General features: G+C 37.6%; 1 long non-coding RNA gene across 1 annotated transcript; it reads left to right on the forward strand.

Annotated features, from left to right (window-relative positions):
• The first annotated feature begins 44,968 nt into the window (after positions 1-44,968).
• On the forward strand, positions 44,969-104,755 carry LOC120317924. Its single transcript, XR_005559348.1, has 3 exons — positions 44,969-45,187; positions 96,160-96,300; positions 101,299-104,755. It is a non-coding gene; the product is annotated as an uncharacterized LOC120317924 (long non-coding RNA).
• Positions 104,756-144,179: the final 39,424 nt, after the last annotated feature.

Raw genomic sequence — 144,179 nt, forward strand, 5'->3', positions numbered from 1 at the left:
TTTAGAAGTTTGGCAAGCAAATAATTCCATATGTATACTTAAGTAGTTTTCTTCCCCCGTTGTTCCTTTTTTTTACTATTTCAAAATAATGAATAAAATTATTGGGGGAAAAGATTGATAAAAATGATAGAAAATAATTCACTTTGCTAATTCTGGCACTGGTATCTGGTAAAATTGCATTAGCAGATTCAGAATTAGGAATGTCCATAAAATGAGGCATCACAGACTGTAACTTATTTTTAGGCAGGCTATTTTCCATAAACTGACACAAAAGTTCTTAAGGAAGACATAAATATCCATGTAAGTCTACTTTTGGAATATATACAAGGATAAAGATATTTAATTTTATACTTACCGTATTTTCCAGCTTATAGGGCGACTCGGTGTATAAGACGACCCCTGACTTCGGCGTTGATTTGCATGCCTAGAAAGTCATAAGCTGGAAACTACCGTAATTTCTGGCTTATAAGATGACTCGGCGTATAAGACGACCCCCGACTTCGGCGCCAATTTGCATGCTTTAGAAATTCGTCTTATACACCGGAAAATACAGTAATAGTTTTCTTAAACACTTTAGTTCATTTGCCCCAATATTAAATGCAATCATGATTTGATTGTGCTATGCTAAACTAACTTTATAATTTATTGATTTGATTCCTGTCTGTATTAAATAAAGAGAGAGAAAATATTTGATTCAGGGCTAGACTCAGAAGACTGTGGGTCTATAACCCCAAAGATATTTTACAGTTTACTTAATAATATTTCAGCAAAAGACTTTAAGGTCCCAGTCCCTTACTTGAACTTGAGGTACCATATCAATCTAATCAGATAACCCAAACAGAGACTTCTTGATCAAGCAACACTTTATTTGATCAAATCAAGCAGCTGGGTGGCCAACGATCTGGAACACTGGCAGAGTTACATCCAGAAGTGCCACGCATTAGAAAATTGGTAGCATTGCTCTATAAACTTTGTTAGCTAATGAAAATCAGACAACAGAGCCATTGCATCATAAGAAAGATATCAATCATTCTTGTACACTCCCTTATTCCCTCCTTCAGTATATCCCATCCATGTACATGTTTCCCAAGCTTGCATGGAATTTCTCTGATGCAAAAGCTGATTACAAAAAGCAAGAAAGCAACAGTTAAACGAAAGAATTTCCCTTTGTTCAGAACCCTTCAAGACTATAAAGAGAATCCATATATTCTGTTTTATTATTATAATCCTCTCTGGATTTTTAGTTTTATTAAGTCCTGTTGATATGTGGGAAAAAAACTGTTCTGATATATGAAGGGATTAGCAAGCTTTGTCCAGCTAAATAATAATAATAATAATAATAATAATAATAATAATAATAATAATAATAATAATAATAATAATAATGGACGGGGGCGGACCTGACATGTATAACCGAAACGTGGCTGGGCCCTGAGGGGGATGTTTCCTTCTCGGAGATGTGCCCAGACGGGTTTTTGGTGCTTCATCAGCCTCGACATCAGGGCAAGGGTGGGGGAGTGGCAGTCATTGCTCGGAGGTCCCTGAGTCCTCGTGGGATTCCTGCCCCGGAGATTGTTGGGTGTGAGTCCCTCCTATTGAAGTTGGGTTCACGGGTTCAGTTGGGCTTGCTGCTGACGTACCTACCTCCAGCTGCGTTGCAACAGCCCTGCCTGCGCTGCTGGAGTCAGTAGCCGGGTTGGCGGTGGAGTTCCTCAGACTTATGGTACTGGGGGACTTTAACCTGCCATCACTTGGCGAACGCTCAGAGGTGGCGCAAGAGTTTATGGCTTCCATGGCAACCATGGACCTGACTCAGGTAATCCAGGATCCGACTCATAGGGGTGGTCACACGCTCGACCTTGTGTTTCTCTCAGGGCAATGGAGACATGATCTGGAATTAAGGGAAATAGAGATCTCTCCCTTGTCATGGACAGATCATTTCCTATTGAGGCTGGACTTCAGAGCATCATTCCCCCACCACAGGGAGATGGAGCCGATTAGGTGGTTCCGCCCCAGACGCCTAATGGACCCAGATCGGTTCCAGGAGGAGCTTGGGGAAATACCTGACTCCCTTGTCCATAACTCGTCCGGGTCCCTGGTTGTGGCCTGGAATGAGGCGGCATCCGGGGACCTGGATCGAATTGCGCCTTTACGACCTCTCTGTGGTAGTGGTCCCCGGAGGGCGCCTTGGTTTACTGAGGAGCTCCGGGAGATGAAGCGCCACAAGAGACGTCTAGAGCGACGTTGGAGGGCCAGTAACTCTGAATCTGACCGATCACTATTAAGAGCCTATCTTAGGACTTATCTAGTGGCGATAAGGGTGGCAAAGCGTGTTCACTTTTCCGCACTTATTGCGTCCGCAGAATCTCGCCCGGCTGCCTTGTTTAGGGTGACCCGCTCCCTTCTTAAAGTGGAGGAGGCGGAGGAACCCTTGCAGGGGAGAGCTGAGGAGTTTGTTCAGTTTCTCTCGGACAAAATCTCTCAGATTCAGAGAGACCTGGACTCCAACTGGGCAGTGCCAGCCGAGATGCTGGGGTCTGGTCTTAGTCATGTTATCTGGAGCGAGTTTGAGCCTGTGACCCCTGATGAAGTGGACAAGGCCACGAGGGCAATGAATGCCGCCACCTGCTTATTGGACCCGTGCCCCTCCTGGCTGGTTTCTGCCAGTAGGGAGGTGACACGAGGCTGGCTCCAGGCGATAATCAACGCCTCCTTGATGGAGGGGTCTTTCCTGCAACCTTTGAAGGAAGCGGTGGTGAGGCCCCTCCTCAAGAAGCCTTCCCTGGACCCAACTGTTTTGAAGAACTTTTGTCCTGTCTCCAACCTCCCCTTTGTGGGGAAGGTTGTAGAGAAGGTGGTGGCGTCCCAACTCTTGCGATCCTTGGATGAAACCAATTATCCGGACCCTTTTCAATCTGGTTTCAGGCCTGGCTACAGCACTGAGACTGCTTTGATCGCACTGACCGACGACCTCTGGCGAGCCTGGGATAGGGGTCATTCCTCTATCTTGGTGCTTCTTGACCTCTCAGTGGCTTTCGATACCATCGACCATGGTATCCTTCTGCGTCGTCTCGGAGAGGTGGGGGTGGGCGGCACTGTATTGTGGTGGTTCTCCTCCTACCTCTCTGACAGGTCGCAATCGATGTTGGCGGGTGGACAGAGATCGACCTCTAGGCGCCTCAATTATGGGGTGCCTCAGGGCTCGGTCCTGTCCCCCCTCCTTTTTAACATCTACATGAAACCGCTGGGTGAGATCATTCGGCGACACGGGGTGAGGTATCATCAGTATGCGGATGATACCCAATTGTATATCTCCACCCCGTGTCCTTTCAGTGAAGCAGTCGACGTGATGTGCCGGTGCCTGGAAGATGTGAGGGTCTGGATGGGGGTGAACAGGCTTAGACTCAACCCTGACAAGACCGAGTAGCTCTGGGTCTTGCCTCCCAAGGGTTCCACCTGATGGTCCATCATTAATCCTGGGGGGCTAAATTTACCTCCCTCAGTGCAGGCATGCAACTTGGGTGTCCTCCTGGACTCACAGCTAAATTTGGAACAACATCTATCGGCTGTGGCCAGGGGGACCTTTGCCCAGGTTCGCCTGGTGCACCAGTTGCGGCCTTATTTGGACCAGGAGGCTTTACTCACGGTCACTCACACCCTTGTCACCTCAAGACTGGATTACTGTAATGCACTCTACATGGGGCTACCCTTGAAGACCGTTCGGAGGCTGCAGTTGGTTCAGAATGCAGCCGCGAGAGCGATTGTGGTGCACCAAGGTACACCCATGTGTCACCTATCCTCCGCGAGCTGCACTGGCTTCCTGTGGGTCTCCGGACGCAATTCAAGGTGTTGGTTATCACCTTTAAAGCCCTTCATGGCATAGGACCAGGTTACTTACAGGACCGCATACTGCCGCATAGTTCCCAGAGACCGGTGAGGTCCCACAGATTGGGCCTCCTTCAGGTCCCGTCGGCCAGACAATGTCGGCTGGTGGGCCCTCGGGGAAGGGCCTTTTCTGTGGTGGCTCCGACCTGGTGGAATCAACTTTCCCCCGAGATTTGAACTACTCCCACCTTGCCGGCCTTTAAGAAAGCCATTAAAACTCTCCTGTTCCGGCAGGCCTGGGGCTGATGTCCCCCCGGGGGGGGGATACGATTGGACATGCTGTATGAATGTACTTATTTTACTGTTTTATTGTTATATTTATTGTTTTAATTTTGTACGCCGCCCTGAGTCCCTCGGGATTGGGCGGCATATAAATTTTAGAAATAAATAAATAAATAAATAAATAAATAAATAAATAAATGATGATGATGATGTTGGAAAGGACCTTGGAGGTCATCAAGTCCAACCCCCTGCTCAGGCAGGAACCCTACACCATTTTAGACAAATGGCTGTCCAGTCTGTTCTTAAAAACTTCCAGTGTTGGAGCATTCACCACTTCTGGAGGCAGGTTGTTCCATTGGTTAATTGTTCTAACTGTCAGGAAGTTTCTCCTTAGTTCTAAGTTGCTTTTCTCCTTGATCAGTTTCCATCCGTTGTTTCTACAGGCCCATTCTGAAGAACTGAAACAAAAATCTTTGTCCATTCCTAATTTTCTCTTTTCTGCTCATGAGTCAATCAAGTAATTGGTTACAACTGAAATATCAACTGACAGCACTAGCTCATTTTGCTGCTCTAGAAATCTAAATAGCCTTACTTCTGTTTACAGGGAAGACAATTTACAAATCCAGGGATTAGGCCATACTGGAAAGCCAAGAATGCATTCTAGATGCAAAGAGGATACGAAAATACAATTTCAAACAAAACATCAATCTGTGGTGTTTTATCATTTTTATTTTCTAAGAATGCTTCTAGGCTATAGGGCAGACATGTCAAACTTGCGATGTCACGTGACGTCGCAAGATGTATCGGGACAGTTTTGCCATTGCCGGCAATAGGGTGGGCACGGCTTCTGGATGACACGTCCGGCCTATGGGCTGGCAGTTTGACATCCCTCCTATAGGGCAAAGAAACATTGTTGAAAATACAGAATACGGTTGAGGTAGAATTTTGTTACATTTAAACTTCTTGTTTGCCTATCTGTCTTTGGTGCTCTCTGTTTTTTGGTTTGGTTGTTTTCTTCCAAATATTTCAGTACCCAGCTTGGTAACATCTTCAGTGCAAATAGTTGGATAGTGAAATGTCTGCAGGAAAACAACCAAGCTCAAAGAGCACCAAGGATTCTATTCTTCAATCTTGAGCTAGAAATATTCTCTACTATTGCTATCTATCTATCTATCTATCTATCTATCTATCTATCTATCTATCTATCTATCCATCCATCCATCCATCCATCCATCATCTATTTTGGGAAAGACACTGAATTGGGTTTCTGGTGGCAGATTAGTGTTGGCTGCTGCCACTGTAAAGTTTCTGAATTTAATTCCTTTTACAGAAAAGTAGAATATTTTTACTCATAAATGTTCCCCTGCATACAAATTATTATGTCATTTCTAAATATGTTATACAAAAATATATAGATACAAGATTCTAATGTTTCTGTGATTTTACTACTTTTATTTCAAGTTCAATAATATACCAGGTAGTGCTCCAAAGGTCAAGAATTAATTAAATAAGGAAAGAAAAATTAATGTAATAATTTTAGTCTTAACAATCTATATTTGGGAAAAAGCAAAAGAAGAAATATTAGAAAATGTTATTAAATTATCAATAATATTTATTGTAGTAATAAGCACAAATAGCAGTGGAAATTAAAGCAATTGTGAATAAGGTGTATATTATAGTGTAGCTATTGCTTGACTTTATTTTTTCTAATGCATAAAATAACTTACAAAAAACTTATAATTGCATTACTAATGGTCTAAAATTTAATTAGCTGTTAAAATACCTGTTAATGTATCTGCGAAGATTTTATAATTTAAGAAACAATGGTAGCAAATTCCATCTTTTTCAGTTTATTATGTGGGGAAAAAATGAAATGTGATATTTATTCTACTGTAGCTTTCAGCATTAATAAGTAACAAGATCGTGTGCATGCCTTATCAATATGCTTTTATTCATTTATTTTATTTTTGCAATTTATCTATCAACTCAATCCTTATGCTCTTTGTGTAAATAGTGTATAGATTAATAAAATATATTAGATTCTTTGATATTAGATAGAGATTACACATAGACTAATTAATGGTGTATAATCTCTATCAAGTCTTTAAAAATATAATTAAAAAAGAAGCCATTTTTATCTATTTCTTTTATACATGATTCCATAGCCCATTAGATAAATACCATTTATATTACTTAAGTTACTGAACGGTGTTTAGAGTCAGCATGCAATTCATATTTGTAGTTCCAGTGGTATAGTCTCTTGGATTTCTTTCTCAGTTTCCTACCATTTGCTGGTAGTGAAATATGGGGGGGGGGGGGAAAGGGATTGTAGAGTTAAACTTTTCTTTGCTACAGTTACTCTAATTCCAGTTGATCTATTGTAGGTAGGTAGGTAAGAAGGAAGGAAGGAAGGAAGGAAGGAAGGAAGGAAGGAAGGAAGGAAGCTAGCTTGCAAACCTATCCCAAAGATTTTTATAAAAGCCTAATGGGAGAATTTAAGCAGGCTAGGCTTATTACAATAATATTTTATCAAACTGGAGCATGGCTATGGTGACATGTTCCACTTGGCCAACATGTTACTGCTCCACAAAACTAATCTACTCAGTGGATCCTCCAATGCCTTTCTTATTTCTTATAACTGTTCTGTATTTTTAGAACTTTGGCTGTAAGACTCTTCCTTAGTCTTTTATTTGTGAAATTTAGAAAGCAATTTGTCTCTGCAGACATATTTCTTCCTGTGAATATGAAAGGGAGAGTAGTAGTAGAGAGAAAAAGAAAGGTTAACAGGCTTCAAAAATGATTTTTTTTATTGATTTACCTTGTTTAGGAAGAACTGCTTACTTAATATTTTTAGATAAAGTAGCAAAATAAATCTGAATATTTGTAGTAATTTCTTCTCATATTTCTTAATACTTTATATTATATACTTTATATTTATTTATTGATATATGTCAGGGAATTGAACAGCCGGTGTCCAGTGGTAGGATTCAGCCAGTTCACACCAGTTCGGCAGAACCGGTAGCTAATTTTTTGTTGCCCAGGCCCAGAATGGACTTCTGGAAGCAGCATCCACACAGAGAACTGGTTGTTCACATATTTGAATCCCACCACTGCTGGTGTCCAAATGGAGTCAGAGACACTGACACAAACTTGCAGTTTTATATAAATAAATACATTTACAGAAAATAAGATAGGCAAACAGGAGCATTGTCAGGTAAATCAACACAGCAGGAACATCACGAGGTAAATCACAAAGAGCACAGAGAACACACAGAGGAAAAAGGTGGGAAACAAGGAAATCCCCCTTTTTACTCACAGCAACCAATCACAGCTCAGGTTGCCTCATATAATGGCCAACTCTCTTCAACCAATTAGCTATGTGTGTTCTTACTCATTGTATAATCCTTCACTGCTCCAGCTATTAAATTTTAAATATCTTAACAATATTTTATTAATTTTATTTTGCATCATCTCTCCCTGTGTAGGAGCCTATAGCAATACAGAAAACAACAACAAAAAATCCAATAAAACAATCAAATATAATGATCAGCTATAGGAACAACAGTTCTAAAAGACAATGGAATATTAATGTTAAAGTCATTTACAAAATAATTTTATAATTCAATCTAATTTGAGAGGAAGAACAGTCATAACTTAGCTATTGCTTAAAACATGTGGGTGAGCACCTATTCTCCAAAATTCATAATCCAGACAATGCCACAAGAAGGTCACACTCCTAGACACCACACCACTCCTAGACATGACACTATAAGCTAAACCTATTGGAGAGGAAGGATTTGTTTTGATGTCAATGAAAATATTTACAAAATTGTCCCCTTCCTTTGACCAAATTACTGCTTTAGAAAGTTTTAAAAAATCACAAATATATTATTTTATCTAATGAATATTTCATCAGATAGTCTGACAGATTGGTTTGTCTCTTACCAAGAAATGCCTAACTGCAGCAGCTAAAACACATTGGATGTGTTACATCTGTCACCACTAGAGAGACAAAAATAAAGCATGTAATTACAATATGGAAGAAACAAATCATGGTGCAATTACTCACAAAAGAATATGTAACAGACTGTAAAACTGCTGGAATTTTTATTCTTTTACTTTTACAAACCATTGTGCTAGATCCAGTGAAGTATGCATAGCACTAGGCAAATTGGTCAGGAAACAGCAACCTAATTATTTATCAGTAAGAAAAAGTAATCAGCTGCTGATAACCATTGTTCATCACTTCACGTCATTATTTTTTTTTTACCCAGGATAATGATAACTTGTCCAGTGAAAGGTTATTCTAAAATTCTATCTGAAGGCTGATTTGGCTTACTGCACTGCTTAAACCAGGTATAGATGTAAAGGCAAAGAACAAAGGTGGATGGATTTGATTAGGATATTAATGAATGCACAACTGATTTCTAAAAGCCCAGGTTGAAAAGACATTAAAACTGTATCCTCTTAAAAATTGTCCAGTGAGCTATGGTGGCACAGTGGTTAGAATGCAGTATTGCAGGCTAATTTTGCCAACTGCCAGCAGTTTGATTCTGACTGGCTCAAGGCTGACTCAGCCTTCCATCCTTCCAAGGTTGGTAAAATGAGGAGACAGATTGTCGGGGGAAATATACTGACTCTGTAAACTGCTTAGAGAGGCTGTAAAGCACTATGAAGTAGTATATAAGTCTAAGTGCTATTGCTATTAAAATTGATTTCATAAGGCAATTAATCTCATAATGTCTAAGGCATTGTTATAGATATCCATATTTTTGGCCACATATTTCTATTGGGTTGAATCTTATTCTAGCATTTACATATAATGTTTAGTCTTGAAAAAAGGTCTCATAAAATGCAGTGGTATTGTATAATTAGTTGCCTGTAATACATCTATAAATATGCCTTCAAACCTATGTAATGTTTCTGAAGAACAGATGTATACTCCTCACAATGAACAATTGTCTTATGGAGAATCCATTTAAAGGTGGGGGTTCAAAGATATAGTAATTAAAAAATTGTTTGAACTAAGACTCCAGTCCCTCCAAAAAGGAACAGAATATAAGAATTATACTGGGATGGCTTCATTAAGTTCAAAGTCTGACATGACAAATTTGTTCTTGCTCTAACTTTTATGGATTATTCATTGTGATGAGTTGGCTTAGCACTGACAAAAATGCCATTTCAATATTTTATAATATGTCTGTTTATTTAATTATTCATATGTAAAATTTAGACCCCCTTTCTTTGTAGCACTATACCCTTAAATTAGTGATAATAATTTGAAAATATCCACAAAAGTATAAAAAGTATGAGGGAGTGGGTAGTTTCTAAATTTGGTAAATAAATAAATAAAATAAAAATAAATAAAAAATAATACTATAAAGCAGGGGTCCCCAACCCCGGTTCCATGGACCAGTACCGGGCCATGGCATGCCAGCAACCAGGCCACACAAACAAAGCCCCATCCGTGGGACGCAGGCAGCACACAAAACCACACACCCTCTGGTCTGCGGAAAAGGTCTCCATGGAACCAGTCCCTGGAGCCCAAAAGGTTGGGGACCTCTGTTATAAAGGTTTAAACAGATAGTCCTTACCTAATGACCATTCATTTAGCCATTGTTTGAAGTTACTGCAGCGCTGAATGGTACTTATGCCCAGTCCCCAATTGTTGCAGCAGCCCCTGCAGTCAGATGATCAAAATTCAGGCATATTATGACTGAAGGGGTGCTTCAACTCCCCCACCCCCTACTTATCCTTCCCTTCTCATCTTTGCCTTTTTGGCCACCATGTACAATGGCACTGCTCTGTGATGGAGGTATCTGATGCCTTCTAAAATATTGTGAGTAGTCTGTGCCCACCATTCTCCTGATCTTATGCACCATTCTTGTGTTGCTTCAAAAAGCCTTCAGAAAGCTTCCAGGGCCTTCCAAATTATTGTGAGAATGACAATGGGTGATTTGGAGAATGGTTGGTGTTGTTTTCTCACCAGGTTTCAGAGAACTCAGAAGCCTTCTGAAACATCATGAGGATGATGTGTATTATTTGGAGAATGGTACCAGGTGAGAATGGAGAACAGTTGAGAATAAGGCCTGGCACAACAAACAGCTGCCTTACCTCTAGGACCAGACTAGGCATGCTTCTTAAGCAGTGAGTAAAGCTCACCTGAGTGCAATACGGCCTTTGGAGTGGAGGGTGGCAGGGGCTTTGCTGTGGCACTGGGGTGGCTGGTTGTGGGGCTTCAGGCAACAGAAGCTGCCACAGTTGCCATCACTAAGCAATGTAAACATATGATATTGTGCTTTACAGCTGCATAGTGTATTGATGGAAATTCTGGTCACATTTACCATCGTAATTTGAGAACTGCCTTTAATCGATATAAACAAAGCAGCATTAAAATACTTAGCTTGTAAGCTAAAATGACAAAAAAGTAAAATATATATATATTTTTTACAAGGAATGGAATTAAAGAGTTTCTACAAAGTTTCCATCGCTGTTGGAAATGGTGTTCTTAGAGAGAATATTCTCATTTGATAATCTGTTATCAAATTTGTCATCTCTACTTTTTATCATTGTTCATTATGCTTGTGTGGTGTTCATTATGTTTATGTGGTGAACTTATTCAAATTATTTAGGCCTTAAAATTCAAAAATGATACTTACAACTTTGTATGAATAGAAAACCTGAAAATTATCTGAAAGATTATCTGTGTGCATCTTCCATGCTAAGAGCCACAAACATATGTTTAAAAAATAGAGGCATAGAATGTTTATTTGTTTTGAAAAGAAATGTTTTTGTCTTTTTTAAGAGAATATAATTGCTCTGACATGTAACAACTATTTTTGTTACAATTTACTTAGTATAAAAGTAGAAAGTTAGATTGCTATTTGATGGCTTGCTAATAAATTTTACCAAGGTGATTTTGGGTGAACTTTGAAAATTACATAATTTTCCAAACATTGATGTAGTAGCTTTCTAGCACCTTCAGCAGCTGGTAATCTACAAGGCTTTGCAGATTGTCACATGGGATGTACACTAAACAAAATGGACACAACTTCCTCATCTTTTAACAGTAAGCAAAATATGGCAGCCTTGGGTTTCAAGAACTGTTTTAAAAAATTAACAAGTCTTGCAAATTAAGCAAAAAAATAATACATTTTTCACAGGTAACATAAAATATGCAATTTTTTGATCTTTCAAAAATGGAACAAATTCTTTGTTTTTAAAAGCCATTGTTGTTTGCTATTTATATTTTCAGAGTTGTTTGCTTGTAAAATCAGATCTTTTAAAAGATTTTATACTCCAAAATCTATTCATTAGAATAATACCACCAAACCAATTCTAGTATGTCAGCAGTTTTTTTAACCTACTGAGTACCAATCTGATGAATGATATCCTGTGGTGAAGAAAACTACACACACTTAATACCTGAGGCAAGCCTATTGCAATCTCAGCATCAGCTTAAATTATTATATTGTTTCTTTTAGCCAAAGGGAGTGTTAACACTTTCCTGTTATCATCCAAAGTTGATAAAGTATTTCCTGCATCTGTACAAGAGCAATCTCAAGACAGCATTTCATTTACAAAATTAAAAATAAACAAATCAACTTGCTGTTTTATTGATATTTATTGTTACTTGTTCCCCATTTTTATTACATATTTCACGGGAATGTATGTGAATTCCATACTTTATACATTGTTATATAATTCTCAGATCAAAATATCAGTTGTTTGTTTGTTTAAAAACAAATTTAAAACCAATCCTTGGTTTTAAGGCCTAAAATCAAAATCAAATGAAGTATTAGTACAACTTTATAAAACCTTAATAAGATCACACCTGGAATACTGCATCCAGTTTTGGTCACTATGTTGCAAAAAAAGATGTTGAGACTTTGGGGAAAGTGCAGAAAAGAGCAACTAAGATGGTTAAAAGCCTGGAAACTAAAACATATGAAGAACAGTTGCAGGATTTGGGTTTGGCTAGTCTAGAGAAAAGAAGGACTAGGGGTGATATGATCACAGTATTCCAGTAGTTGAGAAGCTACTACAAAGAGGAGGGAGTCACATTACTTTCCAAAGCACCAGAGGGCAGGACAAGAAACAATAGATGGAAACTAATCAAGGAGAGATGCAACCTTGAATTAAGGAGAAACTTCCTAACAGTGAGAACAATTAATCAGTGGAACAGCTTGCCTCCAGAAGTTGTATTTACTTCATCACTGGAGGTTTTTAAGAAAAGACTGGAAAGCCATCTGTCTGAAATGTATAGGGTCTCCTGCTTGAGCAGGGGCTGGACTACATACTTTGATGGATCTGGAGGATGTTCTGAATTTTCCATGTTGCCTATTGGGAATATTGTGGGCACCCTGGTTGATATGTGGAATATAGAGGTGGGTTTCAGAATTGATATAATCTCTGCCAGCTCTTAGAGCAAAATCATCCAGTTGTGTATCAGAGACTTGAGAGTGATAAAAGAAATTGAAGTCAGCTGTAGCCAGTATTCTGCTAAGGATCCAGAAAATCCTGTTTCTGTTGGCCTTTTGTAAAGAATTAAAGATTTTGCTGTTGCCCAAGATATTTGGGTCAAATAATCAGGTGAGTTCTGCTATTTTCTCTCTTTAATGAGTTGTGTACTGTTTGTAATCTTAAGTTATGGCTATTATAAATTATTGTTTTTAACCTATCTCTTTTATGAGATAGGTGGCCATATAAATCAATCAAATAAAATGCAAGAGGAGGATTTTTTAGGACAGATCAGATTGAACTGACAGTGAGGATTATCCAAGAACATATTTAAATTCTTAATTTATGGCAGAGGAGGCACTAAAAAATCCTTATTCACTTGCATTTATTTGGCTCACATAGAATCATAGAGCTGGAAGGCACGTTGGAAGTTTTCTAGTCCAACCCCCTACCAAGGCAGGAGACTTTAGTGTTGTTTTTCTGAGCTACATGGATCTCCTCCTCCAAAATATTAGTAGTGAGAAGTAGAAACTAAAAGAATTGTGCATACAATTAATAATTTGCATCTTTTTTATGGATGAAGTTTGCAGGATCCAACGATAGATACTCTAAACATAGAAAAGTTCATAATCATTCTTCTTATTAGACTGGACTTTTTGACACCCAGGTCTTTAAAATGCAGACTGGATGTGTGGAGAGATTACTACCTTCTTACTTGACCATTGTCCTAGTGAAACCTTTTTATCTTGTCCTTCAAAGCCATTCCCTATACTCTTGACATTGCTGAGGAGAAATTTAGTCTTTCACAATGCCTTTGTTCATTGATTTTAATATTTTAGTTCCATTTTAATTTAAGCTTTATTTATTTATTTACTTGCTTACTAGACCTCTATATTACTATAATACATGGATGAATTTTTATGTTTTAGGTTTTTTTTTAAATGCCCTGAATACTTGCCAAAATGAAGGATTTGCTGGTGGCAGTGATGATGACGATGGGTGATAGCAGCACTAATAGTAATGGTAATAATGTTTGCTGGGGTCCATATGAGCTTATTATTTTAATACAGATAATGATTGATATTGTTTTTCAATATTATTTTATTATTATTTTAAAAGTTAATTGATGACATGTAGTAAATGTGAGATTAATATATTTTGTATGTAAAGTGGTTGGGGAAATCTCTGTTGAGCTTTTCACTGCAGTATATTAAACATTGCTTCATTTTTTTCTTCATTTTTTCACATACAACTTTCATAATAATTGTTCTTGAATATGACACCATTTCTTCTCTCACCTGTTGCTCTTATTTTCTTACCTTTCTCTGCTCAAATTATTTTCATTATTTACTGCATTAATGATTTACTGAGGCTTTTCTAGAAGCAATAGAACAGGAACAAATTAAATCCAACGAGCAAGAATAACTTAAAATTAAATGCCATATATTGCACAATATAATAGTTTTACCTTGTGAGATACTGACCTAAAAATTAATATTGCATGCTCTTGTGTGGTTTAAAATAATAGAATGTTGTATGAAAAATAACTGGTACATAAATATGTGAACTATGTTATTGAACTGATCCTCAATAAGGTGAAAAATGCATGTTGAATCTTCTATCACTGAACAAAACATTATAGAATACAGTCCTCATCTAATTTTCTTGCTACTGGGTCAGGCTTTGTGCTGAAGATGTATTGTTGTGTTCCTAATTTAGAATTTGTGTACTCAAAAATATTTTAGGCCACTTTTAACAGTACAGGGTTCAACAATTCTCAGGAAGAGTGCTAATGACCAGATGACTGCAAGGAATATCCTTCTATCCTCCACCATTCAGTCAGAACTGAAGAAGTTTCTTGGATGAGAAGCGAAACAACTTCAAGGAAAAGCAAAGAAAATCCAGTTATCTTTTGAAAAAGCACCTTTAGGACAAGGAATGAAGAAATGGACCATGCCTTGGCGCTTGCCCCAGTCCACCGCCTTCTGCTAGAGACCCTCAGATCTGTCCCATTCCTGCCCAGGCCCCCACAGGCACCCTTGATGTGAATGATGTAGAGCTGGCCATGCCCACTCAGTAGGCCACACCCACTCCATCCACGTCCACCCAGTAGGCAGCCCCCCCACCCCCCCGAGGGCAACAACAATGCTGATGCGGCCCTCAATGAAATTGAGTTTGATACCCCTGCCATAGACATTTAGCAATACAGTCTTCTCAATATGGATTTTATAATCATAAAACATGAATATCTAAAAATCCAATAAATGCCAGTAACAATGCCAATAACAGATAATATCTAGCATTGTAAATAGTTACATATGAGATATAAGAAAAAAATGGCAAAAAAATCTCCAGAGGTTTCTTAAAGAGCTATAATGAGATATTTATCAGAGCTTAGCTGACCACCTGTTCCATAGAATAGGAAATATAACCTAAGGACTAATCTTTGTATGGCAAACCGTCTTCAAAACAAATAATTGTATCTTTAATTAATTCTTAATTTTCATCATAAGGATTAAGATAAAAGTTGGTGTAACCCTTTCTATTTCATGAGAAATAAAATAGCACAGCAATGGAAGTAGAATAGTTAAATAAATCAGTGTCAGCAAAATGTATCCTTTTCTTAGCTTTCAACAAAATTCAGCTTGTAAGTGGAGTCATCAGAACACAGGAGAGACTCACTCTTTCTCTTATTGCAGTCATGGTAGTACATGCATAAAGGAGGGATTCACCCTTTATTGTTCTTTAAAATTATGGTTTACATTTTATAATCAAACATAATGCATTAAACTGTCCCATAAAACAGAAGCATACAAAAAAGGATTATTCATTGAAATGCATGTGTTTTTAAATGCCATATATTGCACAATATAATAGTTTTATCTTGTGAGATACTGACCTAAAAATTAATATTGCATGTTCTTGTGTGATCCATTGTTAATTAGTTGATGTATTTTAATAAATACTGTAGCTTGGGCAGGGGGCACAGTCATCTTTTTCTTCTTGTTTTCCCCTATTAAATCTAGGGTGAGGAACTCATTCCATGGCGTTGAGGGGAAGAATTAAATAGTAACTGTTCAAAAGAGGGTTTTAATACTACAAGACTTACTCTAAAACTGAGCAATTTGGGGCTTTCTTAACAACAAGCTAAAAAGAAGGGATCCCACTAAAGCAAAATATTCTGGTTATGAAAAAAATCATTTTTCATCAGCTACTTTCTTGAGAAATTGTACCACAGTGCAACAGGCTCTAGTTTTAGGCTGAGCAAAGATTATTTTAATTTCAGGGGATAAATGACTACCACCTACCAATCATACAGAATACCTACATTGTGGCAAATTAGCAGAAATGAATACTAATTGAAGAGTATATCTGTAGCTTGGGGTGGAACTGTGGAGTCTTTGGCGCTTGGTTGTTTGCTTCCATTGTTTTGTTACTTAACCAGGCAAAACGTCATCAATGCTAACATGTTCAATGCAACCCCATTCCTTTCTAGCACTGAAAATGTATAATGATCATAATGAACAGCACAGGATTGTTTGAATCAAATTTGTAACAACGTAAGAAGGATATAATGCTTTTGTACATTACGGTGTCTTGTCCTGATATAGTATCACTTATTCCATCCCATCACATCCAGTCAACTTTTATTAAAATTCTCTAATTTTTGCTGCCATCTCCCCATTGCCTGTATTTCAACTCTCTCTGATTTTCTCTTAACATCTTGTAATTCATGAATGCAATATTTTTTCTCAGATATATTTCTTGAAAATCTTTATAATTAAAAATACATCAAATATTTATAATTAAAAATACATCAAATAATTTGATAAGTGGAACATTAACAAGGTTTACAAGGGACACTTTATTTGAAGTGGATGAGGGAATGCTGTTGGTAGAATCTGCCCTCATGGTTTTAGTCTTATTGGCATATGTATATGGTTCTAAACCAGACATTTGGTTAATGTAGAAGTAGTTTAGCTGTTTTTAAATTACAAAAAATAGAAAGAGTGTTGTGCTCTTCCATGTTATAGCTTTTTAATACGGGCTCTTGCAAGTTGTTTTTATGATTAATTTTTCTCTGAATCTCAATAGCACCTGGCATCTGATTCCTTTACTTTGGGATATAATTTATCCTATGAAAAAATACATCCCAAAGATCTTCCAGTTATTGCTTAGGAGAGCATATTTTTGCTCCTTTATACAGTTCACTATTCTCTTGTAATAAGTGGTATATAGAGAGATTAATGTTCATGGCTGTGTTATTGGGTGATAATTTATCACTTTGCTATCACTTCTACAGTGCCCTGAATTTTTGTTGACAAGAGGTAACTAATAACAATCTAGATTTCTTGCATTTAGAAAAATATACAGCAAATATTGCTAAGGTCTATAAAATGTTATTGAAATTAAATTTGGAAAGTAAACGTGTAATACATTGTATGATTCAGTGGGCAAGGAACTTTGGGTATAATGTGATGCTTGAACAATGGAAGAATATGTGGATGAAAGGTTTAAAATTCACACTATACTATAATATTAATATCAATATTGATGTCGATGTCAATAATGATAATAATAATATTGGAAGGGACCTTGGAGGTCTTCTAGTACAATCCCCTGCTCAGGCAGGAAACTCTATGCCAGGGCTGTCAAACTCAATTTCACTGAGGGCCACATCAGCATTGCGGTTGCCCTCGGGGGTGTGTGTGGCCACGGTGAGTGTGGCCTATTGGGTGGGTGTGGATGGAGTAGGTGTGGCCAGCTCAAGGGTGCCTGTGGGGGCCTGACAAGTAGTGAGACAGATCTGAGGGTCTCTGGCAGAAGGGGGTGAGACCAGGGCAAGTCCCAAGGCATGGTCCACTGGTGGAGCCTCACTGTTCCTCTCAGGCCATGTGGGGAGGGCTGGATGGTAGCACAGAGAGCCTTGGGCAGCAGAGGTCAAATGCCCAGCTTGGCCCTCAAGCACCTGCAGCACCAAGCCCAGCCCCACTTGCCCAAGGGAGCACCCAGCTGCACTTACCTCCTCCTCAAGGCTGCTGCTGCTGTGCTTGCTCTCCTTACCCAGGCTGCTCATGAAGGGTATGAGGGCAAAGTCAGAGGGAGGCCCATTCCTTCTCCATGGGAGGAGACCCAGCTTTGTATCCAAAGCTTCCTTAGCAATAGGATGGGAGACCCCCAGGATAGGCCAGGAGGAGGGGGCAAGGGGATGGTGAAAGGGCAGCAGGGCAGGACTAAACCAGGATTTCCCTCAGACCCTCCCTCTCCTTCTTTCCTTCTTTCCTTTCTTCCTTCCTAAGTACAGAGTCAGAAAATATTTGATATGAGGGAGGGAGAAAAACAGGCAAGAAATGCAGCTGGGGAGGTGTCACCCTTCATGAGGAATGAAGAAATGCACCATCGCCTGGAAGTGGCCAGCACATGGTCCTCACCTACTTCACATATCTGGCTTGGTGGGCTCTTGGGGAGGGAATGCCATGAGCAGTGTGAGAGTCAACATTACCTGCACAATGCTGCCTAGCCCCCAGCCTGCCCGGCTTTGGCAGGCAGCGGGGCACTCTCCTCACAGCGCTGAGAGGTTGAGCCAGGCGGTGCAAAGCTCACCAGCTTTGCACCTTGCTGCCTGCTAAAACTGGGCAGGCTGGGGGTTGGCAGCATTGCACTTCTCATCAGATTTGCACCACCCTTCTCAGCTCTTGGCACTGTGAGGAGAGTACCCCGCTGCCTGCTGAAACCAGGTAGGCTGGGAGCTAGGCGGCCTCACGTTTCTTTTTGGATTTGCACCGCCCAGTTCCGCCTCTTGGCTCTGTAAGGAGAACACCCTGCTGCCTGCTGAAACCCCTCCCCCAGAGCCCATCAAGCTGGATATGTGAAGTAGGCGAGGGCCATTTGCTGGCCACTTCCAGGCAATGGTGCATTTTTTCATTCCTCACAAAGAGTGGCACCTCCCCAGCATGAACCCAGGGGGTGTGGCCAACGCAGCAGGAGCTGGTTTCTTGCTGTTTCCAGACAGCCTTATGGAGCTAAGACTGAATGTGTTTCAGCATAGATGGCCACCACAAAATTGTACATTGGCCAGCCTGGGCCAGGGCCATGGCAGTGGGGGCGTTCCCTCACTGTTTCCAAGATGGCTTCGTGGGCCACATGAAACTACTTCGTGGGCCACATTCAGCCCCTGGGCCTTGTGTTTGATATGTCTGTTCCATGCCATTTCAGACAAATTTAAAAGAAAATTTCTATAAGATTATGTACCACTGGTATTTGACACCAGACAAGTTGTCTAGAATGTATAGAGGTATTTCAAATAAATTTTGTAAATGTAAGTGTAAAGAAGGGACCTTTTACCATTTATAGTGGACACATGATAAAGGAAAGAAATATTGGAGTAGGATTCATGTTCTAATACAGAAAATTCTTAAAGTGAATAGAAAGATAAAACCAGAAACTTTTCTTTTGGGCTTAATGGAAAAAGACTTGGGGAAAAAAATTGGAACTCTGATCTTATATATGTTGACAGCAGAAAGACTACTCTATGCACGAAAATGGAAGGACATTTTGATTCCCACCATGGATGAATGGCTATAAAATCTGATGAAGTTAGCAGAGATGGCTAAATTGACTGTTTTAATTAAAGAAAATAATATAAATATTTTTGTTTCTACTTGGAAATCGCTTCTGGACTTTGTGCTTGACGTGGAAAAAATGAAACTTTGATTTTGGGTTTTACTGATTAGACTGATTTGCTGTTATAGAAATGGCTAGTTTATAATATTATGGAAAAGTAAAAAGTTGAAGTTCGATGTTAATGCCTTATTCTAGTGCAACAGAGGGAGTCAGAAGTCAATGCCTTTTTTTTCTTTTCCCCCTCTCTTCCACATTTCTCTCCTTCCCTTCCCCTTCCCCTTGTTTACCACTATTTGCTTTTTATTTTTGTATTTTATATTATAAGCTAATAAAGAAATAAAAAATTAAGATATATAAAAATTAAAATATATTAAAAAAGAAAAATAGAGAGCACAAAAAGATCTGTTACATCTCTGTGAAAATTACCACAAAATCTACAGGGCAATTCTTGAATGAGGCAAAAAATAATGACTCCTCCATGAACTAACATATAAATACAATCCAAAATTGCCTGCCATGTTTTCTTGAATGAATTTGCTTTTCTCTGCCCAGTGTTTCCATTGGTTTAGAAAGTCCTTTTTTTATATGCTGAGGTCTCATCAATTTATACAGAACAGCTTAGCTGCTCAGATATATTGAAGGGAATAAAAATCTACAATAACAGATTTTGAAAAATGGAGCTGAAATGCAGGCAAATCATGGCAATGTCTGAAAAGCCCAGTTTAGGAAGGGATCTGAATCCTCCATTGTGTTAGAGACATCACCTCTTTATGTTCAGGCTTGGCAAAAAATTATCAATATCCAGACACTAAATCCTTACTTCAGTTCTTACCTCAGCAGAAAGCTCACAGACCAGGTTTAGCTAGATTAGAATTTTTAGTTGTGGACACATGAAACCTTAGAAATAACAGATGATTGCCATCCACAAAGCACAGATCTCAGATTTTTTTCTGTATTCTTAAGGGTAAACTCTGAGTTTCTTCTTCCAGTCTTTCCAAATTAACAGCTAGTTGACAGTCATTTAGTGGCCTAGGTGACTGAAATAAGTTTATAACGTGCCAAAGAACTGCTGGTTCCTACCCCAGCAGCCCCAGGCCTTACCTGCATTTTCTGTTTAAGGAAGCCTAGCAGGAAATCACATAAACATTACCAAATCCTGACTACATAGTCACATAAATTTAAACCATGACCTAATTTGACATTTGCAGGATTGTTCTGACACTACATCTATCTGTAGCACTGAACCAACCCAGAATTGATTCTATCAGCAATTCAAAATTTATAAGTTATGGAATATTGTTCGCTTATGAGTTACACATAGAATTGCCCAGAAACATGTTACTATAGCTTAAACCAAAAATATGCTTATCCCCTGACTTATTGATGAGTTTAGTGCAAACTGTCTACATGACAAGAAAGGTAAAAAACCATTTTCACAATTGTTGGTAGAATACAAGACTATTTCACTCTAACAACAACTAGTAAATCTGCAGTCAAACCTTACATTTTAATGTTTAAAGGCTATAAATACATCCTTTCCAATGTTAAGAGAGAAGCATTAATTTCAAAGCACCTATCATTTTGTGGACCAGTGATCCTACAGAAGCATTTTCCTGTTCCACCCACTCAATTTCATTTTCATTTTCTACTGCAGTCAGGAGCCAAGAGTAATTACCTAAGTATACCTGCACAGAGTATTGCACCCTGTTATTGTGATACATTATTTAAATTACCAAAGAATTACCAAAAAATCAGCATTAGCTCAGTGGAATATTATTTTTGTTCCGTCCATCAATGCACAGCTTTTCTATATTATTCTTCAATGTATCTGCAGTTAGGATGTCTTGTAAGTTTATCTTGGCTTTCATTATCTGAGAGTATGAATAGATATCTATTGTCCATAAGGAAGGGCATGCTAATCATATGAAGATGCTCGATTGTACCTACAGTCTACTAGTTTTCAACTTTTTAATATTTTATAGACAATGAATTATTGCATGTTTATTCTGCTATAGGCAGTACTTGCTTTTCATAAAATAAAACTCATTTCTTGTGCCTTTGAAGCAATAGATCAAAAGCAGGCATAAATAATATTGTAGGGGACAAATGTTATCATTTATTGAATGCATAATATACCTTATTCTTGGAGAAAATGTAAATAACTGTAAATTACTATTTTAAACTTTTATTACTCAGATATACCAATAAGCTGAATGCTATCATATCTTTGGTTAGTAAAACCTTTTCTGTTCATCTAATTTTGGTTCTGGAAATTAAATACAAATTAAGAGCATTTGTGGACATAAAAACAGAAGGACCTATTGTGTAGTAATTTGGAAGCAAGGGCAGTGATCAAGTGAGTGAATGGTTATAGTGTAAATGAGCTTCTGTTCTAAATACTACCATTTATTGAAGCTAATTACAATGTTTCATGAAGACATCTCAGTGCTAGTTAATGTGATGCCAGTGGCTCTCTTACTGCCTATGCTCGTACACAAAAAAGTATTCTCACTGTCCTTGTATTCAATCTTTATGTTAAGGAATTATGTAAGCTCCTAATTGTGAATTTCATTCTACCTCCTCTTCTTGCTTGTTTACACTAACAATACTGCTATTCTCTCTCTAATTGCCTTTGGTTTTCCTCACAGCATCATTAGCTGAATCCTGACATTCAACAAGATTGAAAATAAACTAAAATCGTGTTCTTTTCACAAAGAGATATTAGCAGTGTAAGTCTGAAATTAATACTTTCTCTGAAGAACAGAATAAAGTTTAAATAGTTAGGCATTTACTTTTAAATGACTTCCTGGATTTATAAAACCTGCAAAGTTATAGCCCAGATAACCATCAGATTTCTAGCTAATTAGGTTATGTTTGGGTCTGTTAATCCAACAAAGCACCTGAAAATCTGGATCATTTGTAACAATTCACTCAGTACCAATTATTTCTCTGGAATTTAAGATGTTGTGAGACTTGATTTACAATGTGGACACTAGGAGGGGTAAGAACCTCATACTAACAATTAAGTATTCACCTTGGTACAATAGATCTAAAATAACTAAATTTTAATCAATATAATTGTCTACAAACTCAGCAAGCATTTATAATCCTTAAAGTTGCAAACTGTGCCCACAGCAATGATAGAAAATAGATATCAACAAATCTCTGCTGAACAAAGACTTGCCCTCATGGTTACTCTCAGATTCAGCATTTACTGTGTTATCTTCCATTCTGCCCATTATATTTATCAATCAGTGAGAAGTAGATTGAAAACAGGTAGGCAATCTCTCAGCTCAGTTGAGCTGAAGAAAAGAAAGGCTTTCTTTTATCTTATTTTAATAAATTTCACCAAGTATAGGGGGTTGTTTTGCACATGTTGCATAAAAAAAATCATGTGGAGATAGTACATGATGTGGGGTAGATGAATTAAGAGGTGTATTTTTATTTCTTTTTCTAATATTAATGGGAGTAACAGACTCTGGTTATTCATATTTAATAAATAAACTTTCTAGATTTGCCAGCTGCCAAGGGGAAAATCTCGATTTCTCCAGTCATTATATTGATTAATGCTAAAGTACCTTCCGTTGTTTGGCATTCACTTTTGCTGCATAACATGCTAGCAAAGTCACAGACTCCTTAGGATGCTAAGAGTTATCTGTGATCAGCTGTGTCCATTATCAGATTTAAGGTGCCAGAGTTAAAAACATTTTCAAAAGACTTTTTGGGGAGACCGGAAAAGATTCCCATGTAATTAATAAAAACATTGACACCTTACACAAGCCCTTGCATAATGCTTTATCACAGGTCCTAAGACATGTCTATTATATACTGTCACCACTTTCTGAATCCACTGAGAGACAGGGAAGATACCAATGGCATATTCTGCGTTGGTTCTTTGAAACAGCAAATATGTAAGAAGGGAAACAATTTTAAAAGTGGTGCAATCCCCATATAAATATTGAAAACTTTAAGACTGTAACTGAATTAAGAATTCTACGTAGTTGATGCAAATATTTTTCAATAATATATCAATTAATCAATCTATTCAATATTAATCAACCATTAATGATTGCCAGAATGTTTAAATCAGAACTTAAACATTATGAGCATTAAAAGACAAAAGTCTCCTTTATTCCAGTTCAGTTTCTTAATGGCCAGAGATATAACTTCAAAAAGATATTACAGCTGGATATTGTAGCTAGCTACATATTTCTTGTACATTTATTGAAAAATGAAATGTGAGACTATAAAACCAACTATAGGCAAGATATCTAGAAACAGACACTAGATCATCACGAACTGAGGACATTGAGCCTCCAATCTGGTGATTAGATGGTTTATAGAATCACTGGAAGCTATTATTTTCTTAGTTTGATGTTGGGGGATTATAACAGTGTAGTTTACCATAGTTTATGGTATAGACCAGAGGTTGGGGAATTCTGGGAATTGAAGTCCATGCTTCTTAAAGTTGGCAAGATTAGGAATCCTTGGTGTAGTGGTATGGATTAAGATAAGCTGCTGGAGCTTAAGAAATTATGGTTAATTAACAATTATTTAAAACAGCATGGATTGCATAGAATTACTTTTTAAAATGGTTACCTTTTCATTTACTTTATTTTAAACTATTTCATGCAAATGATTCAAATAATGCAACAACTTTTTAAATATTATTTATAAAAACTAGTATAAATTAGTATATTTCTGTAACAGGACTTTTTTATGATGCTTTAAAAAAAAGTTAAATATGATAATGCCTTTCATTTTGGTTTAGAGACACTCTTTCCTTGAGATGTGTAACTGGTTCCAGAATGCTTATATCACTCAGGTTCTTGGTGATCTCTTGCTGATTCACTCATTGCTGAGATTTCAACTGCCTTTTCTGGAATTATGTTACTAGTTTCCAAGGGAACCTCTGGTCGATCCCTTGTAGTTAGAATTAAGAAGACCATCTTGATTCTTCTCTCTTCCTCTTCCATATGTGTTTTCCTAAATGTTCTCCAAACAGCTGGATATTGTAGCTAGCTACATATTTCTTGTACATTTATTGAGCTTCTCTAGCATAGAGAAGATACTCCATTATCACAAACTACCATGCTCCTTTCTAACCTTTCCAGTGAAAAGGTAGTTTAACAAGGATAGTTTTTTTTTTTTTTTTTTTTTTGGCAAGTAGCATTTACACTTGTGGTTTCTGGAGTAGGAATTGGTCTTTGGGAAGCAAGACATGCATAGTAGTGATTGTGTTTCCTGTATCTCTACTACTAGATTTCATTCTACTGTCACATTTTTTTAGCTCATTAGTGGAAAAGCATTTCTTGTTGACTTTAGGAGGATCTACTGTTGAACATTTAAAAGTTCCTCTGACCATGACTTTTACAATTGATCTGGTTTACTTAGGTTTTAAATTTGGGACAGTGTGCAGTAGATAAACTATTCTCCACAGCTGTATGACAGATTGTGGGGAGGGTGGAAAAGTAACAGAAGGGAGATTTGACACAAACAGTTAAATCATAGAACAGAAATCAGATGTTATATCATCCCATAAATGACAAGCCACATGGAAAGAAACCTGGGAAGAAATATTTCCAGTCATTCAAAGAGATATTAACTTAATAAACTCACTATCAGTGAGGATTGGGAATTCAGTTTTCCCATTTCTGTATTTACCTCCAGCATTAAAAATACCTCACAAAAGTCTATGCAAATATTGCTTCCTTGATTTTGCTGTTATGTGGAGTTTAGCAATCTGAAACATCTGGAGACTAATCTCCGATATATGGGATTTTTTACATGATATCATCCCTCTCATTGGGACTGGTGGTGATGAAAATTGGTGGACATTATGTAAAACCTCATATAACCTGTTGGAGGATTTGAACACCATGGAATAACATCTGCTTACGCATTTCTGAGGAATCCAAATAAAGAAATGTAATTATTACAGGAAGATAAATGAACTGTGCTGGTTGTTGTGTTTTTGCTTTTGTTTTGCTTTTGCTTTGGTTCAATCTTTCTGTCCTCCTTTGCTTCATCTCCTTATTGCTCTCTTGTCCATTTGTTTTTCTTTTACCAGAAATACTTTAAAAATGTAATGAAGGAACACAAATAAAATGACAAATACATTTCCAGGAAGCTCCCAGAGAAATAGAAAAGCTCCAAGAGAAATAAGGGGAAAAGACTAAACTAAATCTCATTTAGTTTAAAAATTAAAATAAGCAAATGTTTATATCAAAATGGCCACCAAGGTTATAAACTGATGGTGGAGATTATTTGATATGTGGGTGGGTATGTCTGAACTGCAACTCTGTCCAAATAAAAAGGAAGTGTTATTAATCATACATTCTTGAGAACTAAGTCTAGAGATATTCAACTTCCAGTGAAAGAGTTGTGCTTCTCTGGAAAAAGCAGATGTACTATTTCTTAATCACTGGATATATAAATAACCACTGTGACAAAGGCAATTTGTCTTCTGGATAGCATTTCTGCTACACAGCAACAAGGATTTGCTTTCTATGTTGGGCTATCTTTTATTATGATTTTACACCCAGATCTGTTTCTGCTTAACTCTTGAAGATTGGGATGGGGCAACATAATTTTAATTCATTTTTGTTAATTGCATATATTTCTTGCTTGTTAAAGTTACGGTATCAGCCTTCAAGAGGCTAAATGTTTTGGGATTGTTAACTTCAAAACTCTTTTATATACTCTATATATCTAACATAAGCAAATATCCTGAAAAAATATACAGGTTACAGATTGGTACTTTCTTTGAAATGAACCTAATGTTTTGGGGTTTTTTTTTTATTCTGAATGGACCGGAAAAAAATGTCTTGACCTTCTGACCAATGCAGAATTGGCAGGTTTTGGAGCTGGAGAAGGCTATGGTTCCACCCATAAAAACTAGAGAGATTTCAGTCTGGTCTATAGGAATCTCCCTAGTAAGGGCTACTAAAACTTGCACTAAATCTCTCTCTCCCCCCCCCCCCTCTCTCTCTCTCTCTCTCTCTCTCTTACAATCTGGAAAGTTGTTGAGAAAGACTGCACTAAATCTCTCTCTCTCTCTCTCTCTCTCTCTCTCTCTCTCTCTCTCTCTCTCTCTCTCTCTCTCTCTCTCTAGCTTACAATCTGGAAAGCTGTTGAGAAAGACAGCTCTGAGACACTCACTTTTATTTCATTAAGAATCTGAAATTACCCAAATTGTAGAAGGGTGAATGGTCAACTTGCAAAACTGTAATTAAAGAAAATGGCAAGTAACACTTCTTACTCAGATTTAATCCATCTAAACAAAGAGACATCCTGCAAAGAGATGACATTGCAGTTAAGCCTAAAAAAGTAAAGTAAACCTTATTTTATTACTCAGAATTACTTGACCATGATTTGATTGCCCTATAGCAGTGTTCCAATATCTCAGAGGCTGCCACAAAGAACAGGGAGTCAAGCTATTCTCCAGAGCGCCTGAGGGCAGGACAAGAAGCAACGGATGGAAACTAACCAATGAGAGAAGCAACCTAGAACTAAGGAGAAACTTCCTGACAGTGAGAACAATTAATCAGTGGAACAACCTGCCTCCAGAAGCAGTAAATGCTCCAACACTGGAAGTTTTTAAGAAGAGACTGGACAGCCATTTGTCTGAAATGGTGTAGGGTTTCCTGCCTGAGCAGGAGGTTGGACTTGATGACCTCCAAAGTCCCTTCCAACTTTATTTTTATTATTATTATTATTATTATTATTATTATTATTATTATTATTATTATCATCATCATCATCATCATCATCATCATCATCTGGGAAAAGAGTGTCAGTTTGGTCTAATGGTTATGTGGCTGGATATGAGTTATTTGTAAAAGATAATAAAGGTGGGATGCACATTAATAAAATAAATAAAAGTGTTAGAAATTCAAAACAAGATGTACTTTTAATACTCTTTCTGAAAGCAGAGTACCTGTAAATGCCAATCATAACTCAAAAAAGTGTTCAAGCCTCAGTGTAGAAGTCAAATAGAGGAGTGAAGGATGCAGGATGCACCTATAGAAGAACCTACACCTATAGCAGATCCTAAATATTTGGATACTTGATACCAGGTAGTTTGTTTAAGCATGCAATATCTTATGTAGTAAACTAAGACTGTAAATTGTTCTTCGAAAGCAAATAACTTAAACAGTACTGTATAAGAGTGATACAAGCAGAATGCCTTTCATAAGTTAGTAGTTTTGCTGTATTTGTTTGTTTATTAGATTGTGTACTGTCCATCTTGTCTAGATTTTTGCACCAGTTTAAGCTTCCATGCCCCAGAGGCAGAATGCAAAGAATGTATTCATATGTAAAGTAACCAACATATAAAAAACTGTTGTGAATGGTCACAAGTAGCACATCAAGTACAATTGTGCAGAAGTATTACTCATTTCCAGGGCTTTTTTCTTTTTTCTTTCTTTTTGTCATAGAATGGCGTTCTGGCACCTTTTTTGGATGGAATCTTGTAGGGTAGGCAAGGCAGGTTGTATGACGTGTGAGTTCCAGCACCTTTTTTTTTTTTTTTTACAAAAAAAGCACTACTCATTTCTACTGCCAGTTCCAAAAGCAATGCTAAAATAGAAAGGATTCCAGACTATGAATCTGCTTTTTCAATGAAAAAGAATACCCTCCCAAATAAGTTTGTATTGTATTAAACTGAGTTGTTTTCCTAATGAATTGTTTTATCTGAAATTAATTTCAGCTTATTTATAGTCCTTGAGGACAATTTTTCTACCAACACCTTGTGTAGTGTTTATTCCTTTACATTTATTTGTATAATACTCTTCATTTTATAGTAAAGAGACAGTAGGCCAAATATGCAAATTTGAACATGATGTTGAACATAATAAATGAATATTGGTAACAAAAACCAAAAAAATCAATAGAATTGTTGAATGTATGCAAAAAAATCTATTAATAAATACATGAAAATATTCATAAATCATATTAGCCAGCTGAACCAGTCTAAAATGTTTTGGATAATAAATGGAATATAAAAGAAGATAAACTTACAAAACATATTTTAACAATCAAGACATCATCAGGGAAAAAAGTCTCTTCCTTGTCATATCATACACTATATATTTGGAGAAGAGCTCTGTATGATGATGTCAAAAAAATTACAGATTGGTGATTTCAGTCTACAAGATTCCACTAATCAGCGACATGAGTATAATTAATACTTTAAAAATGATAAAATATTGAAGTGTTTCCAGTCTAGCTCTATTTTTCTAGAATAGTATGTACTGTACTATGGAGTATTAAGTACCTAAATATGTTGTACTTGTTTTCTTCACTGCTGCATTTTGCCCAATGTAACAAACACATGAACATTTTAGACAGTACTGGAACAAGCCCGAGAATGCCACATAAATTACTTGCGAAAGTTGTTTTTAAAACATTTTTGACTGATGGGATACTTTCTTTGGCCATTTATCTATTTGTTATATATATTTATTTTTAAAATTTACATGCTGTATCTCACAATCCAGAATGATTTTGGTGACTTACAGTGCATAAATACCTTTACACTTTATTCTCATCTAATGCTTGTGTAGCTAATTGAGCCTACACAAATATTTCAATCCTTTTATTTTTCTTCTAGCATTCATCTTCTGTGTACTTTGTCAATTAATAAATCCAAAAACAATTAAATCTGTAATTCTGTGTTTGTTTTGTGGATATCTGCCACAATTATATATTTTATAATTATATATTTTATAATTGCTTATGATTTGATTTATAGTCATCACTGATATATTGGACGACCATTAGCCATTCATTTCTGTTTACTATATCAAGTCAGCAAGTAATTTCATATAACGAAGAGCCCATTATTAAAGTTAGAAAAGAAACAGAAGTAGCAAATGTTTTTAACTTGTAGAGTAATAATTTCTGATTAAATTATTGGTGCTTTCATGAAATACAAAAATTTTCCATCTCATAATTTTATCTAAATAGGCACCATTTTGGGTAATGGATAAATTAAAATTCATAGGTAAGAAGATATGATAAATAATACAGAAGAGATCATTATTCATATTACCATTGGCTCACACAGAGCTGCTGATATGTATTAAATTTTATTTGGCATATGACCGCATTCTGCTTTTCATAATAGGTTCCTGTTAATTATGAAACTGACATATTTTATGTTATTTTGATATCTGTTTCAATTATAACTGAGTAAAATTAATACTCTTGCTAGAAGCACAAAACTGCCTGGTAGTCACAGGTTATTAAAAGAAGATATATTATATTTGAAAATTCATTCTAATACAACTATCAGGCTTTCTATTTCATATTTCATTTATATCACTGAAAATAGCTGACAGATTTGTGTCTTGTACCAGTCATCTTATTCAACCATGGCATTATTTATGTAATATCCATACAGTAATACATGAAAAGAAAAGTTTTGCATTTGTGTTATATTATTCAAAGTTATTTCAGTCAGGGTGCCATCATTTTTAACTAGAGTTTGTCAATACTCTCCACAGAGGTTTGGAAATCAAATTTCAAATTCATATAAATGAAGAGGGAAATAGTATGCATTCATCTCTATGCCTACAGAAGTCTTTTAGAATTTAGATAACATAAGCATTTTCTTGAACACTTCCTGGAGAGCTATCTTGTCCAAAACTCATATTCATGTATTTCTTTGTAATTGGACAACTGAGCTGATGGATGAGGGAACAATTTATTACTGCTATAGGATTATTTGTTATTATTTGTGAATATTATTAGCAAATCCTAGAATATTTATTATGCGTAATGTTAACCATTTAGCAAATATTTTTTTAAAAGATGAAACACTATGGAAAACAATTATTATTCAATTATAGCACAAAATCTTATTGTCTAAAGATTTAGCTCTGCTGCCTTGCTTGGGGTTCACAAGGAGCACACAGCTGTGGGGTTGGTTTATCCCATAAAAACCCTACCCCTGCCTGTTAATTAATCATTAATGTTGAATTTTAGCTATTTTTGCCTCTTGTAAACATTGTAGTACAGTTTTTATGTCTTGATATTTTACTTGTACACCTCTCAAAATTCTTCTGTGAGGGAGATGGGCAATTTCAAAATTTGACACATAAATAAATGCCTGAATACCTTACAACTTCAGGAATATATTCTTAGAAATCAATTGGGATAAAAGTTGTTACATTTTTGTATCTCGAACACAACCATATTTTTGAATGTAGAAGTAGTTTTGTATGGAAGTAGTTTAATGAACTGAATATTTAATTAATAGATAATTGTTGTCATCCTTTATTTGGAAAACCTGTTTAAGAAGGTGACAAAAGGTTAGTGTTTCATGTTGCTTCTAATCTTTCATCCTTTCCTTATTATTAAGCAGATTTTTACAAGGCATTAACAAGAAGACTTGTGTTCGCAGCTTAATGTTGCTAGCAAGTAATATGTAATGGTTTCTCCAACAAAGATAAAACATGAAATATAAAATATACGTTAAAACATCTATTTTTTTCAAAAACAAAAAAACAGGCATCACATACCCAGCTTTCAGAGTAAAGACAATTCTGCTGACTGTAAAGAAAAATAAATAGACATATAAATAAATTCTGTCAAAGATCTTTCTTCAACTATTTGTTTCAATAGATGCAATTTTGTTCTATGAAATGTTATATATTGCTACAATACTTTTCTATACAGCAGCATTCCCTTATCTCTAACCTTCAGCCAGAATGACAGATGTTCATTATAAGCTTGTGCTTATGTATGTGTCTGTGTACATATAGTCTTCTATTATATCAGAGCAATTGAATACAAAATCCAATATGTTAAAGAAAATGGGATACTCATTCTAAAATAAATATCAAAAATTCTCCAGTATTCCATTTTATTTACATATGAGATTATACCAAGTAATGCCCATCTCCCTGCAAAAGATGAAAAATAAAATTTTTCCAGCAATGGCTTCCCCCCCCCCCAATTAGGTTCACGGAAATATATTTAAGCAAGCACAATGAGATCCCAAAGATGATTTTTCATGAGGCAATTGGACTTTCTTGTTTTTCTTTAAAGTTGTTTTGCTTCTCACCAAAAAGCTTCTTCAGCTCTGACTGGATGGTGGGGAATGAAAGGATTTATATTCCTTGCAGACAGCTGGTCATTTGCATTCTTTTAGTGAGTCATTAGTGCTACCTGGAGGTTTATCTGTGTCATCAGGGTCACCTGAGTAATGCAAGTGGGTGTGGAGCCTTTTTGGAAATGCTGAAATGACTGTGTTGTAGATTGGAGATAGATGATGTCGTATCCCTCCCCCTCTGTTGAGAGAGGGTTTTTCAGTTTTGACAAAGATGGTCTCTTTGACCCCTCTTTCAAACCAGTGGTCCTCTCTCCAAAATGTGGATTTTGTTGTCTTCAAAAGAGTGGCCTTTGTCTTTTAAATGTAGATGGGCTGTTGACTCTTGTCCTGATGGGTTTGTTCTCCTATGTTGTCCAGATGCCTTGTGAAAAAGTATCTTTGGATAACTATGACCTGGATGACTGAGAATCTCCATAGACAAGCACAATGAGACTTATTTTTATATATATATATAAAAAATCAGATTGAAATAATGTATATAATTTTAAACATGCAGTTTTTAAGAGAATCTTTTGGCAGGAAAGAACTTGTAAAAAAATCTTCTCAATAGCTGAAATTGTCTAAATTATAAGCAGAATTGAATAATTAATCAGATTGGATTCAAAACATGCGTTATGGATTTTATACCATGGTATTATTTGTTGGATAGAATAGCATCTGTTTATGGAACTGATAATTTGGTTTCATTCCACTACCTGCATAAATCCCAGAACTGTCCCAGGAGGTTGGCAGATTTGTTGGAGCAAACACACACACACACACACACACACACACACACACACACATCAAAAAGAAAAAGAAAAGAAAAACCCAGACATCTGATTGAAGTAATACTGTAGAAAGATTTATTACATCTAGTAAAACTGAGACCCAGTGTAGTATAGTGGTTAAAGCACCAAGCTAAAAAACAGCTATAGACTGTGAGTTCTAGTCCTGCCTTAGGCATGAAAGCCGACTGGGTAACTTTGGACCAGTCACTTTCTCTCAATCAAATCCCCTTCATAGGATTGTGGGGGAAAATAGTAAGAGAAAGTATTATGAATGTTCACCGTCTTGAGTTTTTTTATAAGGTAATAATAAATAAAAATCTAATAAATTAAAATTAAAAAATTCAACTGATACTTACAAAACTGAGCGTGAGTCCTTTATTGATTAATATCCTTTGTCATTTGACAAAGATTTAACAAAAGATATATGAATTCTTGTGGTGATAATTGTGATTTATATTGTTCTTTGTTCTTTCAAATAAGTTTGCTATACAGAAATATAGGTACATTAAATGCAGATGCTAAACTGAGCATCTTTAATTGAATTAGTTCTAGAGTTAAAATAGATGAATTGTTTTTGGGAACTAGGGATTATAGTTGCATAGAATGAGCATACATTTCTATTCACTGCCTAGAGATGCCCTGGCAGGATGGGAGGCTATATAAATTTTGAAAATAAATAAAAAAACAAAATATTTTTAAATAATCCGAGATTTTTGGTTTGTAGTTTCCACCACTAAAGTTCAATTAGGAATTTTTCTAAAGTAGGCAAGTTAATTAGAAAGTTAGGATTAACATGGTCAACATGCTATTTCCAAAGGCTTAGAGTTTGAAAAGGAATTATATTGGGGATGGGGAGCGGGGGTAGAAAAGTAAGACAGAATACACCTGAGTCACAAGGGAATGTAAACCATATTAAAGAGATGATGAGCTATTGATTTCCTGAGGGAATCTTCTGAAAACTTCATCTGAAAATGCTGTAAAGAGAGAGAGAGAGAGAGAGAGAGAGAGAGAGAGAGAGACCACAGCCTGCTGAAACTATTGGGCATCCTGAAACAAATTAAAACATTTCTTTCTTGGCTTATTGTCTTCCATACTGAAAGGTTGATTTTGTATGTGTGTATGATGGAAGAGCAGAAAAGGAACAACTAAATGGCTTATTGACTGCCCTGACTGTATTGAGAAACTGGAAATACTTGATGGGGCATCTATTTTGAATAGTTACTCCACCATTTCTATACTGAAGCCATACTATCAAATTTGATAAAGAGCAAATCTTTACCCAAGGATTCAAATTCCTTCAAAATTCTGTACTCTTTCATATATCAATAAATGGGGCGACATTGTGAAAAATGAATGCAAGCAGTTAATGTGTCATCCGAGAATTATCTTCCTAGTAGTTCTAGAAAATTCTATCATCTCTGTTTGTCCTTGAGCCAAATTCTTGAAGTGTTCTGGACGTAGCTGGGTCTTGGTTGCTTCAAATAAAGCAGTATACCTGTGGCTGTAGCAGTTCTTGTTGTCACATGCTTTTGTTTAATTTTTCCATCTATTTTTATTAATTTATCTCAATAATTTTAGCTGATTTTTCTTTTTTGCTTCTGCCTTTCTCTCTTGGTAGAAACTAGCTTTCAAATATTGCAAGGGTCTCTCTTAATTGCTTTGATAGGGATGTGCTCACTCAAATTGTAGACACTCAAGCCCCAGCAAAGTTTTAAAACAACTGAGAATTAATAAGCTAATTCCATAAGCTAATTCCATATAATAGGTGTGAATGATTTTTTTTTTTACTATAAGCAATCACTGTGGTCCTTCTGATTTTACTGGAATTGAAACAGGTCCCTTATCAATCAATAATGAAACACATGTCCTCTCCTTCACATTCAAATGCATACCTGAGTGCCCTGGAAAGTTTGATTCACAAATCTTCTCCAGCAGTGTTTCTACAATCCGAGTTACAGGCAGAGCAATGCTCACTTGTGTCATCCATTCAAATTTAATTGGTATTAAGAAAAAAAAACTTTGATATGCTACAGAGATTTCTAAAATGTAACAGAGCCCCTATATCAGTGAGAGCCAACTCATTGTCTCCCAGAGAAGCTGAAATGCTTCCATCCATCAGCAAGCAGAAAATCTTATGTTGGGTGTAGCATCCATGTACGTTCTCCAAGCAAATATCTCCCTAATTATCAAAAACAGCAAAATTAACACATAGAAATGGACTTCCTATAGAACTCAATTTTGCAAGTGGACTTAGAAACTGGTTTCCTACCTCTTGGCAATTGTAAAACTTCACTCAACCTACCTATGGTATTTAAAACAAAAATATCTTAATGTTTAAAATCTATCCCAGATACATTTTTCTTGACATGAAGTTTGCATCCTTACTTCCCAACTTTGACTGCAGGCATAATGCCGACATATGCAACCATAATGCTAAAACAATCTCTGGTAAGACAGCCTTGAGCAACTTCAAAGAAGCTCTGATCAGTAAACTCTTACTCCTTCTAGCTCCAACGATCTTACTAGAAGCAACCCTGATGATAGATGTTTTCTCACAGTCATCATGTAAATATTTTGAAAAGATGTGATTTAAAACAAGCTCTTTCCAGCCTACATAATGTTAATTTGAATAATTTAACTTCAGCATCCAACAGAAAAGTCATTTTATCAATATCAAATTACAAAGTTATTGTACAATATACAATAATAATAAATTTCATCCTATATGGAAGCAGTGTCTCTTCTGTCCCTTGCTCAATGCCCATCAAATTTGAAAGCTACAGATCTTAATGACATAAATACAGAAGCCAACTCTATGTAGAAATCAGATACTGCTCATTCCAATGATTTCTTTATTCACCATTCTTCATATCCCACATAATTCAAATATGTGGGTTCTTGAGGTCAGTTAATCTGATCTTCAGTCAAGGAACCATCACCTCCACTTTGGCCACTCTTGTTCCAGCTGCTGTAAAATGGCATTTGTTTATTAAATACTGCCAGTTGGTATGCTAAATGAGAAGATCCAGCTGCACAAAAACACCATAATGCAGGTCAATATATAAACAATGAAGTATGGGTCCATTTCCTTATTTCTTTCATTTTTATTTTAACAATGTTCTCCAGGCCCTTTTATGGTCTGACAGAATGCAGAGGATGAAGATGTCCCCACGTTCATCTGACTAATAGAAAAAGGCCATGGAAATGCAAACTTCCTTTGGGACATCTGCGAAAGGCTATCCAGAGATAATTTGGTATCAAAACGCCAGTAGTTCACTGTGAGAAGGAGCTAGGGAGAAGCTTATACTCCAGTTTGACCTTACAAGAGCCCCAATGTTAATACTTGCTAAATAACAACTAGCCTAAAACAGAATGGAACATTCAGCTCTACTTGTGGTTCCATTAGAGGAGGCTAATATATACACTTTCTGAAGATTTTTGTGACCCTTAACCATTGTGAATATGAAATCCAAGAAGAATTAGGCATGCAGTAGATCGTTAAGTCACATAATCACTTGTGCAGGTAGAAAGAAATCAAGAATTTTTTGAATAGTTTACACAGAAGAAAAGTCAGACTGTTGTACGGAATATGTAATATAGTTCCCTTTTGTAATTTTCTCAGCTCTTTGGATTGCATACACGTTGTTAATAGACAAGTAAATAAATTCCACTAGGCTGAAATTTGTAATAAAACTGCTCTACATCATTCAAGACTTTAATAGATGATTGAAATAATATTTTTTCAAGAGATTTAAGTTCTGTTTGACAATTACTTTTTGGAACCTCATTCTGGAACATACCAGACTGAAGGCATTTGCACTTTTCATATGGATCAAACATTGTTTCATAGGCAGATATCCTGAGTGCTTGGGGGGGGGACAGAGGGTTGTTAAAATGATGCAAAATATATGAGTCCATATCATCCATACAGGAAAGACTGAAATTTCCCATGCTTTCTGTTGTTGTGGTTATTAGTATTATTTGTGATTGTGTATATTTTCCACCTTTAAATTTCCAATTTAAGAAATTGTGCTCCCAATTTTCGCTTATACTTCATGTCTCTGATGTATCTGTCTTCAGAATTGGAAAGAGTTTGTAGATTATAGAAGCCCTTGGATCCTCACATCTATGTTTACTTTAACAACTTAGCTTTGTTTTGAAGCCAAAAGATGTATTAAGATATTAATAATTTAGGAGTATTCATCACCAAAATTGTAGTCCATCCACCCACCCATGTTGCTTAAGAAATATTAGCCTTCTGTAGCTATCCATGCATTGAACTCAGATATCTACAAGAAGAACATTTTCATGTGTAAAACTGATCTACTGGATTCCATACAGGCAAGAAACCTGATAATGGAAGAGTCCAATTTAGGGGGAAGATAATGTAGTGGTTAAGACACTAGACTAAAAATCTGGATACAGTGAGTTCTAATCCCACCTTAGACATGAAGCTAGCTGGGCGACCTTGGACAATCATTTCTTCTCAGCTCTAGGAAGTAGGCAATGGCAAAACCACACCTGAAATCTTGCTGAGAAAATTGCAACAGTTGCCAGTAGTCAAGGCAATCTCAAAGGCACACACACAAAATTTGCAATACACACATGCAAAAGCTTTGTCCAAGGCATCCAAATTGAATACCTGAATATGAACATTCTACCACATATTTTACAGCTGCCTTCTCTCAAGTAAAAAAAAAAATCATAACAGCATAGACACTCTTTGCCCTAACTCGAACTTCCTTCTTACTATAGTTTGTTGTTTCATAGCAACCAGAAAACTATATTTTCTCTTTCCCCTCTTCTTTTTGTCTAAATTGCACTCATCCACAAATTGGACTTTAGTTTTTATTTTGAAAAGTGACAATTTCCAGACAAATTGAGTTTACCATTTATTCCACACAATTGCTGTCAGATCCTGACAGGAGTTAAAAACAGCTGGGCAATAGGTTTGAAAAGATTTTCAGAAAGGAAGAAAAAGAGCAAGAGGATGGATTTGACAATACTATACCATTGGGTAAATGGAAATACACAATACAGGGGAAGAACAACTTTAGATGATGATGATGATGATGATGATGATGATGATGATGATGATGATACAATTTTATAAAAAATAAGATAATAAACTATATAAATTAATGCTGAAGAATCTTTTTTGCACTCTTTTAGCTTGGCCTGGTAGAAAATGCATTGAATAGTCTTGCTTATCCTCGGCCCTAAATTAAAGAATATGGAGGAAAATACCAGCTTATTGGATAGAGAATTTCTACATACTGCTATATTTAGGAAAGATCTATGTCATGCTATAAAGTCATTTGTAAACCTATAAAAATATATATACCTACTCTGTATGTATGTGTCTGTGTGTAATGTAAGTATAGTCAGTGTTTTGAATTCATTTGCAAATTATGTTTGTGGGTTACTTAGTGGTCTCTAGCTTGGTTGTTTTCTTGCAGATGTGTCATTACCCAAATAGGTAATATCATCAGTATACTGAAGATATTATCTAGTTGGATAATGACACATCTGCAAGAAAATAGACAAGCTCAGAGAGGACCCCGCATTTCAACCTGGAACTACAAATATTCTCTTCTATTGGTTAATTGTGTTTGTGTTTTAAAGAGACAGAGAAAATACTTTCCAAATGTTTGTGGATTCTCATTTGTAATACAGTATTTCCCACTTTTTATTATTCTGTTCTCAATTTTCCTGTCTTGGTGTAAGTATTGCAAGTATGACAAAGTTGCTGTGCATTCCTAAACTATGCACATTGTACTAGGACCATGTCTTGGTTTTTTTTCTTCCTTCGTTTTATCCTACTTAAGTTTTCCATGAATTAAATTATTTGCTCGAACCTCTTAGTAATCTTACTTAATTTTACCCACATAATGAAGAACTTTACTTGATAGATTTTTTTTTTTTTTTTAGCAAAATCTAGTATTCATTTAACTTTGGCTGTTATGTACAAGTGTCTTGAATGGAGGAAGTTAGTTGAATAATGCCTAAAAGAAACGGATGTGAGTGCTATTACTTTTAACACAATTAGAAACAATTCTTATATAAATCTAGAGAACATAAGTGTTTCATAAAATCAAAAACAGGCTGTGCTGTGCTTAGCATACGCGATGAAATATTGTTGAAAGTGACTATAATGAGGACAATAATAAACTGAATTATATTTAGTATTATCTGTCCATAAATACCAAATTGCTTTTTAAATATTAACTAAGGCTCCATACACCCCTGTGGAGTAGGTAATTATCACTGCTATAACCATTTTGCATATGAGACAGAAGAGATTAATGACCCTGTATGTTACAAATAGGAAATGAAGCAGTCTGTTTATGTAAGGAGGTTCAAATTTCCTTTTTAATGAGACTGTTATGAAGGCCTCTGAATATTCTAAGTTGTGATTCTGTCCTTCCCCTACCTTTTTTTTGAATTGATAATTAAAAGAGGTGGGTTTGTGAGCTACAGAGTCCTTGTAGGTTATGATCAAATCAATTTACATAAATATTTCTAATTTCATTAAGGCTTTTTTATAAGAAAAGCAGATACCGTTAGCATCTTTTTAACCACTGTTCCTTTAACCTCATATTAATGGTTCAGTTGTGCATTTATACTGAAACAGACAATTAGAAGAGTCCAGCTTAGTCAATTATTCCAATTTTATTGAATTTCACTTTTTTTCAGTCACCTCATTTCATTCTTAACTCAAATCTAATAATTTTCTTTTGACACAAGAGACTTTAGTTGCAATTGGTATTAGTTTTAAAAATAAGTACATAAATAAAACTAATATCTATGCCTACGGTGACATTGATGTCTATGTCTATATATCATGTCTTTGTATATCTACCTTGAACCCCACTATACTGGTTCATTTACTATTGTCGATTCGATGTACCAAGTATACACAGTTTCCTTCTTAGCTTTTTATTATCTCTTTGAATAAAGTGTAAATGTGGTTTACTTCTATGTGTTTATTGATGATTGATTCATCTGAATGCCAAGCTTCCTGGAATTCCTGAAATCCATAACCATATTTTATAGTATTAGCTTCTTCAAGCATTATTTGACAGTGATTAATGTTACTTATATGTAAGACAGTAGTGGGATTCAGCCAGTTCGCACCGGTCCGGCAGAACCAGTAGCTAATTTTTTGTTGTCCTGGCCCAGAATGGACTCCCGGAAGTGGCATCCACACAGAGAACCGGTTGTTCACACATTTGAATCCCACCACTGATGTAAGGGTGTAGGTCTATACATGTGTTGTATATAGTATGTTTAAATATGTGTTATGTATGTGTGCACTTTGAGAGCAAGCTACTAAATTTCATTTTTAATGTGTGCCATTTGCCCACAGTAAAAAAATGACAATAAACATTATCTGTCTGGCTATATCTATCTATCTATCTATCTATCTATCTATCTATCTATCTATCTATCTATCTATCTATCTATCTATCTATCTATCCATCCACCCACCCACCCACCCACCCACCCACCCACATACCTACCTACCTATTTCTACTGTATAGAAGAGGTATAATGTTCAGTAAAAGTTAATTTTCCATAATATATAAATTGTAAGTGACCTATTGCAGTTCCAAGTCATCAGAAGTTCTGTTCATCATCTCAAATTTGTGATTTTTAATATCTAATTTTAACTGCATACATTTTGAAGTTGTTTGCCCAGTGTGGAAAAATCAGCCTCAGTACAACTATCAGGCTACTTTGCAGATGCAGTCAACAATGCAATAGATTGTTTCTGATTCTACTTCTTGAAGTAGATTAAACACCAAAATTAAACAGATGATGTAAAGAAAAGCTCAAAATTGGCTACTTAAAAATTATAATCACCATAATTTAATTCAAGAATATCTCAATCACTGAGCTGTGATTGTAATACTTCCTAAAAAGTTACTGAAAAAAAATCTAATTTAGCAAAAACTAATATCTAGTAACATATTATCTTAATGAACTGTTTCTGAAACTTTTCATTACTAATACCCCAATTTTTATGATATAATAATAAAGTCATTTTTATGATATAATAATAAATATTATTTCATTGAGTTAGGGTTAAGCAAGAATACAGTATATTTACTATTTATTTTTAATAATCACATTGTAATGTGCATATTAAGCAAAACAATGAGAGAACTTCACAACTTTATGAAATAAAACTATTTCCTTAGAAATAAAAATGAAATTTAAAACTATATTTTTAATGGCAAGAACAAGCTTACTTACTTTTGCATAAATCCTTCAATTTGAATTTAAATTTTTGAGGCAGCCATATTCATATACTACTTATGACAGCTTTAGCCATTTCACTTGCATTAATAGCCTCAATACACAAAATACATTACATTTTAGTCAAAGCAAATTATAAACTTTATCAACATTTTTGACAGCAATGGGTTTTAGAGGATAAATGTTCTGTAAAATAGATAGCTGTGTACAGAAATGTCAGAAAGTAACATTCTATTATACCAATAATACCTTATGGAATAGAATATTGTTGGCATTTCAAAAAACTTTTGTGCCTCTGCTAATAGAAGGGAAGAAGGAAACAAAAATCAATTTGTAAGTTTAGCAGTATTCAAAAGTCTGTACTCAACTGCCTTGCCTAGGGCATTTTTGTGACTCCACACAAGAGGATCTAGGTTTCATAACCGCTTCCTTAATGTGTTAAGTATTATATCATTGCAGTTTCTAGTAGAGAACACTGAAAACATGTATTATTAGAACTTTCACTACCAATCTACAATCCCAAATTGGTAAAAGCTTCTTGAGCTTCTTGACCATTACACTTACAAAGAATATACTGTATCAAATACTGCCGCTCACCAGATTTTGCTAATTTATTTTGTCAATCTTTAATTACACTGTTAATCACTTTATTCACTTAGTTTATAACTATATAAGTGAATAGACGCCACACAGACACACAGATCAAAATAAAATTTAATTCATTTGGTGCACTTGATTTTTCTATCTAACAATTATGCTATAATCAACATCATTTACTTTACAATTTAAACCCAATATTTTACACTGGTTTTGTCATAATACTCCGACACTGCAAGTCCTCCAAAAGCCCTAATGGTTTCTTGCTCATTTTCCAGATGTGTATCTTATACAGTGACAATCACCTCATGGTTTATTCAAATATTTAGAATAGAATAGAACAGAACAGAACAGAACAGAATAGAATAGAATAGAATAGAATAGAATAGAGCTGGAAGGGACCTTGTAGGTCTTCTAGTCAAGCCCCCTGCTCAAGCAGGAGAACCTATATCATTTCAGACAAGTGACAGTCTAGTCTTTTCCTAAAACCTCCAGTGATGGAGCACACACGATTTCTGGACGCAAGCTATTCCACTGGTTGATTGTCCTCACTGTCAGGAAGTTTCTCCTTAATTACAGGTTGCTTCTCTCTTTGGTCAGTTTCCAACCATTGTTTCTTGCCCTGCCCTCTGGTACTTTGGAGAATAACGTGACCCCATCTTCTTTGTGACAGCCCCTCAATTACTTGAATACTGCTATCATGTCACCCCTGTTTCTTCTTTTCTTTAGACTAGCCATACCCAAGTCCTGCAGCCATTCATACAGTATGTTTTAGTCTCCAGGTCTTTGAAAATTTTAGTTGCTCTTCTCTGATTTTTTTCCAAACTCTCAACATCTTTTTTGTAGTATGGTGACCAAAACTGGTTGCAGTATTCCAGGAGTGGTCTGACTAGGGTTTTATAAAGTGGTACTAATACCTCACGTGATCTTGTTCTATACCTCTGTTTATACAACACAGGATTGTATTAGCTTTTTTGGTGGCTGCTGCATACTGCTGGCTCATACTCAAGTGATTGTCCATTAGGACTCCAAGGTCCCTCTCACAGCTACTTTTTTTAAGCCAGGTTTCGCCTAATTTGTACTTATACCTTATACTTTTCCTGCCTAAAACTTTGCTTTTCTCCACATTAAAATTCATTTTGTTGGATAGGGCCCATTGTTCAAGTTTGTCAAGATCTTTTTGGATCCTGAGCTTGTTTGTTTGTCTTTTTATTTAATTAATTTTTATGCTACCCACCCAGAATACTTGCAAAATAGAATTTTTAAACAGCTGAAGAATGCAAATAATAACATCAAGGCATTTTAGCTTTTTCACAGCAATTGAAGAATTATTGTAAGAATGTAATTTTATTCCAGTTATATAATGGTCCTTATTATTTTTATCAGATAAATATGTTTCAGGTGCAGCTATCGTGGTGCCCTTTCAACAACTATCCAGTTTTTCTTTACTATCTTTAATTGATATCTGAGAAATACATTGAGCTGGAAACTTAATCTAACTGGAAATACTTGTTTGATTGTAACCTCTTCCAAATTCAGCATTAAATCTATTAACTAGAACCCCTAACAACTTCCTCTCACAGTGCCTGGAGGCTTTTAGGGTCTGGATGGGGAGCAACAGGTTGAAACTGAACCTTTGCAAGATAGAGTGGCTCTGGGTTTGGGGTTCTTTGGTCCATGGAGAATTGCCACCTTTGGTCTTGGATGGGGTAACACTACCCAAACAAACCCAGTGTGTAAACGGGGTTCTCCTGAACTCACAATTCCTGCTCAAAGAGTAGGTGGCAGTTGTGGCCAGGAGGGCCTTTGCACAACTGCGGGTTGTGCACCAGGTATGCCCTTTCCTGGACCAACAATCCCTACTCATAGTCACTCATGCCCTAGTCACTCCTGTCTTGATTATTGCAACGCGCTCTACATGGGGCAGCCCTTGAAAGGATCCGGAAGCTCCAGTTGGTGCAACATGGTTTTCTGCAGACCTCGGAGTTCACATGTATCACCTCTCCTGCTAAAGCTGCATTGGTTGCCGATTTGCTTCTGAGTGTAGCTCAAGGTGCTAGTTGTCACCTTCAAAGCCTTTCATGGCTTGGGACCAGGTTATCTGAGGGACCATCTCTTGCTGGTCCGATCCACCTGACCCGCTAGAGTGGGGAGGCAAGGAATGTTGCAGGTCCCATTCCCTAAGGAGATACATCTGGCGGGACCCAGAAAAAGGGCCTCCTCCATGATGGCTTCCTCTGGAGCATCATCCCTCTGGAAATTAGACTGGCCCCCACTCTTTTGGATGGCCATGAAGACATGGTTCTGCCAGGGGGCCTGGGGAGCCCAGAGTGGGATTGAGCCCATTAAATGGCTAGTATGAGTGTGTGTTGTCGCCAGGAGGGTGGGGTGGAAGGTTATTATTTTATTATTTTTAATTTTTATTATTTGTATTTCTTTTATATTGTGTTTTTATCCCTGGTAAGCTGCCTTGAGTCACCATGAGTGAGTAGGCAGCAATATAATTTTTTTTTTACTTCCTTTCCAGCAAAAGAAAAAAAAGGAAAAAAAAACAAACCACCAGCATTTGTACCACAAACCCATATACAACGTAGAAGGAAGTAGAAGGAAGAAAAGGAAAAAATTATTAGCCCCAAATATGAGATAAGAGATTTAGAAATTGGGATCATTTAAAATCTGGAAATGACAAAGATTAAACTTAAATATCAATGGGAAATTAAAGTGAAGAAAAACTTACTAGGTTATTGTCTAAAAGATGGAATGTCAAATTAATTAAGATATGTATAGACTGAAGATTATTGATGAATACTAGAAAGGTATTTTTTGTTTGATTGATAGAATAAGAAATGTATTGGTTCGAATATGACAGCAGATATTATGGGGGAAAGAGGGAATTAGGTGTTGTAATACTTTGAGACTTGTACTGATGATATTCAAATGTAATGGAATTACTGTGCTCAGCTGCCATGCTACTTTTCAAATATGTAAATGTAATATTGGAAAATTAATAAAAAAAACTTGGAAAAAAATTAATATTTTTTTAAAAAAACTAAAAATTCAGATACTTTGTTTAAATAATTTATTAGTGTTTTATTGCATTTTTATACTTTATTGTTTTTCATTTTAATATATGTTAATGCATATGTTAACATTTGCTTTAACATTTGTTATTTGTCATGATGATGATGATGATAATGATGATGATGATTGTTATACACCAACTCTTTTTCTAAGAAATGCAGTGTCAGGAAAAAAATAGACAAATGATATGCTTCATATAGTACACAAATGACCCATAGGGAATCCCATATTAAAACAACATATCTTATGTGTGGCCAGAATCTGAAAACAACATTTAATATGGCACAGTACTTGAGTAAAATGGTTCAGTTAAAATTGGCACATGTGGGACTGATTGGGGTAGTTTGTAAGGGTTATACTAAAATATAATCTTAAATTTAGATTAGATAAAGGCTAATCAATAAACAACTAAATTAACAAATGATACAACATTATTAGAATAAATGTTACTTCCATTTATACAATAAAAGAAGTTTTTTTTCTTACTAAATTCTTATTACTCATCACCAGAGCACAGTACTATGGACAGTTCCCTGCAGTAGTTAAATCAGGCTAGAGAAAAGGCATGTATATACATAGTAAAGACAGTATTCAGTTTAATTTCAGAAATTTATGTCACCAACTATTATATGTCCATAGCAAGATTTATCTCTGTCTGTCTGTCTGTCTGTCTATCTATCTATCTATCTATCTATCTATCTATCTATCTATCTATCTATCTATCTATCTATCTATCTTTTTGCAGTGTGTTTGCTTTTAATTAAAAATCAGCCTTTTAAATTCTTGATCATTGAACAAAAATGAGCCTGTATTTGACTATTCCTTAACAGGGATTGTATGTCCGTATGTATGCAAGGTCTTCAAACATGTGCATTTTTTATTCATGTGCTAATTGTTCAGGTCCTTGGGGGAGGGGAAGGCATAAAGCAGCAGAGCACTGTATTTCCTGATTAATGCTGTTGTGTGCTGAGACACACAGGACTCAGAAGAGAGCGGTTAGGCTTCTCCAGTCCCAGCTGAGAATATGGTTCCATTATCTCCCAGCTGCATATACCATCCATAAGGGCCTGTTCTGCCTGGTTGATCAGGGAAGAGGAAGCAGTGGCTGAGATCTTTGATTTGCTGTAACATGTCAAAGAGAAACTGGGACATTGTACTTTAGAGTTCTGTAAGTACCAGTTTTTTTCTTTGGAACTGGATGAGAATGTGATTTTGCCTGTTAACGTTTAATTTATTCCTCCACCAGACTTTGTGTAATTTAACAGGCAAGATGGAAGGTAATCTGTTTACAAACTAATTTCCTTTGCCTGTATAGATTTGAAACAATTGATTCATGGAAGCAGATAAGTTAAAATTCATTTTTAAAATGGATTTGTATGTGTATATGAGAGAGAAAGTTTTACAGAATTACATTATTTTGTGTTTTACTTTATAACTTGGTTTGGATGTTTCCCACTCCAAACATCTGGGTGGTCTTTTTTTTTCTCTGTTATTTATAAAATAAGAAGGAAGTGACTTTTTTAAAAAAACACCACCACCTATTTCTGCAAATAGAAGAATCAGAAAGCCTTTGGCATGAACTGTAAATAGTCTGTAACTCCCCTAAATTATTATTAAACCTATTTCAATTTGAGGGTGGCAAAACATTGATAAACTTAATTGTTTTGATCAATACAGTCTACAGCTAAATGTTAGAATGGTTATTGCATATATGTGTGTGTGTGCTAGAGTGTGTTCCATTTGTATAGCTGGAAAATATTTTACTGTTCAAAACTATGTTTGTTGTGTTTATTTCCATGAATTTTATAGCTAATTGTAATAGGAGTATAAATGTTCTAAGACAATAGTCAAAATAGCAGTGAAGCAGTGTAGCATGACTCTTATGTTTCATCTACAATTTGCAGTACATTTTAGCAGTCCAGGTGACTAGCTGATTTTGTCTTTTAAGCGTGTCTCCTGTATTTCCTTAGTTTTTCCTCTGTTTCTCAATGGTAATTGACCCTAAACTATATGGTCTACTTATGTACTCTGTTCCAGTGCCAGAACTCAATTTGGTGAATAGAGTTCTAATCTAAGCCATCCTTGTTGAAAACCCACCATTTCAACTAAAGAAGATGAATGAAACCATGTGGTGTCTTTTTCTGCCTTTCTTGAATAGGCAGTAAGTTTTAAAGAGAGCAAAACCACAGGCTGTGAAGTATGAAAGTGCCGTACTGCTGAGGATAAGAGTATGTTCTCATTAGGTTTGGTTGATGTGAATTGTGTGTGTGAGAGAGGAGAATGCTGTAATAGATAGTTAACAATAGTTGTAAAGAAAACATTCTTTTAGCCTTGGGGTCTTGGGAGTAAAATAAAGGATTTGTAAGTGGAAGAAATGACTCACAATGAGTACAGTTTCTCTCTCTTTGCTTTCAAGTTATTGTGGCTTCCAGGTTTATATTGATGTTTCAGTTTAGACTTCTGTCTTCATGGAAAGTGCTGGTCTGAATTAAGTTTGGGAAATTTATAGAAAGATACTCACTGAGTTTTCTCTTTTTAGCAAGTATGTGTGTGTATGTACATACACTTATGAGAAAAAAAAGTGTAGTCCTGATTCTAGAAAAATTAAATCTGCCTGTTTTGCAAAAAGGCATATGAATATTTGAGTATTTTACCACTGTTTGTTTTTGTTTAAGTTTATAACAAATTCTGATTTGTTATGTTTGTTATATAAAAGTTATAATTTAAACTAACATATCTGACTGGCTATCCCATATGTGTCTATTTAGGAATAAATCCATCAGATTTAATAATGGAAATTGTCATTAGTAAACATGCATGTATAGTTCCTATGTTACTTTACTACCTTTCCCAAATCTGATTCCCCCTTTTTACCAATATCAGTAGTTTTCTGGTTATAAAGTAGTGGCGAATATCTGTTGCTAGATCCATACGTTTCATGATGGTTTCTGTGGACATGGAGTGTTGTGTGGTGGAGGTACCTTTGTGATTTTTTTTCTGGTTATATGGATGAAAAAATGTACTGTCTGTGGGTGGGAATACTGCTAATGGTGACAAAAGCCGATAGAATGCTTAGAGAATACAAACAAAACTAATGACTTTTCAAAGCTTGTTTAAGCGTAATTTTTTTTAATGAAAGACTGACGCTGCTAGGGCTTTCAATGCATTTAGCCCAGTGACCTTAAAAACTTTACATGGCTTTCTAATTGCTTGGAACAATTTGAAGATCTATGCTTCTGACTGCCTCCATTGTTACATGAATGAAAATTTGATATAGGTGACAGCTGCAAAGAACACCCTAGAAAGGACTGAATAGCTCTGATGGGATTAAAAGCTATGCTGTTCATTATGCATTGTGTATAAAATAGCTGACGTTAGAGACTGCTAGCAAAACCTTATTGTTATCAGATAAAGGAAAACAGAACAATATTTGAATCAGCATCAAATACTGAGAAATGGATATTGGGCTGAGCAGTGATTTAAAAGAAAACTGTTGAATCAGCAGAATATCAGAATGTTCTCCACCACGGCAGGATCTATTAGCATGTGTATCAGTATGAATATCTGCAATAGCAGAAATAAATGTTTGCATATCTTAGTAGAAAAATGATCCAAGCAACCATTTTCAGATAACATAAGTCTGTTATCACATGCTTGTGAAAACAACAAACTCTTGCGGCACCTTAAAGGCAAACACATTTATTATGGGGTACATTCAGTGGTGGAATTCAGCCAGTTCGCACCAGTTTGGCAGAACCGTTAGCTAATTTTTTGTTGCCCAGGCACCGAACGGCTTTGTGGAAGCGGCATCCACACAGAAAACCGGTTGTTCACATATTTGAATCTCAACATTGGGTTGATGATGATGATGATGATAATAATAATAATAATAATAATAATAATAATAATAATAATAATAATAATAATAATAATAAAGTTGGAAGGGATCTTGGAGGTCATCTAGTCCAACCCCCTGCTCAGGCAGGAAATCCTATACCATTTTGGACAAATGGCTGTCCAGTTTATATGTCAATTCAAATAATTCACTCTAGCCCAAAATAGCTTAAGCTGCATTTCTTATTCTTTAAGATGCTAGAATAATAAATGTAACTTTAACATAGGGAGAGGATGGGGAATATGTATGGTCAAGAATAATGGTATTCATAGCATCTGTAAAATTTAACTTTTATCTAAGATTTGGACTTCATATTATGCTTCTGCTGTTCCTTTAAAAAGACCACCACCTGAAAACCTCAGAATCTGTATTATTTGTCTTTATTAATCAGCATTCCTCAGCATGATGGCAATAAAATTGAAGGTGTACCTGCTGGGTCCTGAGTATACATTACATCACAGGTGCCTATTTTTATTATTTTGTTCACAAATTAATATCAGCATTTGAAACTTTTAAATATAAAAGTGCTGCTCCCTAGAAAAGTCTAATAGATATAATAATTAGTCAGAATCTATAGTAGCAGGCCTATAGAAATGAGTAAAATAAAAAAAAGAAGACACATGAAAAGGACAATACTTGCTTGATGACCTTCTCCCTAACGCCCTACTTGATTTATGCCAAACCAATAGTTATTTTTAATGGCCAATTTCTTTACAGCATGCCTTATAGACAGCAAATGTGTTATATGCAACTCTCAGTAATTCTTACTGTTACTTACATGTTCATTTTCAAAAGAAACAAAAGTTTCAAAAGAAACTTGAATTCTGCAAGAGAAGCATCTCTAGTTAAAGAAAAGGAGCACTCTGTTCTAGTGCTTGCTTGTTTTCCTTCTTTCTAATGTCGATGCAAATATGTGCATGACTTTTAGGTGTCGATCCACCTTAAAACAGCATGATTGAGAATTCAGGACACAGAAGCTGAATGGTTGTTCTTTAATGTTTTGCACTTTGGCTCATTTAATTGAAAATTTCTTTTTTTTCAGCTAAGTAAACATCTAAGGAGTCTTTCTTGTATTAGAACCTGAACTTGTAAGAATTTGTATATTACTTATTGTAACAGCTGATAGATGAAAAGGATTTTTTGTTTTTACTGTACCCAGTTTCTGTGGAAAAGAGAAACTGAGAATGTATACTGTAGTTTAGTTTTATTTTTCATCAGCGTATCAATGTTTTTCAAACAGTTCAGGATATATATATTACTTATCGCATTGATTTTGGAAATGATCTTTTACTTGTTCCTATGAAACGAGGCTTTATTTTTCACAGTTTGTAAATCAGATTTTTTTCATAATTCTAGCTTATTGCAATCAAGTATCAAGCTAGTTTCCATTACCAATTGTGCCTGCTTACTTTCCTCTGCCAGAATAGAAGGAGCTGGAAGGGACCTTGGAGGTATTCTAGTCCAGCCCCCTACTCAAGCAGGAGAACCTATATCATCTCAGACAAGTGACTGTCTAGCCTATTTTTAAAAATCTCCAATGATTTCTGGGAGCAAGTTAATCCATTGGTTAATTGTCCTCACTGTCAGGAAGTTCCTCCTTAATTCCAGGTTGCTTTTCTCTTTGATCAGTTTCCAACCATTGTTTCTTGCCCTCTGGTGCTTTGGAGAATAACGTGACCCTCTCTTCTTTGTGGCAGCCCCTCAAATACTAGAATACTGTTATCATGTCTCCCCTATTTCTTCTTTCCTTTAGACTAACCAAACCCAAATCCTGCAGGCTTTTTTATATTTTAGTCTCCTGGCCTTTGATCATCTTAGTTTTTCCAAACTCTCAACATCTTTTTTGTGATATGGTGACCAAAATTGGTTTCAGGGTTCCAGGTGTGGTCTTACTAGAGTTTTATAAAGTGGTACTAATACCTCATGTGATCTTGATTCTATGGCTCTGTTTATAGAACCCAGGATTGTATTAGCTTTTTTGGCTGCTGCTGCACATTGCTGGCTCATGGTTAAGTGATTGTCCATTAGGACTCCAAGGTCCCTCTCACAGTTACTGCTTTTAAGCCAGGTCTTGCCCAATCTGTACTTGTACCTTTGATTTTTCCTGCCTAAATGTAAAACTTTGCTTTTCTCCACATTGAAAGTCATTTTGTTGGACAGGGCCCATTGTTCAACTTATATGAACTTCAAAAGCTTCCCGGTGTCTTGATTTACCATGACAAGGAATCCAGGTTACCTTTCTCATCTATATTCCTTTGAATATTTTTAGGAAATACAATTGTTTCTTCTGGGTCTTTTTGGGGGGAGAGGGGTTGGGGAGAGAAAGGAGCAAACACCAGAGCTCCTCATTTGCATATTACAGTAAATAATGGCAAAGGTCTTCTGTAGTCATTCCCTTGAGCTAAATGCTGTTCATTCAAGGTGAGCCATTTTAACTTGCCAGGATAAGCAACCCCATCTGTTGTACTCTATGTGTCACACTACTATGATTTATTATTTATGTTAAATGTTAGACTGAGGAGCAAGAGACTTATATTCATGTTTAAGCAGGAGAAGCTTCCTGGCTGACTTTTGGCCAGTCATCTTCTCAGGCCAGCCTATCTCAGACAATTGTTGTGAGGGGAAAAAAACAGAAGAAAAGCCTGAAAGCCCACGAATGCCTTCTCGCAGGCCTCCTGGGCAATCCCTGTGGTCATTAACTACCAGACCCTTTCAGGCCTACACGAAGCTTCCCAACAGGTCAGCCTACTACAGGTCCAGAAAAACAAGTATAGGCCTCAAAATAAAAAAGGCTGGTGACTCATTTACCTGGATATAGTGTGCTGGCTGTCACCATTCACTGGTCTTGCCACCACTAAGCGAACTATGCATGTGCTGGCTATCATCACGGTCATGATTTTGCCGCCACCATAGATCTATCCTATTGTGCTAGTGTGCTGGCTGTCACCATTTCTTGGCTTTGTTGCCACTAAGCGTCCTATGAGAAGCTGGCTGTCATCACACACGTGATTTTGCCATGGCTGTAGACTCAACTGTGCACTAACCGTGCATCTATCGGTCTGGTAGCCATCAGGAACGTTGCAGGTGGCCAGAGTCCATTAAGTTGGCCCTGCTGCCACCATTACCAAGAGTACTTGTCTGATCCCAACAAGTGGCACACAGCTACAACCAGTACTTTGGCTCCTTGTTAATTGAGATCCCTCTCAGCACTACACTCAGATATCTTACCATATGATGGCGGACAATATGGTGCCCCAACTTTCACAGAGCACCACTCCTGCATCTACTAGCCAAAAGAAGCATAAGTCCTCCAAGCAGGAGGTGGCAGGCGAGATCAAAGCCAAGGCAAAAACCATCTCGGGAAGGAACCTTCCAAAATGGCAGAGAAACAGGCTAGTAGGAGGCACCAGGCTCTGGAGAAGGAATTCTCCAAAGCTCAAAGGCAGGCCATGATGGAAACGGAACACGTAGAGGCCTCTGTTTTCAACCTTCCTCTGGGGCCCCCCGCCTTTACCCAGGGGGTTTGGTCCCCAGAAGGGACTCCCTGCCACTTTCCTCATTCCATGGCTGATCAGGAGCAACCATTTCCTCTCAGCGAGGAACCAAACATCCATCAGGCACCCCCAGTGCCTAGGGCCCTGCAGTCAGGCCCTGAGGCTACCTTCATGCCCACAGCAGCCGGGCTTAGGGCGACAGAGCTGCAAGGAGCACTTTCCCCGGCACAACTTCAGGCCTTGATCGCTCAGGCTGTTGACCAGGCCTCCGCCTCCAGATATTATCACAGGCAAAGGCCCAAATCGGTTGCCTCCATGACTCCATCATATGTTTCCCAGTTGGGAACACCCAAATATCATGGCTCTGTCTCACCGCCCTGGTCCTCTCACAGCAGGGCATCATTTTCTGCAGAGTACAACCAAATGGACATACCATTGTCGGAGGACGAGGAGCCCTCTCTGGACCCTCCGCCATTTGGGGGACTTTTCAACTCGGCCCTTTTCAACTCGGCCCTTTTCAACTCAGCCAGTATCACAGCCGACATAGGTCCTGATCAAATTCCTCAGCCCAGCCCTTCAACCAGTTCGTATCCGAATCCAGTATTTTCTGAGCCTGTTGTGTCTTACCACCATGTTCCCTGTCCCCCTTTATTCTTGAACACTGTTCAGAGTCAATTGGAAGGCACATTTCCTTCCCTGGGGGGAACGGACAGAAAATTGTTCAGTGCAGCACCAGATTTGGCTGATGCTCTTGAGGTGCCAGCGGTTGATGAACCCTTGACCCCTCTGTTGTCCGCATCTACGGTGTTGAGGGATATGGCCGAAATGTTGAAGGCTGAGGATAAGAGGTCGGAACTGACATTCCACAGGACATACCAGGTGGCAGCATGGGCAGTAAGAGTGGCTACTTGAACATCTTTCTTCGCCAGGACCTCCCTCCAAGCTAGAATTCTTCTGGAGGAGGTACGCATGCACCAAGACCTGAGTAAATTGGTTGCAGCCTCGAAGTATATGGCTGATGCATAATTGCATGCAGCCAGATTTTCCTCTAGAGCCATAGCCTCCAACATCACCACATAGTGGCTATTGTGGCTCAGACATTGGCAAACTGATGCCAAATCTAAGTGGCGTTTGGCGGTGGCTTCGTATCAAGGTGGCCAGCTGTTTGTGGAGGCCCTGGCCCCTTATTTGATCGACAATAAGGATAAGAGGAAGGTGATGGCTCACCTCAGCAGATGGGCAGACAGACGTTCCAATCCATATGCCCGCCAGCAGTCCTTTCGGTCAGGGGAAGGGTCAGGTCCTGTGCAGCCCTCCCGTTCATTCACTGCCAGGCAGGATCACCCATCTGAGAGATCAGGCACCAGACCCAGGCAGCAGTACCAGGGCAAACGTCCCTTTCAGGGCATGGGAGGTCACCCCTTCAGAAGGTCCAAGTGACTCCCAGGAGGCGCCTCCCATAGGTGGCAGACTGGCTCTCTTTACCCACCAGTGGGAAGCCAGCACCACAGGTTCCTGGGTCCTGAACACCATCAGGTACGGTCTGTCCCTGGAATTTGTGTCCAACCCACCAGAGCACTTCATTTCTTGCCTGCAGTTAAGAAATCTGGTCAAGAAGGACCTAACGCACGAGGCCATTCGACATCTCTTGGAAATAAGGGCCATAGAACCAGTTCCGACTGGTCAACTGGAAAGAGGATTCTATTCCATCCTTTTTGTGGTTCCCAAGGCCTTGGGAGGATGGAGGGTGATAGTCGACCTGAAAGGTGTGAGCTCCCATATTGCATACAAAAAATTCAAGATGCAAATGCTCCAGTCCATCCTGGCCTGCTTAAGAAAAGGAGACTTCCTGACATCCATAGACCTCACGGAGGCATACCTCCACATCCCCATCCTTCCCAACTATAGGCAGTTCCTCTAGTTCTGTTACATGAAGCACCATTACCAGTACAGAGCCCTGCCGTTTGACCTTTCCTCGGCTCCAAGAGTGTTTACCAAGGTCCTGGCAGTGCTTGACGCACACTTAAGATTGGTGCCGGTACGCATTCAGTGCTAGCTGGATGACATTCTCATCCAATCGCCCTCCATTCTGGCCGCCCAGTTGGACCTGACCTTGTCGATCAAGACCCTTCAAGACCACGGGTTCTCGTTGAACTTTCAAAAAAGTCAGATGCTTCCCTCCACCCACCTCCTGCACCTAGGCGTGGTGATAGACACAGACCATTGCCAGGTCTATTTCTCTCAGGAACGTCAGGACAGCATCCGAGCCCTGGTCCGCAAGGTCCACAGGGAGCATGTAGTGACACTGGCTATGCTCTCCCAATTATTGGGAAAGATGATATCATGCATAGCAATAGTGCCTTGGGCCAGACTATACTCCAGAAACCTTCAATGGTTCTTGCTCCCATTTCAGAGATTGGGCACCAGCTCCTCCAACCAAAGGGTAAGGGTTCCTCCTCAGACCTTACAATCCCTTCAGTGGTGATCCTCCTCAGTGGTAGCCAGAGGGTCATTATTCAAGGAACCCATTCGGCTCGCTCTGACTACAGACGCCAGTCTGTTTGGCTGGGGAGCGCACCTTCAGTCACAGTTGGCTCAGGGCCGGTAGTCCTGGTTAGACCTGAAACACAACATCAACTGGTTGGAGCTCAGAGCCATAAACCTGGCTCTCCGCCACTTCCGCAACAAGATTGTGAGGCAACAGGTGCTGGTCCTTACGGACAACGTGGCGGCGAAGGCCCATGTGAACTGGCAAGGGCCAGGTCCCTTATGGATGGGGCTCAGTTGTTGGGCTCCTGGGCAGAGGCTAACCTCTACTCCCTCAGAGCTGAGCACATCTCGGGAGAGGCAAATCAACAGGCGGACTTCTTGAGCAGGTCGACATTGGATCATTCTGAATGGCACCTGCACCCAGATCTCTTCACAGAGATATCGGAGAGGTTCGGTCAACCAGTTCTGGACTTGTTCGCTTCTCTGGAGAACTCCCAGCTCCCAAGATTCTTCTTCCGGTTCCCCTCTCTGGGGGCAGAGAGATCGGATGCCCTCCACAGTCCATGGACAGGGGGCCTACTTTACGCATTCCCTCCTCTCCCTCTGATCCCAGCAGTTATCCACAAGATACTGCAGGAGCGGGCTGAGGTGATATTTTTTGCTCCACACTGACCAAGAGGGCTGTGGTTTGCCAACCTTGTGAGCCTTTCCAGGTCTCCTCCATGGAGGATTCCTCCAAGTTGCATCGCACTCAGCCAGGGAGCTCTGCAACATCCAGAACCCCAGTGCCACCTGGCCTTCTCGAATGTGACTATTCCAAGAATCTTGGAGTATTTATTGGAAGGCCTCAACTAGGTGTTGGAGCCCAATATCATCTGAAGACAGGTGGTGGCTCTATCCATGGTGCTTATCTGTGACAATCCGGTGCCATTGGCTCAGCACCCCTTGGTGCACTCCTTTCTCAAATGCACCACCAACACCAAACTGCCATGGTTCTAGGTATCCATCTTGGGAATTGCTGCGGGTCTTACAGGCCCTCACCATGCCGCCATTCGAGCCTATCAGAATCTGTACTCTGCAGTCCTTGTCTCTCAAGGTAGCCTTTCTGGTAGCTGTTACGTCAGCTAGGTGGATTTCTGAACTGGCAACTCTATGAGAGATGACCTGTGCATCTTTCATCAGGGCTGAGTGGTCCTTCACTTGAATCCTACCTTTATTCCCAAGGTCAACACCTTGTTTCACAGGAAATTGTACTGCTAGATTTTTGCCCTAATCCATCCCATATCTCAGAACGTCAATGGTACGCACTGGATGTCCGCAGGGCATTACACTATTACATCAAGTGGATGGTAGACTTTCGCAAGTCAGAAGCCCTCTTTGTTTCCTTTCAGCCTTCTTCTATGGGTTACAAGGTGTCTGCCTCTACCATAGGCAGGCGGATCAGGGCTTGTATTGTAGGGGCATATCAGTCGCATTCCCTGTCAGTTCCAAGTCATGTTACTGCTCATTCCACTCACAGTGGTGCGACCTTGGCAGCATGGGCAACACAGGCGTCCATCGAGAATATTTGTAAGGCGGCGACATGGTCGTTGCCTTCCTCTTTTGTGAGGCATTATAAACTGGACAAGTTTGCCTCTGCAGATGCCTCCTTTGGCTGGAGAGTACTACAGCAAGTAGTCCCAAAGGGCAGGACACTGGCCCAGACTGATTCCCTCCGATAGGGACAGTGTGGCTTTGGAATTTGTAGATTCTCCATCTCCCATGCTGGAGAAGGGGCATTGTCTTACCTGAACACCTTTTCTCAGCATGGAGATGGAGAATACACACCTACCCTTTAGGGTCCGTCAGGTCCAATGTCAGGGGTCTGGGAGCCAACACATCGGACTGTCATCAATAGTTTCACCCTTGTCGCAACTGGGTGTGGCCTAGTCTAGGATGGGAGTGGCAAGTGGCAAGTGGCAAGTTTGACTGACTTAGTCTAATTGGGCTGGAAGACAGAGTTAACCCATTCATGGATTCTCCATTTCCATGTTGAGAAAAGGCGTTCAGGTAAGACAACGCCCCTTCTTTAAACTATTATGTGCAAATCCGATTTCTTTAGATTTGTAACTCTGGATTGAAAACTTTCTATTGATTGCATTTTGTCTTAAGTTCTGAAATAATCACTCAAAATGTTTTCAGGATTGCTTAATATTTGCTAACCAAGCATTTGTACTGAAATGCCTAAAATAAAAGGGTAAGGATCAGAATTAAGTTCTGTATGTGGAAAATTGAGAAAAAGGTTAACACTTTTGCTTTTCTATTCACATGCTTGCTTTCTAAAAGAAGAAAACACTAAAAAGATGTGTCTCCAAGTTAGACGCTATGCTTAGAACAATTTTTTTTGCAAGAAAACACTTGATTTAATGTTGAGAAGAAAGAATAAGATGTATTGCAAACAAATAAGTTATCTGTTATGATGACAAACAAAGTGTGATAGTGCTCAAACAATTGGGAAATGCCATTATCTCAGACAATTGGCAAGGGAAAGTCAAGAAGACAGCTTTAAGATGCTCCAGAAAGGAGCCCTTGTATCAACGGGGAAGCATTTAAATATTTGGCAGAATGTTTGCTGCTGTCCAGTAAAGTGTATTGGCATGGTAAACAAAATGTGAAGAAGGCCAAAGAAGCAAGCTCATTGTTACCGGATGAAATTCAGGGAAACCATTCCCAGAGAAATGAAAAAGATATATAATAGTGATGGGGGGGGGGGAATCAACAAAATTGCAAGAGCAGCTATCATGTTTGCTAGTAAGTGGCCAAATAAATTACTATAAAACTTAAATATCTTGCAGTGTAAAAAAGATATTTAGAGATATTGTAGCCTATAGCAATTTTTGATGACTGAGTACATTAATAGTATCACAATGCAAGCTTTAAAACAGGCTGCTATTTTCTAAGAAATTATTAGAATCACAGTAGAAATATTAGAAAGCATCAGTCTTCTTTGTCAGCCAAATGCTTGTTTCATAGTTTTTACTTAATGAGAATAATTCAGTACAAGAGAAGTTAGGAAAGTAGGTAATTGCATCCATGTATCTAATGCTGTTTTAATTGAAATATTGAGTGCAATTCTGAAATTTCAAGCCAAAGTAAAACACCTATATGTTATAGAGGTTTATCAAAACAATCCTTGTTTCTATGCATGTAATGTGTTGTGAAAAACACTACCTGAATTCCTCTGGTCCCTGAAAATTGCATGGGAATCTCCATTTTTTTTAATTAGTTGTGGTCAAGGGAAAGCAATTTACTTAAAGTTTTCTGGTTATATATGTTCAAACACTACCTTTGGTTGTATGAAGGTGATAAATTCAGAGTGGACACAGACAGCTATTGTTTTGGGACTAGTGTCAAGGAGCATTACCAAAATAAACTTTGTTTCTTAACTGTACAATGCTGGGCTCTCTTATTTATTATCCATTTTCTATTTGTTATTTCCTGTTTCTGTGCTCATGCTCTTTATCTATCATAACATGTCCTGGAGGTATATCCTAATTTTGCTGAATGTGCTAAGTTCTTAATCTCGTATTATTGTATCTTAGTTCCTAATCAATCACTATAATTTTCTAGTTTAGCGATGGCGAACCTTTTAGAGATCGAGTGCCCAAACCACAACCCAAAACCCACTTATTTATCACAAAGTGCCAGGGCCGCATCAGCATTGTGGTGCCTTCAGGGGGGGCAGGGAGGCGCCTCTGAGTGCCACCTCTGCCACGCAAAAACCGGGGTGCAAAAATGGGCCACCGTGTTGCAAGGTGCAAAAACGGCTGCCGCCGTGCCTCAGGGTGCAGATACAAGGCGCTGTACCATGCAAGAATGGGGCAGGGCTAGTGAGTATTATGCAGGCACTAGCCCCACCCCATTTGCAGCTTGTGCATGCTCACGGCCCTGTGCTCACATGCATGCATGTAAAATGCTTCCCCCTTCCTTTTCTTTCAGTCCACCAATCAACAATTGTTGGTGAGGCTCCTGTTCCGGGCAAGGTGGTGGCCTGATGGACCTGCTGCTGGCGGTGGTGGCGCGCTGCCAACAGAGAGGGCTCTGAGTGCCACCTCTGGCACATGTGCCATAGGTTCGCCACCACTGTTCTAGTTTATACTCCAGTTTCATAACTTGTATTTACATGCCCAGTTCAAATCAGTTCATCATTTAGTCTTCTATAATTCTTCATTATTCTACATCTCACCTTTAACATATACCCTTTATTCTTAATAGATGCCTGAGTTCACATTGGCAGGTATTGATGGAAAAAAATTGTTTTGGTGTTACCACTGATCACTGCAGAGAGGAATGCATCAACCTAGCTAGGAGAAATGGCCTGCATTGTTTATAATTTGTTAAGAATTGGCAGCAAACAGCTGATTTAGTAGTAAAAGTAAATTCCAACACTCACCCTGCATCAAGAATCCTCTCCTTCAATATTAATTTTGCTTGATTGTATCCTGGAAAGGAGATAATAACTGAATTTGCTTAAGGAAGTTGTTTGGTAAATCACACAATGTTTTTACTTAATTTAATGCTGAAAATTAATAGTTTCCACCTCTGAAGTTTTTATGGATATTGAGACTAAAATTTTAGGACTGAAAAAGATACTCTTCTTTGGAATGATAGTCTCTATGACATAATCCAAGCACACCAAAGCTAAATCCCAGTTATCGAAATACTGTCCCTTGTAACAAGCTCTGCCCCAGTCACTCGATAGACTTATTGAGTTCTAGAGGCAACTTGGGTTGTTCTTTGGGGCTTTGGCACATGATTCAACTGAAAGGTTGATTGCCACCTGAATGAGAGGATAACTGTGGTGTTGAATTGGATTGTGCCTGTGTGGTCTCTTGTGGGTCCCAGAAGACCTCTAATTTTGGGAAGAGCTCTGGGTGATGAAATAGTATTAAAGATGTCTTAGGACCCTGAAGAAAAACAACGGGTGAATATGAGCATGAGTAAGAACTTCCTTCACAATTTCCTCATGGTGATAAGGATGGCAAAATATAGCTATTTCTCTATCTTATTGTGTCCATAAGGAGCTGAATAGTGGCCCTGTTTAGGGTGATCCAGTCCCTTCTGGATAAGGAGATGCTGTGTAAAGTCTTAACAGGGCCACTTGTGAAGTTTATTCTAGACACCTGAAGTTAAATTTGCTCCATGTATGGGTCCTATGAAGTTGCTTTCAGTGCAGTCTTGTCTGGTTATCTGGGATCAAACCTGTAGACAGGATCCTTGAAACTGCAAGTATATTTATCTGTGCTGTAGAACAGGGGTCCCCAGCCCCCGGTCCATGGACCAGCACTGGTCTGCGGCATGCAAGAAACCGGTCTGTGTAAACAAGCGAAGCCCCATCTGCAGCATGCAGGTAGCACATAAAACCATGCCCCTGTGGTCCTCGAAAAGAATCTCTCTCCATGAAACTGGTCCCTGGTGCCCAAATGGTTGGAGACCTCTGCTGTAGAACCTCTCCTACCTGGCTGACAAAAGACTCCCAGTAGATGACAAGTAGGTCATAGTGGCCCAGAGGTTGGACCCCTGCAGTAGTGAATGCTTCTCTGGAGAGAAAGAGGTCCTGAGTCACTTTATTAGTGAGATGGGAGCATATAAATTTAATAAATGAAAATAAATGATTCCATACACCAGAAGGAGATGGTTATACACCCTTATTTAAGAAATGCTCACTAGACCCAAACAATCTTGACTTGTTCACAGTGACTCATGTCTTAGTTACATTCTCTTTGGATTACTGTGACATACTCTACATGGGGCTATCCTTAAAGAGTACTTGGAAATTGCTGCTGATTCAGAATGCAGCCACATGGGAAGTCTTTGGCTTTCTTATTCAGCACTTCTGCTCTGTGAGCTGCACTGGCTCCAACTAGGCTTCTGGGTGTGATCTAAGGTGCTGGTTATTACCTATAAAGCTCTACAAGGCAAAAAAAAAATGTTACCTTTCTCCTGTTTATTTTTTTTTTCTTTTCAACCCACTGAGTCTAGTAGAAAGGACATGCTTTGGGTCTCTTTTATTAAACATCATCATGTTGAACTCTTGAATTGTGCCTTCTCAGTTACAGGACTTGCCCTATGAAACAGCATCTCCCTGGAGATTCAGCTGTCCCAACTGTGTTAGCCTTTTATAAGGCACTGAACTCTTGCTGTTTCCCTAGGCATTTGGGTCAGACGATTATGGGTTACCCTTGGATGAAACAGGGAATGTGTGTTTTGTTTGTTTTTAACCCTTACACACTGCCCAGAGTCACTTGTATGAAATAGGTAGCCAAATAAATAAATCTTGAAACAAACGAGAAGAGTACCCAAACTATATATTTAGCATGATACAACATTAGCAATAGCAATAGAAATTATATATACCATCCCATAGTGCATTACAGCACTCTCTGGGTGGTTTACAAATGTCCCCAACAACCTGGGTTCTCATTTTATTGATCTTGGACCATGAGCCCCATTAGGATCGAATCCCGGGCTGTGGGCAGAGTTAGCCTGCAATACTGCATTCTAACCATTGTGCCACCAGGACTCCATTAGAAAGCTGTTTGATGCCAAATACATCTAAAGCATTGGCAAATGTATATCTTTGTGAGATATTAATGCCCATGTACGAGGTTTTTGTATATTATGTGGTTTCCTTAATTCAACGTGATTAGTAAAGCAAGAAACCTCCAGACCTCCTTGACAGGTTTTATGTTATGTATGAAAAAAATAACATTAATGAAACTAACCAGTTTTCCATGTAACAGAGTTTATAGCACAGCTATGGTATTGAACTTGTAATAATAACTGAGAACTCTAGGTTTGATTTGTTCAAACAAAAAAGAAAGAAAATGGAGCTACAGTTAATAAAGAGCTGAGGGTCATCCCAATCTGTCAAAGAATGTTCAGCAAACAGTTCAGTGAAGCAATAATCTTAAATGTTACTAGTGTGGGGATGGGAACAGAATTATCTTGTTGAGCAGGGCAGACTAAGTGGTACTGCACTGCTCTAAAAATAGAAATAGCATAATTATTGCTTGTCTGTACAAATCAAGTACTGTCCCTGACAGAATAGAGAAAATAGAATGGCAAAGTTTCATTAAATCCTGGCAAAAACTGTCCATAATTCTATTATACTTTAAAATTCTATTTTGTATAACTAAAAATTAAATTAATTAATTATTTTGATGCTAAAAATAAGCCCACAAACCTGTGTGGCATTTCCTTCTTTCCTCTTAGCTACTCAGGAATGAGAGCCTGTTTGGTGTAGTTGGTTAAGGCACCAGGCTACAAACCAGGTGACTGAATTCTAGTCCTGGCTTAGGCACAAAGCCAGCTGGGTGACTAGTCACTGTCTCTTATTTGTAGGAAGCAGGCAATGGCAAAATATTTCTGAAATCTTTGCAAAAAACAAACAAACAAACACTGCAGGGGACAAATTTAATAGTTGCCAGGAATCCACACTAACTCAAAAACATAAACAAAACATGTTAGTAATACATTTTATTTTCTGGTGTTAATGCATAATTTTAGATCATGTATTCTTTTAATAGATTAAGATGTATAAGGGGTTTTGGTCAAGAAGGTTGCTCTTAAAACATCAATTTAAGCTGCAGTGCCTAAACATGAAGGAACGCTTTGTCAATTGAGCTGCCCATATAAATAAGCTGCCAGTCAGAGCATAGAAACCTCTAACTCAGTATGCCAATTCTCCCAATTCTTCAGGCAGATTATGCCATAGCCCAACTCAGAGATGGCAGGGATTGAACATGGAACCTACTGACAAATATACCTGTCCAGGATAATGTTGCAGGATCCAATCTGGGTCAATCACTAGGACCAGAGGTTTAGTCTTTTGAGCTTTCAGACTCATGCTAGTCCATCCTCAGGAGAAAAAAGCTGTACATAACCAGGTACCACATTACAAACTATGCATGGAATAGTCCGAAGCGCACATTCTGGTAGAGAGCAGTTCCCTGAGGAAGGACTCCAGCACAAGTCTGAAAGCTTGAAAGACTAAACCTCTGGCCCCAATGACCAATCCATTGGATCCACAGAACCTACTGTTTAAATAGCTATGTGTTTGGTTATCTCCATTTTACGTCTAATATAATATTTGTGCTGACTTCTGCAGACCCAATAGAATCCTTTATAATTTGCATGGGAGAAAACATGTTCCTAACAATGGTATTGAAAAGCAATTGATCATGTGATCTTATTAATGAAGTAAAATAATTCCGAAGTTGCTCTCTCTGTCTTTTCTGAGATGTCCTGAAGTTTGAGTATTAGTCTTGGGCCTCAGCCTTCCTGATTCAGCATTCTGTTTCATTTTTATTTCTGTGACCTGCTCTGTATTAATAACTTCATGTTGTCAAAATAGTTGGATAGTTGAGTTTTCCTTAATGTAATTTTATTTATTTATTTCATTTTTTGAGACCTGATGATATCCAGCCCATGTTAGAAATCTATTTTTTTTCAAAGACTATAAGATGTGAAACTTGATTTGAAAATGATTATCTACTGCTTCTAATGACTTCTTGCCTGTATCAAGCCCAGTTTCTGTGCACTAGCCATTTTTCCTCAAAGAATTATGGTTCTTCTTTCAAGAGGTAATAAATTTTGAACCACTCCAATGTTGTTCATAACATATTAAACTTGTATTTATATTCTGCTATATTTATGTTATTGATGTTCTTGGTGGGTTTGAGAAATCTCATCTTAAGCTCTCTGTTATTAAAACAAGACTTACTGTATACTACTTTGCCCCTGTTCAGTTATTTGCCTGCCCTATGTTATCTTTTGAGGTTGCTTTTCTTCTCAGTAGAAGAAAGAATAATTAATGTCAAAGAGAAAAAGGAAGGTGGAAATATTCCTGCCATATCTATGGTGGTTTTATAGAGAAACATAAAACATCCATGCAGCATGTATTGCTAGTAATTGAACCATAGTGACATCTAGAATACTTTATTAATCTAGCAGCTTATTAAGTTATATATAATATGAACAAACTCAGTTTCTACTAGCATGGTAATTTATATAATGAGCTTCATATAAATGAATTGACTTCTCAGTGGTCTGATCATGCTGCTCTTGTCAATGGTACAACACAAATTGGAATTTACATCCTTAGGGACTGTCAAACGATGGGTAGAATTAAATGATCTGAGTATATGTATATGAACCACTTCTCCCAACCCATTCCAATCTATAGTACTGGAAAAAAATGATGTTGACAACACTAAAAATAAACAGTGCTTGCATAAGTCATATGGGAGTGTCAGCATATGAAAATCAGATTACTTGTTTTGAAAGTTATTGCATCATTTATGTTGCTTGTGTAAAGATGGCAATTACCAGAAACTGTATCTCAGGAGATTTCACACAATACAATACCCAGGACACTAATATTATTCCTTGCAAGATTTGTGGAGCATTTTCTTTGGAGGAGACACTTTGTCTAACCAGTCTCTGCTGTTGTTTCAGCCGTCATAACTTAGGAACTTTGTACCAAATCACATTAAGTTAATATGTCTGCTTATCTTCTCTTTTTGTTATCTGAGAAGTGCTTCCTCTGTAGTTTTGAGAAAACTGTAGAAAAAAAATTCTTAGCAAGATATGCCATGGCTGATAAAATAGTTGATGCATTTGTGAGACCATATTAGATGTCCTCATTGTTTCTATTGCATGTTGTCAGCACTGTAATATTAAATGCTATTGTTATAGATTAATAATCTAGGGATTCTCAAATTTCTAAAATGTAATAGGGTATAAGGTACTATCCCTTTCCCCTGCCAGTGTGAGTGTGCCAATGTCTCTGCTTCGTTCATATTTATGCTTAACAGAGAGAATAACTTGTAGCCTAATTATTCATCTCATCAACTATATAGGTAGAGCTATAATCAGAGATTAGCTTTTTAAAAGAAAAGGAATCTCCATGTTCCCTTTAATGTTCAGTAACCTAGAACTCTTTATGCTAAACTGAAATGAAATATCAGAATAATAACAGAATAACAAAGTTGGAAGGGGTCTTCGAAGGCTTCTAGTTCAATCTGCTGCTGAAGCAAGACAAATGGTTGTCCAATCTCTTTTTAAAAATCTCCAGTGGTTTTTTTTTTTTTTTGGTCAAATCTATGGAGAAATATACACTTAACATATAGAAGGTTATTATTGTATTTTTCATAGTGTTGGAATACCTACTGAAATCTCAAATTGTTGTTTCAGTTATATCTGACAATGTTGATCATTAGTGTTATTTAATATATTTAGTTACTTAATAAGCAGTAAGATATTGTCTATTTTAAAACATGTTAAAATAGTTAACATCTTTATAGGGAGAGTTCTTCCTATACTTTGGCAACTTGTAGGCTATTGAAAAGAGGAAGGAAGGGATGGAGGGAGAGAAGGAAGGAAGGAAGGAAAGAAGGAAGGAAGGAAGGAAGGAAGGAAGGAAGGAAGGAAGGAAGGAAGGAAGGAGATGAAATGTGGGACAGAAAAGGCTTTAGGAGGATACAAATGTTTGGATTGGCTCAGTTTCTAGAAGTTTACATTGGGCCTTTTGAATAGGATCAGAAGGGGGGGCACTATTCTGCTATTTATTCTGAATTGTAGTTTTCAGAACGTATTTTTAAGCTGCTTCTCAGTGCTAATTCCAGTTTCTACTTGCTTCTTTACTTCTGACATATAGACTTTACTTCTAAAATATAGACTAGATCAAGAAACAGATCCGAGGAAAATCGAATGCTGCTTTATTAAAATGGACAGTTACAACAAAATCTTGCAAGCCTGATTGTGCTTATTTTTCACATGCACACACAAACATAGACCCTATTTCGGTGAACTAAGGAGGTATCTGTCTAAGTAATTGTCGTTTAAATCACACTTCTCATTTCATCACTTGGAAACAGATCTGGCTTATCTTAATCAAACTCCAAGTTATACCCATGGAAACTAACTGCCAATGTGCTGCTCTATTCCTCTGCTGGTAATTCCCCTGACAAGTCCTGGAATGGAGTTATACCCCAAACAGTGACTTCCCCCTGCTTTCTTACTGTGCTTCATCCACTCTTTATGGCTGTCTCTGTTTCCTACCCTTCCAGTCTTACAGCCCTAATGTAGATGGAACTGGTAAAACATCCTATTACTCCTGTGAAATTAAGACAGTGCCTGTCTGAGTTGTGTCTTTCACAACTCAGCTGGTTGTGGGTTTGAATCACATGTTTCATCTCATTGCTCTGGGAAGAGATCTGGCTTATCTCCATCAAGGTTATCTTTTTTGGTCTCTACAGCTACCCATAAATCATTGTTACATATTCTTCTGAAATAGCAGTAATGCACAGAAATCTGTTGTAATAGAAATTAAATCATTATTCCTCTCTATTCTGCACTGGTCAGATCATATCTGGAATACTGCATCCTGTTCCTAACACTGTATTTTCAGAAGGGTGATTGATAAACTAAAATAATCCAAAAGAGGACCAACAAGATGATACAAGCCCAAGAAGGGGAAAAAATATCATAAATGGTTGGAGGCACTGGGAATATTTAGTCTAAAAAAGAAAATACTGCAAGGAGACATGAGCTATCTTTAACTTTCTGAAGGGTTTCATATAGAATAATAGGCAGGATTGTTGAAAATTGTTCCGGGTCATAGAATGAAAACAGTAAATTTAAATCAAAAGGAAGTAGATTTCATTTAGACATCAGGACAGATTTTCAATTGGCAAAACCTAATAGGACAGAGAATTTAGGCAATAGTGGATTGAGGTGTTAAACAGAGATTAAATGGTAGTGTCAACTCTGCAATAAGCCTGAATGAAGCCATTTGGCTCGTTTTTGGTTGCCACTAAAATGGGAGGGTGGTGGTGGAATTTTTCTGTAGCCTAAACAATTCTCTGTCTCGTGGGAACCAAGGTCATTTCTGTTTGTTAGGCTGGGAGGCTGAGCTTTCTATTAGAAAGCCCACCAAACTATTCTATTGGGAAACGTAGTTGATTGCATAGTAATAGGGTGGGAAATTTGACTTTCTATACTGTAAATTTTTGGAGAGAACTTTAGCCTTGGTTTCACTTTTGACAGTGCTGATACTTTGTAGCCAATTAACATGTTCTTAGAGGAAACCTCAAGCCTCAGAGTTCTGTTTTAGTTGGTCTCTTCTATTGGAACCATGACAAGTAGTCTTGGGAGAAAATTATAGTAATGGATTTCTGTACCAGGAAGGGATTGGATAAGATAATCATCAAGATTCTTCCCGGGCCTTACATTCTATATAATAGTGAAAGGGATGAAAGGAAAGACTAATTCCACCCTTTCAACTTCAGCGCTTCTATCTGATCTTAATGATTCCAGTTGTACCTATTGTACATATTTTTTCTGCAAAAAAATCTGTGATAGCATACATCTTTGGAGGGGCATACAAACACTTATTACAGGAATATATTAGTATTTCATTAATAAAAATGGTATTTTACATATTCTACATGGTTGGGTCAACTGCAATACTAGTTGAGTGGGGAAGTAGTGTATTTCTTGGGATGGCAGCAAAACAAAATCAGATGTCTGACTTTGGGATTTGTCATATTTGTTCTCATCATAGATATATTCCTTGTAGGTAAAATACTGTAAATATATTTGTTTTATCTCCATATCTCATATGAGGTGACCTGGACTTGCTTGAGAGTCTGTGCTGTCAAGTTACCCAATTAAAAAAAAAATATTTTCCTTCTGTTGAAATGCATATCTCATTGCCATAAGTGACAATTCAGAGGCTGGGTGTGACACTCCATTTCTTCCTTCTGCAATGATACGATAATAGCTGTTGGTGGAAAGAAAAGTTTCAACTATTAAAATTTTTCCAAAGAAGACTTTTAAAGCATAATGGGAATAACGTCTGGGCAGGGGGAAATGCTGGGCCACCAAGTATTTTGCAGACCATTATTATCTACTGTATGTTTAAAGAAATTGCTCTTAATTTACATTTCTTATTATACTGGTAATAATTTTGTTAGAAATGTCACAAAAACTATTCATTGCTTTGAGTTATATACATGACTGCGTGGGTGTATTTCAACTTGGAAATAATGAAAAGTTGTATTATTATGTTATATTACAATGCCACTTTACAATGCCTTGGTAAGGCCACACTTATAACACTGCATCCAGTTTTGGTCACCATGATGTAAAAAAGATGTTGAGACTCTAGAAAGAGTACAGAGAAGAGCAACAAAGATGATTAGAGGAATGGAGGCTAAAACATATAAGGAAAGGTTGCTGGAATTGGGTATGTCTAGTTTAATAAAGAGAAGGATGAGGGGGGACATGATAGCAGTGTTCCAATATCTCAGGGGCTGCCACAAAGAAGAGGGAGTCAAGCTATTTTCCAAGGCGCCTGAAGGCAGGACAAGAAGCAACGGGTGGAAACTAATCAAGGAGAGAAGCAACCTAGAACTAAGGATAAATTGGGACATGTGCTTTGCCTCGGTCTTGCCCCAACTGTACTGATTACAAATTCCTTTGTCTTTTGCACAGAAAATTGACTGATTGATTGATTTAGGTATTACCTGACTCTCAAAAAAGTATGAGCATCTTGCAATATATCAAAACAAAATGAAAGTAAAATAAAGAAACCCAAATGGTTAAACAAGACCTAAGACATAAAGCATATAAAAATATGACTAAAGACCTGGCATATCAGGGCTTCTCTGTAGCAACACTATGGTTACTTGAAATAGTTATCATGCAATTAATTAGCATGGGGCAAGATATTGCTGAAAGTGGAATGTTAACATAGACATAATTTCTTGATGCACATACACAAAATGAAGAAAGTCTCTTCTATTTTGTTGTTAAAGTTTGCCATTTTTCCTCTTTCACTTTTCACTGCAGATGGATAGGCAAGTTTCAATGGGTTGTCTATCTCTACTTCAGAAAGTAAAAAGATGCAGGCGAATGATTCTGTCAGTGCCGAAGCAGAACTGATGGGGAAAAAATTGAGAGCAGATCTGGAGTAGAGACCACGCATATCTACTGCATCAAAAATGTTTTTCAGCTAAACTACTCATATTCCCAGATAATTACATAGTGTTAAATGAATGAAAAAATGTGAAAAAAATTGTTATATCTTGTTGTTTTTCTTACAAATTGCGGGAATTGATTAAAATATTTTTTTTATCATCTGAAGGGTTTAACTTTCAGATGTCAATCCAGCCAAGCACAGGAAGCAATAAACAGACGTATGTTAAAATCCAGGTCTCTGAAATCTATAGCCTTTCTTTTCACTTGAATAAATGTGTATAAATGTATCTAGTCAAATGAACCAATCAACATTCAGTGACATTGCCAAATCAAGAGTCCTGGACAATATATGTTTGGTCAACTGGTCGCTTTGTTTTTCAGCTCTGAGTATTGGAAATATACTGCTGTCAATTGATTGTTTGATTATACGCCATCAAGTCTGTGACAACTCTTAGCAACTCCATACACAGACCGTCTCTGTGTTTATCTGTCTTCCAAGTGGCCCAATTGCCAACGAAATTGATTCTTCCCTGTCATTTCCAATCAGTCCTCTCCTTGCTTTTCCCTTTCCAATCATATAGAAAATTTATGTTATCCCAGAATTTTCCACTAGCATAGATTGTTATTCCACAAAAGAGTATTGACAGACTGAATGTTATATGTAAATTTAAGAGCAGGCATTTCTAGAGATATATTTATAACAGCCTAAACAAGTTAACGCTGACGGTGCCTTGGAAAATAAAGTCTGAAGCAAAGAAATTGTTCAAATAATTGTATTTATTTTAATTTATTTAGAAAATTTGTATCGCTGCCTACTCGCATATAGCGATTCAAGGTAACTTTCTTAAATTTATCCATTGTTTTATATTTTTATTTTAGCTTTTAATACTTCTACCTCTGGGACATTTTAAATAAGATGTTTTTAAATTATTGTATTTATTTATTGATTTGAATTGATTTATATTTAACGGTGTATGGAACTTTGCCTGGAGAATCATTAGTTAATCTATCTTAGAAGTAAACAACCAAGTAGATCGGTATCGATTTATTTAAAAAAATTTTTTTTTTAAAAAAAAGACATTTGTTTAGATTAATACTACTAAACAGTATTAACAGTTGTTTTTTCAAAAATAAACTGGACAACTATTTAACCAGGATGGCATAACATCTTCTGTCTTGAGCAGGGGTTTAGTCTAGACCAGGGATAGGCAGCCTTGGCTCTTTTATGACTCATGGACTTCAACTCCCAGAATTCCTGAGCCAGCATGGCTCAGCTTGGAAACCTATCCCTTTCCCCTCAGCATGGCTGGCTCAGGAATTCTGGGAGTTGAAGTCCACGAGTCATAAAAGAGCCAAGGCTGCCTACCCCTGGTCTAGAGCAAAGATCCTCAATCCTTTGGGCACCATGGACTGGTTATATGGAAAGATATTTTTTCCACAGACCAGAGGGTGCGTAGTTTTGTGTGCTGCCTGCATCCTGGGGCTTTCCTTGTTTCTGTGGCCTGGTTGCTGGCATGCTATAGCCCAGTACTGGTCAACGGACCGGAGGTTAGAGACCCCTGATCTAGAGGACCTCTAAGGTCCCTTCCTGCTCTATGATGCTTTTGTTCTTATGTAGTTACATTTAGGATTAATATTCACTGCACTGTTTACATATTAAAATAATTTAGTAAGTGGAATACATTGACTGAAGGAACATTTTATTACAACCCAAAATCAGATCATAAAAGGTAATGCAATTTGAGAATGCAGCAAAATCTCATTAATTAAATAAGCTACTTGTTTTGTTGTCAAGTCTAAGCACAGTTGTAAGGTCTCGCCTCAGGTATTCCCTCAAGAAAGCAGAACTCTTAAAGCAAGCAGCATTTCAAAAGGAACTTTTATTGAGAGATACTGACTGCAGAGAAAGCAGGCAGGATCTAAATTTCCTGTGCAAAAACATTAGGTTAAACTCCAACTGTTCAAAACCCCTCCCCACTGCCCAGTCCATGAGAGCCAATCCAGAGGTGCGAAGGTGTTGTTGTGCTGATAAGGTGATAAGAAGTTGTTCTCGGGCACCACAAAGCATATGGCTCCAGGCTCATCCCTCCCCCTTCCCATTTCCCAGGAAGATACATCAAAGCAAAAGAGGAACAAAGTAAAATGGATACCTCACAGAAAAGTCCCAGAGTTCCCCCTCCCACCAAAATGGTATTGTCCCTATAGGGATCTATGGGGACCTGATAATAGTTTGGCTTTATAGCTTAGGTACAGAGTTTAATAATTGTATACTGATTTCAGGACCTTTGTCTTTTAGGAAAAAATTAAATGCCAATGGTCTGAATGCCCAGGCAGTTTATTTATTAAGGATTGGATTAGCTGGGAGGGCAATTCCTTGTAGGACCTATACCTTAGAAAATCATGTTCTAAGTTTTTCAGTTTCACCAGAAGCACAAGACATCATCTGTGCAAAAAGGTTATCTCGTTATATCCACTATCCATGATTGCGGAGGGAAAAACACTGAAATGTGCTCTAGAGAAAATCCAGCAATATTGGGAGTAGGATAACATATTGTAGATATTGTGCAGATTGTGGTTTGTTTCATTTAGTATATAGCCACTGGGGCAGCACAAGGTTGCTCTGGAGTTCCAAATTCTCTAAACTTTCCTGGTGGTCTCTTTTGCTTAGTAAATAGCAATGATTAAAAGGAAATCAGAAAATATGCCCAGATGGGACAACATGGCTGGCTACATTATAGCACCATTTGCTTTAGAAGATGTCCCCCAGTGAAAAACAATTGTAAGAAATATGCTGATTTTGAACTAGAAAGATACAATGAATTATCAAGCTTTGCTTTCTATGCTAAGTAGCCCTACCTCCAATCTGACTTTATTATTAGGGGCACTAAGAACGTGTGACTGTCTTCTCTAATATAAGTGAAAGTTTATACAGGCTACAGTGGCATTTAGTAAAGAAGTTACATTGATATTTTCACAGCAAAAAAAATAGTAACTATAAAGAACCATTTGCCAAATAAATGATTGATTAATTCCGAAGAATCTTTTTTAAAACATAATTTGATTTTTTAAAGATTTAAAGAATGAAAGGACCACAAAAAAATAAAGTATCAATAAATAAAGAGGATTTACACTTGTCATAAAATTTTAGATTTGTTATTTCATTCTTTAAATAATTGAATATATAGAAACTCATAACATCTTGAGCAATAACTGTAAATCACCACAAACCTCTAAATATTAATATTTACATTGATCTCACCACTATTTGTCATTATCTAAAATAAATGGACATGTTTTTATGAAAGGGGAAAAAAACATACTTAAAAGCTATCAATAAAAACAGTATAAAGTTCTAGTTCCCTCCTGTTATATCTGAACTGGTGATATAGCAAATACAGAATATAGAATAGAATAGAGCTGGAAGGGACCTTGTAGATCTTCTAGCTTAACTCCCTGCTTAGGCCAGAAGACCCTATACATTCCAGACAATCTCTTCTTTAAAAACCTCCAGTGAGGGAGCACCCACAACTTCTGGAAGCAAACTATTCTGTTGGTTAATTGTTTTCATTGTCAGAAAATGTCTTCCAGTTACAGGGAGCTCTCCTTGGCAAATTTCCACCCATTATCTCTTGTCCTGCCCTCAGGTGCTTTGGAGAATAGGTTGGCCCTTCTTTTCTGTGACAGCTTCTCAAATATTGGAAGACTGCTATCATGTCACTCCTAGTCCTTCTGTTCATTAGATTAGACATAGCCAGTGTACTTGCAAAACAACAGAGAAATACTACTACTACTACTAAAAGTGTGCAACCAGTAGAAGGGGGAAATAAGCAACAATAAAAAGATAAATAGCCACACTCTATGAGTTAATATACATACACATTAGACAGAAGTTAGTAGTCACCGTATGTTATCAACTGCAAGAATTAGGTTTTCATCTAAGTGATGGTACAAGAGAAAAAACTATCCCTGTGTCTAGCTGTCTTGGCATGCAATGCCCTATACTGCTGTGCTGAAGGAAGAAGTCGAAACTGTTTGTGTCCAAGATGTAATGGGTATACAGATATCTTCTCAGCCCTCCTGAACATACAATATATAGGCCTTCTATGGAAGACAGGCTGGTTGCCATTATTCTTTCTGCAATCTTAACTGTCTATTCGAATCTGTACCTTTCTTGCTTGGTTGCTGTACAAAGCCAGACAGTTATAGCAGTACAAATAACAGGCTCAATAATTCCTCTGTAAAACTATATCAGCAGCTCCGGGGGCAGTTTGAACTTCCTAAGTTGATGCAAGAACATTCTTTGTTGTGTCTTTTTAATGAGGTTAAGCATTCATTTCAATTCCTAGGAGACAATAGAACCCCAAAACTTAAAGGACTCTATTGCTGATACCATACTGTTCTATATAATAAGAGGGGGTTAAATAGAAAGGCTCCTCCTAAAACACACTATCATCTCTACAGTTTTAAGCATATTTAGCTCCTGATTGTTACAAGTGCATCACAGAAGATTAAAAAAAAGCTATTCCCTAGATCAGGGGTAAGCAACCTTGGCTCTTTTGTGACTTGTGGACTTCAACTCCCAGAATTCTTGAGCCAGCCATGCTGAGGGGAAAGGGATAGGTTTCCAAGCTGAGCCATGTTGGCTCAGGAATTCTGGGAGTTGAAGTCCATGAATCATAAAAGAGCCAAGGTTGCCTACCCCTGCCCTAGATACTTGAAGCAACCGGCATGTTCTATTAGATACTTACCTATGAACCAATCATGATTTTTAGAATTTTTCTTAGAAAATGCCCTTATTTTGAATTTTTTAAAATAATTTATAACTAGTTGCTTTTCAATGCAAAATAGACTGTGTACACTATGGCCTTTCTACATCTGATCTGAGTCAAGAAAAGGATCACTGCATCTTCAAAATATAATAAAACAGGAAGATTGCCTGCCATTTTGTGAGCAGATAGTACAGCTTCTCAGACATTTAGAGTTGATATACTATAGATGGTAAATAAATTTGGAGCCAATATAACTCATATCACACCTTTTGCTGATGCTATTAGATTGGCTAGAACCCTCCAATCCAGTGTTTCTCAACCTTGACAATTTTAAGGCATGTGGACTTCAATTCTGGGAGTTGAAGTCCATAAGTCTTAAAGTTGCCAAGGTTGAGAACCTCTGCTCTAATCACTACACTGGGCTTTTCCTGTTGCATTCTTGTGCAATGTATAGATTAATAGTAACAATTGTCTATCAATGGTAGATTGTTGGAGATTTTTCATACCTGGGATCTTGAAATGGTATCAAAGGCTGCTTTAAAGTCTACATATAATTGTGTGTGTGACTGCAGATGTAGTTATAAGCTAGATGTTGGTGGAGGATGCAGTGATATAAAGTTGATCTCCTCTCCCAATTGCCTGCTCCTCTAGCCAATAGTGTAACTTTCTGAATAGATGCCTTGTGAACCATATGCTGTTTATAAGATGTATAGGCCTGTGATTGGTAGGAATGGCCTTTCATCTTTTTAAAAGATGGTCACAGTAAGCATTTCATTGCAGTGCTCTGGAATTAAAGGAAAGGAGAGATCCATGATTTAGAATCCACTAGTCCAGGGATGTCAAACTGCCGGCCCGTGGGCCGGTTTCATCATACCGGAGCCGCGTCCACTGCTGGAAATGGTGAAAAAGCTCTGATATGTCACACGACGTCATGTGACATTGCGAGTTTGACATGCCTACACTAGTCAGTACTGATCTTAATTACTTAGCCTGAAATTAAATTGTTTCCTGAAGCTTTTCCTTGCTGCATCTGCACAAATAATTAATGTCTAAAATGGTGACTGGGAGCCAAGGAGGGATGGCATTGAGGAAAGATTTAAGATTTAAGGAAGGATTCACCAAACCATAAAACTCATGTTAACAGTTCCCCACACTTTTTCCCCATAGTTTCCATCTTATTTCTCTTTAGGTTTTCATAGTCCTTCTTAGATTGTATCACTGTTTGGCTGGAAGTAAGCAGAGGTGTCTTCTTGTCATCAATCTATGAATGATGCCCTTTTAGTCCTAATGCACTCATGGTCAATTGATCTTTTAAATGAAATATTGTTTTGTGATCTTCAGACTCTCTCAGATAAAGTGGCTCTCTGCCTGTACCTTTGTGCTCCTCAAGTTAGTTTTAAGCTCTTACATTTTTTGGAGCCAAGAATGCTGGTAATTTCCAGACTTAACTGACTGGTCCATTTAAGCCTCAGCTTCCCATCAGCAGCCTGGGAGAACTGGAAGAGCAATGCCATAAATAAAGCAACTAAAAATAAGCAGTCGCTGCTCGTTCTCCATTTTTTGGTAATATTCCAGAATGATTAATGCTGAAGGACAGATTGGGACATAATTGATTGTTTAGACTTTGGAGGCTGACCAAAATGTAAATTGTTCAAGGAGTTCTCCATGAAAAGCACCATTTAAAAGACAGAGGTCTTGTTTATAGGTCATATAGGCCAATCACAGGGCGGCTAAATTATACAGGGAATCCCTTGAAATCAGTGGAAATGGTAGTGCCATTTATTGTCAGAATACTGATGGAAGTGCCTATGTAGGTCATTCTAATTAGCTCCCAGGTGGGCATTAATTTAATTATTATTTCTTCCTGTGTATATTGGTATTATACCCATCCACCACATTTAAAAGTTTTCTACTCTGTCTATAACAGTGGTTCTCAATCTTTAGAGACCGGCGACTCTGGTCATGAGCAGGCGCTGCGCATGCGCGGCGGCGCCTCTGCGTGGCGCGCATGCATGGCAGCGCCCCCTGCACGGCATGCATGCACGGCGGCGCCCCCTGCGCAGCATGCATGTGCGGCAGCACCCCATGTACCGCTCCCTGCATGGCGCGCATGTGCGGCGGTGCCCCTGCACGGCGCGCACACAGCGCCGTCCCATGCGCAGCACGCGTGCGCGGCGGCGCCCCATGTGCCAGCTAAGAAAAAAATGGCAGATCGCGTTGTTTGGTGATCCCCGTGAAATGGTCATTCGACCCCAAATGGGGTCGCGACCCACAGATTGAGAACCACTGGTCTATAAAGATGTAAAAGTGGTAAATAATATTAAATTAAATAATATTTTCTATATATAGTATGACACTTTGCCACAGCTACCACCCACTCAGCATAAAAGGGGATTTGAATTACATTAACACATGTTTTGATTAAATAAGTACACTCAAGCCTTCCATAGCCCAACTCTCTCTTTTGCTTGCAAAGGCTATGTTAAAACAAATATAGAAAAATTAATGTCAAATTTGACAAGCAGCCACCGGGATGGGAAGACAGGATATGTTGTGAGTTCCATAAAAAGGGTCCTCTTGGTGGTGCCCCCTTCTCTATGGACCATATTTTTCTGGAGATACAGCTGGCCCTCACCTTGCTGCTACTCCGAAGCACCTGGAAGATGTGGTTTCCTCAGCAGGTTTCAGGCTCATGTATGGAAGTGGATTGAATAGCTGATCTGGATGCATTACTGCTGCCATAGTGTATGTGCATGGGATATGGTTTTTATTTGTAGATTTTTAATGTTGTGAGCTACCCAGAGTCACCTGTATATGGAAATTTTAAATGGGCAGCCATATACCTTTTGTTGATAAATAAATAACAATCTGATTTCTACTCGTCATTACTATGACTATATAAAATGCTTTGTGTAAATTTGAAAGCAAAAAGGAGACATCAAGGAAGTATAAAAAAGTATAGTTCATCTCCTCTAGGTAGTCCAGACTTATAGGTAAGGAGTATAAGTAAGGTAAGATTTAGAATGAATTGAGATTGGCAAAAAATGCTAAAGTAACAAAACGCTTCTTTGGATATACTGAAAAATAAAAGAAAGGGGGAAAATTAGTATACCAGCACACATATTACTGGTGAAGATGGTAAAGTACTAAAAAGAAAGAAACTTATTTTTGAGCCTTAAGCAGAATTTAAACAAGCTGGAGCAGATTCACAGATGGGCAACAAAGAAGAGACTAGAAATCCTAAGTCCTGTGAAGAAATTGAAGGAGCCTGCCTTGAGAAGACCAAATAATAGTTTTATTTTAGGGGGAATCAATCCTTTTCAAATACCTGAAAGGATGTTATACAGCAGAAGGTCAGGATTTATTTTCTGTAATTTGAGTTCAGGACATGGAACAATAGATTTAAGTTACAGGGAGGCAGATTCTTATTGAATGGTAGAAAAAAAAATCTCAGCAGTTCAACAATGGAATCAATTACCAAGGCAGGAATTTTCTGGATGTGCTCAAGGGTAGGAGATACAGCTTTCTTCCCCTCATCCCTCCCTCCTGTTTTAATTCTAGAGAATTTCCACTGCTTTGGAATTATAATGTTTTAATAAGTGCCTTCCACATGTCTGGATCCCGTTATCATTTCTCATCTACAGTAACTCATTATTGACTCCAGCCAGACATTCAGAGGAGCTACTTGAAGATGTTATTACAGAAAAACAGATTTCTACCTTGACTAAAATAAATGAATAAAATGCATTGTATACAGCATATTGAAAGTACCCAGCTTCAGATCTCTCATTTGCTTAGCAGTTCATGTAGATGCTGAAAAGCATTGAAGACAGAATGGAATTGCCTTATAATAGTTCCTATTTTGAGGAATAACTGCATCCAAAAAGCATCATCTGAAATCTACTTGAAAAATAGGAATAGAATCACTGCAAAAATATTCTTTTGATAATATCACTATTGCTGTTCTTATTATTTTCCTTTCCTACTTTGTTTTCATGATTTAGACTGTGTGTTGTTTTAAGACTGTTGTTTCCACTGTAATATTGTAACTGGGAGTAGCATGATTGCAACAGGATAAAAATCAGATAAATGTAGCTCATGTCCTTAGATCTGTACAGAAAAATACCATTGTCGAAACTGCAGAAAACCACTAAGAATTAAAACAAATCGTCACTTTTCTTCTGTTGGTTTCCAACTAACCTCCTCTGTTAGTGTTAGTTTTTTAGCATTTATTAGTGTCAGACTTTAAACCAAAAGTCATTTTTTCCCAAGCATGATTTTTCCCAGTATTCTCTTCAGCAAGATTTCTGGAAATGGATTGATGGAGTTAAAATAATTCTAGTAACTGAATTACTTTCAATTAAGAAACAATATAACTCCATGTACATTAGGATAGAAGGATATGTGGTTGTGGTGGTTGTTATTATTTCAACAGCCTTCTGAGCAACCGGAAAGAATGTGAGCCTCTTTATGACAATGGGGAAAGTTTGTAGCTGGTTATTTATAGAAGAGTTTTTTGAATTTCTGTTTATTTGGGAACCATAGCTTACAAATAGAATGAGCAAGGCACGATCAATCCTATAGCCTTCCCAGGGCCAATTTGAAATAAATCAAGTTTTCCTGATTCCTACAGGGCTCCTTACTGTTGAAAAGTCATCACTCCTTTTTGCCAAGCATGGACAATTAGAGGCTGACACAGACCTGTCCACCTCTGATATCACATGAATACTTCTTTAGAAGAGGTCTGATAATGCATGCATTCCTTCCAGATTTGTGTCTCTGTGTGTGCCCATGTGTGTACCTTTAAGTCTGTCTTGATTCCTGGTGACTGCTTGGGCTAGTCTCTGCAGTTTCCTTGACAAGATTTCAGAAGTGGGTTGCCATTGCCTTTTTCCTAAGGCTGAGAGAAAATGACTGGCTTAAAGTCATACAACCGGCTCCATGCCAAAAGCAAGACTAGATCTCATGATCCCCAGGTGTCTAACATGATGCCTTAATCGCTGCACTAAAGTGGCTCTGTTTATGACAAAGACAACTCTAATAACATTGCAGTTAAAAGTTATAAGTCTAGTTTAGCAAGGATCAGCAGGGAATTTATCAAACTTACTGCTCCAATCAGCTTCTCCATATACTTAGCTTACACAAATTGCAACAGGTTCAGTTTAAGTTTTCTAGAAAAGTTAGCAGACATTCCCACAATGAACTCTATATTGAGGGAAATGTTCATGCTCATCCCAATGTAAGAGATTGTACATACATGCATATAAATAAAAATAATTTCTGCAATATTACCACAAAACTTAGGAGGTTATGTAATAGAAACCTTGTAAGAGGAGATGTGGTTATAAAATTATGCAGTGACAGGACTTTTGTTGCAATGTGTATCACTGCACATTGTATTTGTTCCTTATCAGACTCAAATAAATCATCTTCTACCTATGTTCTGGCACAATCTTTATTATTTTAGGTCTAATAGTTCACCATATACTACAAAGCTATCTCTGAAACAGGTTGGAAATGATGCTTAGGAGTGATTCTGTTCATTATCTCAGCAAGGCCTTTTCCTACCCTTAATTTTGAATAAAGGTTCTTTAAAAAGTCAACAAAATGTAGTCATTTTTCCTCCCATATGATAGTAACACAGTCTTGTCTGGGGGTGTGGAGGTTATATGCTGTTGCCCACTGCTGCTCTAAATTAGTGGGGAGATCTGAGACTTTCCTACCCATGAAATACCTTCCTGGTCAGAATAAAGTAGCAAATGGATTAGAGTATTTATGTTAATGGCTTACTTACAGCTGTTAAGCATCCATTATAGCCATCAGAGATGAAACATGACTTAATACCATCTTAAATCATAATCCTTTTCATAGCAAACAATGAATAGGTCAGGAACCGAATACTGATGTATCAAATGCAAATGTAGAAATGGAAACAGATACTAGAGTTGATCTTCCTAATTGCACATATCGTTCAACAAATTTTCTAATAGTTGTTGGGGAGACCTCTATTACTGAGGAATTATTGTTTATGAAATATTGAAAACAGACTTCTCTAAATATAAATCTGTGTTTTGTAATTGACCGTAAAATGAAGTCAAAGGACCGAAATTGTCCAGCTATTTGGACTAAATACGACATTCTCTAAAATAAAACAATTATGTAAATGCTTTCAAGTGACAGATTTTGCAAGTATTATCAACTATGCAAATTAAAATATCTGTAACATTAACCTGTCATCTTTAATATCACATTAGTAGTGAGTACAAATTGTTATACTTGGATATTGACAGAGATGGCATACACATATACATAGATATGAGTATTATGAACTATATATTTCCAAAATAGAAATTAAAGTTCTAATCATATTAGATTTTCTGTAAGGTGTTTTAAAAAGTGATTTGTACTCTTTTTGTTTAGTTTAGCCATTCCAAGAATTCTATTTCCTTCTTTCTTTTCTGCTGCTGAATTTATGTCTCATTCCTCTCCATTTCTATTTCCCTTTTTTCTATCTTCTCTCGTGTATTTTTATCCGGCCACTAAATTCTCTCTACCACTCGTTTCTGTGATTTCCCTTTGTTAATCTCTACTTCCTGTCTTCTTTAATATTGATTCTCACTCACGCTGCCCAGTCATTCCTAATGATTTTTGACATTTTTAAGAGTAGAATGTTTCCTTGCACACTATATTATGCGTCTCCCTGGGCAGGATACAAGTAACTCCCATTGAAGTAATTGGGAGTTTTTTTGTAATCCTGTAAGAAGCAGAAACATTAAGCCATCTGAAATGGCTGCAGAGATATTGGACACAATGGACTGTGACTTAAAAGGCTAAGTAAGTTCTTTCTTGGGGACAGGTGAATGAATATAAAGTTGCTTCTATGCAAGAGTCTAAATAAATCAATCAATTTGAGAGCCAGGAGGGACCATTTTCTCCTTGGTCAGATTACTCGGTGCCTGCAGCACTGATTTTTCCCTGCCTTCTTTTCCCATGTGGCATTTGATATTTTTTTGCTTGCTAAGCTTTGGATGGCTTGGTTTAGTAGTATTTCTTAAATTATTGGCATTTGTTTCTTTCAGTTCTCACACATGGCCCTTTTTGGCAGGATGGTTCCTAACTGAAGATAAATTCATATTTGTGACTGAGAGTTTGACATAGAAAAAAAATAGTTTGATTTTCAACATGTGTTGATGTTCTTTTATTCCAGTTAATCAGAAATTTATTCCACTGCCAGGAAGACACTTTGTAGTTGATCCCTTGTGTTGTTATTTTGGTTTTGATCGATAAACAGAAATGAATCTATATAAATAGATAACCCTTACACAGAACATTTATATACCTGAGCTACAATTAATTTCTGAATGGTGCAGTGTCCCCATTTAAGACATGAAATCCAGTTCCTGAAAGGATTCAGTGGTGACTTCACAGGCCTTCTCTATGAAAATAAGTCCTTTATTTGCAAGATGCCACCTTCTATATATAAAAAAGAACATTCTATGATTTCTGTTTGAAATACAGTACTATTTTGCTCCAATTTACAGACAACTTTATCGTTGGGTGCTTAAAAGCAGAAACCAAGAAATTACTGAAAATCCAAATCTGTTGTTTGAGAATTTCTATGCAGTTCAGCAGATCATTACATGAATCAGTTTCCACTTTTTCTGGTTTTCTTTGAAAATAAGATTGCAATTTCTATCCTTGTTCTGCTTGTCACTGACAGCTGCCAGATGCTCAGCAGTTTGATAACTCATCTGTATTAGAAATAGATCTGTAATAAAGTAAGAAAGCCGATTTGATCTAGTGGTTAAGGCACCAGACTAGAGAGTGGGAGACCATGAGTTTGAGTCCTGCCTTATCCAGGAAAACTAGCAGGGTGACTTTGGGCCAGTCGTTCTCTCTCTCTCTCTCTCAGTCCAAACCACCTCACGGGATTGTGGTCGTGGAGAAAATAGGACAAGGAAGGTGTGCTGAATTCGTTCTCTCTGCCTTGAGTTGTTTGTAAAAAAAATAAAGGTGGGATACAAATAACTAACTAACTTGCTATTGCTATAAATAACAACTTTTCTTTGTGTCATGAACAATCACATATTGTACTTTTGGCTTTTAAAGCATTTTTTTTCCTTACAAATGAAAGAGATTTTAAAAATAATGCTATAAGTGGACTCAATCCATAATACTACATAATCTGCATGTATAACATGAACATGTTGAAGCGTATTTTAAGCTTTATTGTAAAATGTGCTTTGCTTCCATTTTGTAATTTCATGTATTTTCTAGGAATAAATTAATTCACTTATACAAAGGACAAGAAAGTGGAAATGAAAACATTGGCTCTGTGGAATTAATGTGTTTATGGGCAGTTATGCACCATAACTGCTTATTGTGTTTTATTTGGTGCCAAGTGTCTCAGATAAAATCAGTTACTGAGGTCGTGCATCACTCTGGATTCAAATTACAAAATCTACTTCAGAAAGACTATATTTCAGTATCTCTTCTCTGGAACTTCTTAAAGTAATTGTGTTTTTCTCCAACATTTTGCAGCTGCCCACTGCAGCTGAGAAACTTCGTAGGGAGAGGGACAAAACTGAAGTCCAGTGTAAGTTTTCACAGCACACTTGCTTTGCCTCCAGCTTAGACTGCAAGTTTGTCCAGATAAAGCAGGAACCCTGTCAACATTTGTTCTTGGAATTTTCTAAAGAACTTCTGCTCTTTTTCTGTCCTTTTGTCTGGGCAAGCCCACTGTGGGCTGTGATTTGTACTGATACCAGAAAATTTGAGAATTGTGCTATACCAATTAACAAAGTGGGATATTAATTTACAGCAATTATTTACTATAATATTTTTAGCAATATCAAATAGGTAAAACCATACCTCCGCCTCATGGACATTTTGCTTCCTTGCTCTTCATCTTGATCAATTTTTTTTTTAAATTAAATTTAATGTCTCTATTATTTTAATGTTTTATCAGCAGCGTGGTGGCCTAGTGGTGCGGGCATTCATCTTCTACTTGGAAGTTTGAGAGTTCAATTCTAGGTAGTGGCAGATGTTTCTCTCCAAGGGTGTGAAATATATATATATCTGCTGCGAACTCCATATAGTGTCAGGACAGGCATCCAGCCAGTAAATGCTCAGCTCCATCCAGTCATCCTGACTCTACCCTGAATTAAGGGATTACAAGGTTATAAAAAGGGAATTATTGTTACAATGTTTTATATGAGTGTCTTTAAATGAGTGATTACACACAGATCCGATTGCATGAGTGTTCTTTTTCCCTCTCTCTTTCTCTTAGGAATGAAAGGCAGATCTGTTTACAAGGATGTTTTTCTTTTTCTTTTAATAAGGATTTATAAGGATTCCAGTCTTTACTAACTAAATAATCATGAATGAATTGAATACATTTTTTGAAATATATGAACAATCCTGAAAAAACTGAGTGAACATCTTAAAAAGTTGTTTACAGCTATTGTAAAATTTACAGCTGGATTGTAATTTTTTATTAACCTGAACTGCTTTTATTGCCCTGAACTTGCAATTATCATTCTACCTTCTTTTGTGCATTACAAATAGTCAGAGACTGCAATATTTGTTTTAAAATTTAAAAATATTTTTAAATTTCTAATACTTTTAAATATTTTGTGGATTTTTATGGACTACCTTTATGGACTACCTTAAGCTGAGATTTTGTTTTACTTGCAAATTTTATTCATCTGTCATTTTCAATACATGTGTGGATTACAAACTATATCAAGAGGGCAACATCGATATTAGCTACAGAAGGGAACAAAAAGAGAACTCGAACGTCTAGAACAAAGAAGTGAGAGGTGGCCCAGCTGAGAGGTGACCTGGCAGCCCAACTGATATGTGGCCCAACTGATATGTGGCCCAGTTGAGAGGCAGTCCAGTGTCCCAACTGAGAGGTGGCCCAGCAACCCAGCTTAAGTGGAGCCAGTGCAGTGCAAAAGGAGGTCACTGAGCAGTAGAGAAATGGAGCTAGGTGGGCAGCAGACCAGTGCTGTGAGCAGCACAGCAGACCTTGAGCAACATTGGTGCAGAGCTAAGTGGCAGAGGAGTGAAGCCCCAGAACAGTGACTAAGAGCAATGCAGTGGACCACCAGCAACTAAGACGAGCGCAGGGGGCCAACTGAACAGTGGCGCCCACAGTAGCAGCTGGGAGCAGTGCAGTGGACCAGCTAAGCAGATTGCCCACATCAGCACATTGTACCTGAAAACCCCAGCAGTGGTCGGGCAACTGAAGAACAAGAAAGCAAGGGGAAAAGGACAAGTACAAAACATGTGTAGACAGGGAGGAAAGGGATAAACTTTCAAGGCAGGGAGTAGAGGGTTAAGAGCAAAGCATCTTAGAGAGTGCTCGCACTTAAAGTGGTATATAAGTCTCATAAATAAATAAATAAATCTCCTACAAATCAGCCTGAGATATACAACAAAAAAGAAGTGCATATGAGTTCATAAAAGACCAAGAACTCTTGTAAATTCTTATATTATTAAAATCACTGAATTCCTTTTTTTAAAATGAAGTAAGCAGTGGGGTATCACAAGTTCTGTCTTAGGCCCAGTACTATTCAATATCTTCAAAGGTACAAGTACAGATTAAGTGAAACCTGACTCAAAAACAGTAACTGTGAGAGGGACCTTGGAGTCCTAGTGGATGATCACTTTAATATGAGCCAGTAGTGTGCGGCATCAGCCCAAAAAACCAATAGAATCCTTGGTTGTGTAAACAGAGGCATAGAATCAAAATCACATGAAGTATTAGTACCACTTTATAAAGGCTTGGTAAGACCACACCTGGAATACTGCATACAGTTTTGGTCACCCCATTACAAAAAAGATGTTGAGACTTTGGAAAAAGTGCAAAGAAGAGCAACTAAGATGATTAAGAGCCTGGAGACAAAAAGATATGAAGAACAGTTGCAGGAATTGGGTAGGTCCAGTCTAGAGAAAAGAAGAACTAGAAGTAACATGATAGCAGTGTTCCAGTATTCGAGGGGCTGACACAAAGAAGAGAGGTCAACTTATTTTCCAAAGCACCCGAAGGCAAGACAAGAAACAATGGAAGGAAACTAACCAAGGAGAGAAGCAACCTAACATGAAGAAAATTAAGCAGTGGAACAGATAGCATTCAAACGTTGTGGGTGTGCTTCATCACTGGAGGTTTTTAAGAAAAGAACGGACAGCCACCCATCTGAAAGGTATTAGGATCTCCTGCTTGAGCAAGAGGTTGTACTAGAAGACCTCCAAGGTCCCTTCTAGCTCTATTCTGATTGTTTGATTGATTGTAAGTTTTGTAGAGTCACCTTTGAGAAGATAGGCAGCATATAAGTTAATAAGTAAATAAATAGTCCTACCCTAATCCCAGTATCCTGCCTACCTACAAGTTCAAAAGCATGCAAATGTGAATAGATAAATAGGTACCACTTCAGTAGGAAGGTAACAGCATTGCCTATAGTCATGCTGGTCACATGACCACAGAAACATCTTCAGAAAAGAAATGGAGATGAATACCTCCCCCTAGAGTTGGACACAATTGGGCAGGGGAAAGCTGTAAATACAATAAGTGATTATTTATCTGTGTGATTTGTATGGCTGCCCATCTCCACTAAGTGATTAGCTGTATTCATGGGACAAATACATCTGTTATGTTAATGACTGTAGTTCTTCGATGTTTGAAAAGCTCTGAAAGAAAAAAAAGGAGTGTTTCTTTTTCTTTCCAATACTTGCCGATTTCTTCAAAGATAGTAAAGTGCAGAAATTGTAAGTAGGAAGGGCAAGCTCATTATATAAATGTTCACTTGACTTTATGTTTCAGTTAACGTGTCCATTGTAATTTACTGTGGATGCATAGAGTAATACCTATAACTCTCTGCTTAATGTGTAGGAGAGAAAGAATTCTATTAATGCCTAATTGCTATCAATTTGGGGATGATATGGCTCATCTAGAGATTTTGAAAAGTAGAAAACAAATGCATATATTACTTTTGTCTTCTTTTCAAATTTAGTTTCCTGCTGCAATTGTAATACTTGACTTCATTCACTGGAGAAATGAAAATTGCAATTTCTGATGAAATAGGCCTATTTTTCCAAATCTAATATCACTTATTTTGGTGAGCAAGAAACTTAATAGGTTTTTACATTAAATTATACGTTTGTACTGAATTCCTCAGTGCTTGCGCGAAGGAGAAACTGCTGAGTCAAATAGTGCTGTTGATACTGAATGGTTTCGTGGTTATATTAATGGTATGTTTGGAAGCAGATTTGTTTGATGACAAAACAGTAGTCTGTGTTGAATCAGCATTTGTCCATTGAAAACTGAATTAATGTCGATGTTGCAAAAAATTATTCTGCAGAATAAATATTGCACAATAGATAGGCCAAAGGATGCTGTGAGATAATTCCAACAATTTACTTGCTAATCTCTATTGCTCTGGGGAGCTTGTTTTCTTAGTAAGAGAACATATACAACTTTCTAGATGCCATTTGTTTGAAAAATTAAGAGTGAATGTCTTTTTTCGTAAGGCAAATAAAACCTTAATGGCATCTGAGGACTAATAAAGAACTGAGTTTCTAACAGAACCTACAGTCCTTGGTAAATACAAGGTTTTCATTCATTCTTTCATTTGTTAGATATATGTCACTTTTCTTTTAAAAACTCAAAGCACTTTATATACCATGAGAAGCAGAATTTAAATCACACAGATTAGGAGAGTTGTAAGAAGCAGATCTATATGTATGCATCTGTATGTACTGGTTGATGACCTCATCCTGTCATGATGTAAGACATAAGTACAATAGTATTGTTCCTTTAATAGTCATCATAGAATTCATTGATATAGTTCTCAACTTAATCATCATCATCATAACTTTATTGTCACTTTAAAGTATACCAATTGGCATACATCAAAATGAAATTTCGTTGCATACAGCTCTCAAAGGGTCACCACCTCCAATATACACTCCTTGTTCATGGCCAGCTCAAGTTACAGATCTTCCATTTTAGTCTCTAGGGAGCAAATGATGGCAAACAGGACAGATGGAAATGGAGCATCATGTGGATTAGCCCTCAAATTAGCTTGTATTTCTTCATGACAACCTCACCTCCTTTCCTTTTTCTGATCTTGTCTCTTCCACCTTTTCCTTAAAGAGGCCTCACTCCTTTTCGCCCCTGGAGAATGCTACCACCGCCACCAATTCCTCCAAAAGCCTCTCTCCCATCCTCTGGGCCTGCCGACAGCCTCATCCAGTTCCTTCACTCCATAAGTACCGGGACCTCTCCTCCTCTGCCTCTTTTGGAAACAGCCCTTGTTTGCAATAGAATCTGTCGCTGGGCCAGCAGTCAGATCTTGCTGCCGGCAGAACAATTTCAAACAGTGCCAACGTCTTTTAACGGTCTCACCAACAGTTCTGAAAAAGCTAGAAACTCAGCATGCCAGCAAAGATTGTCAGTCGTATGTTGTATGTTACCTTAGTTCCACAACATTGCTCAAACATATTAAAACCTTCCTGATCATGTGGCCTGTATCCCTTAATATCCCTCCCATAACTTTTCACCTTCGAGAGCCAAGTGGTCAGCACTCCTGTTGACTGATGAGGGGCCTGTTTTCCAGGCTTCAATCACTTCCCTGACTGTTTTTGTATCTGCTTGCCAACAATCTTAATAGCTGCAAAATTGAATGTATGTCCTTCTTTGTTGCAGTTACCAATGAGTTTGGGTCTGCTCGTCTGACCCCTCACTTGTGTTCTTGCAATCTGGTGGTTAGCTTCCCCTGCCCCATCTGTCCTACAAACTGACAGGAGCAATCTATGCAGGGGATCCAGTATATTACATTGGAAGTATCTCCCACCCCTAAGCAATCTTCATAATGTATAATTTGTCCTTGTAAGTCTCTGAGCAGTGTCCGATGCCTACTTGCAGATCTCGGCAGCTGCATTCTACTGCTTCCGAATTTTTTTTTAATGTATGGCAGGGTGTGCCATGTGATTGGTCTTGTACCTTGTTTCTTTCTTTCTCTCCCCACCATGTTGCACAGGCATCTTGTAACAAATGCCTGTGGTACATATCTTCTCCATTTAAATGTCTTCCTCTCATTCTTTGAACAACCTACAGAACTTAATAAAGGGGGCTGTTTGTGTATAAATATACTCTGCAGTAGTTAGCATCTCAGACACTTTCATTGTGCATAATTCTGGTTAAATGTAAATGAGAATAAGATAGTAAGATAAGATAGTAAGATATTTTGTGACACAACACATTTTGGAGCAATGATTCCAGGTTGATTCCAGAGTGCTCTGTCTCTCATGTGTTCTTTTTACTTTCCTCTCCTTTCAAAAGAAATGTGAACGTGATTTTTGAAATGGCAGGTTTTTTATAAAGTTTTAATCTGTCAAATCTCTTAGAATACTTTCTCTAGGATTGAATTAAAGTCAATTATTTTCTATAAAAGATAAAGAACTAATTATAGTACAATAAGGATGCATTCTTTCTTTTTTGACAGTAATATGTACATGTGTCATAAAAACTTTGCAAATACTTATCTTTCAGAGAGTATAGTTCAAACTGAAAATGTGAATCTATTACCCTTTTAAAGATTACTTTGTAATATTACTACAGCTTTTCATTAAGAATACATTTTTAATTTCCCAAGAAAATACATAATACGCCTTCTGCTTTTCAGCAAACTCATTGGAATAACAGAAGTCTAAATTATGGCTTCATTCTTGCTTTCATATGAGGATATAGTCATCAGGGATTTAAGATGGATTTAAATGGTCAGGATTAAATAGATAAGGGTGACATTAGTTCTTTCTTCTCTTTTTAATTGCCATATAACCAGAACTACATGGAACAAATCAAATTAAGTAGTGCGTAAAAAAAGATTTCATTCTTAGTGGATGAAATGCAGCATTTTATAAGAGAGCCAGGTAAGTAGAATCACTTCTCCTTTTCTCCTTGTACTCCCTGGAATTACTCCAATCTGTGCAGCAGATATTTGAGAGTGGTCAAGGTAGACAGAGGCAGAGATTCCTCTTTACTAGTTCTGCTAATAGAAGCAATTTCATCCATTAGGGGGGGGGGGAACCCTCTTTGTATTTCCTCCAGTGATTTCCCTACTGCTAGCCAAGAATCTCAGACCTGATCTTTCCCTCAACATACAATCTGTAAGGATTGGTCCCATTTTTTTTAAAGTACACTGTGTTAGTAATCATAACCCTTTGGTAAGTTATTAGATTACTTAGTTGAATGGAGTAGATGATTTTCTCCCAATTAATTCTAAAACCCAAAGACTATCTCTTTATTTCACACATCCTCCTTAAAATCATTTCCAGCAAAGTGCTTCCACTCATTGGTGAAGAAGGGAGATTCAGCCATGAGTACCTGTCACATTCAAACATCTGTTTTTTTCTCAGTATTTAGAGCAGTGCTGGACAGGGATTTTGCTAGCTGTTGTGTTAGCAGTTACTGTATTGGAGATACCAGAAACCAAAGTATCTCTTCTTCCCTTATCTTTTATTAGATATTTCCTGATAAGAATAGTTGCACTACAACTTGTGCTATAACTACTCTGATTACACATTTTGTTACTCTATCTTTTTTTCGATTTGTTAGAAGAACTGCCTGCTGGTTATTCTTGGGAATAGAAAAAGGATAGAGATTTTTTTAATGATTTTTTAAATAACTTTTTATACCTTTAGCTTTGCTGAGCTAAAGAAAAGTAGAAATTTCAGAGTTCCTTCTCCTTTGAGCACCATCCATTGATGGAAAGGGGAGATATCAATTAATAAATTAATTAAAATAAATTAAATAAAGAATTGGTAGCATAAGGCATTTAATCTCAAGAAATTCTGTTAATATAATTGCTATGGACATCCATATGTATTTATCCTTAATGGTTCTCTATAAAATGTTCATTTTGGCCATTTTTAAAAGAAAAATGTGATCTTATTATACTATGTGTAGTTTATATAATAAGTGTAATTGCTCATAAAAACCTTTGGCAAAGGCTGGTTTAGGGTCATAGATGCAGAAAAAAAAAGGATCTTGATTGTGAAAACTGATAATGAAAAATTACAGCAGCTGTGTTATTTCCAGGGCTTAAGAACCTATTGCAGATAAATGATACCTTGAGAAAGAAACCCATTGGCCTGTTATTAAACTAAATAACATTTTGAAAGTTTCTCTCATCTATTTAGTGACAAAGTTTAGACAAGGGAATGAAGACCACGTCAACATGAAATCCTTTCATGTGCATTTGTTCCTGTTTCTTATCGTCTCATAGATCATAGGCCAGCACCCAAAATGGCAGTAACATTCTGGATCTGTTTTCCTTTAGATTTAAAACAAAGTATCAAAATTTCTGAGGATGAATGTTGCTGCTCTTGCAACTGTGTGCCATTTCAACATATCTGAAATGACCTTGCCCTACATGGCTGGTAGTTTTCTTGGAAAATAAACAAGGTTAAAACCCTCCGCTATTAGTAAGTTTCTTAACAGCCCCTTGCCTGTGTTTTTTTTTTTTTTTACCAAATGCTTTCTTTTAATTTGAAAAGAAATAATCAGAGAAGAAATTCTCTTCTGCGCTCCTCTGCTAGAGAGATACTGGCTATTCTGAGAGTGTTCACACTGATCACGATTTTGAGAGGGCTACTTCATTCACTCTTGTTTATCCTAAGCGTATGGCACAATTTAGGGAATGGGTGGTAGTCAGCATTTAAGAAAATCCTATTCAATGGCATCTTTGTAAAGTAAATCACAAACTAAGTTGAAAGGACGTGAGAAATCTGCTGATATTAACATAGAGTAGTTGCAATGAATTGGCAGTCTTCAGAACCCCAATATCTATAGATAGGTATCACAGTGATAAATTTATACTGTTGCAGAATTTGACACTGCTAATATTGTTAATTTTTTTTGTATTATAAGCCTGTGCATATGTATTCTGAAATCTGATCTCAGTTCTATCCAGACTATTCTAGAGAATAGTCTTTCTCAACCTTTTTATCCTGGAGATGTTTAGGTGTCAGACAATTCCTGCATAAAAAAAGAAAATCACACAAAAATAAAAAGTCACAATATAATTAACTTATAGCCTACGCAATCCCTATTTTACAATGTTTACAACAACAGAAAAACGATAGGTAGCAGCTACTGTACATTACGGCATGTAACATTTCCCACCACTGTGCTAATATTGTGAAGTGCAAATATATATATATATATATATATATATATATATATATATATATATATATATATATATATATATATATATATCCCCCAAATATAAAGCTTGTTTCCCCAAACCTGATCTCTGGCAGAACCAGCAGCAATCTCTCATGGGACCCTAGTGCCCTATGTGGAACCCCGATTGAGAAAAGCTGGTGTAGAGGTTGAGAGCAGACTCGGCAAATGAAACTGCTCATTCTCTCCTTCCAGGGACCATGTTCTGTCTTGCAGAGTTTAGCTGAACAGTCAGCAGAATGAAAGATTGAGAGAAGCAGGATCCTGGGATTAGAAATTGGCTTCAATTGATCTGCAGTAATGGGGATGGCTGACACTGCCCTTCTGATGATTCTTACAGAAAATAGATGGCACACATTTCCTAATGTCATGGCAGTCCAGAAACTCACATGAATATTTTTTAACTTAATCTTCAATAAAGACCTGATTGAACAAACTGAAACGTTTTTTCTCTTTTTCCTAATCTCTTGTACTATTATTATTTTTTTGCAAATCATTGGGAGATGATGATATATATATAATTATTCTTGAATTTTCATGGAAGAAAACTTTGTTATTATCATTGAAATTTAATTTTCTGTATGCCCAGAATAACATAATAAGTAGAACCACTGAATTATTCTCCAGAAAATCATGTAGAACATTTCAACATTAACATGAGAAATATTGTTAGTTTTCTTTAGGCTGATGTTTAGCTTGCCTTCTAGTTAATGTATTCTTTATTCTCTGCCATGCACAACATACTTCATTAAATGCTTCCTTATTTTTGCATTTAGTAGAATTAGTATGCCCTAGCACATCAGTGACCTCTAAAGGAAAAAAAATAAGCATGTAACAGCTGCTAAGAAACTTATTCTCATTTTAAATTATTTAGATGTGACTCTGAGCATAACTTATGGAATGACAGCAAAAATGGACAGGACAAGCTCTAGACTGTATATGCACAGATCTCCATGACAAACTGCTTTGCTTCTCTTTATAGCTAGAAAAATAGAATTCCCCATGTTGCTTCTTTCTGTGTCTTATGCTTCAAGTTCTTACAGTCAACTTTCCTGATCAAAATCCAATTATAGACAAAGGTGCCTTTCAAAACAATTTGTTATGGCTGAATGGAATTGCCAAAAGTAAGGTTAGAAAACTATTGGCACGGGCATGAGAACGGCTTTAGATTCAAATTGTATTTAGATCCTTTTTCAGCTCTTCAAATGATCTGTAAACATGAAGATGTTGACTTCTCAGATTTAAAAAGTTTTAATCCCTGTCTTGGGCATTTTTCGTAGTCACTAAAGCTAGATAGTGTGCTTTAGGATTCTTAAGAAATCTGAAAAGAAAACTATGCATTGGTTATTGGTGGCTGTCTGGAAATTGTTTAAGTTAAATTAAATGAAAACAAAACTGTAATGTGCACTAAAATTGTAATGAGTGTGCTGGCAGTAGCAATATTTTTTCTTGAAAAGAATGAGCATCTTTCTAGAAGAAATGTAAATGTAACTATCTGGTAGAAGATTAAAAATGATGGGTGGAGAGCTCTGGATTCATAGAGAAAAATATGATTAGGGCACCCATAGCCACACATATAGCACTTGTCAGAAATATCTTAAACCAAACATTTATTTATATTCCATCTTTACTGTTTTTATAAATAACACAAGAGAGCGAACATACCTAATATTTTTTTTCTTCCTATTTTCCCCACAACAACCTTTGAAGTGAATTGCGCTAAGAGAGGGTGCCTGCCATAAAGTGACTTTCATCCCTACAATAGGGCTAGAACTCACAGTCTCCTGGTTTCTAGGCCAATACTTTAACCAAATTGGTTATCAAGAGTTCAGTCACCTGCTGTAGAGGGTTAGCTATACAAGCCCAGGGAAATAATCAGTTGCATTAAGGCAGGGGTGTCAAACTGCCAGCCCACAGGCCGGTTTCATCATATCGGAGCCGCGCCCACTCCATTGCCGGCAATGACAAAAAAGCTCCGATACGTTGCGTGACATCACATGACATTGCGAGTTTGACATGTCTGCATTAAGGTGTTTCTGAGAAGTATCTTTATGTGCAACCACATATATTTCAGACCATATTTTGTCCTTTATAGCTCCTTCTGTGAACAACCTTATTAAGTAACTATATTAAATATGTCTAACATGTGGCAAACAGTATCAAAATTAGGACTACCATTTATATAGGGTTTTTTCATGAGCAGGACAAAAAGAACCATTTAAGCTTGCTAAACAAATGAGAGGAGTTAAATCATTGCAGAGAGGAGCTTTAATTAGGAAAAGGGGTGTCTTTCAGGAGGCCATAATTACAACGTTTAATTGTGGAACTATACACATTATTTATTCACATACACACATAATATACTGTATACTACAGTACATGTGTTTAATACTTTACTATTAATTTTCCACTAATGGTAAATCCAAAAATGGTATCCAGAAGTGGTGTCAAAGCAGTTCAGTGCCTGAATGCAGTAATTCTGCATTGTTTTCTTAGTAAAAGCCTGGATTGGGCCCATCCAGTTGCATCAGCCTGAAACTGGCTTGTATAATTGTCCACCCCAATTTTTTTTCAGTCATGGTAAGGAGAATTCAGCAAAAAGTGAAATCTGGTCTTAAAACCTAGTCAGGCTACTCCCAACTCTTTGCAGCTAATCAGGCTTCATTTCCAAAAGTATCCTTTTGCTTTATAATCCCAAAAAATCATATATTTTTGGAACATTCAAAATCAAATTTACATCTCCATTTTTTAAGGAGAGGAAAATTCACCTGTGTAATGCAGTCGAACTGTGTCAGTCTGAAGTGTTTTAATCTCTCCAAGATGCAAATAATAAAATAATCCAAAAATGTAACTAAGATATAAGGCTCAGTCAAGGGTAATATTTGTAAAGGCTGCTTTCCAAGTTGGAGCTTGATGTAAATCTTTACTCTCAGCTACTCCATTCATAAACCATCTGTAAAAATGACAGTGTCCATGGTCTACTCATAAAGAGAGGCTGTGTGGAATCACATATGTATCAACGATTTCCCCTTTATTCTGGAGAGATTACACTGACGTAGATCCAGCATCCAATGGTGATTGTGCTCACAAAGCTGCCTTACTAGCTAACAAAATCTAGCAAGGCATCCACCTGCCATGCACACATACAAGAAATATTGCTAAAATCAAGATTTAGTTGTGAGAATAAAGACCAATATTAGGTAACAAAGGATGAATGGAACAAATGTTATATCAACATCACTGAGGAGGCTTTGGAATTCACATTTCTTGTACATCAAGGAAGCTTATTTTTTAGACAGGCATATGTCAGGTATTGACTTCAAGAAGACACCTAATTAATAACCTATGTTCCACGTTTTAAAAGTTAGCTCCTAATTTTGCATGATTCTATGCTATGATAATAATGGGAATCCTCTTGTAAGGCAGTGGGATTGGCTTAAATTCCTATATCAATGGATTCCTATATCAATAGCTGTCAAAGAGATTCCTTCTGACTCAGAGTAGCTTGTGTCCTATCATATACAGCAAATAGAATATGGTAGAATTATTTCTACAGTAGTTTCCCCGTATCAATGGCATTTGTGATGTTAATTGCACTTTTGAAATGTAAATAATAACAGAATTGTGCATTTTCAGCTGTGGAAGCGGAGAAATAAAAGTTCAATCCTTCCTTCCTGCTGTGATCATGATAGATACTCCACAAAATATTCTCTTTGGACAGAGACAGTTGCTTTGAGTGGAAAGGACATTTTGGTGGGATCATATTTGTCCATACAGTTGCAGTTTGTATACTAAAAATATTCATTTATACAAGTAATGCATGTACCCCATACATTTTGATGCCATTTATATATGTCAGTTGCAATAAGAATTGACAACTGCAGGCAGTTACAGTCTGTAACAAGTTATCTATCCAACTCATAGTATATTGTAATCATTATATTTAAAATGCTCATTTCTATTGATAGGCAATTTTCCTCCTATCTTCAGTCAGTTTAATTACTATACATGTGAGAATACTGACATATATTGGGTTATCCTTTGTTCTTTTGAAACAACTTCTACAATTTTCAAGAAAGGAATTCTTCCTCATGTCAGCACATTGAACCCAACTTTAGCAGAGACTAAATAATGTTAATTTACAAAAGCAGGCAAGTTCCTCTGATATTATCACGTCACTTTCTATTAGATATGGTGTTTGTCTTAAACCCCAGACATTAGGAAGTTGAATTTCTAATAAGAACATATGATTACATTGTTTTATTTATTGTTAATCTGTTTAACTTATATGCAGAGCACATCATGAGAAAGGCAGGGCTAGATGAATCAAAAGTTGGAATTAAGATTGCCGGGAGAAATATCAACAATCTAAGATATGCAGATGATATCACTCTAATGGCAGAAAATGAAGAGGAACTAAAGAGCCTCTTGATGTGGGTGAAGAAGGAGAGTGCAAAAGTTGGCTTGAAACTCAACATTAAGAAAACCAAAATCATGGCATCCGGCCCTCTCAATTCCTGGCAAATAGATGGGGAAGAAATGGAGGTAGTGACAGATTTTATTTTTCTGGGCTCAAAGATCACCTCAGATGGGGACTGCAGCCAAGAAATTAAAAGACGCTTGCTCCTGGGGAGGAAAGCTATGGCAAATCTAGACAGCATACTAAAAAGCAGAGACATCACCCTGCCAACAAAAGTGCGTATAGTCCAGGCCATGGTTTTCCCAGTTGCAATGTATGGCTGTGAAAGTTGGACCATAAGAAAGGCTGAGCGCCAAAGAATTGAGGCCTTTGAACTATGGTGCTGGAGAAGACTCCTGCGAGTCCCTTGGACTGCAAGGCGTTCAAACCGGTCAGTCCTAGAAGAGATCAACCCCGACTGCTCTTTAGAAGGCCAGATCCTGAAGTTGAAACTCAAATACTTTGGCCACCTAATGAGAAGGAAGGACTCACTGGAGAAGGGCCTAATGCTGGGAAAGATTGAGGGCAATAGAAGAATGGGACGACAGAGAATGAGGTGGCTGGATGGAGTCACTGAAGCAGTAGGTGTGAACTTAAATGGACTCCAGAAGATGGTAGAGGACAGGAAGACCTGGAGGAACGTTGTCCATGGGGTCGCAATGGGTCGGACACGACTTCGTAATTAACAACAACAACAACAAACTTTCTTGATGTGGATACTTTAAAAGATGTGTATATCTTACACCAAATATCATGCACACCATTTTATGCATTAAAAAAAGATCTCCATAGATCAGAACAGTTATCATGTTTGAAACATCTGATGGATTCAATAGAGCAGACATGCTGAAGTGCAGTGAAGGCACGACCATAGGAGGCAGGGAAAATATACGCACACATATTCAAGACAATATGTACTCACAGTCACCCAGAGCTACAGAATAGAGTCATATGTTGCTAAAAATACATTATCTCTAGACAAATAGCTAAAACAATTTAAGTGGTTTGCCATCTTGCTGACCTGTTCCCCCAGCTGCCCTGCAGGTCTACTGGACTGACAGCCAACTGTCATGCAAAAGGTTTCAGTTACAGCAGAGCGATTAATCTCAAGCTTTCTCTGCAGCTTCAGCCCATGAGCTATGAGGAGAGGATGCCTGGACTCTCAGAGTGAAAAGGGAGGGATATATAGCCGCCCCTAATTGCTCACCCTGAAGGGCATTTATCATCCTGGAGGGACTTGCCATCTGTCCTTGTTAACATTTGTTTCCTGTAACAGTTAGCAAATTCAAAGGTGTCAAAAGATAAAAGAGGTAGAGATCAACACTTAGTGGACTTAACAATTAATTCAAGAATGTTTACCGGATCAGTGACTTGACCCAGAATTTAATAGAGCTGGGATAGGGTAGAGAGTATGGGATAGGGTAGAGAGCTAATTCCAAACAGTATCTATTTTTTTTTTGTTGCTATATCCTTTCTTCTATTCTGACTGTAACTCAGAAATGCATTTTTTTTTTCTTAGAAAAGTGACATGATTTGAGGGCTGTGGTTTCTTCTATACCTCCAAGCAACTTGAAAGTAATTGATGTGTCTGCTGCTGCTGTGGCAGATTTTACTTTTATACCAGTTGTTTTCATCTCTTTTCCTTTAGGTGTAAATTTGTTTTAAATCAAGGGGAGAAAAGCAGAGAGTCTCAAAGAGCATAAGGAGCTGTAATCCTAAATCTTATTGTAATACTGCTCTTTCTGTTCCTCCAGATTAAAGATCGGATATAACTTAAAAGAAGCAGCATTCTAATCACTACATATTGGACGTGGGTCTCCTTTGACATCAGAAACTGAAAATGAGGTTACCATGGGAACTGCTCGTACTGCAATCGTTCATGTTGTGCCTTGCAGGTAATGTGTCATTTTTAAAACTTTTTTTCCCTCATTTATTTCTGATTTTTAAATGCCACTGTAATATTGCACATTGATTCCAAAGGCCACTGTGCTTCGTATATGAATGATACAGGAGCAACAATAGCTGTCTTCCTGGCATGCATTTAACTAAAATGGTTGAATAGATTCCACAATGCTTTTAACTTCCTCCTTTTATTACTGCTAGTATTTTCCATGCTTAGGTTCAAGGTGCTTCAAAGTTCAACCATTCATTTCGGTTTTGTGTGTGTGTAAATTTTGAGTGGTTTGTTGACAGCAACTATTCTCTCTCTCTCTCTCTCTCTCTCCCATGCTAAATACTCCAACTATAAGAAAGCACTTTTTGAAGGTACTAGAGTTTGACCGATTTTTATTATGTCTGATAATGAATAGTACAACTACAAAGTGAATGATAAAATACAGAAATGGAATCCCTGATCCTTATTTTCTATTAATTTGGAAGCTTTGATATTTTTTCTCTCAGCCTTCATCTCCCTTTTTGTATAAAGCTTCCCTGTACTTGCCTATGTTTGATGGACACAAGGATTTATTAAAATTTTAATATGTGGTGTGCAGTTTTTATATAATGAGCGATGAGATTCATGTGGTCAGAAATGTTGATCCTTTAAGCTGCACTGGGTTTTTAAATTTCACAAAAGCAAACCAAAACATTTTGGGGGGGGGGACACTGAGCTAATTGTAACAGGTATCTGAGGCAAATCAACATTTTGTTATAAAGACAGTACAGAGTGACAGTGCAAGCTCCATATTGTATGTATTTGCACAGAATATTGATGAAAAAAGCAGAACTGGTCACTATTTCACCATAGACACACACACTCAATTCCCTACAGAAATTACATACTGCACTATTAAAAGAGGAAAAACGTGTTAGTTTATAGTGGTCAGAATGTGTCAGAGTGCATTAGTTTATACTATGGCAGTTTCAAGTTATATATATACTGCAGGTAGTCTTCAACCTACAACCACAATTGAACCCAAAATTAATGTTGCTAAGTGAGAAATTTGTTACATGAGTTTTTCCCCATTTTACGACTTTTCTTACCACATTTCTTAAGTGTTAAATTAGTAACACAATTGTTAAGTGAATCTGGTTTCCCCATTGACTTTGCTTGTCAGAAGGTCACAAAAGAGGATCACAGGATCCCAGGACACTGCAACTGTCATATATATGAGTCAGTTGTAAATCTTCCAAATGTAAATCATGTGACCACAGGATGCTGTAAAGATCATAAGTGAGAAAAAAGGTCATAAGTTACTTTTTTCAGTGCTGTTGTAATTTCAAACAGTCACTAAGCAAACTGTATGTGAGATTTTCTGCTCATCTCAGCTGAGCAAAAGTTTCTGAAGACCAATATTGGACCAGCAATACATTTTCCAAAATACTTTGTCGGCTACATTAATTTTTTTCCTAGATGTCATATTTTTCTTTACATCAAGCAAGCCAGTAACAATGTTTGAATGGAAAGATGGCATAAAAAGTTGGTATTTGCCATAAAATGCAAAGTTTTAAAACGGTAGCTCTGCCAAGCAGCCCTCTCTAAGTGGGCTGGCTGGTTTATTGCTTATTTATCTGTAGGGCTAAGGTGTGGTTTACAGGTTGTAAAGTGTGCAGTTCAAATTTGGATTAAGGGGGGGAAAGAACATTGTGTGTTTTAATACTTGATACTTAGCATATGGGAAGGCCAGGCAACCACAGCAAATTGTTTATGAAGTTCATAAAACAATAGCTGTCCAATGTCAGTCCTTCTGTCTTCATTTGAGCAGTAATGACCAAGAAAAAGATTAGACAACTATTTGTCTGAAATGGTGTACAGTTTCCTGCTTGAGCAGGTTGGACTAGAAGACCTCCAAGATATTTTCCAAATTTGTTATTCTGTTCTGTTCTGAGCTGGTTTTGTGCTTTTTCTCTTTCATGTTGTACTTAACAGTGCCTTTTCACTTGAGATCATTTTTAAATATATCTTTTTTCCTACTTTTTAAACTATGTTAAAAATATTTTGTTAAATATACCTATGAAAGATAAAAAAATATAGTGACTTCATTAGTCCACTGAAGTTAATTGTCAACTTAAATTTAAAAAGATTTGTTTCCCTTAATCACAAGTTGCTGCTTAGTATCTGTATTAGTGGAATCAACATTTCTTCAAAGTAGTTTTTGAAAAGAAAGATTCTGCTGTTTTCCAATTTGTCCATTTTTATAATATGTGATGGCTTTGTGCTAAAAGATATTAAACTTTTTGCTTGGCAGCAAGTTCAAGTAGATAATTTGTTTAAAATATGTCTTAGAGCACAGAAAGGTTATGGTGATACTAAGATTATAATTCATTTCCTAAATTTGATATCTTCCCCTTTTGCTTACATTACTAAGTAATTGTGTGATTAAATTTATATTCTGTAAAAATCTGAGAATTTTTACTATTTTTTCTTTCCAGGATAAAATGATTATATGAATGGTAGCATAGTATTTTTTTTTCCTATATGGATTTCACTGTCTTATATTATAGAAACATAAGCAAAAATTTAAATAACCAACTATTTTTCTAAGGAAAACTATTTCAAATTCCAGTTTTTATTAACTTTTAAATAATTGCAGAAATTACTGCATGTTATACATCTTAAATCTTAACTCTATGGTTTGTTCAATTATTCTTTTATACATAAACAACAAACCTTTATCCTCTTTTTGTGAACATCCTTATCCCTAGTACAGTGTAAATTTAAAACTTTACCAAAAATTATAAAAAGATTTCCAGAGGTCTGTTTGCTAATGACTTTTAATTACCGAGCACTTAAACATGAAAAATGCTTATGCCTCTGAATAAATGCTGTCTTTTTCCTTCTAATTAGTGTATTAATATAAGTTTGCTTGTCCTAACAATACTTAATGCATAAATTATTCCCTTGAGTGTATATGGAAAGGATATTTATCCAAGGCCATAGATCATTCCTTCATTGCCGGTTAGTATCCTCCTATTTCAGTGTTAAGTATTTCCAGACTGGAATTGTCTTCTGCTCTCCCTGGAATCCGACATTCAATGCAACAAACTCTGTCACGAAGAGGTGACAGGGCAGGACAGATACAGCGAGGAAGAAGTATTATACAAACGGAGAGAACTATGACAGTTTGCAGCTATAATGAATGTTCTGTGATTGGTTTCAAGTTCAGGCAGGTGAGATGGGAAGCTGTTCAGGGTGAGTTATTAAATGGATAGATTTAAGCTCAGGCACTGAGGGAAGAAGAGGAATGTTAGATTACTCAGGCAGGTGGCATATGAATGAGCTGAGGGATTTGCTTCTGGTTTCACTCTCTTTCAAAATCAGGAAATGGGAGAGGACTTTAATTATGCATCTGAAATAGGTTGGATCCTTGCTGCAAAAGACTTTTTTGTGTCAAGTACAACATTAAACTAATGCAGGCTTAAAAAAATGCAATAATCAAAACCGTTGCTTTTTTTTTCCCCTGTGCTGTAGCACACTGAGAAAAAAAAATGCCTTCTTGAGATATGTTATTACTTAAATTTGTTCCTGTGGTGGAGAAATGTAAAAATAAAGGCATATCCAAAGGGCACTATAAAATTCTAACCGCCGGGTTGTCCATTTTTAAATAACCTGTTTTAATTCCATTATTTGATCAAGCCCTGTTTAAAATTAGAAATGAAATATAAAACAATGAACTCAATATTTAAAACAGCAATAAAGTTAAGATTATAAGACCCAGCTTTAATTGCTTGTACTTTCCCAAAAAGAAGAAATTTTATTAAGGAGCCAATGTGATTAGATTTAGAAACTAAAGAAAGGTTTTCTTGCATTAGCCAGTTTTGTAACCTTTGATATGTTCTAATAAAAATATTTTTCTTAGTATGGTGTTTGCTATTTTTTGTCATGAAAGTGTGTGTCATACTGTATGTCATATTCTGGGCAATATGTAACTGATTTAAAACAAAGTAGGGCAACTCTGTTTAGAGTAACCTGTTAGGTCCTGTGTTTTTTAAAAAAACTGCATGAAGGCACTTGTTATTTTTCTGACATCTGTTTTTTTCCTTCCCTTTTCTTTTTTCCCCCTCTTGTTCTCTTACTGACATACTCTTTCATGTTGTAAGCTATAGGAAAAAGGAAAAACTGTTGCCAAGTTTCAATTGATCTCTTCATCTTTTTTCATAGTCAGAGTGCAACATACAATTCCATAAACAGCTATTTAGAGTTTCAGATTTTACACCCCTTTTTCTGTCTTTAAATGGCATGGATTAACTTGTTTTTCCTCAGAGCCACTCTAGTATAATGAAGAGTTCAAGGGCTTCAGATTCAAACTTCAAAAGGCACTTTAGAGTATCCAGCAGCAAAACACATGTCCACCGTGTCCTAGAATAGTATAGTTCTTCTTTTACATAGCTGTTTTAAAGGGTTGCAGACAGATGCAACCTTTTCATTCTTATATGTTCTGAAGACTCTTTTGGCGATCACATCTCAAGCAATGCACAGTAATTGTTTTAAATTAAATGGAGGAAATGTTGGCTTATAATCCTTTATATTATGGCTACAAGTGCGATCTTTTACATGCTCTCCTGTCTGTGGTTTCTAGATCAGCTTAGCAGCAATTAGAGTGGTTTTATACATTTTCTTGAGGTCTTATAGCAGAGAGATGCAAGGGTTACTTTGTATGTCCCCATGTACAGGGTTTTACAGACTTGGAAGATGAGAAATTTCTCTTTATCCCTTCCTGCAGGCTACTGGTGCGAGTACCTAGAGTTAATTCAATTTAAGTAGTGATCCAAGGGCAAAGATATGTGAGTTCATTTCCTGGTAGAGCTTTTGAATCCCAGAAAATTCCATCTTACTACCTCTGATGAATCCTAATAAGGTTGAAAGGGGTAACATGGTGCCCCCTGGTGACCAGTGTAATTTAGATAGCATAATGAATATAAACTAAACGAACATTCATCCCAATTTCTTCCAGATGAGCATCTTGCGAATAGAATTCCACAAATGGGTTCTCCAGTTCCAATCAAAAATAGAGAAAGAAGATGAGACATACCCATTCTTATCCAAAAAGGAACTTGTCATCATACTTGTTTTCTCGCTCTTTAATTTTGAATTTGAATATAATGTTCTGTTCCCTTGTTTAGCTCTTAATTAAAATGCATTCAGTAGATTATGTTCTTTGGTTAATGTATTTTAATGTGCGCCTCAGATATTGTGCACTTTCTGAAATTAAGCAATAGTTTTTCACAGTGAAAGTAGGCTCATAATTGCATTAACTTTCAAAAAGTTTTGGTGTAAATTATGATAAAACAAAACACAAATAATTCATTTAGATGTTTTTATTTTATGTTACTTTTGTTGATTAACAATAAAATGTAGTTTTGCCATCATAAATAATTTAGACATACCAATAGTTAAACAGTCTATATCATATTAATTTGACTCTAAAGCAAGGCAGACATTATAGCCATTTATAATTGAGTGCTGCTTAAGTTGCTAATCAATGAAAGAGGCAACTAATTAACAAGCTAGCAGTCACCAGCAGAATAAAACTTGGAAATTTCCAACTTAATTAAGCATCTAAGGTGTCTAAGGAAAAAAAACTTTCATGGAGAAAATATTATCATTTTCAAAGTATTAAAATTATGAAAGACTTTGTTACTTAAAAAGGACAATATGTATTTTGCATTACTATTTCATGCGGTTTTGAAAATTAAAATAATTAAGATATATTGATGTACATGAGTATAAATGGCTTAAACTATAGGCTAAGTATGTCCTAATTTCTCATTTTTAATATAATCCTACATGTGAATATATTTATCTCATAAAAACTTTCCTGCTGTAGTTTTATTGTAATTAAATGTCTGATGGTCACTGTGGATCTAATATTCCAAAAATAAATGGATTGCTCACATGACTTTCATACTCAGAAATGCACATAATAAAAGCCAGTCTAGAATTCTAAAGATGATGTCAATGAAACTAAAGCTCAAAATGAGCTAAAGTTTGCCAAGAATGGTATGATCAATAAAAAGAACCTTTGAGTTTAAAATAAAAATGAAGAAGTGCATATGTGCTCCAATAAACATTTGTGGAGAACAGGATGAAGGGACAGCACTAAAGTTTGAGATTGATAGAATAATAGTCAAGGAATTTCTGTTTATTTTGACTGTTAGAATTTCCAGGGCCAGATTAAATGCATCCCCTCACACTGAGAGAGCTATTTTCTTTCAGAAATCATGGAGAAGAAGTAAAGTGTTAAGTGATGAGAGAAAAGGGTGGGGAAAGGAATTAGATAATTACAAGTCAGTCTGAGATTGATATCTGGAACAGATCAACCATATACTGTATTTATCAGTAAAGACCTTAAAACCAGTGTGTTAATTAACAGAATTCAGCAAAAAAGTTTACTAACATGTTTAGTAGATTTTTGAGAATGCTCTAAACATGACATATCTTGATTTCAGCAAACTATTTTATAAAGTATGCCAGGATATTCTGATTAACAAGTGGTTTATTTATGGAGTCTGATATGAGATACATAACTGGTTCAAAAATCATACATCAAGAGTGTTCATTGTTTCTCCTTATTTCAATACCAGAATTTTTTATATGGACTCCCGCACTGTCCAGTTAGGAGTCTTTTCTTCTTCATTATTTTTATTAAAAATTGGAAAGCAGAGATGGAAGGAATACTTACCAATTCAAAATTGAGTGGGGTAGCTTACAGGATTGTGATCCAGATTCAGTGGGGGGGGAGTTAATTTTCCTAAAATGAAAAGTAGATTACTGTACATCATTATTGAATCAAGGAATAGGTATTTCTTTTTCCTAAAAGAGAATTGCTTTTAGTATCTTACACAGTGTGGGTGGTAGGAAAAAAAATGTAAGAAATATGAACATTACAAATAGAAATTGCACGTGATATTCAACAATTGTCAGATTCTTTTTTGATGCTTTCTTGGCTTTAAAATAAAATAATAAAGTTAAATTAAATTAAATTAATAACTTGGTAGAAGTTCCTGAATCCCTATGTGTTTCTGTAATTAGCTTCAGTCCAGACTGCTGAGGAGAGATGACAGGTGGGTGTGATCATCTTGCATCTATTAGCAACTCTCTTAAAAAGCAACTTCTTTGCTCAACTTTTGTGATGGAATTTATGGAGTTCCAACAAATATGTTTCATATACTCTTATCTTTCTATCTCTTCATTTCAGCACTGTACAATACTAATATCTAATACCTTGGAAGTCAAACCATAATCAAAATTACCTTGATAGATTAAACAAAGAGGATTAAAAATTATGCAGTTAAATTTAACAAAGATAAATTCAACCTTCTTCACTTAAGATGGATACCTAATTTGCCAATAGTATATACATAGTGGCATATGTAGTATATGTGTTACTCAGAACAGATTAAGGCATTGAGCAGAATTTGTAGGATGCATGGTCAAGACTGGGCCAACCACCATTCCTGACCTGCCCAGTTCCATTCCTATTACTGTGCTATCAGAGAAAGTATAGGAAAAAATGGATTTATGTTAGCAAAGAAAGAAAAATTGTCAGAAAATGATTTTTTTTTTTTTAAGGGGTAGCTTCAAAGCTCATTTTTTTCTCCTTTGGTTCTAACTGAAGATATAACTACAAATGGAGATGTATGTGTCAGTTGAGCAAAGGCATTGGTTTGTTAAGCAAATCAGGTAAGAATGGAATATGAAGAAATGTTTCTTTATGATGAAAGATAGAGGATTTTTTTTGTACATGCGGAGCTGTAGTTTAATATATTGGGGAAAGAGGATTTAAAATGCACAAATACATGTGCACAAGTTCAGGACAAGTCAGTGATAGCAATAAACACTGAATAATATTAGCTTCCTTGAGTTCAGAAACTGCCTCCTTTTATTATAGTAATTTAGAGAAATCCTCCTATGTTCGTCCCGTAGATACTGGAGAATGCCTATGGTAAGGAACAATCATTTTTCTGTGCTATTCCCAAATTATACAACACCTTCTTTCAGGGTGCTGCTGTCTGGCCAGTTGCCTTATGGAACAGTTTTATTGTTCAGCAGAGTTCATTTTATCTTCTATACCTGCTTTACCATATTCTATTTGCTGTATTTTATTTATTTGATAACTATTTCAAACAGCAAAATACTAATTTACAGCAAACAATTGTCTTTATTTTGCCTTTGACTCTTCCTGTTATACAAAGACTGTCATTCAACCACTTTAGTTTTCTATTTGAAATTGCAACATCTCTGGAAATGATGTTTTGAATATAATATTTTGGAGGAAAAACTAAAGATATATAAAAATACTTTCAATATTCATTTTGGTACTGTAGTTTGCTATCACTTTAATGCAAGTATTTACTTAAATATTTACATATATTATTATAAATAAGTTCTTTTATTCAAACAATATGTTTGGTATATTAAATATGTAGGCGTAATTTGATAGACAGTAATTATAACATATCTATATGAAATGTTTTTAAAACTTTTGTGTAAGATAAGGTTTTTTTGTAATTATTGTATCTGTTGAACCTGAAATTTATTTATTTATAAAATTTTGTAATAATTATTGTATCTATAGAAGCTGAATTAAGAACAGGTCCACCAATATTTAGACAAAAAGGCATGAGGCTAATAAATAGGTTCTTCATAATAGTTCCAGTACTATGGGAACGTGTAGAACAAAGACATTTTTACAACTTTACTGTGCACTTTCTAAATTAACAGCTTTAAATTTTTCATTATATATTTATACACAGACACACAGAGACACAAAATCATACATACACATACCAACAAATAACAAATAGGATAAATTATTACAATGAACAAGAATGTATGGCAGGTTACTTTAAGGTGGACTCTTCCTAAGTTTCTTTCTCTGACTTAAGCTGCTGGAGGTTTCTACCTCTCTTGTTTCCTAGACAGTATCTCTTTCCTTCATTCCCCAAGGTCATTTACACATTCCATTACAGGAAGAGAATGAAAGAATCTGAGCCAGGAAAAGATTCTTCTCTGTCACAACACTTAGCTTTTGAAACATCCTCCTCCCTGAGATTAGATTGGCCCCAGCCCTTATTGCCTTTAAGAAGTCCTCAAAGAAATGGCTGTCCCATCAGGCTTAGAAATCCAGTGGAGGTGGGGAGCCTGTGAGATGGCTATATTGTTTGTCAACTGTTGGTTGGCACTCTCTCATGTTTTTAAATGTTTTGAGTTAATTTGTATTTTAATTGTTTTAAATTCATATGAGTTTGTGGTTTTGTTGTTGTTAATTTGTGAGCACCTTAGAGTCATGTTTGTGAGATGGGCATCTATATAGACTGAAATAAATAAATGCCTATTTTGATTCCATATCTAATCTATTTATATAGAAAATATGCCATAGGCAGGATTGATAAAAATGAAGTAAGAAAATTGAAAGTGACAAGATTTTCAAATTTCATTATAGAGTGAAAATTGTTTTGTTAGCTAACAATAAAGAACACTTTAAAAAACCTCTACTGAAAGTAAAAATAAATCAAGGTTACCGATTAAATATTAAGAGAAAGATAATGTCAGTCTGTATGCTCAATAGATTTATGATTGATGGGAAATATGAAAGTGGTAGATAGTTTTATTTTCTTTGGCTCATTAATATATAAAAGTAGAAGATTGTTGGAAGATTAATCTGTGGGAAAAGATAATGACAAATATATAGGAGATAATTAAAGCAGGGACCTTTCTTGTATAATGTACAACTTTGAAAACTGGACACTGAGAAAGAATAACAACAAAAGATATGACTTTGAACTATGGATTTGGGAAGAGTTCATAATGTTGCAGTAGACTACAAGAAGGCCAATTAATCAGCTCTGGACCAAATAAAGACTAATTGTTCTCTTTCAAGGCATTGATCAACAAGTGGAAACTAACATATCTCGGGTATATGAAGTGAGCAGATGATTAATTACATCAAGAAAAACAATTATGGTTAACAGGTTCAAGGAAAGTAAAAGAAGAGGAAGGCAGATGGATGGAATCAAAAAGATTATTGCAAGGTCCTTAGACTTGCTTCAGATTATTATTAGATATAGGTCAAGATGGGAATTGACAGATGGAAAAGGATGACTGTTGGGTCCCAAAGAAAAGAGAAAACGGAACTTTTTACAGTTAAAAAAAAGAACAACAATATAATAATAAACAAACACAAGACTATGCATATATTACACTTACATGCCAAAACTTTTTAAAAATTGCCCCATCAAGCAATGATGCTGATTAAGCTTCTCACCTTAAAGGAAGTTCTATTTATTTGAAGCAAACAGGTTTGTGGCCCACTAATAATGGTTATTTGTTGGTTGACCTCTGTTTCTTTCTTGGTGTTTAATAGAGTGTTTAAAATATTGGACTAGAACCTGGAAACCCAAGTTTAACTCCCCAGCAACAATGCAAACCCACTGGATGACTTTGGAACAATAAATTTCTCAGCCTAATCTATGTCAAAGGATGTAGATGAAGAAGGTAGATGAAAAGATAGGAAAGATCTGATCACAATATTTAGTATTATTTCAGTTAATTTACTGAATTAGAAGAATTAGGACTGCATTGTAGAACATTATTAGACTGGGGATACTTCATATTTGTTTATTATTGTTGGAGAGCAAGAAAGATGATTAGGGGACTGGAGGCTAAAGCATATAAGGAACGGTTGCTGGAATTGGGTACGTGTAGTTTAATGAAGAGAAGGACGAGGGGCGACATGATAGCAGTGTTCCAATATCTCAGGGGCTGCTACAAAGAAGTGGGAGTCAAGCTATTTTCCAAAGCACCTGAAGGCAGGACAAGAAGCAACAGATGGAAACTAATCAAGGAGAGAAGCAACCTAGAACTAAGGAGAAATTTCTTGATAGTTAGAACAATTAACCAGTGGAACAACCTGCCTCCAGAAGCGGTGAATGCTCCAACACTGGAAGTTTTTAAGAAGAGACTGGACAGCCATTTGAAGGGCAACAACATATGTATGTATGTATGTATGTACTATATGTATGTATGTATGTATGTATGTATGTATGTAGTATGTATAATGGTGCAGGAGTTTTAAGAGACATTTGCCATCATTCAAAGAGAAACTTCTTAAGTTCTGTAGCACCAATGCATTTATTCCTGTTACAATGAAATAAAAGATGCACAGTGTATTTCATTGTACTGAGCAGTTAAGTTATTTAAATTATGCTTAAAGTTAACAGAAAGTTTGTTTAAGATGAATTGGTATGCCAAAAGCTGCCCCTGGTTTTATTTTCAGTGATAGAAATTACAGGATCACCCTATGTATTTTTTCTCTCTCTAAGTTAAAGCTGAATAGAAATGGAATAAATTTTATAACAAAAGTGCACTGTATTTTACAAAAATACAGAAATTCAAATGAATGTTTAAATATTTAGAAATTTACTGAAAGACCAGTGACATAGAAAGAATATAATTACATTTATTAATAGAATACATTCTAGAAATTAATATATTTAGAAATGTACCAGAACTGATAGAATTAAGATGTTTGTAGAAACAAAAATATCTTCAGAACCTTCCCCATGACAAATTTCAGCACGTTTCCTAAAGTTGTTATAATATTAAAGAAGTTTTTGCTGGATCTTTTTTTTTTTCATGCTCAGGAATTATAAGCATTTTTCATACTGCAAAACTCAATGAATGTTTTCAAGTTTCCTAGCTTTAATTCTTGAAATATCAACACATACACCCTTTAACTGAGCTTCTGATTAAATAAAGTATAGTTAATTTATTCCTGTTACAGTGAAGCAAAAGATGCATAGTATATTATTAATTAATTAACCTATAATTAATTGCTTGATTTCAAAATTGGAACCAAGATCGTTGATGAAGATTCTGTCTTGCAAAACTATATTATTTTTTGTACCTTTAAATTCTCTGATCCCATACCAAAGGACCAGCTTACAATGTTAAACAGCATGGGGCTCGGCAACCTTTTATGATTTAAACTTTAAATAACTAAAACTGATGAAATGGGACCAAGAGGTTATGTTCATGAAAGTGGCAAAAGAGATAAGACGCAGGCAGGATATTGCCTTCCTACCCCCTGGTTGTCATAGAAATAAGAGCCTTTGAGCTATCTAGCTTTCCAAAGTGACCTTGATAGCTTATTCACCTTAAACACTACAATAAAAAGGGGTTATACAAGATACAAATTGAGGACAAGAGGAAATTCATATCCATAAATTCACAACAGTAACAACTTTAGTGTTTCCTATTCTGCCTTTCACTTTGTTTAAAAATAAGAGCAATACGTTTAATGCAAAAATATCACATTCTTTGCTACAAGTGGAATAAGTGTTTTAAAGGCAGCACTTACAAGCATGTGCACACCACCTAGGCTATGTTTGCTAGTTTTAATTTTTGTTAGTGTTTTGTGTGGCTTAATGCCCAAGCTATTTAATTAGCTTCTTATCAAATAAAAAGTGGAGTTAATTTTGTCATCATTAAACATGCTGAGCTATATTTGTGTGATGACAGCTGAGGAAGAAATACAAAACCTCAAACCAGAAGAAATAATTTAAGCTTAAAACAACCACTCCTCAAATATTCTTTTATAAAGAAGAGACAGTATCAAATCTAATGGATCAAAACTTGTGGCTACATATTACACATAAATGAGATTAATGCTTTTTACCTACTAGCTTTAAGCTGAAGATGGTGGGTGGGTGGGTAATTATAAGCAGCAAATTGCAAGAAAAGCAGTTCTTTCTCACTGTTCCAACTATTTTTTTAAGTATCATGAACACAAAACTTGCCCCTCACCATTTACATTATTTTAGCACTATATTTGTTAGGATAAAAAACATGAGGAGAAAAGTGGAAAAGATCCAGCTGGTAAACACTTTATTTTATTTATCTATTTATGTCCTGCCTTTATTATTTTTATAAATAACTCAAGGTGCCAACACAAACAATATTCTTTCCTCTTTCTATTTTTTGTCGTAATAAAAACTCTGTGAGGTAAGTGGGGCTGAGTGAGAGTGACTGGACCAAAATCACCCAGCTGGCCTTCATGCTGGAGAAAAAAAAATCCTGTCAATTATGGGAAAAAAGATATTTCTTTCATTACCTCACATCTAGTGCAGAGGTCTTCAAACTTGGCCCTTTTATGATTTGTGGACTTCAACTCCCAGAATTCCCGAGCCAGCATGTCTGGCTGAGAAATTCTGAGAGCTGAAGTCCACAAGTCATAAAAGGGCCAAGTTTGAAGACCCCGATCTACTGTCTCTATAATTTTTTATCTCCAGAGTTGCCTTATCATGTGATGGGCAGCATATACATTTAATAGATATTAATTTCTGTTTGGTATGCCATCATTTATATTGCTAGGTATTCCCAACAGTCACTAACTAAACACTGAATGAAAAATGCTACAATATTGATAAAGATCGTTTTAATTACTGTATATATGATCATATAGTCAGCAGGTAATTAGATTCAGCCAGAAAGGAAACAGATATCTGGTAGAGACAGAGGAGTTTTTCAAGGTAAATTGAAGAAAATTTCTCATTTGTAGAAGTTATAAACTCCATAGTTGCAGTGGGACAAAATTGAGTTATTAATGAAATAAGATTAGAGCAATAAATGGGTAAAATAAGTTCAGGAATGTAAAAAAAGGGATTGAAATACAGGTGTTCGTTTCAATTCAAAATGAGGTATGGGTTATTTTCAAAGGAGGTTAATAAAATATATGGAAAATGTTCAGCAAAGTATTTCATAGGTGTGGTGTGTGTGTGTGTGTGTGTGTGTGTGTGTGTGTGTGTGTGTATCGTCAGAGTTCTAGCCAGGATTGAGAATCACATTCTTATAGTCTCTGTAACGCCAAGCGTTTGGCTAACGAGCATGTTAGCGGTCTATTCAGCTCCTGCCTCACCATAGTTAATTGCTCTGTTGTTTCCGTCGCGCTCATTGACAGTTGTTTGACCTGCCTGTGTGGAGTGTGTGTTCTTCAGTCTCAGTGATCTATGTTTTAGTTTTTGAATATGAATATACCCGAAACTATATATATATATATATATATATATATATATATATATATATATATATATATATATCCTTAATGGTTATAAAAATACAAATCCCAGGCATATTGTTCAATGATGCAATCTTCGATCTCCGGGAAGAGTATACTCTAGTTATTTATTGTTAAAACAACATTTAAAACAATAAAAACAGTTATATACAAGAATTAAAACAACTTAGCTTTCGCTGGTCATCTGCCAGCATCCTCAGAGTGGGGCTTAGGGGGTGGGAAGTTCTTTTTATCCCCTTGCTGATCTAATTGCCTACTCATTGCCCTCGTGACAGGGCCACTCTTCCTGATTGCCTATGACTGCCTTGCCTGTTTCGCTCTCTCTTTTTTGCACTCTAACATTGTATTTTCCTGCTTTGTCATCCTGCTGTCTCCCCCTCCCTGCGCTGTTATCATTAACACACTCCCCAATCCCTCCTCCTTATTCAATGCAAGGTGCCTCCTCCGATTCGGCACTACACGAATCCTGTTGGACTGCTGATCTGCCTGCCGTTTTTGCATACCATTGCCGGTTCCTATTTCAACTCCCTCCTCCAACCCCCCTCCTCTCCCAGCCTGCCGATTCATACACCCTTTGTTATCCATTCCTGTCATCCTTCCCCCCTTCCTTCAACCCTCCCACCTGTTGATTTACATATTGCTCCTGCCTTTCATCGACCATTCTTATTGATGTTCTCTTCCTCAATATCTTTGCCTTCCTGATCCACTGCTCTATCTGCTGTTCCTGTTTACCCTCCTCCCCCACTGTCCATCTTCCCCTCTCCAATGTCCTCCCCATCATCTGCTGACTTGCCTGTTGTTCATCCATTTCTGTCCATCCTCTCTTTTCTAGCATTCCTCCTCCTCTGACCTGCTGTCCTACATGCTGTTCCCACATGCCAACATCCATTCCTGTTAAACCCTCCTTCTCAAGCTTTCCTCCCCCCCAATCTGCCATCCTGCCTGCTATTCTTATCTGCCCTTCTTCTTTCCTGTCAGTCCCCCCCTCTCCTGTTTCCTCCCCCCCTCTCCAATCCACTGCTCTGTTTGCTGTTACTTCCAGCATTCTTCCTTCCCTTACCTGCTGTCCTACGTACTGTTCCCATCTACCAACCTGCCTTCCTGTTGGACTCTCCTTCCCAAACTCCCCCCCCCAAACTGCTGTCCTGCCTATTATTCCTGCCTGCCCTTCTCCATTCCTATCAACCCCACCCTCTCCTATTTCCTCCCCCCCTCTAATCTGCAGCTCTACCTGCTGTTCCTGGCTATTCTCCTCCATTCTTGCTCCCTTCTCAAATATCCCCTCTCCATCCGTGAATATGCTTCCAATCTTACGTGCCTCATCTTTTCTGTTCTTTTCTCTCTCCCCTTCTCTTTTGATCAGTCCCCTGGGGTCGGGCATACCCCTCCCCCATATTCTGGGCCGTACGATCAATTCCGCTGTTCCCAAGAGTCTTCCCTGGTCCCCCTCTCCTTGCAGTCCCCCATCATATCCACCTCCTCTTCCTTTACTACCCTTACCTGTCTGTGACCCTAATGTTCCCTCATCTGTCCCCACCTGTGATGTGTCTATGGGATCCTCCCTATGTCTAGTCATGTAGTGAATACCCGCCCCCCACCAGTCCTGGTTTCACCTCTGACAATCGGCATCTGTCTCTTGACATGCTCTTCCTGCACTCTTAGTGCCTGGTATGCCGAGGGAAGTTCTATACATCGGTTGATGGAGTCTGTGTTGGAAAACCAGGCCTCCTTTAGTAAACGTCCTCCTTTGGAGGCGTCCTGGGCAATGGCTTCTGCCTCCTTGAAATCAAAAGAATGCCCGGTATTAATCATGTGCGTCCATATTTGAGAGTATTGCTCCTGCCTTCTGACAGCCAATTTATGTTCATGTATCCTAGTTTTTATTCGTTTGGCTGTCTCCCCCGTATAATTACATTGGCAGTCTTTGCAATGCACTCTGTATACGACCGCTGATCTTTCTTCCTTCGGCAATGGCTCTTTAGGGCGCATGACTTTCATCCGGAGTGTTTGATCAGGCCGGTGAGCAACTTTAATATTATAAGGTGCCAATATGTGCGCTGTTGCTTCCGATACTCCCTGGACATATGGTATTGTTGTTCGGGCCATTGTCCCTGGATCATTCGGTGCCCTGCGGGGTTCTTGACGTTTGCTGTACCTCCGAATGAAGCTACTTGGGTAGCCATTCCACTTACACACTTGATAAAGATGTGCACGCTCCCTCTGCTTAGCCTTCCTGGTGTTACAGTGCGTGTCTATACGTGCAAATAATGTCCTAACGCATGAGATCTTGTGGGCTGCTGGGTGATTGCTCATATAGTGCAACATCCTGTCGGTGTGAGTGGCTTTTCTATACACCGTCATATGGAGGGCACCATTGATTTGACGTGTAACCAAAACGTCTAGGAAGGCCAAGCTGCAGGCAGATCTGCAGGCAGATCAGCAGTCCAACAGGATTCGTGTAGTGCCGAATCGGAGGAAGCACCTTGCATTGGATAAGGAGGAGGGATTGGGGAGTGTGTTAATGATAACAGTGCAGGGAGGGGGAGACAGCACAAGGATGACAAAGCAGGAAAATACAATGTTAGAGTGCAAAAAAGAGAGGGCGGAACAGGCAAGGCAGTCATAGGCAATCAGGAAGAGTGGCCCTGTCACGAGGGCAATGAGTAGGCAATTGGATCAGCAAGGGGATAAAAAGAACTTCCCACCCCCTAAGTCCCACTCTGAGGACGCTGGCAGATGACCAGCGAAAGCTAAGTTGTTTTAATTCTTGTATATAACTGTTTTTATTGTTTTAAATGTTGTTTTAACAATAAATAACTAGAGTATACTCTTCCCGGAGATCGAAGATTGCATCATTGAAAATATATATATATATATATGTTTTCTGAGGTTTTCGCGGGTATTTGTATATAGGTCTTTGGTTGTTCGGGTTTTCTCCCGCGTAAAATTGGAAGTGTCTTGGCAACGTTTCGACGAAGTCACATTCGTCATCTTCAGGCTGGTGTTTTTAGCTTCTTGCTTTGAGCAGCAATGTGTGGTCTTAGCTGTTTCTCTCTTGGCTGTGCTTCTGATTGGCTGGGGGAGTGTTCTGTTTGGTTGTGCTCAGGTTAGTCTGAGTTGCAGAGGGGTTTGAGATTTTGGGCTGCCTTGCTATTTTTTGGCTTCGCGTTCGTGGTCGTGCTTCCTCTTCATGGAGGGTGTCAGTTTGCTTCATGTATGGATTGGAGGGGTTTAAAGTGGCTAATGATGCAGCTGTGGTCTGGCTTCTGGTTTGTGGTCGTGCCTCGTCATCAGTGTGGCTTTGGGTTTGTTTTTTGTGTGGATGTGTGGTGGTGACCTCCTGTGTGGTTTTTGTGAGTGTCGATCTGGTATCATTTTTTGTGTTAGGGAGTCGTTTGTCAATAAGGGCGGGTTTCCAAATGGCTGGTAGGCGGGAGGTATCATCTCACTTGTTCCTGCTGTGTGGGCGTTTTTCTATCTCGATGGCTTCTCTGATTATTCTGTTATTAAAATGTTCACTTTTGGCAATGGTTCTGGTATTTTTAAAGTCAATTTCATGTCCTGTGGCTTTAAGGTGTTGGACCAGGGAAGATGTTGGTTCCTCTTTTTTGACTGAGTTCTTATGTTCTTCAATGCGTGCACTTATTCTTCTGTTGGTTTGTCCGATGTATGTGGTGGGACAAGTGGTGCATGGGATTTCGTATACTCCTTGATTTTCTAATTCAATTTTATCTTTGGGGTTTCTAAGGATGGTGGATATTTTTCTGTTTGTGCAGAATGCTGTTTTGATGTTGTGTTTATGGAGGATCTTACTGATTCTGTCTGTGGTGCCTTTTATGTATGGGAGGAGGGCTTTGCCGTTTTCTTGTTCTTTGTCTTGGATTTTAGTGGGGGTTTCTTTTTGGATTAGGTTTGTAATCTTATTTCTATGGAATCCATTGGATGTTAGTACATTGGTGAGAGTGTGTAGTTCGGGTTTTAGGTGTTGTTCGTCAGCTAAGCGTTTTGTTCTGGAGATGAGTGTCTTGGCTACAGAGTTGATCTGTGCTGTCAATAAGGGTGGTGGTGTGAGAGAGCGTGCAGATAGCGGTTTGTGTGTGTTTTCTTCTGGTAGATGGTGTGTCCTAGGGAGCCATTGGATTTCTTGTAGACTAATTTTACGCAGGAGAAAACCCGAACAACCAAAGACCTACATATATATATATATGTATATATATATATATACACACACACATATATATATATATATACATACACACACACACACACACACACACACACACACACACACACACACACACACACACACACATATATATATATATATATATATATATATATATATATATATATATTGAGGTTTTTGCGGGTGTTTGTATATAGGTCTTTGGTATATATATATATATATTGAGGTTTTCCCGGGTGTTTGTATGTAGGTCTTTGGTTGTTCGTGTTTTCTCCCGCGTAAAATTGGAAGTGTCTTGGCGACGTTTCGACGAAGTCCCATTCGTCATCTTCAGGCTGGTGTTTTCAGCTTCGTACTTCGAGGAGCAATGTGTGGTCTTAGCTGTTTCTTCCTTTTAACTGCCAGTGGGGGTATGAACTGATTGGGTGGGAGCTTGGCTATGTTCTGATTGGGTGGAGGTGTGTTCTGATTGGTTAGGGGCTTGGCTGTGCTCTGATTGGCTGGGGAGCTGGCTGTGCTCTGATTGGCTGGGGGGTTGGCTGTGCTCTGATTGGCTGGGGGAGTGTTCTGTTTGGATGGGGACTTTGTTGTGCTCATGTTAGTCTGAGTTGCAGGGGGGTTTAAGATGGTGGGCTGCCTTGCTATTTTTTGGCTTCACGTTCGTGGTCGTGCCTCATCTTCATGGAGGGTGTCAGTTTGCTTCTTGTATGGATTGGAGGGGTTTAAAGTGGCTAATGATGCAGCTGTGGTCTGGCTTCTGGTTTGTGGTCGTGCCTCATCATCGGTGTGGGTTTGGGTTTGCTTTTTGTGTGGATGTGTGGTGGTGACATCCTGTGTGGTTTTTGTGAGTGTGGGTCTGGTGTCATTTTTTGTGTTAGGGAGTCATTTGTCAATAAGGGCGGGTTTCCAAATGGCTGGTAGGCGGGACGTATCATCTCGCTTATTCATGCTGTGTGGGCGTTTTTCTATCTCGATGGCTTCTCTGATTATTCTGTTATTAAAATGTTCAGTTTTGGCGATAGTTCTGATATTTTTAAAGTCAATTTCATGTCCTGTGGCTTTAAGGTGTTGGACCAGGGAAGATGTTGGTTCCTCTTTTTTGACTGAGTTCTTATGTTCTTCAATGCGTGCACTTATTCTTCTGTTGGTTTGTCCGATGTATGTGGTTGGGACAAGCAGTGCATGGGATTTCGTATACTCCTTGATTTTCTAATTCAGTTTTATCTTTGGGGTTTCTAAGGATGGTGGATATTTTTCTGTTTGTGCAGAATGCTGTTTTGATGTTGTGTTTATGGAGGATCTTACTGATTCTGTCTGTGGTGCCTTTTATGTATGGGAGGAGGGCTTTGCCATTTTCTTGTTCTCTGTCTTGGATTTTAGTGGGGGTTTCTTTTTGGATTAGGTTTGTAATCTTATTTCTTTGGAATCCATTGGATGTTCATGCATTGGTGAGAGTGTGTAGTTCGGTTTTTAGGTGTTGTTCGTCAGCTAAGTGTTTTGTTCTAGAGATGAGTGTCTTGGCTACGGAGTTGATCTGTGCTGGGTGGTGGTGTGAGAGAGCATGCAGATAGCGGTTTGTGTGTGTTTTCTTCTGGTAGATGGTGTGTCCTAGGGAGCCATTGGATTTCTTGTAGATTCTTGTAGATTCCAGGATGAAAATAAAACAAACCTGTTTAATGCAGACACATTTGTAAGTAAAAGAGTTACCAAGCTTTCATCAGCCCAACTGCCGACGTCATCAGGGCTGGAATGCTAGGTGATTAGGAAGCTTGCCTATATAGCTACCTGTCTCTGCGCCCGGCTTCTCAAGGGCGTAATCGATCCATTGGTTCTATTAATCTGCAACATGCTAAGTTGATTTACCGTATATTCCGGCGTATAAGATGACTGGGCGTATAAGACAACCCTCGACTTTTGAGAAGATTTTCAGGGTGTAGAAAGTTGTCTTATATACCGGAAAATACAGTACAATATTGAATTTCTGTTTATAGATGAGCACAATAGGAGCTCCATTCCTTTGCTGCTAGAAAGCGAGTGTTGCCCATCACTGCTTCCCTAATGCTTCCTGAACTCAGCTGGCATTTTTTCCCCCATATATTTTATTGATTTTTTAAAATATAAATCACTTAATAGTTGGTAAACAGTGTGTTTTCTGGGTTTACATTTGTAAAGAAAAATCATTAACAGTTGGTTTCTATAATCTATAATCCACATAGTACATTTAGTTGATTTCTCCTTTTCCCCAAAATATCTTCTTTGCAAACCTTGAAATAATATAATTCTTATTATTTTGATAAAATATATTTAATCTTTAAATATTCCATTTAAGGTGTCTAGTCATCTAATCCTTTAGGTCTTATTCAAAACATTTTTTTTCTTTTTTATACATTATAATTTCCCTAAATTCAGACACATTTAATTATCTAAAACATTTCCTTCATCTAGGCCATTTCAGCAGTATTATATTACCTATATCAAGAAATAAAATAAAAGGGGGAGAAAGCATACAGTATTATTTAAGGAATTCATCTCTCTTAGAATGACATATGTATTCAGAATCTTTTCTGTTTCTTTAACCATATTCAAACAAATGTTTCTTTTTAAAATATTCTCTCTGGTAGATCCCATCATCTATTTTCTTAATTTTCACTTTGATCTTTTTCCTTTGACCAGTATGTTTCTTAATCAATGTGATTTGCTGAATCAAAACGTTTTTCCATATATTCATGACTGTTGCTATAGGTATAAGAAGTAAATCGAATGTTGTTTTTTTTGTAGATGTAATGTCCTTAATTTATATAGCTTACTGTTTTCTACTATTTAATTGCTTTCCCTGAAAAAGAATAAAGTGATGGGAGATGTAGAAAAATGGGATTTTTGTATGCTTTGTCCTGTTAGTGCTTATTTCTGTAAAAAAAAAATAGGGCTGGCTACTAGGGGGCAGATTGGTTTTAAATTCAGAGAACAGCTACCCATATATTCTGGCATATAAGATGACTGGGTGTATAAGTCTACCCCCGACTTTTGAGAAGATTTTCAGGGTTTAGAAAGTCGTCTTATACGCCGGAAAATACGGTATATCTGGCAGCCTGTTGGTGGACCTGGTGATTATGCCCAGATCCTCCATTACTTTTCTAACGTGCATGCAAGCACCTGGGGGATGGCTGTCAAGAGAGATCTCTGCCCCCTATCTCCCCCCCTTTCATTTTGGAGTGATCTCTCAAACTGCATTTCAAACCCCCTGTAGGGCTGTCATCTTCCCCTACGGCTGCCATTTTCTCGTCCATAGCTCTCCCCAATCCTGCAAGGAGCAGCTGTGAAGATCTTCCTGCTCACTATTCTCCCCCCTTTTGTCTCTCCTTCCGAGCTGCTTCCGTGCGTCCATTTTCCACACTTGATTTTGACAACTCATTAGTTTCTCATCCCCTCCCATAGCAGCTGTTACTGCCTCACCCATAGCCCTGTCACTCCAGTCTTGCCTGTTGCTATCTTGTTATAATGTTTCCTCCCCCCCCCCTCTCCTTTTTCCGGTTTGGTGTCTTCCCTAGGGATTACAGTTTCCCCATTTGTAAAATCATGATATTGTTTTTGCACCATGAGGAGTGGCCATCTACTCTGTGGATTGCAACATTGACAGCGGTTAGAGATGATAGTAATGGCTAGATATCGCCCTAAATTTTGGATACACTACGTGGATAATACTTTTGTAATTATCAAAAGACGAGACAGCATCAAATTCCTGGAGCAGTTGAACTCCGTATATCCGGACATCCAGTTTACGACAGTGGAAGAGATCAAGGTACCCTTGCCTTTTTAGATGTACTAGTCAGTCAACGTCCTAACCGTACATTATGTACATCGTAAACCTACTCATACGGACAGAACGCTGCACTACAAGAGTAATCATCCTATAGTGCACAAAATTAGTTGTATTAGGACTTTATTCAAACGGATCAATTCCCATTGTAGCATGGTTAGAGCCAAAAGTGAAGAGAGAAAACATCTATATCACACCTTTAGGCTCAATAGCCTAAAGGAATTTGTGAGATGTTACAGTGGACTACGTCAATCTCGTAGGGCCCAGTCCTCCGGAGTAATGATGGCACCGGCCACACAGATAACCTTACCTTACATCTGTGGTGTTTCTGAAGCATTTTTAATGTTATTAAGGATATATATATATATATATATATATATATATATATATATATATATATATATATATATATATATGTTTTCTGAGGTTTTCGCGGGTATTTGTATGTAGGTCGTTGGTTGTTCGGGTTTTCTCCCACGTAAAATTGGAAGTGTCTTGGCGACGTTTCGACGAAGTCCCATTCGTCATCTTCAGGCTGGTGTTTTCAGCTTCGTGTTTCGAGGAGCATGAAGCTGAAAACAACAGCCTGAAGATGACGAATGGGACTTCGTTGAAACATCGCCAAGACACTTCCAATTTTACGCGGGAGAAAACCCGAATAACCAAAGACCTACATACAAACACCCGCGAAAACCTCAGAAAACATATATATATATATATATATATATATATATATTAAAAAGAATACTAAAAATAGAAGCATGATTCCTGGGTGTGTGCATATTGTGAATAAAATTTGATCACCAGGAAAAGTTAAAACATTAAAAGTTTTAATATAAAACAAAAGTTTTAAGTATAAAACGTTAAAAGTTTTAAAAAATTAGCAACCTAGCTTTCGTTGGCTCCTGCCAACTTCATCAGGACGTACATATGAGCAAATAAAAGGTACCCCCATGGGATCCCCAATTTTGAGCATTATAGCCGAGGCCATTTTGCAGCAGGTAGAGCACGCAGCGATGACCCAGTATCGTCCCATGTTCTGGGCCCGCTACGTTGACGACACTTTCGTCATCATTAAGAGGAGTTGGATGGCCAACTTTGTGGGCACACTTAATTCAGTGTGTGTGGACATACATTTCACTGCAGAGGAAGAACACCAGGGTAAATTGGGTATCCAGCCAGGTTTATTAAGCACCATGGAGTACTCTATAGACCCCCTAATACTCAGCAGATGGGGGCACCAGCATCCCTGATGACACGTGTTACCCTGCCCTATGTCAGCAATGTCTCAGAGGCTATGGCTAGATTATTGGCACCCCACAACGTGAGGGTGGCACATAAACCTGGCCGTACATTATGCTCATGTGTCATGAGGCCTAAAGACCCACTCCCCATGGCAGAGAAATCGGGGGTTGTGTACAAAATCAACTGTAAGGACTGCCCCTCTAACTACGTGGGTGAGACCTCTAAGAGGGTGAAAACAAGGGTCCAGGAGCATAAGTTGGCCATAAGAAGAGGAGAGCAATACTCCCAGATCCTAACGCACATGATGGACTTTGGGCACAAATTTGATTTTGAGGTGTGGTTGTGGTTGCCAGCAATGTTACAAAGAGCGGCAGGTTGCTTAAAGAAGCGTGGCTTTCACAAGAGGAGTCGATCAATCAACACATAGACTTGCGCCCTGCACTCTTAACATTAAGAGCGTGGGAAGCCAGCACCCATTCACTTCACCACCAGCAACTCAATAATGATAACTTCACTCCATTATCGGGAAGGACTAATACCCAGGCAAACAACAGCTGACGACCTGAGACCCCCTGGGGAACGCGATCATCATGGAAAGAAATACCCGCCGGTTCCAAGGATTCAATTTCCGACGCATCAGGCATCTTCCCTGCCCCCCCCCCAGGAACCCTCGTGATGACCAGCCTGCATATCTGTCGATTGGAGATTCACTTGCCTCCATGGAGTGAAACGAGAGCCCGGAGTGACAGCTTAACCATACACCCCACAGACATACAAGGGGTGAGCTACCATAAATCTTCTATCAAAGGAGTGATTACACGATCTCGGAAGGCAACACGATTAGCCGGGGTGAATGGTGGCGTATTTACAGCACTAGGATCCACATTGCACTCCACATCGCACCCTACTTGGGGGAGGAGCGAGAAGAGCCAATTCACTAAAGTATACAAGCAACCATCTCTGGGGATTTTAACTACCTCGACGATCAATCAACAGAATTTACAGTCCAGCCCCCACAATGAGTTGGCAAAATAGGGGAGAACAACTGTTACGGAGTGTAATGAGATTGGAAAGGCTGAGAAAATAGTGCTGGGGGAGAGCCATGCAGTGAGAACACATGCAGAATATCTAGAGTGAGGCTCCATAGTAATAAACATCACGATGTTAAGGATAGACGCCAGGATAGTGTAGGGGGTGAGGGCTCTGAACTCACGGAAAACCCCAAGGAAGAGAGAAGGGGGAAACGACTTGGTGGTGGGGATGACATCTCAAGTTGGAATAAGATTGAGGATCCTCCTAGACCACAGATATGGATAAGTGGAGAGTCGGAAGCTTGTTTTAACTTTGATGAGGGATGCGTGATACAAGTAGATGAGTCACTCAATTATGCAGCAATCACAACTAATGCTGTGATTGGCCGACCTGGGCCCATTACGCGGTCCAGAAGCTGAGCGCAGGCGTTAACTCACATATAAATGTACGTACATAAATCAACTCACATTGATTTATGTATGCCCTGATGAAGTTGGCAGGAGCCAACGAAAGCTAGGTTGCTAATTTTTTAAAACTTTTAACATTTTATACTTAAAACTTTTGTTTTATATTAAAACTTTTAACATTTTAACTTTTCCTGGTGATCAAATTTTTTTCGCGGGTGTTTGTATGTAGGTCTTTGGTTATTCGGGTTTTCTCCCATGTAAAATTGGAAGTGTCTTGGCGACATTTCAACGAAGTCTCATTCGTCATCTTCAGGCTGGTGCTTTCGGCTTCGTGCTTCTAGGAGCAATGTGTGATTGTAGCTGTTTCCTCCTTTTAACTGCCAGTGGGGGTATGAACTGATTGGATGAGAGCTTGGCTGTGTTCTGATTGGATGGAGGTGTGTTCTGATTGGTTAGGAGCTTGGCTGTGCTCTGATTGGCTGGGGGAGTGTTCTGTTTGGGTGGGGGCTTTGTTGTGCTCAGGTTAGTCTGAGTTGCAGGGGGGTTTAAAATGGTGAACTGCATTGCTATTTTTTGGCTTTGCATTCGTGGTCGTGCCTCATCTTCATGATGGGTGTCAGTTTGATTCATGTATGGATTGGAGGGGTTTAAAGTGGCTAATGATGCAGCTGTGGCTAATGATGCAGCTGGTTTGTAGTCGTGCCTCATCATCGGTGAGGCTTTGGGTTTACTTTTTGCGTGGATGTGTGGTGGTGACACCATACATCAAGCTCCTAACCAATCAGAACATACCTCCATCCAATCAGAACACAGCCAAGCTCTCATCCAATCTGTTCATACCCCACTGGCAGTTAAAAGGAGGAAACAGCTACAATCACACATTGCTCCTAGAAGCACGAAACCGAAAGCACCAGCCTGAAGATGACAAATGAGACTTCATCGAAACATCGCCAAGACACTTCCAATTTTACGTGGGAGAAAACTCAAATAACCAAAGATATATATATATATATATATATATATATTTGTTTTCTGAGGTTTTCGCGGGTATTTGTATATAGGTCTTTGGTTGTTCGGGTTTTCTCCCGCGTAAAATTGGAAGTGTCTTGGCAACGTTTCGACGAAGTCACATTCGTCATCTTCAGGCTGGTGTTTTTAGCTTCTTGCTTTGAGCAGCAATGTGTGGTTTTAGCTGTTTCTTCCTTTTAACTGCCAGTGAGGGTATGAACTGATTGGATGGGAGCTTGGCTGTGTTCTGATTGGGTGGAGGTGTGTTCTGAATGGTTAGGGGGTTGGCTGTGCTCTGATTGGCTGGGGGAGTGTTCTGTTTGGTTGTGCTCAGGTTAGTCTGAGTTGCAGAGGGGTTTAAGATTTTGGGGTTAGGGAGTCGTTTGTCAATAAAACAATAAAACAGAAGAATAAGTGCACGCATTGAAGAACATAAGAACTCAGTCAAAAAAGAGGAACCAACATCTTCCCTGGTCCAACACCTTAAAGCCACAGGACATGAAATTGACTTTAAAAATACCAGAACCATTGCCAAAAGTGAACATTTTAATAACAGAATAATCAGAGAAGCCATCGAGATAGAAAAACGCCCACACAGCATGAACAAGCGAGATGATACCTCCCGCCTACCAGCCATTTGGAAACCTGCCCTTATTGACAAACGACTCCCTAACCCCAAAATCTTAAACCCCTCTGCAACTCAGACTAACCTGAGCACAACCAAACAGAACACTCCCCCAGCCAATCAGAGCACAGCCAAGCCCCTAACCATTCAGAACACACCTCCACCCAATCAGAACACAGCCAAGCTCCCATCCAATCAGTTCATACCCTCACTGGCAGTTAAAAGGAAGAAACAGCTAAAACCACACATTGCTGCTCAAAGCAAGAAGCTAAAAACACCAGCCTGAAGATGACGAATGTGACTTCGTCGAAACGTTGCCAAGACACTTCCAATTTTACGCGGGAGAAAACCCGAACAACCAAAGACCTATATATATATATATATATATCTATATATATATATATATATATATATATATATATATATATATATATATATAGAGAGAGAGAGAGAGAGAGAGAGAGAGAGAGAGAGAGAGAGAGGTCACTGAGGATATTTTAATCTCTGAGGATATTTTAAATTTAATCAAGGATTTATAAAGCTATAGTTTCAAGCAGTGCTTTCTTTTCTAAAACAGAAGGGATTATTATAAAGGCCACCTTGTGGTCCTCAAATAAAGGAATAAATACTCTAGTCTGTATTTTTAGTATGCCTTGATTGCCCAGTTTCAGGTCTTAAGTCTGCTGTAATATACGTTAACCTCCCTGCTCAATTAACAGAAATAGAACATCACTTTTTTCCTCATTTGTTAAAGATTCTACTGTGCTTAAATTTTGATCAGAACTATAAACTATACATGAAATGTGGCCTTTGAGTATAGATTTTTAGATTTGTGTGCTATTTTAGATCTGAATACTTGCTATTAGCAAGTGCAGTAGTTAAAAAAAATATTCATTATAAAATAAGCCATATGAAGAGAGAAACAACAGATTCAGTCTTAGTGTCTAGCACTTTATCATCCCAGAAAGTAAGAATAAAAGGAGGAAACCAAGTTTTTTATGCAATTCAGATAATATGATTCAAGGTCAATTGGTTACTTTCAATATAATTGATCAGCAGATCAAAAGTACAGGTATGTAGGTCACTGAACGAGTGACACTGTGTTTTAATTCATTACACTGGTGATCTTTCTTCCATGCAAGTGAAAATGATAAGTTTTTATTCAGACAAAGTTGTACTAGCTGGAGTGCTTAATTGCTCAGCCATCTGTGGATTGACCCACAGTGGACTTAGTCCATCAAGAGAAAACAATAGAATGGAATACCAAGATATTTGCTGACTTGAACAGTTTTGCATGTAATTGTGCTCATAAGAAAAAAAAAAACCACATGTTTATTTAGTTGATTGGATAACCTCAATAAAATCTGTTGTTCTACCCAATATTTTGGAAGCTGTTATGCAAGCCTGCTACTATACTCCTTTGAATTGAAACTTATCTCTCTAGTAAAGCTGGCAGTTCTAATTTATATAAGCATCCGGTTTAGAAGGGTTTTTAATTATGTTTAAATTATGTTAGTAGATTCTTGGACAGCATCCCTTTGATACTTATCTGAAATAGGAGTTGGCACATTATACTTTGAGTTCACATGCAATAGGTTTCAAAGTTGTGTGCTTAGAAATATAAAAAAATAAAAACACAAAACTTAGACTTATCTCACTAAGCTAGAGTTAGAGTTATGTAGGTGGTCCATAAGCAAAAAAAGATATTAAAGGAAGTATATAAGACAGTGGAGTAAAAGCCATAAAAGCCACTGTGAGTGCAGAAGATAAAAAGATGAGATTTAAATTTGAAAATGACTTCATTGATGTAGCATATGTAGAGAAAGCTTGAAGAAGACAACAACAAAGGAAGCATTAGAAATACAGGAGAATTTTAAACAGTTTTCTCTGTGCCAAGTTAATGCCCAGGGTTTCACTTACATTCCCACTGCTTTCCTTAGCAAGGCAAAAATGCAAAATAAAAATTTATAAGTTTTATTTAAGCAAGATAATACTCATATCTTTAATGTACCGTTTATTTAAAAAACTCTTTTCATTCAGGTAATCCTCGACTTACAACAGTTCATTTAGTGACTGTTTAAAGTTACAAGGGCACTGAAAAAAAGTTACTTATGACCATTTTTCATATTAATGACTGCTGTAGCATCCTCATGGTCATGTGATTTACATTTGGATGCTTGACAACTGACTCACATTTATGATGGTTGCCGTGTCTTGGAGTCATATGGTCACTTTTCGCATTCTTCTGACAAACAAAATCAATGGAGAAACCAGATTCACTTAACATCCATGCTGCTAATTTAACAACTGCAGTGATTCACTTAACAAATGTGACAAGAAAAGTTGTAAAATGGGGCAAAACTCACTTAACAAATTTCTCACTTAGCAACATAAATTTTGGGCTCAGTTGTGGTCGTATAGAGGACATTGTAGGAAGCAAACTGTTTTAGTATCCAGTAGGCAAAAATCAGAAGGAGTCTGTATGATTTCCAACTAAGATATTTTATTGCATGGCAGGGGCTTTGTGATCTACAGCTCACTTCATCCATACATGGACTTGCTAACCTGATATATGATTTAAAGGAAACAAGGGAGAGGGAGGAATAGGAGACCATTGGTTGTGCATATGAATATTGCATATGCCTGAAAATATTTAAGCATCTTATGAGTTAGCATTTATTAAATGTTGAAACCTATTGCATTTATTAAGACATTTTGTGATGGCCTGAAACCTTTCTATGTTTATGAGTCCATCAATCACTTCCTTTGCTGTGTTGTTAAAGAATTCTTTTTCCCCAAAATGTCCCCTTTGAGATCTGCAGTAGAGAATGGGAGGATGAAATGGGAAGATGAAATGCTACAATATTACTTTGTCCTCCTTTTTACTCTTATTGTCAAATTTGAATCCATTAATTGTTTTGTGAAATGTTCTCTCTGCATAATCTATATTTCTGGCAGATGATAGCATGTACCACAACAGAGAAAAAACTTGCTAATTGTGTGTGTGGGTGTCTCTGTGTCTCTGTGTCTGTGTGTGATTGTTGGGGCCTATGTGCTGGGACAAGGAGACATCTGAATAGATTTGTGGCAGGATCTGGTTTCCATACAGGCATCATTGTCTTGTTGTTGTTTTTGGAATCCTGCTTTAAGTTGGATGGTTGTACAAAAATAACATGTGATTTTTACCAAATAAGCCAAACCCCCCAAACAATTGTAGTTTCTACAATCATTTATTGAATCCAATTTTTATTTGCATTTAAAGGGCTGAGATCATAAGATTTAGTACATTTTCAACACTCAGAGAGTAAAACATTTCCACTTAAGGAATGCAAGCAAAAAAACTGTAGTCCCAGTCCCTGTTGAAGATGACTAATATGAGAAGATGCTCAGAGGCAAGAGAGAAACCCTATCAGTTTCAAGCAAAACACTGAGGTTTGCAGAAAGGCAAACATGAAACGGAGACAAGGCACATAATATTTGTAACACCACATCAGCAGTTACATACATCATATGCAAGATAATCTCCGAATTGAGCACTTTGCGGTTTCAGTGAAAATTAGAAGTTTCCAGATTTTGCATTGAAAATGTCCTCAATGAAAATATGAAGAGAGGGTAAAAGGCAAATGTTATTTATATGAAAACAGCAGCTTCCACCAGAGTCAAAACAGAATAATTGACTGCAGCGTTCAGAGAAGGATTGGACAAAAAAGAACGGCTTGGGAATTTAACTCCTGTACCTGTTTCAGTACTCTGTAGTTATGGCTGTTATTTAAAAGTCAGCAACATGATCACAGCGCCATCATGTCACATTCACACCTTTAAGAAATATAGTTGCTGTATCAACTGTTTTACAGTTATATACATCAAATTCCAGGACGTGTCATTTGGCATACAGTGTTGCAGCTGCACTTGGAACTGGTTCTGTTGTTGGAACAAAATACTGTTAACAGACAGTATATGTGCAGTTCAAAATGACAGAATAATGTGTCGCTTAATTTACAGTTGGCAGAACCTATTCTATCACATTATTCATTGTGTTTCGAAGGTAGTGAGTATGGAATTCTAGGAGTCCTTGCTTTTATGTGTTACTCTAATATAGAGTAAAATTTTTGAGAAAAACCACATTTTAAGGAAATAGATTTTGTTATGACTGTCCTAATGTATAGCAATCCTCACTTTCTGACCATTTTTTCAGCAACCATTCAGAGTTATTAATAAGGAGACTTAACAGTCAATCTTGAAAGTTGCAGCATCCCTACAGTCATATGATGGTGATTTGAGCATTTGGCAACAAACATGCATTTACAATGGTTGCAGTGTCCCATGGTCATGTGGTCATCATTTGTCACCTTCCAGTAGGCTTCTGACAAACAAAGTCAATGATGAAAGCTGGCAGGAAGTTGCAAGTCACGGCCACATAATGACCCGCATATATGTGTCTTGCCACTTTAAAATGATCTTATTCAAAAGTAAAAATATTCATTATATTTTCCACATTGTTATTTTTGCCTTCATAAATATTATTAAAGCTCTTGGATTCTTTGGTTTAACTGTTTCTAATATGGGCAGTGAGGAAACGTACACCAAGAAGATGAAATTGTTGCTTGCCCAAAGACATCTTGGTTCAGAGACAGTCCCAAGATTAGCTGGATGGGATCATTGACTGCAATATGCCTGTCCTTCTAGATCACAGCACTTGCTGGAACAGCAGGTAGAAGATGTGGCTGGAGTGGCAATGCCCAGCTGAAATTGATATGCCAGTTGTGGGCCTAAGAGGAATCATATAACTCTGATGACAGTAAATCACACCCTTCCCACCATGCAGTTAGATTACTGTTATGCAATCAATAGGGAGCTGCCTTTGAAAACAACCTGACAATTTCAAATGATAGCAATAGCACTTAGCTTATATACTGCCCCATAGTGCACTCTCTGAATGGTTTACAATGTCATCATATTGCCCCCAACAATCGGGGTAGGGGATGTATATTTTAGGGGTCTTTGTCTTTCTAATCCCATCAGCTCCAAGTTTTCTGGCCCCAGTCTTCCTTAATGAATCACCAAATCTGCATTTCTAAAAGCTGGTTTCTGTTTGGGGCAGAGAGACCTGGGGAGGGGGTTTCTGTCTAAGATTTTTCTATTATTACTTTGGGGAAATATAATATTCTGTCTTTTTTAATATACTCCAAAATATTTTATTCTCTAGGAGGGTGGGTGGGTGCTGACTTCCAACAGTTTCTTTTTGAAAAGAAAAGAAAAAGAAAAATTCAGGTCTCTAGTTGCTTTTCTTCTCACTTTTTAAGTTGGGCAGGTAGTATTTTACTGAGTGAGGATTTCTCTAAATTCTAAAATTTCAGTGTCTCTCCCTTAGTCAGTAGGTGGAAGAAAATGTTGCTGTAGTTATTGCAATTTTCAAATATAATTATTATACTTTGAAATCATCCAGCAACTATAGGAAAAATGGAATTCTCCGTTTTTCTGGCAGAAGTATATTGTTCTTATGTTCTTTCAAAAGCTTCCATTCATTCTTCAACTGCTCAGCTACCTTTTCATTCTCTCTCCAGTCACTATTGAGTTTTCTGCTTTCAGCTCCTAGCAAATGATTGGAAAATAAGTGTTGTTACCAAACTGAACTGAATGTGTTTAGATTTGTTTTTGTTTGCTTAATCAATCTGCTCTGATTTTACAGACCATAAATTCTTTGCTTGAGCAGCAGCATCTTTTGTGGCTGAGAAGCTTGCAGGCATTATGTGGGAAAGAGGGAGGGTACTGAAATTACCATCTAAATCTGTCCAGAATGCCTCTGAATAGCTTTGTGAGATCCACGGGCATTATTGAAAATTAAGAAGGTAAACTGTAGCTACCTTATTCATTACAGCAGTGATGGCGAATCTTTTAGAGACCAAGTGCCCAAAAACTGGCCCTGCCCCCACTCCACCCCCCTGCCTCGCACCGCTCTGCTCCCATCCCCTGCCCCACCTGCCCCACCTGCCCACAGGACCACTCACCACCTTCAGGGCCCGCCGCAGATTGCCCAGGCAGCCCAGCAGCGTTATGGTGGCCACACCCTCTGCCCATGCCCTGCAGCATCAACTGCATGATGGGATGTGAGGGCAGAGTCTTGTCTACGATGCCTGGCTGCCATGCCCCTGGCTGCATTGCTCTGTGTGGGCCACGCTCGGGGGCAGCTCTCCTTCAGGGGGTTGCTGGAAAGGAAGGGTCATGGGGGGAGGGGAAGCTAGGGTAATGGCATGTGTGCCCATAGAGAGGGCTCCGAGTGCTGCCTCTGGCACCTGTGCCATAGGTTCACCACCACTGCATTACAGTTTCTTGGACTGCCAGGTTATAAACCAAAATTAAAATAAAGCAAAACTGGTGTTAGTTAGCATAGGTTTCCATATTTAATATGAATATGGAATATTCATTTAATATGAATTCCAGTATATGACTCCAGTAGTGGATGAATAAATAAGTTTTAAGGAATTATGACTTTGCAAATAAGTCAGAAAAGGATACTTTGGCTACTCTTTTCCTTACTTGAGCCTTCCTTGAGCCTTTCCATACAGAGAAAGATTTGGTGAAGAGGTTAGGCTATAAAACAGGACAGTCTGAGTTCTAAACCTGCATTAATCATAAAGCTAGCTGAGTGATCTTGGTCAAGTCATTGTCTCTCAGCTCTAGGAAAGAGGCGATAGCAACCACATTTGACAATTTGCAAAGAAAACTTTAGTGACTGCTTCAGACAGGTGCCAAGAGTCAACAATGACCTGAAGGCACCAGAAAGAAAAAAAAAGAAAACACACATCACTGTACGCCGTTACATCATTCTGCTGCCATAGTTTTCAAATGAGACAATTATAGGTAATATAAGAACATAAAACTCAGGATGCATTTCAGATGTGAGAAGCATAGTACATTTACATAAAATGCTTTGGCAGTACATATTTGTATAGATAGTCCTCAACTTATGACCACAATTGAGCCCCAAAGTGAGAAATTTGTTAAGTGAGTTTTGCCCCATTTTACAACTTTTCTTGCCTCATTTGTTAAGCGAATCATTGCAGCTGTTGTTAAGTGAATCTGGTTTCCCCATTGACTATAGTTGTCAGAAGATCACAAAAGGCAACCACATGACTCTGGGACACTGCAACCATCATAAATGTGAATCAGTTGTCAAACATCTAAATATAAATTATGTGATCATAAGTGTGAAAAACGATCATAAATCGCTTTTTTCAGTGATGTTGTAACTTTGAACTGTCATTAAATGAACTATTGTAAGTCAAGGACTACCTGTATGTATCAAATGCCTTCAGCTTGACATAGGGTAAGATCCTATAAATCAAGGTAGCAGTGTTCCAGTATCTGAGGGGCTGTCACAAGGCAGAGGGGGTCAGGTTGTTCACCAAAGCACCAGAGGGAGGGACGAGAAACAATGGTTGGAAACAGATCAAAGACAGAAGCAACCTGGAATTAAGGAGAAACTTCCTGACAGTGAGGACAATCAACCAGTGGAACAACTTATCCCCAGAAATTGTGGGCACTCCATCGCGGGAGATTTTTAAGAAGAGACTAGATAGTCACCTGTCTGAGATGGTATAGGTTCTCCTGCTTGAGCAAGGAGCTGGACTAGAAGACCTCCAAGGTCCCTTCCAGCTCTATTCTATTCTAAAGGTATTTTGTAGCTTACTAAAATCCAGTAAAATCAAGCATGCAGTGATTTGAATAGTGTTCTGTGTTGAATTAGAATTTATTGCAATTGTGTTCCTGCAAGAATAAAATCTTTTTGATTACATGTAATTCATACTTGTAATCTAATAGCAGATTATTGTAGATCAGAATTGGAAGCAGGCTTCTTTTTTAGAATGGCCTTTGACATATTTTTGAATAGTACATATTACTACTATTATCAGAATCACTGCATTGAAAATATAACTTCAACGTATTATTTCATCGTGCTAAAGGTAGTTATTTAAGACCATCAATTTACAAAAGGCAATTTATTTTTTTCTCATGCTGTTAAAGCAAATTGGGGTGTAATTAGATTTATATATTGAATAATCTCATTTGCATATCCAATTAATTCTTCCTGTTTTAATTTGCTAAGCTTGAAATCACATTAGTAGTAAAAATAATATTTAAATTATCAAGAACTCATCCTACTCTTTTTATAATTCATTCAGGATGTGTCATTCAAACTTGATTTTGATTCTCCTATTCTCTCCTTTTTTTCTGAATCTGGAAAGCTATTATACAATAAATGAAAATAATTTTAAAAATTAAAAGAGTTATTTCACCTGACCAAAACTAATATATTATAAATTTTATTGTTTAAATCATCAGCCTTTATGTAATTTTTTCTTGTGTTTTCTTTTGTTGCACTTGTATTTTGGTCTGTGACTGCAAAATAAATAATATACACAGTATATAAGCCTTTATATAATTATGATTCAAGTATGGCTAATGGCTAATTTTATTTAACAAGTGTAATGTCCAACTTGCCTATTTTATGCTCATGCTGGAATACATATTTTTGTCACATACAAAGCTTGTATTAGTTATACATTTCATAACAGTGATCTTTTGCACTTAAAAAAAATAATAAATGTGTTTTATTATGTCATCTTATCTGCCCCAAAGTCAGGAAGAAATCCATTGAATTCTTGGCTTATCTCTATTTGAAGATGACTCTGTATTAATAAATAAAAGTTCAATAGTTTTTTCAGTATTAGACAGAAAAGATTTAGACCCTCATAAGACAGTGTTTCTTAACTTCAGCAAATTTAAGATGTGTGGACTTAAACTTCAAGAATTCCCCAGACAATCATCATGCTGGTGAATTCTGGGAATTGAAGTCCACACATCTGAAACTTGTTGAGGATGGGAAACACTGGTCCATAATAATAGTTTGCATGGTAGTTAACAAGTCTAAAGCTGTCCTACCTTTTTGAGCAAAGTAATTAAACATCCTCCATTTTTTTCCTTCATCAGAGGAAATGTCACTTCCAAGATTTCTCACCTTCTTTATTTGCTAATATAACTTTTCACCCTCTTTTAACGTGACAAATATTTATGTATTTAGTCAAGCCAAAGAGTAAGCATTATACATTTAGATTTAAAAGTGGATGCTGTGTAATTCATTCCAGAAGGTTAATTGTGTGCACTGAATGGACTGATAGTGGTGTTCACCATTGTGGTAATGAATAAAAAGTTATATTTGTGTAAAATGTGTTCTTCTGATTGTAAGGGCGGATGTAATAACTTTTGCCATTAAGGAGTGTCACATTTCAATATCAAAATGTAATGGTGAGGGAGGACATGTTTATGTAAAATATTTTGTGGAAAGCAAATAATTTCTCCATACGTGAGGGACTCGTGCAACATTTTTCCTTGGAAAGAATCCCAAGTAATCTATTACCTCACTTGTTTTTATTTAGGGGGCTAAACAAAAAAACAAAAACAAAAACCAAGCTGGATAGCATCTGAATCAAAAAACACCTCAGCATATAATATTGGGGTAATCATCTTCAACATCTTGTGTGTGGGGGGGGTGTTTAGTTTTTTTTAATCCTGCCTTTATTATTTTTATGAGTAACTCAAGGTGGAAAGAACACCCAATACTCTTTCCTCCTCCTGTTTTCCCCACTGCAATAACCCTGTGAGGTATGTTAGACTTATAGAGAGTGACTGACTCAAAATCACCGTTTACTCCTAAGTCTCCCACTGGCTTCCATTCCTAAAGTAGACTAGAGCTAACAAGTCTTCTCATTTCTAGTCTGGAGCCTTAATGACTAGACCAAACTGGCACGTTCATGGGCTAGTTGCCCATAGCATACTTGTATCTCCTCCAAATAAACAGTAATCTTATTTGTTATGACATACTCCAAAAGCAAATTTTCATATCAATTTTAAAAAATGCCTAATTTATGTTTTAGGGCAGGGGTCCCCAACCCCTGGTCCATGCAAAAAATGAAACCCCATCTGCAGGATACAGGCAGCATGGAAAACCACACCCCTCCGGTCCACCAAAAAAACCTCTCCACGGAACCAGTCCCTGGTGCCCAAAAGGTTGGGGATCTCTGTTTTTGGGCTTTAGTCAAAAATATAATATAGGCAAATAGTATGCTTGTACAATGCAACTGTTGTTTATTTAGATGACGTAGAGTCCTATTCTTAATAATGCAAATGAAATATATAGCCACAACTTCTAAATCTAAAGCACTGATTGAAAACCTATTATAAATTGAATTCCCAAGGCAAGATATAATAAGAATTTTTTTATAAATATAAGAAAAATAGGAAAAATTCAGAGCATAAAACTTGTTGTAGGTTTATGGCACCAATGTCTGTAGCAGGTAATGGAACTTGTACATAAACTCTTATAGAAGTCACTGGAAATTGTGTCATTGGCATAATATTGTAGAGTGAAAAATAACCATGGGAAATACCAAAAGCAAATTAGTTTTAGAATTTAGAATTAGAATTTGGAATTTGATGTTTCATTCAATCAGGCCAACATACTTTTAGTATTGTGAATTGTATAAGTGGTGTCCTTTAACCATCTACAGTTTGGTATGATCAGATCTGTATAATTGTAGAAATAACAAACTGTTAGCTTTTTAATCTATACCAAGGAACAACAGATCAGACTAACATGGAAAAACTCAAATGAAAATTATATTTAAACCCATAGCTTATCTCAATGATGGCGAACCTTTTAGAGACCGATTCCCCAAACTGCAACCCAAAACCCACTTATTTATCGCAAAGTGCCAGGGCTGCATCAGCATTGTGGTGCCCTCAGGGAGGGTGGGGTCATGGTCCACTGGGTGGATGTGGCTGCAGTGGTCACGGCAGACCAGGTGAGCGTGGCTGGGGCCAGTCCTTCGCCATCTCCAGGGCATCCCTGGGGAGCCAACGCCACTTGCTTGCTCACTTCCTGCCCTGTCACTTCCAAACACCATGTGCTCGCTACTCTGGCAAACTTTGCTGGGGCAACGGCATGCGTGCCCACAGAGAGGGCTCTGAGTGCTGCTTCTGGCATGCATGCCATAGGTTCGCCACTACTGGCTTATCTGGTTCTTTTGGAATTAATCTGTGTTTGTCTGTCTGTCCGTCCATCCGTCCGACCACCCATCTGTCCATCCATCCATCTTTTTAAAATGTGTATTTAATTCATACTTTAATTAAATAAATTTAAATATTTATTTATTTAAAAAATCTGTATGGCTGCTTATCGTACAACTCTAGGCAATTATATTCTTTCTTGGCAAATGTGATTTGATTGTTATGTCCTCATAGTCAATTAAGTCTATTATTGGAGAATTACCATCTTTGGTAGTGGATGGGATTGAATTGCCCTAGGCAGAACCAGTGTGTAATTGGTTCAGAATACAATGGTCTGCACAATTTAGTGTGAACTTAGACTTGTGGATGTGTTAACTCTTTTGCAGGAGATACACTGCCAATTTGCTTCTGGGTACAATTCAAGATTCTGGTTATTCCCTTTAAAACCCTATATGGCTTGGAGCCAGGCTATTTGAAGAGCCACCTCTCCCTATTACATGTACCTGGCCCACCAAGATAGGAAAGCAGAGTACATTGCAGGTCCCATCTATTGGGGATATACAACTGGTGGACCACAAAAAAGAACTTTCTTCGTGATGGCTGCTTCTCAGGGTATAATTGACCCCCTCCTTGTAGCTTACTGCTTTTCCAAAAGGCCCTGAATATTAAGGTGACCAACCGTCCTCCTTTTGGGAGGACAGTCCTCCTTTTGGGAGTTCTGTCCTCTCTTGAAAAGTGTCCTCCTAAATGTCCTCTTTTTCTATATTTGAAGACTTATCTGCAGGGCTTTATTTTCCTCATAGAATGCCCAGAAGGCATTCCGGGACCTTTTTTTGATGGTTTTTTTCAACTTTTGCCTGAGCTGTGCTACTCCCCCATTGGCTTTCGAAAGCCAATAGGAATTGCTGCTGAGTGCGCCAAAACACCCAGGCGGCAAACTTTGCACGTGCAAGTTGCAGGAACTTTGCACCCCTCACTGCTACCCAACTACACCATCTCCTACTTAGTTCTGTAGATAGCTGGAGGAGACTGGAGCGGTAAGTTTGTCTTGATCTTCCCTGTTCAGTTCTACACAGGGATGCACAGGGTAGGCGGTAGTGCTGGGGGGCGGCTGGGGGGGTGGCTGCAGGGCTGGAGCCAGCATGGCTGGTGCTTTGCAAGCTGCAGGGCCGGCTCTACGGGGATGCGCAGGGTGGGCAGTGGTACTTGGGGGTGGCTGGGGGGCAGCTGCAGGGCCGGAGCCGGGGCAGCTGGTGCTTTGCCTTTGCGAGCCGTGGGGCCGGCTCTACGGGGATGCACAGGGTGGGCGGTGGTGCTGGGGGGCGGCTGCAGGGCCAGAGTTGGCTCGGCTGGTGCTTTGCGAGCCACGGGGCCGGCTCTCCATGGCAGGGCAGCAGTGCTGGCAGGGTGGCTATGGGCGGGGGCGTGGTGGGCAGTTGACCTTCTATGGGCTGCGCCAGCTGGTGGTCTATGCAGTGCTGACCTGCGCTGCCACCACCTCACCCTGCACACCTACATAGCCATCCTGGAGCACCTGGCTCACAACACCTGCCTCCGCCGCTCACCCCTGCGCAATCCAGCCGTGTAGATTTTTGGACAAGTGAGAAATTGAGATTGAATGTTGATACTCTAGCTGCAGCACTTGCTGTAAAATTCAATATGAAGGATATTTCTTGTTCAGATATTTCCAACATATTGTTAGAAGATGATACATTGACAAAAAATATTCATTCAATGGAAAAGTACTCATTTAAATAATTAATAGGCATGTAAGCATAATTACAATATAAAATGTTATTGTTACAAATGGTTTTTATTATGCATTTATCATATTATAGTGTATTCTGTATTGTTGCAATAAATACAATGTTTCTTTTATTTACGATATTTTTTTCTTTAATTTATTTGTGTCCTCCTTTTTGTTGTAAAAAAGTTGGTCACCTTATGAATATGTGGCTTTGTCAGCAGGCCTACGGACTCTGAATGGAGATGGAGTTGATCATAAGATTGACTTGATTATGTTGCTACTCCATGGGGGGAGGGAACCGGGTGGTTAGGGTTTTCTATGTTGTGGATTTTAATGTCGCAAATTGCCTGGGGTCTCCAGTGTGTGAGCTGGGCAGCCATGTAAATTTGTTTAATAAAAAAATACTGTTTTCACATGTCTGTTCAGGATAATATATATGTGTGGAAGAACGGCATGTGTACCTCCTAGTTGGTTAGTTGCAGGCAACTCTATGTTGGCTTGACAATTATCTCTAGAGTCGATATTTTAGCTTGCATAGAATCACATAAGCATATTTTTCGTAAAAGTGTGCTTCAGTTGTACTTGTTGCCTATTAGTCAAAACATTCTGAAAGAAAAAGGAGAGATACATTATATCTTAATGAAGATGATCTGACCAATGGGGTGGAATTGATGAAGTGAAGTGAAAAGGTATATACAATTATAAGTGAAAAAGTTAAAATATATGTTAGAAAATATGAGTTGTAGTTATTTAGATTGTTGTGGATATGTGTAAAGATAGGGATTACTCGGATGATAAAATAGATGTCTGTATATAACCATGATGATGCCAATGACAAAACCTTGATTGTGATAGAATGATGACAGCTCCACCTTTTATAATTGCTTTGCCCCCCCTCATGCACACAAACTTTTGCATCATGTTGCAACATATATTTTGTTAGTTGCCTCTAGATGCCCATGGAGGGTAATAGTTTTATAGAGACTCTAGTGAACATGATAATGAGTGACAGAGATAAATTGGGGGAAAGAATGTATTACATTTGGAATGAATGTGATCCACTGGGACAGGTTACTCTATTATCTGACTTAAATAAATAGATTTAAGCCACATCAAAGTTACAGAAAAAATCAGCGGCCTATTTGGCCAGAAATATATGAGAATGCAAGCTGCTCTCTGGTGACTCAAACATAAGAATTACAGAAAACCACTGCAAAGGTATGAAAAAGAAATGTAACATTCTGTAAATACAAAATATTACAAATGTATTTTCAATTTATATGTGACTCCTATATACATAATTGACAGAGTTCAAAAAATTAAAATCATTGCTGTTTTATGTTCCACTTTCTCCCAAGTTCACCTGATCTTACTTCAAATTTGTTTCTGTTGCATTTTGTTTAGGTGTTAATGATGACACAGATATCCTTTATGTGGAACTTCTTAGCAAGGAATAAGGAATATGGATGTTCCTAAATATTAGTTTGTGTTGAAATGCATATTTAAGGGCAAAGTGAACATACATGGGTATTCCCATAGCACATGTGAGGAATCAGAAAAAGAAATGAGTTCAGAAAAAGATGAGGATTTTAAAGATATTCTTGACAGGTGTACCTGCGAGCCCACATACAGTTTAAATCCCATTTTGCTCTTCAGATCTGAAATTCTGCACACCTCTAATAAATAATTAGCATAAGGAAAGAGAAGCACCTGCCCTTGGCAAATGAGAGTTACAATGGCTTCAGGCAACAGAAAGAAAAACAGTGTTTTCATCCGAAAAGAAATCCATCCCATCATTTGAGTGGAAATAAATCTTTTAATTAAATTAAACCTAGGAATCCATTGGTGATTTGCGAAGTATCTAGAAATCTAAAATTCTCTTATTCTAACCCCTGTGTCTCTTTTATTCTGATGTTCAAGAAGAGCCAGTCACAGAAACTCTGTAGAAGAAAATATTCTTGGCAAGCTCTGTCAGTTGTTAGGAGTCCCTTGAAAGTAATTAATGTTGAAAAACCGCAGCTAGTTGTTTTAAGTAACCATCAACAGCTATCTATAACGATGGAAGTGATCATTTATAGAATTGCACAAGTATTTTTTCCCATTTAGTACCCTAGATATTTTTATATCCTGTTTTATTGCATAGCACAGACTGATAATAACAAACCCAACAACAATAATAAAATGGGATCGAATAGAACTTCAGCTCAAAATAAATTTTACTCTTTAAGAAACACTGGCAAGGAAAGTATTCCCCTAGTACTGTATTTCCTTAGCTTTAAGCTTCATGTTTTCTCAAATTACAAATTTAATTTCCGCTTAGCTAGGTTTCATTGGACTAGAGCAAGTATGGTCCAACATAAGTAATGCTTGCTGGATCACACCAGCTGAACACTTTGTTCAATAGGCTGTTCTCACAATAACCAGCTAACTGCACAAGGAGGTTCAGTATCCTCCCAGCAGATGGCCTGGAGAGATAGTTACACTGCCACCAAGGCTAGGAGCCATTCATCCTCTTGTCTTCCACCAATCAATCAATTTAATTGATTAGTTACACTAGGAGCCATCCATCCTGTTTCCATCAATCAGTCAAATGGATTGATGGAAACAGGATGGATAGCTCCTAGTCTTGACGCCAGTGTAACTACCTCTCTCTTTTGAAGTGACTGAAGTGAGTAGCCATCATATCTTTTGTTAGTGAATTCCAAAGTTTAATTAAGTGCCGCATTAAAAAAAGAGAGATTTTATCTGTCCTAAATCATCTAGTATTAAATTTCATAGGATGGACATAATCTGGACATATCTGCTTCACTCCTATGTCCGCTGACTAAAGTCTTGCTCTCTCTTAAAACATTTATAAAATGAATAATAAATGCATCCTTGCCCAATTATCAATAAAAATATTTTCAGTTAATTGCTGGAAGGGACATAAATATATCAATTTATGTGCATACGATGTCATTCTAGGCCTGTCTGTACAAGGAGCTTTAACACACTCTTAAAACTATGAATATGTCACATCCTAAAAATAATTTGAGTGTTCAGAGGCATTTATTTTTAAGATATTTTGAGAAATGACTTACAATCAGGAATTACAGTTACCCAGTCAGAATCGTTTTCATGTGTAGAATATGTTGCTTTATTGTAATAAAAATAATTAAAGCAGGAAATAAGCTATCTTTCATGAGTATCCCTCTTACAGAAAGAAGGTGGGATTAAATTACCTCTTTTTTTGAATAGTCATTTTCTTAGTTTCCATTTTTTAAAAAATAAAAGGAAAAATGCACTTTTTTTCCTCAAAGACATGTCATTGCTAAATTGTCTTATGTTCATCTGTTAAGAACTATGCAGAGGCATAAACACTCAGACCAGAAACATATATTGAGAATCCCATGCTTTATTTCCATGTTAATTTTTCCCCTTGAGCTACTCCTACTCAAATACATCAAAGGACAGTATTTATTACTTATGATTGAAATTCGAGTCCATGGCTTCTGAGAAATTGGAAACCTGCTGATTTACTTCCAAGTATCCATTATTTAACCGTTACTTCATTTTAGAAGGGTGATATGTAGTGCATGTGAAAATAAAATATACACTTATTACAGTTTCAGTGAAAATGGCACATTGTTTTCAAACCCTGTTTGATATTTTCTAAAGAAATATGCCAACTCCTATGAATTGGGTCTTTTCATAGGCTGCCTCTTTTAAGGTTTAGCCTGATCTCTATCTGTGCTTTGCATTTATGTATCAATGAGTTTTATTTGCTAAGGTTCTTATCTTTGAGCTTTTCCCAACTCAACAACTCTCACCATAACATCAAAATAAACATTTCCTCCAGAGAACAGCTAGGTACACTTCATCTCCTGAGATGCAATTATTCCATGTTTGTCCTTAATACTCTTGGGATATGATGATGCAGCAGACTCTCTTGGTTTAGCCAAACACAGTCATCTCTTTGTATGTTAGTGCTGTAAATACTAATTCATGCAGGTTTACCTCATAGCTAAATTTACTTTGACAGCCTGCTAGCTCTGCTGAGCAAATTTTTCTATAAAAGTTTCTTTCAAATATCTAGTTGTAACCATAACTGTAAAGGCTGAGAAAGGTAGATGTGAAGATGTGTGACCATTTCCATAGTTAGAGTTGATTTTTCAAGGGTTTTGTTACATGTAGACTAGATCAGGGCTTTTCAACCTTTTCACCCATTGTACCACTTTTAGGATATGGCAACATCCGAGTACCACCAGTCGCCTAGCAAGGTATCAAAAACTTGATGACAAAAAAAAGGAAAAAAGTGATAAAGTACAGGTAGTCCTCAATTTACAACAGTTAGTGACTGTTCGAAGTTACAATGCCCCCCAAGCCAGAGCCGAGCAAGACACCTGCCTGCACTCCTGGCGGCGTTCTTCCTCCTGTTCGAGGTTTTCATTGTTGTGAGCATTTCTGTTGAGGATTGGCAACAGGGATGGGGTGGGGGTGTTTGGTTTTTATTCCACCCATCTGCTGGGTGGTTGCAGCAAGTTTTGGTCACTTCACATGACCCTGGGACACTGTGACCATCATAAATATGAATCAGATGCTAAACATTTGAATGTAAATCACAAGACTCTGGAGATGTTGCAATGTTCCAGCTGATCGACACTTCTTCTGGGCTCAGCAGAAGCTCCAGGATCAGCACCGAGCTCCAGCTGGAGCCTGTCACTGATCCTGGCGCTTCCATTGAGCCCTGGCAGCCCCGAAGAAGCACTGATTCTGGCGCTTCCGTTGAGCCCTGAAAGCCCTGTAGTTCCCGCCATCTTTCGCTCGAGCTTGTATGGTGCTGCCACTAGTGCACCTCATTCCCCTCCCCTGCTACCACTTTTCTAAAATGGTCACACCCCACCTGCCAGGTGCCAATGTACCACAGGTGGTACCCATACCACTGATTGAAAAGCCCTGAACTAGATGACCTCCAAGGTCCCTTCCAACTTTATTATTATTATTATATTATATTATATTATATTAATGTCTCACTTAGCAAGAGAAATTTGGGGCTTAATTGTGGTCGTAAGTCGAAGACTACCTCTACTAGCCCCCTTTATAGTAATATTGCATTTACTCAAAAGGAAAATTGCTTTTCTTCTCTAGGTAAGTATTTATATAGGCACCATGTTACATCCACTGACACAGCAATAGTAAAAGACAAAATTCTTCATAGAAAGAAAGATGTAAATAACGAAATTAGAAGAAAAGGAGAAAACAGTTTCTGTAATTTTAAAGGAATGAGAACCCTTCCCCTGATTCTCTTACTAACCAAGTGTAGAGTATGGATAATCCTCAACTTACGACCAGATTGAGCCCAAAATGTCTGTTGCTGATACATTTGTTAAGTGAGTTTTGCCCCATTTTACAACCTTTCTTGCCAGTGTTGCTAAGTGAATCACTGCAGTTGTTAAGTTACTGACAGGGTTGTTAAATGAATCTGGCTTCCGCATTGACTTTGCTTGTCAGAAAGTGACAACAGGTGGTCATATGATCTCAGGACACTGCAACAGTCATAAACAAGAGTCAGTTGCTAAGTGCCTGAATTTTTTTTTTTAATAATTTTTTATTTTTCCAAACTGTCCCCCATACATATACCGTAATACTTGTCAGATATTAACATACATTCCCTCCACACTCACATACAGATACTTCTAACAAAATAAAATAAATACATACACATAACTTTGGTGTTGCTCGCCCATTTCCCCTTTCACCGTATCCACACTCCTTCTTCTTTACCTTCTTTCTCCCTTTCTTCTCTTACCTACTTCCCTCTTCTTCCTCTCCTCTCCTTCACCACTCTCCTCCCCTTTCCTCTTCCTCCAACCTTCCTACTTCCTTCTCCCCTCCTTTACTCTTTTCTCTCTCCTCTCCTTTCTTCATCCCTCTTCAGATACAATTCATAAGTGCCTGAATTTTGATCGCATAGCCATGGGGATGCTGCAACTGTCATAAGTGTGAAAAACAGTCATAAGTCATTTTTTTCAGTGACATTGTAACTTTGAATGGTCACTAAATGAACTTTGTAAGTCGAGGAATACCTATGCATGAATATCTGTAGAGGAAATCTTCATCCCTGTTAGGTATGCCTGCAAATGAAAATCCTGAAAAATCAAGAATTTCAACCAGGAGAGTCTCCGTGGAAAGCTGACCATTGATACATGCACTCTCTGCCTATGAAGGGCTATTAGAGTTGTAATAGTAATAGTAGTAAAGTTGGAAGGGACCTTGGAGGTCATCTAGTCCAACCCCCTGCTCGGGCAGGAAACCCTACACCATTTCGGACAAATGGCTGTCCAGTCTCTTGAATGAGGATAACACACTGACTGAAGGGGATTAAGGTGCTAGCTAGGCATAGTTACCTAGGAATAAAAGAATTAACTCAGTGGGCTTTATTAGTAATCATTTCCTTCCAGACACAAATACCTTTGTTGATCTGTTTGCTTTTTGCAACAGAGAGCCAGTTTGATGACCATGGTGGTTGGCACAAAACAAGCTGGGGGACTTTGGACCAGTCACCCTCTCTCAGCCCTAGGAAGGAGGCAATGGCAAACCACTTCTGAAAAATCTTGCCAAGAAAACTGCAGGCGATTATCCAGACAGTCTCCAGGAGTCATACTTGACTTAAAGGCAAACACACACAATCATTTAGGTTTCCTGGTGTTGTAACAAGGCACAAATGCAGTGAACATCTTATCCCAATGTCTTGAATCTATGAAGGTCTGGATGGGGAAAAACTGGCTGCAGCTGGCAAGACTAAGTGGTTTTGGATTTTGGGGCCCACTGGTTCCAGGACTATGCCATCTTTGGTGCTAGATAGGGTTGCACTACTCCAGCCAGATCCAGTTCACCATTTGGAGATCCTCCTAAAGTCATGATTCCTGCTAGATGAACAGGTGGAAGTTGTGGCAAGGAAAGCTTTTGCACTATTTCATCTTATGTGTGAATTGCACCCATTCCTGGATCATCAAGCCCTGTTGCCCTCCATATTAGATTACTGCAGTCTGGTCCACATAGGGTTTACCTTGAAGAGTATCTGAAGTTTCAGCTGATATAGAAGGGAGTGGCAGGAGACTGTTATGTGGCTCCTTGAATATCACATGCTTCACCTCTGCTGTACAAATTGCATTGATTGCCAGTTTGTTTCTGATTCCAATTTGAAGTGCTGGTTTTTAACCTTCAAAAATAGCTTGGGGCCAGGCTATCTGTAGGACAAACTCTCCATAGTTTTATCAACCCACCCCACTGGCTCTTGCATAGTAGATATGGTATGGATACCATCAGCTAGGACCTACATTTGGCTGATCCCAGGAGATGTGCCTTTTTTGCCATGATACCTGCTTTATGGAATATTATTCCCCCCCCCCAAAAAAATTTACCTCTACTCCATCCCATTTGATATTGCAAAAAGCCCTAAAGACCTTTCTGTGTTATCAGGCCTGAGGCTTCCAGGCACCAAGAAACTTGCTTAGATAATATCCTTAAACGACAAAATTGACAGCATACATATATCCATGATAGCACTTTAATTAAATTCAATCAAGAATGGCTCCCTTATGTACAATTTATCACAGAGAAGAGCTGAGTTTAAACATCTGAAATATGCATGACTCATATACTGTAAGAACTACCAACTATTACTAATGTTTCAATTGCTAATTTCAAGAATCTAAACTCTGGCTGATATCTGGAGCTATAAATGGAAGGGGAGGATATTTCAGTAAAAGGCAGTTTACTTTTTTTTTTTATTCAAATGTAGCAGTCCTTTTTGTATCATCTTCCACTTTTTTACTTTCTTTGTTTTTTTCAATATTTTAATAATAAACACATAGACAAAAAAGTTAAGGAATACTAAATAAACAAATTGATATAGGATGTATTTATTTTAAAAGTTAAGAATAAGAGAACACTTCAGCCTTTGAAACTGCTGAGTACTCTAGCTGTTAGGTAAAATGAATGAAACAAAAACAAAGAAAAGAATTATTCGGAGAGTACTGAATTGTCTTGTTCTATTCTGCTGATGAATTCATAAAGCATATCACAAAAGCATTACAATTATAAATGCTTTCATCTGCTTGTCACAAGAATGTGCAAATGGAAAGAGTCCATGGTACTTCAAAGAGAAGATTAATGTTATAGTCAATAATAAACTAAAGACAAGAAGAATAATGCAATGTTTCAAAGAAAAACTTTAACTGTATGGAGCTTCTTATGTTAAGTGGAAATATAAAGTTATAAAACCCAGAAACAAGAAACACAATAGAATAGAATAGAATAGAATAGAATAGAATAGAATAGAATAGAATAGAATAGAATAGAATAGAATAGAATAGAGCTGGAAGGGACCTTGGAGGTCTTCTAGTCCAGCCCCCTGCTCAAGCAGGAGAACCTGTACCATTTCAGACATTTCCGTCAACAGAAGGAAAAGTGGCTTTCAGAACTGTCTTAGTAGAGAGCTAGTAGAGAAGTAGTCCATTCAGTTATTGAAGTCATCTTATTAAAATCTGAGTTGGATTCAGAAATCAACAGGAAGCTACTGATTCAATATATTATATATAAACAAAGCTTACTTTTACAAATATTTTGGGCAGAAAGAATAG

This window comes from Crotalus tigris, unplaced genomic scaffold, assembly GCF_016545835.1.
Source record: "Crotalus tigris isolate CLP2741 ecotype Arizona unplaced genomic scaffold, ASM1654583v1 scf7180000019942.648020, whole genome shotgun sequence".
NCBI lineage: Eukaryota > Metazoa > Chordata > Lepidosauria > Squamata > Viperidae > Crotalus > Crotalus tigris.